This window comes from Saccopteryx bilineata, chromosome 4, assembly GCF_036850765.1.
Source record: "Saccopteryx bilineata isolate mSacBil1 chromosome 4, mSacBil1_pri_phased_curated, whole genome shotgun sequence".
NCBI lineage: Eukaryota > Metazoa > Chordata > Mammalia > Chiroptera > Emballonuridae > Saccopteryx > Saccopteryx bilineata.
The window spans coordinates 171,702,447-171,846,625 of NC_089493.1; the positions used below are offsets into that span (position 1 = coordinate 171,702,447).

The following is a 144,179-nucleotide window of genomic DNA, read 5'->3' on the forward strand; positions in this document are numbered from 1 at the left end:
CAGGCTCACAAGCTTGAGCACAGGGCCACTGGCTTGAACATGGGATCATAGATACAACCCCATGGTCATTGGCCTGAGCCCAAAGGTTGCTGGCTTAAGCAAGGGGTCACTGGCTTGACTGGAGGCCCCCAGTCAAGGCACATATATGAGCAAGCAGTCAATGAACAACTAAAGTGTTGCAACAAAGAATTGATGCTTCTCATCTCTCTCCCTACCTGTATGTCTGTCCCTGTCTGTCCCTCTATTTCTCTCTCTTTCAGAAAAAAAACCCCAAAAAACTAATAATGATGAAGACACAGAAATAAATCCCAGCCCCAAACTGAGGAATGCTCAGAAGTGGATTCAAACCAGCCTGGGAATCCAGTCATTCTAATGACGGGGACCTTCCATCACATCTGTGTGTGTGCGTGGGGGGGGGGGGCGGGGAGTCCGGATTTATGATTTAGGCTTGATCGGGGCTTTGTCTGTCTTGGTCCTCACTGTGTCTCCAGGGTTAGAGGAGCAGCTGGGACCTACAAGGGGCGCACTCAGTAGATGTTCCTGGGATGACAGGATCAATGGGCAGGAAAACTGTGCTGACTTCAGATTCAGTGGATAATTCAGTTTCTTTTCTTATGAATAAGGTTTCTCGGGAAAGTTTCCTTGAACCTTTTGAGCTTTACAATCCTCAGCCATAAAATGAGAATAAAACAGTATCTGCCCTCTGGGTTTTGAGGTTTGAACAAGCTATGACATAAGCTCAGTGAATGGCACAGAGTAAGTCCTGGCAAATGCCAGTTATTGTCATTAGCAAGACTTGTATATATTTTTTTTTATGACAAATGAACAATAAAGTCAAGATTTTACAGCAATGAGAACTAAATACCAAGGAGATCTTTGAATAAAATAAAAAAATAAAATACAACAGGACAGTAAAATCCCAGTCTTCCTGACCAGTCATTGAAAAAAGTGTCAGGAGAAAAGGCCAAGAAACCTAAAATAGTCATTTTGAAGTAAAGGAGGCAGTAATGTGTTACAAAATCCAATGTGTCTATTCACATGTATTTCAAAAAACTTTAAATGATCATAAAAAGATCTTTGAGATATACTATTAAGGGAAGAAAGCAAGTTGTCTAATTATGTGTTGTGTGAATTATATCTACTTCTAATCCAAATTTAATATAAATGTATTCATTTATAATAATGATCTAACAATGATTTAAAAGCATTCTATTCAGCTTTGATTTTAAAGTGAAATGCCTATCCCCTCATACAGATTTGATGTGATATGTCTAAGAGAGCCTATGAATATTCATAACCAGTATATGAACTACATGTCCTTTTCCATATAATACACTTCATACTCAAGCTGAAAGATGCACCCGTTTTCCTCTGGAAAGAAAGATCATTAAAGCGTAGTTGAAAATAGAAAAGCCAACAGTCCCTTAAATAAAAGTTGCAGCATCCAGAGGGGCTGCCAGTCTAATAAATTGTTTGTTTAACTGGTTCGGGATGATGAGGTTGACAAGCCAACGTGAGGCTTAAAAAGGAAACCTGCCAGGGAGGCCGATGTGCCTGGGGCTCAGGCTGCCTCCGGTGCCTGCAGCAGGCACGATGGAATTCCCAGAAGCCCCACGTGCTCTGCTGGAAGCAAAGGCACAATTCACTGACCGCTGTCAGTCAGAGATCTTGCCTAGCTCCTTCCAACCACAGGCTGTCCTGATCTTGGGACCTCGGAGGTTCTTTTCAACTTAATGCCACATCTGGCTGCTCCATCTCTCTGAGGACCTCCAGGTGAAGACATCTCAGATGAGAGTTTGGGGTTTTGAGCAAGGATGCACACATTCACAGGTGTAGCTCAGTTTTACTCACTAGCGGCAGATTTCAGAATAGCTCATGTGTTCAAAGCTGACTACATTTCCCAGGTATTATGTGGTAAAAGAATCCTACAGCAGGTTCTGTTGTAACATGCTTCGGGGAGCTCTTTTATCTTCTGCAATTATGGGGTGGAGCCTGGCAAACAAGAGGCCCTTGGCCAGTCCTGGGGAATGGCTTGGCAATGGAAGGCATGGCATTTAGAGTCAGGCAAGCAGCCCTGAGTTCAGGTTCTGCTAAGGAACTGAGTAGCATTGTTTATCCTCATGGAGTCTCTGAGCAGGTGCATCTTCATCTCTGTGATGGGGATAATATTATCTGTGCTATAAAGGAGCTGAGAGAATGGAACAAGCATGGCACAGTGACACAGGAAGCCCTCACTAAATGCTCATTGAAATCATTGGATGCTCCTTGAAATGGGAGAGAAACCCCGCAGGACCAGGCTGAGTCAAGGCTGTGAATAATATGGGAGTGAAGAGAGAGATGCTCCAGGCAGATCCGACTGCTCCTTCCCTGCCCCACGCCCTTGCTTGAACCTCTGGGAAAACTCCTATTCCACTGCCCCATGGTGTTTGCTTGTCTGTCTTCCCACATACACTGAAGCTCTTCAAGGGGCTTATTAGAGGTTGTATCACTAGGGCCCAGCACAGTGCCTGGCAGAGGCTATGTACGCACCTGACTTACCTCAAATTGCAGCCTTAAGTACTCCAGATGTGATTTGAGGCATCACAAAAAAGGGGAAAGACGACCCTATAAGTTAGGATTCTTTAATTTGTAAGTGCAGAAAACCCAACCTAAATTGGCTTAAACACAGGTAACTGAAAAGTCTGGGAGTAGGGTCGGCTCAGCTGATTTCTCTCCTGCTATCTCTTGGAGCTGCTTTGTCTGGTTTGCTGCATTTCAAACAGGATTTTTGTCTCTAGGTAGCAAAATGGCTGCAGAGCCTCACATCTAAAACTTTCCCAGTTTCTAATCCAACAGGAAAAGAATCAAGAGTATTTTTTCTAGCAAGACTTACTGCAACTTTTGTGTCTATCTCTGAGACAATCACGCTGTGATAAGTTCAGTGATGGGATTCAGCTGGTTCGCACCAGCTCGGCAGAACTGACACCTAATTTTTTGTTAAGTTCGGCAAACCAGTTGTTAAAATGGCACTTGTAATCAGGGTTCTCTCTAAGGTGGGCTCCTGCACAGCCGTCCAATGTGGAAATCACAAACTTACATTCCTCACTCTTTTTTAATTTTCACCTGTGCAACAGCATATTCTGAGCAACTGTAATAATGTTCATTCTGTCCATAGGTGAAAAAAAAAATTGCAAGTGAGGATGCCATTAAGAAGCAATATGGAAATATCTTAAATAACAGTTTTATTGTTTTTTGTCAGGTATTATTTAATATTTTAAAACTCTTTCTTTTTTTTTTCACTTTTCTGAAGCTGGAAACAGGGAGAGACAGTCAGACAGACTCCCGCATGCGCCCGACCGGGATCCACCCTGCACGCCCACCAGGGGCGACACTCTGCCCACCAGGGGGCGATGCTCTGCCCATCCTGGGCGTCGCCATGTTGCGACCAGAGCCACTCTAGCACCTGAGGAAGAGGCCACAGAGCCATCCCCAGCGCCCGGGCCATCTTTGCTCCAATGGAGCCTTGGCTGCGGGAGGGGAAGAGAGAGACAGAGAGGAAAGCGCGGCAGAGGGGTGGAGAAGCAAATGGGCGCTTCCCCTGTGTGCCCTGGCCGGGAATCGAACCCGGGTCCTCTGCACGCTAGGCTGACGCTCTACCACTGAGCCAACCGGCCAGGGCAAAACTCTTTCTTATAATCTAGTTTTGTGTACCTCTCTTATTGTTCTTATTTAATTACTAAATGTATGAAATAATAAACTACCTTTCGGTATATCATTTTTTTAATACTTAAAATGGTCATTAGGGCAGCAAACTGGTTGTTAAATTATTTGAATCCCACCACTGGATGAGTTGATTGGCTTACACCTGAGCTGGAGGTCAGAGCAGCTTCCCTTTAATCATGAACCGAGATTGGAGTTGGTGTGAGTGCTCAGTGTTGATTCCTGTTTTAAACTGCGGCTGGGATTTTGTTTTCATTCAGGTATGGCCAAGCCAACACATCAGGAGACAACAGACATTGAAAAGATGGTTTGTTACCCACAGTTCCCAAGAGAAGGGAGCATGTCGCACCAGGCAGGGCCACAAGGGGAAGCACCAGGAGACAGAAGGAGAAAGCGTGGGCAAAAGCCTATATTGTTATCATGGGAAGGAACGTGCAAGGAAGGGTACAGAGCTGAGCAGGTTCAGGGTTGGATAATTTGAATAATTTCAGTGGGCTTTGGAGTACAGAGATGGTCCCTAGTTGTCTGGTACATGGGGTGGCTAGGGTAAGGAGATAGTGCCCAGGACTGCAGGAGCCTGATAAGGGAGGTGGATGGGGGTATGGATTCAGGATTGATCACTTTGCCTATAAAAAGTATGCACACAAGTAAGTTGTTTGCTATTTCTAGGAATTAGCTACCCCCAGGAAGGACAGTCCTTCCCCAGGTCCACAAAGCCTCAGGATGTCAAAGCATCATAAAATATAGAAAATTCAAAACATGATTAATACAGTACTGATTGGCAAAAAGCCACAGCTATCGACTACAAAGACTGAGATTTAATATACGAATGTCATTCCATTCAATTAGCCACTTGTTTATTCACTCATTCATTTATTTACTCACTATTTAATGAGAATTTCTGATGTGCCACAACTGAACTAACTGTGAGGGACATAGAAATGAACAAACCAGACATGGTTCCTGTCCTCTTGATAATGAACAGCCATTGATCAAAATAATTAGAATTCTTATGAGTGCTTAGTTCATGCCTACCAGGGCCTATCCCACATGATATTGGACCCAGTGATTCATTTTTAAAGGCTTTAATCCACTTGTTTATTGTAAGTTCTAGTGAGATATTTGGTCTGGAAGTAAATTTTGGGGCTGTGGAGAAAATATCTGATACTGATAAATAAAAATACTCTCACAAATGAAGATAAGCCTTCATGATGTGTATGACATTTTAGAGATTACAAAATGCTTTTTATCTAGTCTCATTTCTTCCTCACACTTATGCCCACTTACATAGAGATTATTATCATCTCATTTTACAGCTTGGGGAGCTGAGGTTTTAAGAAGAGGACAAGTGATTAGCCTGAGGATTTATAATCAGCAGGTGGCCAAGTCCAGTTCTGTTTCCTCTTTACTTTCCAAATTGTGGGACCCCAGCAGTAGCCACAGATATAGCAGTAGAATAAATTACCTTGGCTCTAGCCAGGTGGCTCAGTGGATAAAGCATCATCCTGTATGCTGAGGTCATGGGTTCAATCATCAGTCAGGGCATGTATAAGACTCAATCAATGAGTACACAACTAAATAGAACAAGTTGATTCTTCTCTCTCTCTCTCTCTCTCTCTCTGTCCCTTCACCACTCCCTCTCCCTCCCTCTCTCAAATCAAAGGAAAAAAATTTTAAGAAGAATAAATGAGCTTGGTAAATGAGAAAAAACTAAGAACTATATGAATCCATACATAGATGGGACATAAAAATGAGACTCAGAGACATGGACAAGAGTGTGATGGTAACGGGGGGGGGGCGAGGAAGGAGAGAGATGGGTGGAGGGAGGGGAGGGGCACAAAGAATACCAGATAGAAGGTGACAGAAGACAATTTGACTTTGGGTGAGGGGTATACAGCATAATCAAATGTCAAAATAATCTGGAGATGTTTTCTCTCAACATATGCACCCTGATTTATTAATGTCACTGCATTAAATTAAAAAAAAAAAGAATAAATGAGCCTGACAAGGAGGTGGTGCAGTGAATAGAGTGTTGGACTGGGTCGCAGAGGACCCAGGTTCAAAACCCTGAGGTCTCCAGCTTGAGCATGGGGTTGCTGGCTTGAGCGTGGGATCATAGACATGACCCCATGGTCTCTGGCTTGAGCCCAAAGGTCACTGGCTTGAAGCCCAAGATCGCTGGTTTGAACAAAGGGTCATTTGCTCTGCTGTAGCTCCCCCCTCCCCGGTCTAGGCACATATGAGAAAGCAATCAATGAACAACTAAGGTGCCACAATAAAGAATTGATGCTTCTCATCTCTCTCCCTTCCTCTCTGTCCCTATCTGTCTCTCTCTCTGTCGCTCTGTAAAACAATAAAATAAATAAATAAATGACCTCATATAGTAAGAAGTTTATTTTCATTTCAATTCTCCTTCAATGCTTTTTGTTCCCTCAAGTATCTCTTTAACACCCTTTTCTTGCTAACCTGTCTTTTTCTTCTCTTTCTCTCTTTCTCTCAACCAAGAAAAGTGTAGGACTCCATCTCAGAATCTTTGGCAATTAAACTAGATCTAGAATCTAACAACATTGTTTGGCTTAATTATGGGAAGTGATATTGTGGGTTTTTTCTCACTTATGCTTGCAATATTAAGTTTTCCTTTAAAATAACGTTGTTTTTGAAGCAAAATTGGTTGATTTAGAATAAACACTAAAATAATAATATAGATGCTAATTGGTATGTGCAAATCATGAAAACAGTACTCAAATGACCTTAACCTTGGAGCACTGTGTAGATGAAGCAAGTAGGAAGAAACTCCCAGAAAGGGTGGAAGGTTTTTCTCCTTCTCTCTTGTCCAAGGAGGTCTAGGTCAGATGCTGCTGCAAAGTGTCCACAGACTGATGCCAGTCCAAAATGTTGTTTCCAGATCCTTTGTGAGAAGAATAGGGACGATGTGTATGTCAGTACAAGAATGCCAATTGTTTCTTCTTAGGTAAGAATGACCTTTATGCTGTAATTATCTTTTATATTTTTGATAGTAGCATATGTGTGCTAAAATGCTCACTTTTTTTTTTTTGTATTTTTCTGAGGTTGGAAACGGGGAGGCAGTCAGACAGACTCCCGCATGTGCCCGACCGGGATCCACCTGGCATGCTCACCAGGGGGCGATACTCTGCCCACCTGGGGCGTTGCTCTGTTGCGACCAGAGCCAATCTAGTGCCTGAGGCAGAGGCCATGGAGCCATCCTCAGCGCCCAGGTCAACTTTGCTCCAATGGAGCCTCGGCTGCAGGAGGGGAAGAGAGAGACAGAGAGGAAGGTGGGGGGGGGTGGAAAAGCAGATGGGCGCTTCTCCTGTGTTCCCTGGCCAGGAATCGAACCCAGGACTCCTGCATGCCAGGCCAATGCTCTACCACTGAGCCATCTGGCCAGGGCCTAAAATGCTCACTTTTTAAGGTGAAGGGATTAAGAAGTACGAATTGGTAGTTATGGAATAGTCATGGGGAGGTAAAGTACAGCATAGGGAATATAGTCAATAATATTGTAATAACTATGTATGGTGTCTGGTGGGTACTGGAAATATTGGGGGGAACACTGTAAAGTAGATAACTGTCTAACCACTATGTTGTACACGTGAGACCAATACAAAATAATACTGAAAGTAAACTGTAATAGAAAAAAAAAAAGCTCATTGATAAAAGTAGCTGACCATTGTTTATTGGGTTGTTCCAATATCTTTACTTGGCAAAACCAATAGGTGGCAATCTTAACAACTCCTCTATTTTTTTTCTGTATATCTCTGAACCTCCATTCTAGGAGACTTCAACTGCAGTAAAGAGCTCGCCTTCTGTTGTTAGAGGAAACAGGTATTGAGAGACCCAGCATTATAACTGTGGTTACTAGCAATGCAAAACAGCAAGCCATAAATCCTTATTGAACCCAACACTGCTGTGTATCATTGAAGAGATCCTCCTTTCTCTCCAGTGTAACTAAATAAAGACAGGAGATTAGTGAAATAAGATAGCTGTTAAATTAAAGAGGAAAAAAGTTCAAGTTTCATGGAGGCTGTTCCAAAAATAAAGAAATATGCAAACCAGCCAACCCCCAAACTCCTAGACCAATAGGTAGTGCTCGCTGACCTCACAACCATCTCATTTGAGATGGGCGCTCTGACAGCCAATTAAAAGTGATAGTGCCCCCTTGCCACACTCTGACCATGGAAATGTGAACTGCTAGGACGAGGCTAACTCTTTGACCTAGCAATTCCTCTTCTATTCATTTGTCAGAGAAAATATCACTGGGTACAAATAATTAATTATAAGGATGCTCATCAAAACATCACTTACCACAGTGAAAAACTAGATACAACTAACTTAAATATCCAAGAGACTGGGTAAATCATAGCCATTGATACACTAGAATACTGTGTAGAAACATGCTGTAGAAAAGCTTCAATGTTGTGCGAAAATGTTAAAAATCTACTGTTAAACGAGAAAAGCAAGAGTGAAATGTACAGAACACAGATACAGCGTGACTGAATGGTTATTGAAAAGACTGGTACAATACATTGGGATGGGCACATTATGAGTGAGTTCTCTTTCTTTTTTTAGTGCAAAGGCACTTTCTAAATATGTCGACAGGAAAATGTACTACTTCTGCTTTAAGGGAAAGAAAGTGCTTTCTCTAAATCGGGCTCCATTTAACCTGTTTAAAATGGGTCAGCAACCACACGCAGAAGCTTAAAGACGTGCATTTGTGGACTTGCATTTTGCATTGCGGAAGTGCACCCCCTAGAACCAAAGAAAGACACTAAACCTCTCTGCAAACTCTTTGTAGATTCCCATCTGTGACTTAATAAATATTTGATGCAGTGGCCAGTCAACATCCCTACATTAGTGAAACTTCTGCCCAGCAGCAACTGCACAGCTCTCAGCGATGAGACCGGAGTAAGTTAAAAAGCATGTATTCATTAGTCACTTCAAAGGGTTTGGTTTTATTAGCTGGCAGTTTTGCAGCCTGGATTATTGGCTCTGTTGTCTACTGCGTGCCGACCAAAAAAACCCCCCAAAACAAAAAAAAAAACATACTACTGCGAGGAGGAGCCTGCTTCTTCCCTTAATATTTTCTTTCCTTTGTGTTCACAGCCCAGGAGACAAATGCAGCATGACTCGCCCCCCTCCTTCCCCTTGAACAGCTGTGAATCTTGAGTTTAGGATCTGCCCAGCAACTTTAATGCCAAAAACCTGGAGTCTGGTCCATCTGGCTGATGTAGTTTTGTAAAATGTGTTGACCACTTATTCTTGCTACACCTCCGTGGTTACAATTGGTAACTAAGAACTCAGCAAGAACAATGTGTAGTAGGGCAGAGAAGAGACCTGAAACTAGCTAAAATTAAACTCTTGCCTGACCAGGTGGTGGCATATTGGATAGAGCGTCAGCCTGGGACACAGAGGACTCAGGTTCGAGACCTGAGGTTGCTGGCTTGAGCACGGGCTCACCAACTTGAGCGTGGGATCCTCAACATGACCCTATGCTCTCTGGCTTGAGCACAAAGGTCACTGGCTTGAAGTCCAAGGTCACTGGCTTGAGCAAGGGGTCACTGGCTCAGCTGGAGCGCCCCAGTCAAGGCACATATGAGAAAGCAATCAATGAACAACTAAGGTGCTGCAATGAAGAATTGATGCTTCTCATCTCTCTCCCTTCCTGTCTGTCCCTATCTGTCTCTCTCTCTTGCTAAAACAAACAAAATAATAAACCCAGCTACGGAGGATTTCAGAAGGACCTGAGCAAACTCACTCCTCAAATATTAGTTTAGATGTCATCTCTTTCCAGAAACCTACCAGGACCCATCTCCACTCTCTACTGTTCCAGGCTTGGTGCCCCTACTCTAAGGTTCCACAACTTCTGTGCTTTTCCTGTGAGAGTCCTTAGGCTGTATTCTAGTCACCTGCTTGTTTGTATCTCTCCCTACCAAACTGAGTTTTGAGAAGACCAACCTGCCCACCACTGCCAATATATAGTATCCTGCACTCAGAACAGTGTGAATGAATATTTATTGATAGAGTAAGTTTTTCTTGAAATTATTGCTACAGGGGACTTAGAAAATCCAGGGGGATCCTAGGCCATTAAGTTAGAAAGTTTTCTGCATTCAATGCTTGATGCCCTACTCCCTCTAGCTCTCCAAGCAAGCAGTTGTTCAGTCTACTTAAACACACTTCTAATGACTGTGAGTTTGCCCCCTTCCAAACAGTCAAAAATGACTAAGGAAAAAGAGCAAAATAAAAGACAAACCAGGGTGGGTCTTGAACTAAATTAGGAAGTAGTTAATCTAGATTCTCCTTTTCCTGTGGGGTCTTGATCTTACCTGAGGGCCAATAACACCACCACAGTGGCCCCTAAGAGCAGTTTAAGGCTCTGTCTTTAATACCAGAGGACCAGTCCTTGAACTCTGAATCCTTGAACTCTTTCCTTTATTTTTTTTTTTTTGAGAGAGAGAGAGAGAGTGAGAGAGAGAGAGAGAGATTGAAAGAGAGAGAGAGAGAAGCCGGGAGAGGGAGACAGAGAGGTACATCGATCTGTTGTGCCCTGACCAGGGATCGAACCTGGCAACCTCTGCGCTTTGGAAGGACTCTTCAACCAACCTAGCTAGGGCAGTCCTTGAACTCTTTTTTTTTTTTTTTTTAATTTTTTTTTTTTCATTTTTCTGAAGCTGGAAACAGGGAGAGACAGTCAGACAGACTCCCGCATGCGCCCGACCGGGATCCACCCGGCACGCCCACCATGGGGCGACGCTCTGCCCACCAGGGGGCAATGCTCTGCCCATCCTGGGCGTCGCCATGTTGCGACCAGAGCCACTCTAGCGCCTGGGGCAGAGGCCACAGAGCCATCCCCAGCGCCCGGGCCATCTTTTGCTCCAATGGAGCCTTGGCTGCGGGAGGGGAAGAGAGAGACAGAGAGGAAGGCGCGGCGGAGGGGTGGAGAAGCAAATGGGCGCTTCTCCTGTGTGCCCTGGCCGGGAATCGAACCCGGGTCCTCCGCACGCTAGGCCAACGCTCTACCGCTGAGCCAACCGGCCAGGGCCAGTCCTTGAACTCTTAATGGGAACACAAAATCTCTTTGGAAGCATTATTTTTATTTAAAGATATGGAAGGAAAACAAACATACGAGAAAGAGAGAGAAAGAAAGAGAGAGAGAGAGAGAGAGAGAGAAATATGAAGGATTTTAAAGAAACAGCACAAGTTTTGAAAGAAGTTGATCAGAATGTTTGGGGCTGAGCCTTCCTGGGGGTGAAGAATTCACTCTTGGTTGTCAGGGTTACTTTGGTGGAAAAACGATGAGAAATACTACTGACTTCACATGCTGTCATCCTATAGCACCAGAGGGATTTGCATTTCCATCGGTCTCTTTTGGAGACCAGAGAGGCTTTAAAAGCAACAAGAATCAGTGCATCATGGTAGAACTTCAGGCAGCATACACTGGAGCAGAGGAACAGATTTTTCCCAGGAGAGGCCTTGAGTTTTTAAAGCCCTGGTATTCCATCACCCTTCACAGATCCGAATGGGTACAGTACATGCCGATTTGATTCAGCGTTGACAGTATTTGGGCTAGTGATTTACCCCTCTAAGCTTCTGTTTTTCTGAGCTACTATATAACAAGTACATACTCAGTGCCTAGCACATTATAAGCACTTTAATAAAGAGTAGTTCCCATTGGCCTTAATTACATAATTAGCATCTGCTCAATCAGATCCACCTCTAAATTTGTGGGCCTAGGGCAAAAGCATATATAAATGGAGACCCATATGACAAAATATTTAAAAGTTATAAACAAGTTAACAAACTGCTAAACACAATAAAATGGGTTTTATTCTTCAACCTTTGAAACAAAATTAAATGTCAGCCTTTTATTATCCTTTAAAGAAATGTATTGATATTTTATTGTGATAAGAACACTTAACATGAGATCTATAAAACAACTTATAATGACTATCAGTAGACTTTAAAGTTGATCCATCTTTAATTTTTTTGCACATATCTGGGAGTTTTGAGGTTTAGCTGATGTTTGGATGAGTAATAAAAAAAGTATGTAGCATTCATATATTATGTGATATTTATTACATAAAATTAATTTTTTCTTCATTTTATCAGAATTACTAATTATGTTGTTATAATAAGGTGTTTTGAGTTCTAATGATACTAATGCCAAATTAGTCAACCTTTCATAACTCATTGTATTTTTTTTCTTTTTGTGACAGAGACAGAGAGAGGGACAGATAGGGACAGACAGACAGAAGAGAGATGAGAAGCATCAATTCTTCGTTGCAGTACCTTAGTCCAGTGGTCCCCAACTTTTTATGGGCCATGGACTGGTTTAATGTCAGAAAATATTTTCACAGACTGGCCTTTAGAGTGGGACGGATAAATGTATCACGTGACTGAGACAAGCGTCAAGAGTGAGTCTTAGATGGACGTAACAGAGGGAATCTAGTTATTTAAAAAAATAAAACATCGTTCAGACTTAAATATAAATAAAACAGAAATAATGTAAGTTATTTATTCTTTCTATGCGGACCGGTACCAAATGGCCCACGGACTGGTACCGGTCCGTGGCCCGGGGGTTGGGGACCACTGCCTTAGTTGTTCATTGACTGCTTTCTCATATGTGCCTTGACTGGGGAGCTACAGCAGAGTGAGCGACCTCTTGCTCAAGCCAGTGAGTGACCCTGGGCTTCAAGCTAGTGACCTTTGGGCTCAAGCTGGTGACCTCAGGGTTTCAAACCTGCGTCCTCTGTGTTCCAGTCCAATGCTCTATCCACTGCACCACTGCCTGGTCAGGCTGTATTTTTATTTTTTAATTAATTTTAATGCCCTGGCCAGATGGCTCAGTGGTAGAGCATCAGCCTGGTGTGTGGAAGTCCCGGGTTCAATTCCCAGCCAGAGCACACAGGAGAAGCGCCCATCTGCTTCTCCACCCTTCCCCTTCTCTTTCTCTCTATCTTTCTCTTCCCCTCCCACAGCCAAGGCTCCATTGGAGCAAAGTTGGCCCAGGTGCTGAGGATGGCTTCATGGCTTCTGCCTCAGGTGCTAGAATGGTTCCAGTTGCAACAGAGCAATGCCCCAGATGGGCAGAGCATCACCACCTAGTGAGCATGCTGGGTGGATTCTGGTCAGGTGCATGTGGGATTCTGTCTCTCTGCCTCCTCGCTTCTCACTTCAGAAAAAAAAAAAGAAAAATTAATATGGAGAAAACTTGTTTAGCCAATAGCAACTGAAATTGTCAATAAAGTTATTGTAATACCATTTACATTCAGAATTTACAATGGAGCCCTGGCCAGTGGTACAGTGGATAGAACATTGTCCCAGAGTGGTCAGGACGCCTGTTCGATCCTGGGGTCACCAACTTGACTCCAAGGTCATTGGTCTGAGCCAGTTAGGGCGCATAGGAGAAGCAATCAATGAGTGCACAACTAGGTGAAATAATGAGTTGATGCTTCTTTCTCTCTTTCTCTTTCTCTCTTTCTCTGTCCCTTCACCACCCACTCTCTCTTCCTTCCTCTCTCTCTCTCAAAAAAAATAAATTGACAATGGACTTTACATACATAGTTCAAATTGTTTGATGAGGTCTTGTGTAAATTACCATAGAAAAATATTATAAAATAATCAAATTTTATCATATAAATCACTATCACTTATATTGCAATTTTTCATCTTCTCTAAAAGCAATATCTAGATTCATAAAATATTTAAGTTCTTTTTTTCAGAATTGTCAGTGATGAACTATTATAAGGAAGACCAAAAAATGGCAATGTGTTCTGTGATTTACACAAATCTCTCTTTAATTGACACTATTCCTTGGCCTATGGTAACCCTAAAATACTCAATAGAAATTAGTTTGGAAATTATCTGTGTGTAAATATTCTTCTTTAAAGTGATACAAATATTTCTCTTTACTTGTTCTGGTTTTCTTATATTTTACAGGAATGTCACATGTATTACATACTTCACATATAGCTTATTTCAATTTAGAGAAAAAGACAAAATAGCCAAACTCATCTCAGTTCTAGTTTTTGTAGTTTCTTCAAACTTTGGCCACCATTATTAAAAGCAAGCAACAGCCCTTGCCAGATGGCTCAGTGGTAGAGCGTCGGCCTGGCATACAGAAGTCCCAGGTTCGATCCCCAGCCAGGGCACACAGGAGAAGTGCCCATCTGCTTCTCCACCCCTCCCCCTCTCCTTCCTCTCTGTCTCTCTCTTCCCCTCCCGCAGCTGAGGCTCCATTGGAGCAATGATGGCCTGGGCGCTGGGGATGGCTCCTTGGCCTCTGCCCCAGGCGCTAGAGTGACTCTGGTCGCGGCAGAGTGATGCCCCGGATGGGCAGAGCATCGCCCCCTGGTGGGCGTGCCAGGTGGATCCCGGTCGGGCACATGCGGGAGTCTGTCTGACTGCTTCCCTGTTTCCAGCTTCCAGAAAAATACAAATAAATAAATAAATAAATAAATAATGAAAGCAAGCAACAGTTCACACCCATAACTGGGGGCAGAATAAGTTTAACAATAATTTTCTGTCAGAGTTCACAATTCTCTTTACAGACAGTCCCCAGGTTATGAACAAGATTGGTTCTGGGCCCTGGCCGGTTGACTCAGTGGTAGAGCATCGGCCTGGCATGCAGAAGTCCCGGGTTTGATTCCCAGCCAGGGCACACAGGAGAAGCACCTATCTGCTTCTCCACCCCTTCCCCTCTCCTTCCTCTCTGTCTCTCTCTTCCCCTCCTGCAGCCGAGGCTCCATTGGAGCAAAGATGGCCCGGGCGCTGGGGATGGCTCCTTGGCCTCTGCCCCAGGTGCTGGAGTGGCTCTGGTCGCAACAGAATGAAGCCCCAGAGGGGCAGAGCATCGCCCCTGGTGGGCAGAGCTTCGCCCCTGGTGGGCGTGCTGGGTGGATCCCGGTCGGGTGCATGTGGGAATCTGTCTGACTGTCTCTCCCCATCTTCAGCTTCAGAAAAATTAAAAAAAAAAATTGGTTCTGTAGGTTTGAAAATGATTAAGGACTTATATGCACAGAAAGGTAAAAATAAATACTGTGTTAAGAAAAACATCTAATACTGCTGATCTCTCCCCTTAAAATTTCAACAAATTGAACAACTGTAACACAGTGAAAGAATCCCAGCTGGGCTCACAGGCGTGCCTGAAAGATGCATGCACTAAGTGGACTAAAGATGGGATGGGGTGAAAGTGAGGCGCAAGATAAAACACAACTGTGGTGGGTTTTGGCGTGAAGAGGAGACAAACCTGGAGTGACTGGGTTTATTTTCTCTGTTGGACTATGAGGAGGAGGGAAGCTTGGGCTCTTTGGATTTTGTCTGAGGGGTATAGAGAAGGGAACTGAAAGTGACTGGGTCTCCTTCTGCTGTGAGGAATGGAGAGACAGAGGGGCAGAGAGGGAGATAAAAAAGAAAAGAAAAACATCTCAGTTGCATTTAATAGGTAAATGTACCTGTCCCAACATACAAATCCAACTGAAGAACCAGCCTATAGAACGCATCTCATTCGTAACCCAGGGGCTGCCTGTACTTAAGGATTATGTTATTTCTTGTACAATTCTAGTCCATCTTATTATCTTGTGTAAATTAACTTTTTCTTCTTTGACAGCATTTACTTATCATTCCCTGTGAGTGTCCAAAAGTAGTGATAGTGGCAAATATGACATTTTTTTTAGCAAGATGTCTTGTCTTTGACCAGACACAGAAAATATCTTATGTAATCATTGAATTGTTCCAAAGATGCCATCACTTATTGACACAACTGGGACCATGTCTCTTAATAAAAAATTCAAATGATGCATTGTCTGTGGCTCAAAAAAATCCTTGTTCCTTACCAATTACCATTACCTTACCCTCATTATTCTTTTAAATCAATGCCTAAAATTAAAAATTTTTAAATTCAACTTTTTACAATGAGTAGAAAACCAATAAAATATTAATTTTGACTTCCTCCATTTTTATCTTCTGATAGTTCTACAATATGACAAATGTTAGTTGTTTAATATGATTTCTGCTAACATAATCTAGTTAAATTAATTTTTTTTTTTTTTGCATTTTTCTGAAGCTGGAAACAGGGAGAGACAGTCAGTCAGACTCCCGCATGTGCCCCACCGGGATCCACCCGGCATGCCCACCAGGGGCGATGTTCTGCCCACCAGGGGGCGGTGCTCTGCCCATCCTGGGCGTCGCCATATTGCAACCAGAGCCACTCTAGCACCTGAGGCAGAGGCCAAGGAGCCATCCCCAGCGCCCGGGCCATCTTTGCTCCAATGGAGCTTTGGCTGCGGGAGGGGAAGAGAAAGACAGAGAGGAAGGCGCGGCAGAGGGGTGGAGAAGCAAATGGGCGCTTCTCCTGTGTGCCCTGGCCGGGAATCGAACCCGGGTCCTCCGCATGCTAGGCCGACGCTCTACCACTGAGCCAGCCGGCCAGGGCCTAAATTAATTTTTTTAATTGTATGTATATATTTTTTCTCTTTAAAAACTATAGTAGGAGGATGTATTCAGGAGGACCCTAGAATCTATGTAAATACAATAAATTAAAAATAAATTTTATGTTAAAAAAGCAACAAATTATATGAGGAAAAACTATTTTAAATTCTCTATTTTTTAAATGATTTTTTTTGGTATTTTTCTGAAGTTGGAAACAGGGAGGCAATTGGACAGACTCCCGCATGGGCCCAATGGGGATACACCTGGCATGCCCACCAGGGGGCGATGCTCTGCCCATCTGGGGCATTGCTCTGTTGCAACCAGGGCCATTCTAGCGCCTGAGGCAGAGGCCATGGAGCCATCCTCAGCGCCCGGGCAAACTTTGCTCCAATGGAGCCTTGGCTGCAGGAGGGGGAGAGAGAGACAGAGAGGAAGGAGAGGGGGAGGGGTGGAGAAGCAGATGGGCACTTCTCCTGTGTGCCCTGGCTGGGAATCGAACCCAGGACTCCTGCACACCAGGCCGACACTCTACCACTGAGCCAACTGGCCAGGGCCTTTTTTTTTTTGTATTTTTCTGAAGCTGGAAACAAGGAGAGACAGTCAGACAGACTCCCGCATGCGCCTGACTGGGATCCACCCAGCACGCCCACCAGGGGCGACGCTCTGCCCCTCCGGGGCGTCGCTCTGCCGCGGCCAAAGCCACTCTAGTGCCTGGGGCAGAGGCCAAGGAGCCATCCCCAGCGCCCGGGCCATCTTTGCTCCAATGGAGCCTCGGCTGCGGGAGGGGAAGAGAGAGAGAGGAAGGAGGGGGGGTGGAGAAGCAAATGGGCGCTTCTCCTATGTGCCCTGGCTGGGAATCGAACCCGGGTCCCCCGCATGCCAGGCCGACGCTCTACCACTGAGCCAACCGGCCAGGGCCAAATGGCCCAGGCCTTTTAAAATTATTTTTTAAATTAATTTTTATCTATCTTATATGCTTGGCTATTCTGTCATCAAATTCAAAAGTTATTTTTCCTACTATACTGGAAAATTTCCATGGTTTTCTTTGATTGTTGCACTGCTTGTTGTCACATGGAGTTTGGCTAAATATGGAGAATCTATCACTATTAATAACAGCACAGCATGGCCCTGACTGGTTGGCTCAGCAGTAGAGTGTTGGCCTAGCGTGTGGAAGTCCCAGGTTTGATTTCTGGTCAGGGCACACAGGAGAAATGAGCATCTGCTTCTCCACCCCTCCCCCCTTCCCTCTTTCTCTTTCTCTCCTCTCTCTCTCTCTCTTCCGCTCCCATAGCCATGGCTCAAATGGTTTGAGCAGGTTGGCCCAGGTGCTGAGGAGGTCTCCATGGCCTCACCTCAGGTGCTAAAATAGCTCGGTTGCCAAGCAATGAAGCTGTGGCCCCAGATGGGCAAAGCATTGCCCAGTAGGGGACTTGCTAGATGGATTCCAGTTGGGCACATGCAGGAGTCTGTCTCTGCCTCCTCGCCTCTCACTTAAAAAAAAAAAAAATAGCACAACAAAAGAAAATATGTCACAGCAATATTCTTTATCTGTGTTTACCTGTTTACTGGTTTCTTTATTGGTTACTACTAATCATTTACTCTTGTTTCACATCTTTCTTCAGTTCTAGTATTTGCATATGCTGGAGTTTTCATTTGCTTGCTTTTACTTTATTTTTTGGGGGGGCAAGTAACATTTTGTATTCTTTTACTTGAGAACCTAAGTATTTCTAGTCACAAGTGGTTTCCCTTGATTAAGCTGACTGTGAAAACTGACTATGAAATATGTCATGACAGTAAGAAAATACTTTGTTTTTCAACTTAAAAATATAAAAATGTTTCTACACATTCTCCATTTGAAAACATTTTATTATAATATGAATTGTTAAAATTTCTGTCATATATATCCAATGGAAAATTCATAACCAATAATTTTAATCAACATGGTTTTCTGGAGGCATTACCATGATTTCAAAAGGGTATGACAGACTTTTTTCCAGGATCAATTTCCAATAAACAGGAAAGGTCCAAAGTTTTTATTTTTTCATCCAATTTGCCAATTTTCTCATACTTTGTCTTCTAATGGCAGGACAAAACAGCATTTGTTTCTTCTGAGTTCTGAATTTTAAATAAAAATATTTTTTCATCATCTTCTTTTGATCTGGAAAAAACACAAGTTCATTAGTAAAGAATAAAGTTACAGTTGGTTGTGGCTGGATAACTCAGTTTGTTAGAGCATCGTCCTAAAGAGCAGAGGTTGCTGGTTTGATCCTCAGTCAGGAATACAGAAACAGATAGATGTTTCTAACTCTCTAACTCTCCCCCTTCCTCTCTCTCTCAAATCAATAAAATAAACATTAAAAAAAAGTTTTAAAAAGAGTTACAGTTGTGGATTTGCTAAGACTACTTTTGTTTTTTATTTCCATTGTTTTGCTCAGTGACTACATTTTCCTTAAATAAAAAGTTGTAATAACTGTGAATTGTTTGTTGGTCATGTGTAGAAGAAGTGTGCTACTTTAATCATCTGTAATTTTAAAAATTGAAGCAAATCACCCCTTGTATATATTCTACTGTATATGTCTTTTCAGCCCTTACCTTGCTGATCTCCATTTTAATATTTTGTGGTTCTATTCCAATCTCAACTTGTTCTCATTCTCAATGATCTTTAGAATTAAAAGATAAAATATAACCATATTTCAAAGGTTCCAAGTTTGCATATACTTCATTAAAAAGGTAAAGTAAATGTTAAAAATATTAAAAATTAAAATGATTTTTTCATAGGTCTTAAAATGTTATTTTAATTCTAAAATATCAAATGTATCAAAACTAAAGAGCAAAATAGAAATAATAATTAAGATACTCAGAAAATTATGAAACACTGATAAAAGAAATCAAGGAAGATACAAACAAGTGGAAGCATACACCATGATCATGATTAGGAAGAATAAACATCATTAAAATGTCTATATTACCCAAAGCAATTTATAAATTCAATGCAATACCAATTAAAATACCAATGACTACTTCAAAGATATAGAACACATATTCCAAAAATTTATGTGGAACCCAAAAAGAACACGAATAGCCTCAGCAATCTTGAAAAGGAAGAATAAAGTGGGAGGTATCACACTTCCTGATATCAAGTTATACTACAAGGCCGTTGTACTCAAAACAGGCATAAGAACAGGCATATAGATCAATGGAACAGAACTGAGAACCCAGAAATAAACCCTGATTCAAAAACAGCTCTATGGACAACTGATATTTGACAAAGGAGATAACAGTATACAATGGAGTAAAGACAGCCTCTTTAACAAATGGTGTTGGGAAAATTGGAAAGCTACCTGCAAAAAAATGAAACTAGACCACCAACTTACACCATTCACAAAAATAAACTCAAAATGGATAAAAGACTTAAATATAAGCCATGAAACTATAAGCGTCTTAGAAGAAAACATAGGCAGTAAGCTGTCCGACATCTCTCGCAGCAATATATTTGCTGATTTATCTCCCTGGGCAAGGGAAATAAAAGACAGGATAAACAAATGGGACTATATCAAACTAAAAAGCTTTTGCACAGCTAAAGACAATAAGAACAGAATAAAAAGACAAACTACACAATGGGAGAACATATTCAACAATACGTCTGATAAGGGGTTAATAACCAACATTTATAAAGAACTTGTAAAACTCAACACCAGGCAGATAAACAATCCAATCCAAAAATGGGTAAAAGAAATGAAGAGACACTTCTCCAAAGAGGACATACAGATGGCCAATAGGCATATGAAAAAATGCTCAACATCACTAATCATTAGAGAAATGCGAATTAAAACCACAGTGAGATATCACCTCACACCAGTCAGAATGGCGCTCATCAACAAAACAACCCAGAATAAGTGCTGGCGAGGATGTGGAGAAAAGGGAACCCTCCTGCACTACTGGTGGGAATGCAGACTGGTGCAGCCACTGTGAAAAACAGTATGGAGATTCCTCAAAAAATTAAAAATCAAACTGCCTTTTGATCCAGCTATCCCACTGTTAGGAATATACCCCAAGAACACCATATCACTGATTCAAAAACAGAAATGCACTTCCATGTTTATGGCAGCATTGTTCACAATAGCGAAGATCTGGAAACAGCCCAAGTGTCCGTCAGAGGACGAGTGGATTAAAAAACTTTGGTACATATAAATATATACAGTGGAATACTATGGGGCCATGAAAAAGAAGGAAATTTTACCTTTTGCGACAATGTGGATGGACCTGGAAACTATTATGTTAAGTGAAATAAGTCAGACAGAAAAAAATATCATATGACCTCACTCATTTGAGGAATCCAATGAACCATGTGAACCGAGAAACAGAATTGAGACAGTAGAGAGATCAAAGGGACCAGAAGAAAAGAGGACAGAGGGAAAGGGGATGAGAGGATGGGATAAACCTAAGGGAAGAGGGGAGGGCGCTAGGGGGGAGGGGGCAAGGCAGATGTTGAGGGGAATACGGGGGAGGGGGGATGCATTTGGGGCAACACTAGAATCTATGTAAACATAATAAATTAAAATCAATAAAAATAATAATTAATGAATAATAAAATTTAAACAACATATTCAAATAAATCTGTTATTTAGTTTTTAAATTTAATGATACCTTGTAAAATAGTTTTATAAACATAAAATTATTTGCAATTCTTGCATTCAGTGTTCATCCATTACTAATGCAAAAAATTGGTATTATGCTCCATGCATCAAGAATGCTATGTCTAGACTCATATAAAAAAAATTGTAAAACAATATTGTTTAAATATTGTTTTCAAAATGTCCTTCAACTGCCATGTAGAACTATTGCAAATACTGCAGTATTCTGTGAATACTTATAGGTCCACAAACTGGAATTCAGAGAAACAAGAAAATAGATTCTCAGCACTCCTGGGAAATATTTTATATGCAAGAATCTATAGCATTCATGACATCTGAGAGGAAGGATTTGACAAGTTAATTAATTTGTCTTTTCTCTTACCTAAATGCTTCCACAGCTCAAATTCTCCTCACACTCCTGAGCAGGGTCCTTTCACGATGTTGACAGCAGGGCAACCAGAATTCTTCATCATATTTGGATAAGTCACCTTTTGTTTCCATGACAAAGGACAACAGATGTGAAGGAACATTTCTGGTGCTGTGAATGGTGTTATTCGCCAGTGTGGATGTCTGGGGTTATGGCTTCTCTGTGTCAGCAAGGGGCAACTGATCCCCTAAGTTCTTTAACTAATTTGCCTTTTCATTGTGTTAAATGGAATATAACATGGCCATAAAAGTAACATCTTACTGAGTTGTAAGAACATGACTGAACTATAAGTGCTCACAAGAGCATCATGCTAAGTGAAAGAAGTCTGGATCAAAAAGTTACATGTTATATGGTTCCATTTATATGACATGCACTAAAAGGAAATAGTATAGGGACAGAAATCAGATCAGTGTTTGCTGGGGGTAAGAGAAAGGAAATAAGTATAAAGTGGATATTTCTTTTCGGAAATATCCTATATCTTGATTGTGTTAGTGATAACACATTTGTGTATACATTTGTCAAAACATTTAAATTTATACCTAAAAAGAATTAATTATAGATTAAATTATAAATCATAGTTTATATTATTACTATATTGTATTTAATATAATTAAAAGTTGTATATTATATAATTATAAATTATAACATGCTCATAAATTATGATATAATTATGTACAATATGTTATATAATATAGTGATATAATATATAAAATTAATATAACTATATATTATATACCATAATTTATAATTATGTAGTATGTACTATAATTTATAGTATATACTATATAATTAGATAATATACTGTATTATATGCTACATACATATAATAGTAGACCCACAAAGAAGAAAATAAAAAGCAATGGAACTAAGAAGAAAAGATAGAATTAGAGAAATTATGATTTGTGCAATTACTACTAATAATAGTTGATTCAGGCAAAGTTTATTAATGGATAGTAAAACACTGAATACAAGTTGGGGGACTGGATATTCTCATATTCTCAAAGTACATCCCACAGATTACTTATTGATTATAAACAGGGAAAAAGACCTGTACAAGGGAGAGGTCTAGCAGACAGCACCTCACTCAGTTGGTTACGCTTAGCATGACTGATAATGGGGCACAATGGCACCATGTCCTCTTGTGAGTCATTGAGAAAGACCCAAGTGTCACCACTGTAGAGTTTTGCTAAAAATCTTTAAATCTGATTCCGAAGGAAAAAACAGACAATCCAAATTTGGGGGTGTCCTGTAAAAGAACTGGTCTGAAAATCATTGAAAAGAAAGACAAAAGAAGAAAAACAGTTTTAGAATAAAGAAGACTCGAGAGACATGACTGTTAAAACAACACATGGTTCTAGATAAATCCTTGATAAGAACAAAAAAAAGGCAAAAATAAGACAAAACAAGCCCCCCCCCAATCTTTAAAGGACATTCCTGGGGAAACAAAATAAATATAATAATATTTGTATATTACATAATATAATTAAACCTAATATAATGACAATTTGGTTAAATGGAAGAATGCTCTGCTTTTTTTTCCTTTCTTTGAAAGATTTTATTTATTTAGGTTAATTAACTTTTTAAAAACTAATTTTTAAAAATTCTCAATTATGCTTAACCAGGTGGTGACACAGTGGAAAGAGCATGCTCCTGGGATGCTGAGGACCTAGGTTCAAAACCCGGAGGTCGCCGGCCCTAGTGGGGGCTCACTAGCTTGAGTGTGGGGTTGCCAGCTTAAGCATGGGATCATTGACATGACCCCATGGTCGCTGGCTTGAGCCTAGGGTTGCTGGCTTGATCAAGGGGTCACTGGCTTGGCTGGAGCCCCCCAGTCAAGGCACATATGAGAAAGCAATCAATGAACAACTAAGGTGCCACAACTATGAGTTGATGCTTCTCATCTCTCTCCCTTCCTGTCTGTCCCTGTTTTTCTCTCTTTCTCTCTCTCATGTGAAAAATTTTTTTAATTGCAGTTGACATACAATACTATATTAGTTTCAGGTGTACAACCTAGTAACTAGACATTTATACACATTATAAAGTGATCACTCTGGTATGTGTACTCATCTGACACCACACATAGTTATTACAATATTATTGACTGTATTCTCTATGCAGTACTTTACATCTCTGTAACTGTTTTAGTCATTAGCAATTTGTATTTCTAACCCCTTTCACCTTTTTATCTCATCCCCCCAAATCCATCTCCCATCTAGTGACCACCAATTTGCTCTCTGTATCTATAAATTCCTTGCTTCTTAAGAGAGAAATGCTGAAGTGTTTTAGGAAGCTTCCAGTAATTCAACACCCCCATAGATATGGAAATATGTACAATGAACATGTAAGTAAATGTTTATTAGTTACATAGGTAACTAAATGTTAACAATGGGTGAATCTAACTATAGGATATTTGAGTGTTCTTTGTATTATCTTCTCAATTTTTCTGTAAGTTTGAAACATTTCATAATAAAAGTCCCGGGGAAGATGAACACAGACTGCAGGCTGGTGCTTGACTTGAAGGCAGTCAATCTGCCAGGTAGCCAAGCCAGTGGCTGAGGACCTGAGTGACCTGGCCTGAAAACATGAGCTATACTATATCGGTCAGGATCCTTCTGGCTTCAGGTAACGGGATACCTGAGTCAAAGTAGCCTAAACCATAAGGACATCTAATTATCTCATGTAACAGGAAGTCTAAAGGTAAATGGCTCCAGGGTTGGTTAATTCAGTCAGCACCAGGATGGTACAGCCCTCTTCTGTCAGTTTTTCTGTGGTTCTCTTGGCTTAACCTCGTGGTTGCAAAATGGCTACCACGGCTTCATGTGTCCTGTCCTCACATGACATAGCCAAAGTAGCAGGAGGGGGATGGGCTAGCTCCTCCTCAGGCTTTGCCCTCCGGGATCAAGGATAAAACTCTTTTCCTTAACCTGCCCTTCCGCCCAGGAGATTTCTTTTGCACCTCATTGTCCTTACAATCCAATTCTGATTTTCTGATTCACCACCGGGGGCTGTGCACCTGAAGAAAACAGATTGGGGGGATGGTTGGTGGTTGAGGCAGCCAACAGTGTTGCCACATGAGCCAATGAGACGTGCTTGCTCAGAAACCTGAGCCAAGAAACCTGGCCTGGGTCTGCTGCTCACAGCGAAGCTGGTGTGCATGAACGACCAGAGGTTGAGTTGAGGCCGTGGCACGCCAGCCAGGTACAAGCCGAGGTGAAGGGAAGAAAACTCTTTGAGATGGTGAGGAAGCCATTTGGTAGAAGAAGGAGAATGGCACACCTGTGCTGAGGTGAGTGGAGCCGCCCTGAGAGTTAGAACCTGCTCCTGTGACTTCTGGATCCCTGATGTTCTCGGTTTGTAATTTCAGTTCCAAGCCGCAGAGAATGTACCAGTTAGAACACATTTGCTAATAACAGAAAACAACAACAAAACAACAAAACCTGCCCTAGCACACATAAAAGGAATTAGTTATAAATGTACAGGAATGTCTTAAACTACCCACGGCAGGAAGTATAGCTTGTTCTTAGGAAGTACCAGAACCGGAAGTGCTGGACCTAGGTGACTCATCTCTGCCTCATCCTCTGTCTTTCTCTATAATCTATGTCTTATCTCTGCAGTAGGATGTCACTGCTTCCTGGTCCCCACATTACCATAGATCTGCCCACACCTTCTAAGTTTGTGGAAAAGTTTTAACCCCACAAAGGACACATGTGGCTAGTCCCCCAGTCATAGTTTCAAACTCCCAGTAGAGAAGCTGAGAGGCTCAAGTTGGGTCAGATGTTCAATCTATCTGGACCATAGGCTTCAGGTCACAACAGGCAAGCATGGGATGGAAGAAAGAAATCTCTGACTCAAGACCGGAAAGATACCCCAAAGGTATCCACCATGATTGTTAAAATAGTGTGTGTGTGTGTGTGTGTGTGTGTGTGTGGAGGTGAACACACAATACAGTATAGAGATGTACTATAGAACTGGGCACCTGAAATCTGTATAATTTTGTTAACCAGTATCACTCCAATAAATTCAATAAAATATAAGAGTGGTTTTTCAAGATTAGGAATGGGAATTTGTCCCTCCCCAGGGGACACTTAGCAATGTCTAAAAACATTTTTGCTTACCACAACTTAGGGGAGGGTGCTACCTGCATCTAATAGATAGAAACCAGGGATGTTGCTAAACATTCTAGAATGTTCCCTTGACAAAAATTTATGAGTACAAAATGCCAGTAGCACTGAGCTGAAAAATCCTGTCTGCCTTTTGATTCTAGTAACTGTTCTTTCAATCAAATGGATCATCTTTATCCACAGAGCACAGACCCAGGCCCAGTAAGTCAGAGGACTCAGTAAATCTATTTGTGGGGCAGAGAGTGAATGACAACATCACTGTATGAGGGGACGCTGATTGTCCTGCTGATCACCCGAAGTTCAGTGTGCATTCTCAGGGAGGGAGCCCACAGAGGTAGATGATGCTAAAGTTCTGCCCTGGGAGGGGGCACTACTGGACAAAAAAAGAGGTTGGAATAAGCAGGAACAGGTCCAAGCAGAAGACAGAATGATCAAGACACACACAACTTGTTCTTGCAAGTGCTGTAAATGAGAACAGCTGCCTAGCTGGTTCTTGCTCTCCCCACACACCAGAAGGGAGAGCTGTCAATCCTTAAGTCCTAAGCAGCTGCCGGTTATGATAGGAGTGCACCCACCCCACACACACACACTAACTTGTCAGGCAGGAAGGTATAGGCTCCAGGCCATTAGGGTTCTTTCTGGCTTAGTCACTACAACATCTGCCTTCACTTTCTTTTTTTTTTCTTTTTTTATTATTAAGTGAGAGGTGAGGAGGCAGAGAGACAGACTCCTGCCTGCACCCCAACTGGGATCCACCTGGCAAGGCCCCTAGGGGGCTATGCTCTGCCCACCTGGGGCCACTGCTCCGTTGCTTGGCAACTGAACTATTTTTAGGGCATGGAGCCATTCTCAGTGTCTGGGGCCAACTTCGCTTGAACCAATCGAGCCACGGCTGTGGGGAGAGGAGGATGGAAGTGGAGGGGGAGAGAAGAAGATGGTTGCTTCTCTGTGTGCCCTGACCGGGAATCGAACCTGGGACATCCACATGTTGGGCCAATGCTCTACCACTGAGCCAACCAGCCAGGGCCTGCCTTCCCTTTCTAAGTAGCATGGTGAGCCTGAAGTCTTTAAAAAAATTTTTTTGTATTTTAAAAACTTTAAATAGTTCAAAAAATAACTTTAAAAAGTTCAGAGCAGAGAAGACTTTAGGAACAAGGAAAGAGAGAGTTTGTAAGGCTGACTATTTCCCTGAAATTCCTGATAAACCCGAGTCTGCTATTTGGCAAAGGCGACTACGTTATCCAGCATTAAATCTCAGGAGTTCGATAACTCAGGATCTTTGCTGCCCTCTACTGATTATTCTGAAAAGTAGCAGGAGGTTTGAGAAAAGGACAGATACTTCCCAGTCGATTGCTTCATTCCTATACTTAGTTTTTTCAACACACATTTACTGCGCTTATCCTCTGCGCAGGTGTTGCGCTAAGCATTAAATACCATGGTGGAAAATATAGACAAGGCCCCTGTTCTCATGGGAAGTACATTCTAGCAAAGAGACAGACTTTGTATAAGTTAACAAATTAAAAAAACAATACAATACAATACAATTTCAGGTTGTTCAAAGTGCTTCGGAAAGCAGTTAACAGGGTAATGTGGGAGAGGGGGCAATTAAAACTGGGAGGGCTGGAAGGTGACACATGAGCTGAGACCGGGAAGGTGAGACAAAGCCAGCTGTCCTGAGAGCAGGGCTTTTCAGGCAGAGGGAGAAGTGGGTCAGGCAGTGGAGGCGGAAAAGAGCTTGGTGGGTCCCCGAACCCAGGGTGGGAGTGGGGGTCAGTGCAGAGGAAAGGCTGGAGAGGCAGGTGGGGCCAGGTCACAGGGGACGCTGCAGTCTACTAATAAGCTTGAATTTTGTTCTGAATAAACTGTATTCGGAAAATGCTATTGACATATTGCTATTTTTGTTTTTTTTTTAAAGATTATCCTTTTCAAAAATACCTATTTGCTATAGGATAGCAATAAAAATTTCCCCCAGAAATATCAGAGTTTTAAAAGGTGCGTACATTAAATAAGTAAGTAAACCTCTAGAGGGTTATGTTGTCTCCTGTGTGGATAATGGAAGGTAGGTCACAGGACAAGACCGGGAGGGAGGGGAAGGAGGGCCCGGGGTGGGGTAAATGGAGACAGAAAGAGACTTCGCTTGGGGCAGAGGGTGCACAATGCAGTGTGTAGGTGGTGTTATATTGAATTGTCCACTTGAAACCTGTTAGGCAAACCATGTCATCCCAATAAGTTAAAGAAAGAAGAAGACTAGGAATCAGGGCTGTGTGGGAGTCAGGCTGGGCCAGTGATACTGTGGGGATGCACAGAAATGGATGGATTTGAGGTGTCCCTGGGAGGTGCCCCTCCAGGATCGGCTGATGGGTTGGACGTGGGACATGGAGAGAGAGACAGCTGCCAATGCTCCAAGGGCAAGAAAACCAGTCCTGCTCTGACTGGTGGTGGCACAATGCATAGACTGTTGACCCGGGAAGCTGAGGTTCCAGGTTTGATACTCCATGGTTGCTGGCTAGAGCCCAGGCTCACAATCTTGAATGTGGGACCATCGACATGATCCCATGGTCTTTGGCTTGAGCCCGAAGGTCACTGGCTTGAAGCCCAAGGTCGCTGGCTTGAGCAAGAGGTCACTGGCTGGGCTGGAGCCCCCTGGTCAAGGCATATATGAGAAAGCAATCAGTGAACAACTGAAGTGACACAACTATGAGTTGATGCTTCTTATCTCTCTCCCCACCCCTCGCATGTATAGAAAGAAAGAAAGAAAGAAAGAAAGAAAGAAAGAAAGAAAGAAAAGAAAAGAAAAGAAAAGAAAGAAAGAAAGAAAGAAAGAGAAAGAGAAAGGAAAGGAAAGGAAAGGAAAGAAGGAAGGAAGGAAGGAAGGAAGGAAGGAAGGAAGATAGAAAGAAAGAAAGAAAGAAAGAAAGAAGAAAGAAAGAAAGAAAGAAAGAAAGAAAGAAAGAAAGAAGGAAAGAAAGAAAGAAAAAGAAAGAAAGCTCACCCCTGACATGCGATTGAAGAGGGGTGGCACCTGCAGCCCAGCGGGTGAGGGCCATTCACCTGTGCACCCTTGCTCACTGCCCTGTGCAGTCGGGATGATTACATCTGACAGGTCTCAGCGAGGCATCCCTCATAAAAATGGCTAGAAAGCCTTTTGCTAATATGAAGCGTCCCATAAATGTCAGGTGATGAGAATTACAGCCCCGCAGGCTCATGAAGGAGAGAGCGAGCTGCGGCGGGAGGAAGCCGCAGCGCCTGTGAGGGCACCGCGCTGCCTTCCGAAGCTGTGTGCTCATTTCAGGGAAGCCGCGACCAGAGGAAGTGGAGTGCTGCTGGAGGCCCAAGGGGCTCAGAACCTTTCTTGAAAGGCTCAGGGATCAAACCTGTCAGCAGAGCTTCCCTTCACCTGGCCCAGGGCTTCTTCAAGGTGAAGTGGAACATATTCATCACTTGTACTAACTCCGCCAGGAGGGGAGGAGTAGGGGTGTTAGGGAACCTGGCCTCGGGCAGCTGCTGAGTTTAGGGCATAAACAACATACTGTTTGCCACCTTCAGCAAGCCTTGACCCCACCTGTCAGCTAATTAGCGCACAGCACCCAGGTGTGCTCTCCTGCTCACCATCTGTCTGGCAATCTTTTGATGCACCCCATCTGTCCAACAGCCCTGACCCCAACTCCCCTTCTTTCTCCCCTCTTATTTCTCTCTCTTTTTAATACGCACTCAACATACAGCTCACTGGGATCATATGATAAGCATGGCATTGGGCTGGAGACAGAGAAAAAAGATATGAAGACCCTACTCAGAAAAAGTTACTCGTTCCACTGATGAGAGCACACACATGCGAGAAAGGTAGGACAAAAATAATGGCTTCGCGCCAGGCACTGGCCAAAGCCATGATCTCAGGTGACCTCAGGATAACCTCATAAAGTGTGTACTGTTGCCACTCTCATTTTCAGATGAGGAAACTGAGGCTTGAGGAGGCGGTGGGCGGTGACGGTTCCAGGGGGCACAGCTAGTGAGTGGTAGAACCCTTTTTCAAACCAAGTCTGTTGATCTTGATCCTGTCTGTGCACGTCTCTGTCTGTGGTCTCTCTGGCCTGTCAGGATAACCCAAGCTTCCTAATAGCACAGGGGGTATTCTGCACGACCCCATTCTGAGGTCATGCAACCTTTCGTTTTTCTAAGTTCTTCTCTCTCTCTCTCTCACACACACACACACACACATGCACGCACACACACACACACCCCTTGATCTATTACCCCCATCCTGACCCTGATCCTTTGGACCTTAATGACACTTCAACACTGAATCAAAACGATACCAACCTTCTTACATGTTCACTGAGAAAAGCATTTTCAGGGGCAAATGCCAATAAACTCAACAACCTCCAATAATTTTCTTTTTTATTATTTATTTTATTGCATTTATTGGGATGACATTGATGAATAAAATGATACAGGTTTCAAGTGTCAATTTTTCATATTATAATTCTAAAAATATCTTTTTTTATAAATAAATTTTTATTAATTTTAATGGGGTGACATCAATAAATCAGGGTACATATATTCAAAGAAAACATGTCCAGGTTATCTTGTTCTTCAATTATGTTGCATACCCATCACCCAAAGTCAGATTGTCCTCTCTCTCACCTTCTATCTAGTTTTCTTTGTGCCCCTCTCCCTCCCCCCATAACCACCACACTCTTGTCCATGTCTCTTAGTCTCGTTTTTATGTCCCACCAATGTATGGAGTAATGCAGTTCTTGTTTTTTTCTGATTTACTTAGTTCACTCCATATAATGTTATCAAGATCCCACCATTTTGTTGTAAATGATCCGATGTCATCATTTCTTATGGCTGAGTAGCATATCCTAGTGTATATGTGCCACATCTTCTTTATCCAGTCTTCTATTTTTTTTACAGTGATTAAAGCCTTTAAGCAAACTCTTGGCCAATACAACAACAATCCATAGAAGAGTAGTGTCCTTAACATGTTCACCAAATTCAAGTTGGCACCAACACCATTCCAGATCCCTGCAAATGCAACCCAACCCCAGTTCAGTCTGTTAGGAGCTGTCACAAGGAGCAGGAGTCCAGGAAGAGTCCACATCCAGGAAGAGTTTGCATGGCACTGGAATTATTGTCACAATTCTATACTTTGCAGCTCACGTCCAAGTCCCAATGACCGCTGCTTCTAGCTGGTAATGATTCAGGTAAACTGGAAAAGCCATCTGCAGCATGTGTGGAGATGGAGTTTCTGTTCTCCTCTGCCTGGAGAGATGAGACCAGGGTGCTTTTCCCTGGAGCTCTGCAACTGTGGTGTGGTAAAGAGAACCTTGGGATACACTAAGCTGGGTGGCAAAGGTAAATTCATAATAGAAGTTGGCAAAAGGGGGAAAGAGAGCTCTAAATTAGGAGTAGGTCCCAGCCTGAAATATGAGTGGGACATTGAGGTAGGAGGAATAAAGGAAACACTATATATTAAACAAAGCAGCAAAAATAGGACTATCAACCCCCCACAACAGAGATCTTTGAGGGAAGAATAAAAAACCTGACTATTCAGGCAAGACATAGTTAAGTGGCCCTTGTGCAAATGAGATCAGTTTACCTGCTTCTTGGAAGAAATACCCTAGGCTTGTCCACAGTGTCGTAGATGGGGCCGACGGAAGAAATACCCTAGGCTTGTCCACAGTGTCGTAGATGGGGCCGACGGAAGAAATACCCTAGGCTTGTCCACAGTGTCGTAGATGGGGCCGACGGCCCTGGGCACCTTCTGCAGTCAGTGGCAAACCCCAGCATTCTGGGCAAGGTTAGGTCATAGGTGGCTGGAGCAGGGCTGGAAGAGACTGAACCCTCCCTTAGATCTAAAAATATCTTGCACTTAATTTTTCTACTTACTAAAATTATTTCTAATGTAATTAATTCTTCCCTTAAATTTCAGGGTGAAGATTTGACTCATCCAGCAGGTCGGTCTGCATCAAGTTTTACCGATTTTTACATTGTGTGAGCTTTCTTGAATGACTGTCATTTCTACCAAATCCAACTTTCCCAGGTCAAATTTTGCAGATGTGCTCTTCAAAGTTTGATCTTCAGTTCGTTTTTAGTCAACACCATGTTATACCACAGGCAACCACAGCCGTTTCCATTTGTAATTTGTGTTGTTTTTCTTTTCCCCAGAAATATCCATTTTGAGTTGGACAGCACCTGAGACACCCTCCCGTGTCAACAGCGCCTAACACAACCATATGCTCCTGCAAGGGAGCTGGCCTGACCTTGCGGAGGAGGGGCCCACGGCTCACTCGGGGTTCCAAGCATCTGACTAAACCCTGTTCAAGATCTCAACATCTGTGCTTCAATTTTTGCTTCTTAGTCCTCCTCATTTGACCATAAGTTCCTTCAGGGCAGGAGTGGGGTATCATTATATTGTTTCTATTTCTTAGTATAGGACCAGTACCAATTAGAAAGGACTATAAAACTTCTTGAATGAATGCCTCTGTCATTTCACTAATAACGAATTCTACTAACAGTGATTAGATTTATCATATGCTTTGGCCTAACCAGTTCTTCTGCATAAAGAGCCTTCTGACTTTACATGGCAGTTCTAGAAACCTTCTATGTCAAAGCTCATGAAGCGTCAATGTTCAAATGCAATTGACTGGGATATAGATGAATCATTCAGCTTCTACATTCCTCCATTTTCTATTTTGTTCTAAAAATCCTACAGTATCTGGTGATACAATTTATTAGCGTATGATACAGAGTAAACCAAAGTCCAAAGTCTAGCAGAACAGGTCTAACTAGAATATGCGTCTGTGGTTATAACCACAAACTTGATCTATAATGTTGATAAGTAATCACTATGTATTAACCCAAGCTGCCCAAGTCAAATTTTAATGTTGCCTAAAATTTCCCACCCACCTCGCACTCACATCCAATCAATCACCTGGTTCTGTTGATTTTGCCCGTTCTCTCCTGAACTACCCCCCCCCACCCCGTTTTCCAGTCTCACTGTTGTGATCTTAGCTCAAGTCTCGTCATGGCCAATCACAGTAGCTTCTGTCTCCCTAACTGCTAGCATCATTCTCACTGTATTCAGAAACATCATTTTTAAAAGCAAAGCTGATCCTAAAAATATAACTTATCATCTACAAAATAAGATTAAACCCCATCCATTTTTCTAGCCCCTTCTTCTGCTACTCCCCTGCACTTTAGTCATATAGTTCCTAAAATGAATTCCCAAATGTCACCCCTAATGCATCCTCTTCTGGTCGTTGTTTGCTTCCTCAGTGTCTGCCTCCACATTGGAGGCTCCTTCCATGTATAGTCATTCCTGTGCTTCTGCCTGAACTTCAAGCCGTATGGCTCCAAGATTCAGAGTAAACGGCAGTAGTGTGGACTTGCCTGATTACCATTTAGGTGGTATGAGTTTAGGCAACTAATGTGCTTAGACCTTCTAATCCCTAATCTGTGAAGTGGAGATAATTAGTAGCTACTGCGTATAACTGTCATGAGGAATTAAACGAGATTTTCCATGTAAAATGCTTATATATGCTAATCACTTAGTGAATACTAATCGTTGGTCTCAGCTAAGATTTGGTTTATCTGCTTCCTCTTCTAGACTGTCTACATCGTGAGAGTGACTTTTGTGCCTTTAACAACTATGACAGTTCTTGGCACAAAGTTGGTGTTCATTAAATGTTAACTTACCAGATGAACAAGTAAAAGGATTTGAGAAATGGACAAATGAATTATCACTGAACCCTAAATTAGAACACTTGCTCTGGTGCGTTTGTGTAATGGAGATTAGTTAGAGTAACTTCTAAAATGGTGAGTTATTGCTATAGCAAAAAAAAAAAAAAAAAAAAAATTACCTCATCCCAAGTCCTGAGACTGATATGGTGCTTAATGATATACTGCAGGCATGGAGTTTTGTAAATTTTAAGAGACAGAGCTTTCAGGCACATTGAACTGAGGTTCCAGTCTCTGCCACTAACTAGAGACTGTGAGAAAGTTAACCAAACTCTCAGGGTCTCTATTTCCTCATCTGTTCAAAAAGAAAAAAAGTTGGACCAGATGATCTTGAGGATTCCTTTCAGTTCTCCAACCAACTTCTCTCGTAACTTCTCAAGGTGGTAATCTGGAGAGATCCTATATGAAAGGTAGTATAAGAAACACTTGCATTATAATTGAGTATTAAATATTACATTACAGCCTGACCAGGAAGTGGCACAGTGGATAGAGCATTGACCTGGGATGCCAAGGACCAAGGGTCAAAATCCTGAGGTCACCAGTTTGAGCACTGGGTCACTGGCTTGAGCGCGGGATCATAGACATGACCCAATGGTCGCTGGCTTGAGCCCAAGGCCACTGGCTTGAACAAGAGGTCACTGGCTGGACTGGAGCCCCCAGTCAAGGCACGTATGAGAAAGCAGTCAATGAAGTGCTGCAACTTCAAGTTAATGCTTCTTATCTCTCTCCCTGTCTCTGTCTCTGACTCTGTCTCTGCCTCTCTCTCTCTTGTAAAAAAAAATATTACCTTTACATAACGGTTCCTGAGATGTTGTTTTAATTTTTAGAAACAGGAAAAAAATTAATAGTATTATTTTAGAGCTGGAATAAACTTAAAAAAATGTAATTATTGATAAAATAAGGAAAAAGAGACCCCCCCCCATTCTGTAAAAGAACTGTTGGCTTTATACAATGGATTTGATGAACTGTTTATGTTAATAAAGTAAGAGATTGTAAATGTGTTATTAGGTATTTGGGGACAAATCCAAGGTTTCTGAGAGTTAAACTAGTAAAATGTATACACAAAGAACATAGATACAGTCATTTATGTTAATAAACCAGAGATTGCCTGACCAGGCAGTGGTGTAGTGAATAGAGCATCGGACTGGGATGCAGAGGACCCAGGTTCGAGACCCCGAGGTCACCAGCTTGAGCGCAGGATCATCTGGTTTGAGCAAAGCTCACCAGCTTGGATCCAAGGTCGCTGGCTCAAGCAAGGGGTTACTAGGTCTGCTGTAGCCCCACGGTCAAGGCACATATGAGAAAGCAATCAATAAACAACTAAGGTGTCGCAACGAAAAACTAATGATTGATGCTTCTCATCTCTCTCCATTCCTGTCTGTCTGTCCCTATCTATCCCTCTCTCTGTCTCTGTAAAATAAATAAACAAACAAACAAACAAACAAACCAGAGATTGCAAATGTGTAATGGATTATTCCAGGACAAACCCCTTAAGGTAATTTTAGGGAATGTGATTATCATTTAATAAATGGAAACCTAAATAATCACATGGTGTTCTATTGAAAAAATATAGAAGGTCATCCTAGGATAGTGTATTCTCCTTTCTGGCCAACAGATTCGAGGTGGCCCATGGAATTATCTTAAGGATCTGCAGATTCATGAGCTCATCAACCATTCCTGGTTGAGTGAATCAGCCAATGGTTTCAATAATAAAAATTACTTACTTTCTGTTTGTGTCCTATGAGCAGAATAGAAAAGAACATGCCTCTTTATTTTCTTCTAGCTAGAGAAGTAGGCTTAGCTATGTACACATGGAAGTAGACCTTGGGTAAAGCAGAGTTCCCCAAGGCAAGGAAGGGCAGACACAGATGGTCTAAGTAGAAGGTATGTCTCTAATTGGAATAGTGAATGATCAGACTTTCATAACCCAGTGCTATTAAAAATTCAAATCATATAATTTAGTACCTTTTTGTGCTTTCAGTCACATGGAGCTACTCTCTATTTTATTTGTTAAGTTTGTCTACAGAGAGGAGAGGAACATAGGGTCCATCTGATAGTTGTACTATTTTTTTGTAAATTAATAAATTGGGATTCTTTTTATAGAGGTGGGTCTTTATGTGCTCAGTTTAAAGTGAGTGTCCTTGAAATTGGGTCCAGTCTTATTTGCCAACATAATCTTTTTAGGGGACTGTGAAGCTAGGAGTGCAATCCTTAACCCCATGTATTTCCCAAGGTCCAGGGTGCTCACATAGCTGAGCCTTTCTAGGGACACCTCTGTGTGCTGTTGGCCCTTATCAATGGATGAGTATCTTGTCTGATCCTCTCATTTTGTAGATAGACAAATAAGGCATACAGTGGTCCCTCATCTATCATGGGGGTGAGGTTTCAGGACCCCAGCAATAGGCAAAAATCCACAAAGTAACGACTTTATATTTATTTTATTCTTTATATATTTTTAAGGCTTTATAAACACTCCTCACACTCTTATAAACCTTTCCCATACTGTTATTAATCTTTCCCACACTTTTATAAACACTTCCTATGCTCTTAAACACTTTCTACACTCTTAAACCTACGTAATTTTAACAACATATAAAATTCTACATGGGTACTCACCAGTGAATATACCACAACTTGAATGATGGAGATGATGATGAATTAGCTGTGCACTACTGACGACAAAAAGGTGATGATGATGTGATGAATGTACAGCACAGCCAAGCAGAGCATTATAGCTCTTTTTACCACAAAAATAATTAAAATAATAAATATATAAAAATACCTGTATACAGCAAAATCCCGTGATATAGTGAAAAAATTCATGATACAAAGTTAGATATATACAATTTAAAAATCCGTGATGCAGCAAGACCGCAAGAAAGGAAGCACAATATAGTGAGGGAAGACTGTATATCACAATACAGCTGTGGACACCACCCTCTGCACTAGCATCATTGAGGGCTAGCTCTCTGGAGGCTTAAAACATATTTTAAAACCCTTTCATTTTAAATAATTTTGGATTTATAGAAGAATTTCAAAGTTCGTACAGAGACCCTCTGCACCCAGCTTCTCTTAATGTTAACATAATTACATAACCATAGTACATTTCTCAAAACTAAGAAGTACAATACCAAGTGAATTATACTTTATTCAAATTTTGTTTTCTTTTTTTTACTAGTGTCCTTTTTCTGTTCCAGGATACAATCCACACATCACATTGCATTAAGTTGTCATGTGTCCTTTGTTGTCTTAAACCTGGGACAGTTTCTGTCTTGGCTGGTCTTTCATGTCTCAGACACTTTTGAAGAGTATTGATCAGGATGGGTTTTTTTGTGGAACGTCCCTCAACTTGTGTCTGTTTAATGTTTCCTCAGGTTAGACTGAGGTTATGGATTTTTGTAAGGGATACCGCAGAGGTGAAGAGCCCTTCTCGTCACATTACATCAGGGGTGGGAGTCGTTAACCTTGATCACTTGGTGAAGATGACATCCGCCAGGTTTCTCCCTGTAAGTGTGAACTCTCTTAGGTAAAGTCACTGAGTTCAACCTCTGCTATCGTGATTTATAGAGAATACATACTTGGTATGTATATAAAAGGGAGCCATTTTAACCGAGCAACTAAAAGTATTAATGTTATGAAGATTAAGGCATGAGGAATGAGTCCATTCTTGTTCTAATTAGCCTGAGAACTTAAACTAAGGCCCTTGGAGCTTAGAGAGAGAAGGGTGAAGGTAATGCACCTAGGGGGGTAGGGGTAGGCATAGGAAGGGTGAGCTGTGTCCTCCTCCCTAGGGGCTTTTAAGGGTGGGGATATTAGAGGAGGTCTCAGGGGGAGGATCCCAATAGAATACTCATCAGCTTTCTAGGTGTGTCCTTTCAGGGTGTGGTCTCTACTGATTGATTGGCACCAAGGGGTCATTAGTCAATGCAGATGGTCTTTTTATCAGCCTTGGCATTGCTTGTCCAGTTTTGCTGCTTTTTTGGGCCTGGAGATGAAATATAACTGAGGCCTAAATGTATTTGATGTGGGTCAGAACCTCATTGTCCTGAAGGCTTAATTCTTTTTTTTTTTCATTTTTCTGAAGCTGGAAACAGGGAGAGACAGTCAGACAGACTCCCGCATGCGCCCGACCGGGATCCACCCGGCACGCCCACCAGGGGCGATGCTCTGCCCACCAGGGGGCGATGCTCTGCCCATCCTGGGCGTCACCATGTTGCGACCAGAGCCACTCTAGCGCCTGAGGCAGAGGCCACAGAGCCATCCCCAGCGCCCGGGCCATCTTTGCTCCAATGGAGCCTCGGCTGCGGGAGGGGAGGAGAGAGACAGAGAGGAAAGCGCGGCGGAGGGGTGGAGAAGCAAATGGGCGCTTCTCCTGTGTGCCCTGGCCGGAATTGAACCCGGGTCCTCCGCACGCTAGGCCGACGCTCTACCGCTGAGCCAACCGGCCAGGGCCTGAAGGCTTAATTCTTAAGGGCTATTCTCTAGCCCCCTTGTTCAGTCCTCCTTTAAGGGGGTCTAACCTGTATGACTAGCAACATGCCAGGGGAGGAAAGGACAGAGGAGGGTCCAAACCACCTGACCTATGATCCAGGCATCCCCAAACTACGGCCCGCGGGCCGCATGCGGCCCCCTGAGGCCATTTATCCGGCCCCCGCCACACTTCCAGAAGGGGCACCTCTTTCATTGGTGGTCAGTGAGAGGAGCACTGTATGTGGCAGCCCTCCAATGGTCTGAGGGACAATGAACTGGCCCTCTGTGTAAAAAGTTTGGGGACCCCTGGCAGTGCTATGTAGGAGAGCAAGGGTTACTCTGGGGTTAAAGGCTTTGTTTTTACAGTTTTGCCTGTTGCAAGGAATCCAGGACTTTCCACCCTGGTGACCTTCTGTACCCGGTCTGTTGTTCTTGCTTTCTGCTCATGTCTGTCTGACTGCTGACTACACCTAAATATACAGCTGGACCTCCAGGTAACCCTGGGAGGACTCACATATACATCCACCCGACATTCATTATTCCAGGGGTAGTCAACCTTTTTATACCTACCACCCACTTCTGTATCTCTGTTAGTGGTAAAATTTTCTAACCACCCACCGGTTCCACAGTAATGGTGATTTATAAAGTAGGGAAGTAACTTTACTTTATAAAATTTATAAAGCAGAGTTACAGCAAGTTAAAGCATATAATAATAATGACTTACCAAGTACTTAATGTCGGATTTTCACTAAGTTTGGCAGAATAAATCTTTATAAAACAACTTACTGTAGTTAAATCTATCTTTTTATTTATACTTTGGTTGCTCTGCTACCGCCCACCATGAACGCTGGAATGCCCACTAGTGGGCGGTAGGGACCAGGTTGACCAGCACTGCATTATTCAGACAACCGAGACATTTTAAGACTTCCTGGTTCCCATCTCTGGACCACCTGGCATCTCTCAGCCTGACTGCCTGATATCTGATTGATAACTGTGCTGGACTAATCTTAGGACTAAGAATCCAGGACTGATAATTCTCAAAAGTGTACTTTTTACTTTAGGAATTTTTAACTTGTCTTTTTTTCTCTGGAGCACTCCTGGCCTCTTACCTAGTTGTATTCCCAGTTTGCTAACCCTAAGACCCTTAAATAAATCTCTATTAATTTTTTTTCTAGCAAAGCCTCTGGGCTCTTTGAGTTTGTTTTACAGGATGACCAAAACATATTTCTCATTTATAACTGACTCACAGGTCAGAACTCTTGGAATTTCCTAAGTGTTGAGAGTGAAACGCTCTGAGTTGGAGGGAGTTGTTGGAACTGCCAATCTAGTCAGTTGCTCAGCAGCACCCAGAACCTGGGGTTTGCAGGTGTCTACAATATGTATGTGTGTTTGGGGCATGTGGGAGAGGGGAGAGCTATCTCGAAGGAATGATTCCTTAACCTGCGGAATTTCGTGCTATTACCCAGTGTTGACATGAGAACCGTCTCAACCTGTTGAGAATTTTTATGACTTTATTTGAGCCAAACTGATAATAATTGCCGAGAAGCAAAATCTCAACGGATTGAGAAAAATGCTTCAGAGAATGGCAGTTTTACAGCTTATCTCATATGTTACAATCAAAGCAGAAGATGTCAGAAGGATTCCATGGAATCCATTGGTGGTAGAGTAAGGGGTTGGAGAAGGCAAAGAGGGGACATCTCCAGGATTGGATAAAAAGTAAAACAGAGAGGCACATACTTGGGTACACCCAGGTAACAACAAACACTTCCAGCACACAGAGATGGATCTGGGGAGTAAAGTAACAGGGTTGGGTTTTGGTTTCTGTGCTCTGGTTGGGTGGCTGTGCTCTAAGGCAGTGGTCCCCAACCTTTTTTGGGCCACGGACCAGTTTAATCTCAGAAAATATTTTCACGGACTGGCCTTTAGGGTGGGACGGATAAATGTATCACGTGACTGAGAGAAGTGTCAAGAATGAGTCTTAGACGGATGTAACAGAGGGAATCTGGTCATTTTTAAAAAAATAAAACATCGTTCAGACTTAAATATAAATAAAATAGAAATAATGTAAGTTATTTATTCTTTCTCTGCGGACCGGTACCAAATGGCCCACGGACCGGTACCAGTCCGCGGCCCGGAGGTTGGGGACCACTGCTCTAAGGGGTCTGGAGAAAAGGGAAATACTATGACATTCCAAAAGTAGGCTATTGTAGATGCAAAAAGACAATAGATGGGCTCATGTAAGGTAAATATTGACATTTGTCAAGGAAGATATCTGCCAGGACAAGACTATCTACCATGACTTGCTTTTAGTTAAGAAGTGGGGGTTTTTTTGGTTGCTTGTTTATTTATTGATTTTAGAGAGAGGAAGGAATAGAGAACAAGACAGAAACACAGAAATATCCATCTGTTTCTGCATGTGCCTTGACTGGGAATCAAACCCATTACTTTTGCATCTCAGGATGATGTGCTAACCTATGGAGCTATCCGGCTAGGGTTGGTTAAAACATTTTCACTTGAGACCATCCTATGTGGTTGCTTTAGGTCTCAGATTGTAAGGGGGCCTCCCCTGAGCTTGTGAGGTTTAGTGTGTGACCCCAGGGTAGGTATTTCAGATCTGAGTTGAACTCTTGGACACCCAGTTTGTGCTGGAGAATTGTTTGTTGGTGTGGGGGACCCTCCCCTGACATGGGAATTGGATCTCAGGATACTTTTTGGAGGATAGAGTATCAAAGAATTTCTGAACATATGTTCAAACCACCACCATATTTTATAGATTGTGGGAGGGGATATCTTGAGCCTATGCAGTATCGTGTTTCTCCTTAGAGATTCACCCACTAAATTTAAATTGAGTGTGCAACAGTGGGGTTTGCTATAGCAATGATGATTGTGGCGTTCTAACGGTGATTTTCTTCATTCTGTCTACATTTATTTGAAACAATACTTTTAGTGGATATCTACTTATATCCCCGTGTGTTTTGTGATCTAGTTCTCAATATGATCAAGTTGGATAAGTCCTTCATTTAAGAGCATCTTTAGCCCTGGACAGAAAGCTTGGTTGGTTAGAGCACTGTCCCAAAGCACAGAGATTGCCGGTTCGATCCCTGGTCAGGGCACATACAGAAACAGCTTGATGTTCCCCCTCACCCTCTCTCTCCCAGATCAATAAATGAAAATAAAAAAAGAGTATCTTTTCTTCTAGAATATAGATTCACAGATTTCTTTCCCCTTTCCTTTGGTAGTCATCAGATTTTCTATAAGTTTTGGCAATGAAAAAAAATCACACATTACCATCACTGTCAGCATTCCCACATAAGGCCAAAACATGAAGTTTCTGTTAACAAATCTGTTCTTTATCCGAAGGGCAGTGAGAAAACATTGAAAGAGTTTAAGTGAAGGACATTTTAGAAGCTTCATTTGGTTGCTTCGCAGATAATGGATCAAATGGGGTAAGGGTTGAAGTAATCTGTGGGGAGAGCTGACTCGTCCATGGGTGGTTAGAGAAAACAGAGGTTATTGCCTTTCTCAACACAGATTCTGAAAAGGTCAGCACTGCTCTGTGCTCTTACTCTGGTTCCACAAAGCTGATGCAGGGATGGGCACATGAATCAACACCAGCTAATATGCTGGCCAGCCCGTGGCCAATCAGATTTTCTCTCTGAAGAATTTGAACCTGCAGGCAACCAGAGATTTGACAGTGATGTTGGGACACTTGAGGTAGGGAGGTGAGCTAGGCTGTTGCCTTTATATATCTCGACGAAGCGAGAGAAGAAAGTGGGTTTGCAGAAAGAAGAGACTGGAACAAATGGGCAAAGATGATTGGAAAGAAAAAGGCATGTGGCTCCCAAGAAAAAATGGGACAGGGAAGGCAGCTCTTCAAGTCCTGGAAGCTTTTCAGTCCCGGGAAGGTCAGGGCAACTAGACTTCCTGTTCATCATCAGTAGAATTATTTTTCTTGTAGCCCAGAAACATCTTGACTAGACCAGATTTCTGCACCAAGATTGAATAGGTAATTTGATAGCTATATGGTTGTTTTTTTTTAAGTGTGTGTATATGTGTGGGTATAGAATACAAATACTCTGTCTGATGATGTTCTTCACACTTGCACATTACTGACGACACATCTTTGGACTTAATATATAAAGATGAACTTACTTCTTTTCAGGTGTTCTCAGCCCTGTCTGGGCAGCCCAAATGCTGACACTATGTAATAGTTGAAGATACAACAATAATTCCTGAGTTCCAATGGAGAGGAGAACTTCTTGTTCAAATTCCACAATGAGGTCACAGGATGATGATTTCAAGTAGAGCATAGCTTTTACAAACATGGATTTTGTAGCTGACAGCCTGGGTTTGTATTCCAGCTTTCCCCCTTACTAGCTGTGTGACTAGGGGCACATTACTTAATCTCTGTGCTTTTATTATCTGTAAAATAGAAATAACAACAATGCTTACATCACAGGTTTTTTTTTATAAAGGCTCAAGTGTTTTAAGACATTTAAAGTGCTTAGAACAGTACCTAGCACATAGGAAATGGTTGATAAATGTTACTTAATAAATGAGATGCACACATAGTGCGTTTGGCATACAAGGGACTCAACAAACATAAGCTACTATTATTATTTCCTGATCTGATCCTACATGTTGACTTAGTATTATGTTTACTATGCATAATTAATATTTATGTAGTTCTAGGTTCTGGGCTAAAACCTCATTGTGTTCACATATACATGTGCAAAAAGTTGGAACTATCATGACTTTGACCTTTTAGGTAAAGCTCTAGCTAGCAAAATGTTCCAAATCAAGTCAATGAACAAATATTATTTTTTGAGGCTTATTAGTTGCTATCTAGGCCATGATAAATAGTTACCTATTTTAAAACCTCACAGCAACTCTTCTTTTTTTTTAACCAATGAAGGAGCTGAAGCTATGAGAAATCAAGTAACTTGCCCAGGATTACACAGGCAATAGTTAGTAGAGCCAGGACTATACCGATTCCTGATCTCATTGACTCCAAAAACTGTTGACAACGGCTATCCATACTGCCTGTGGGGGAGCCAGCAAGCCCATCCGGCCTGGTGTTCTCCATTTCTGATATCTCCTTCAATGTCTCAAAGACCACATATCTAGTACACAATAATACACTGTAGCTGCACATCACAATAGACAGTGCTGGCCTTGTAGTGGACACTGCACTAGGGACTGGGGATTCAGTGAGGAAAATGGTCTTTTTAAAGTACTTAGTGTCTAGAGAAAAGAGAGGAAAAAAGATACATTAGCTATGCTATCTTGCTGACTTGGGGAAGATTTGGGATTTAGCGGTCCCCAACTGGCTTCACTGAGATACACCTAGACTGGAATCCTGGCTTCGCCTCTTACCAGCTGTGTGACTGTCACCAGGCACCAGTCATATGTGAGATTTCATTTCCCATAAAACGAGGACAAGACATCCACTTTGCAGGGCCATTAAGGGTAATAAAAATAGTGTATGTAAGGTATCTACTACCATGGGTTTAAGATAGGTGTTAAAAATGGTAGTTATTCAGATGAAAAGCCTGATTCTGCATTGGAAACACTTCTCAAGAGTCACTTCTGAAGAGTGACTTCATGGCCAGGACTTCGAGCCCTGATGCTATTTAATTAGTACCCTTAAGCCAACACTGTTTCTTCACCTCATTTTGATATACCCAGTTTTAGAGTCTATAATTCATTCACTGCCAATTGGGCAAGGATGGTATTTGTTTTGTACAGCTATGTACTTTTTTTGGTATCCTAAGAGTCATCAGCATTGACTATAGGAAAATCCATTTGGTTTCTTAAAAGATGCACTGAATTTCTTTTTTTTTTTTAAATAATTTTATTTTTTTTAATGGGGTGACATCAATAAATCAGGATACATATATTCAAAGATAACAAGTCCAGGTTATCTTGTCGTTCAATTATGTTGCATACCCATCACCCAAAGTCAGATTGTCCTCTGTCACCTTCTATCTAGTTTTCTTTGTGCCCCTCCACCTCCCCCTTTCCCTCTCCCTTTCCCCCCTCCCCCCCAGTAACCACCACACTCTTATCAATGTCTCTTATTTTCACTTTTATGTCCCACTTACGTATGGAATAATGCAGTTCCTGTTTTTTTCTGATTTACTTATTTCGCTTCGATACACTGAATTTTTACATTGATTCCATAAAATGGTTCACTGTAGACAGAGCTCAGATCATATATTTGCAGTATTTTTATATGGCTTTTGAGTACAAAATGCCTGACTTTCAAGTTTAGTTCTACAGTTTACTCACATAAACATAAGTTTATGTGAAATGAAACAATAAAATGGTTATATATAATATAATCATATACATATGATACATATGTACGTATATATACCTGCTCTATATCTTTAAAAATAATATAATAACATATAAGTATCTTAATATATATATAGATATAAACAATACAATAAAACTATCAAATAACAAAACTTATATTACATCTGCAAGGAGTTTTTTCCATTCATTCAAAATGGCATTTTGTTTTCATCTTTTGTATCAATATATGCCAGTGACTCCATGTCTCTAAAGTATCCATTTTGAAATTATTTTTCAGCACTGGGGATTAGTTTGTAATGAGTCGTCAATGCTAGTATTATTTTCATAATAGCTTGTCAGAACTTGGGGATGCATGCTGATGTTGAAAAAGAAGTCTAACCTTCCACTCTTAGTGAGACTCCAGTTTGTTTGAACGTCACATATTTAGTGAAATTTCAACCATCCTTTCCTTTTCCAATTGATCATGCTCAGAATTATGTTCAGTCTTTATCACATATTATTAGAATTAATTTTGACTATTGAACTGGGATTCAGTATAGCATGATGTTTATTGAAATATAATTCACATAACAATAAAATTCATCCTTTAACTGTTTAACTGTTAACTTTTTACACAGGGGGCCAGTTCACTGTCCCTCAGACCGTTGGAGAGCCGCCACATACAGTGCTCCTCTCACTGACCACCAATGAAAGAGGTGCCCCTTCCGGAAGTGCGGTGGGGGGCTGGATAAATGGCCTCAGGGGGCCGTATGCGGCCTGCGAGCTGAGCCGTAGTTTGGGGACGCCTGCTTTAACATGTATAAGTCAATGGGTTTTAGTATATTCACCAACTTGTGTAATTATTACCACTGTCTAATTTTATTTTATTTAAACATTTTTTTAAATCTGCTCCTGTTTGTGCCCTGACCAAGAATCGAACTGGCAACCTCTGTGCTTCAGGAGGATACTCTAACCAACTGAGCTATCTAATTTTAGAACATTATCATCATCCAAAAAGAAATCCCATACCCATTAGCAATCACTCTCCCCATCTCCTGAAAACCACTGATCTACTTCCTGTCTCTCAGGATTTGCCTATTCTGGACATTTCATAAGAATGGAATCATACACTATGTACCCTTTTGTGTCTGGCTTCTGTCACTTAGCATACTATTTTTAAGGTTCCCTATTATAGCATGTATCAGTACTTCCTTATTTTTTATGGCAGACTAATATTTTTTTGTATCGATATACCACATTTTTAATCCATTCATTAGTCGTGTGGCCAGTTTGGGTTGAGTCTACTTTTTGGCTATCATGAATAATGCTGCTATGAACATCTATGTATGAGTTTTTATGTGGCTGTGTTTCCAGTTTTCTTGGATCATGGTGTTCAGAAATGTGGCTATGCTGCCACACTGCCTTGGGTTTAAGGCCAGGCTCTGCCATTCACAAGCTGTGCGAACTTGGACAAGTTACTTAACTTCTCTGTGCCTTAGTCTGCTCTATAAACTGGCTCTGCATAGTACCGCTCCCCTTAGTACCCACCTCTCAGTGTTGGTGAGCCCTAAAAGACATAATATATGAAAACTACTTGGTGTAGTGCCTGGTATGTATAGTTAAGTCTGAGTAAAATTTATCTACTATTTTAATATTTTAAGCAACTTAATGATAAGGTTCATCTTCATTACACCTGTGAAACCCCAGAACCTAAAGGTTTCTCCCTCCCCCCTTTAATTAAAAGAGAAATAAATATTCAGAATTCCTTCTGGGTACCAGAGTGTGCTCATTTTAGACTAGTGTATTTTAAAATTGAACAGCAGATGCTTTAAAGCAGGGGTCCCCAAACTTTTTACACAGGGGGCCAGTTCACTGTCCCTCAGACCACTGGAGGGCCGGACTATAAAAAAAACTACAAACAAATCCCTATGCACACTGTACATATCTTATTTTAAAGTAAAAAAAACAAAACAGGAACAAATACAATATTTAAAATAAAGAACAAGTAAATTTAAATCAACAAACTGACCAGTATTTCAATGGGAACTATGCTCCTCTCACTGACCACCAATGAAAGAGGTGCCCCTTCCAGAAGTGTGGCAGGGGCCAGATAAATGGCCTCAGGGGGTCATATGTGGCCCGCGGGCTGTAGTTTGGGGACCCCTTTTTTAAAGCCTTTTCCAACTAACTTAATATAACTTAAAAACACTCATCAGATTGCAACTAATTATTTAATACAATTTAGAAGACATTTTTGTAGTTAATATTACTTAAAAGCATGGCAATAATCCTCTCTCTGATGTGTTTAAGTAAGGTGATGTGTTTAAATAGGTGACCAACATTTTTACAATGAAAAGGACAAAAATAAAAGAAAAACAATATCATAAATAAAAGAAACATTTTATTCATTGCAACAATAATACACTATAATACAAATGCATAATAAAAACATTTGTAATATTTTATATTATAATAATGCTTACATGCCTATTAATTTTTAATAATTATAAGAAAAAGTACTCATTTAGATACAAATACGTCACATCACACACAATGGATCAACTCTGCGTCAATCGAATACGGACATTTAAAGATTAGTCTTCCAATATCAAAAAGGAGGACATGTAGGAGGACACTTTTTGAGGGAGGACAGAATTTGGAAAAGGACTATCCTCCTTAAAGGAGGATCATTGGCTACCTTAGTTTAAGACTCTTGATTCTGAAAAGCTGGGAAATAGCTCATTTCCACGGAAACTCTATGATTGGTTATAGCTCAAGTCAGGTCAATTTTTGATTGGCTCACGCAATGGAAATAGTCTCTGACTGAGCCAATATCGCCAGCATGTGGCCAATATGGCTCCACAATTGGCCTTCCTGGAAGCCGGCAGACACGTGGCTACCGCAAGCCCGTGCAGTGCGTAGGAGGACCTAGTTTTGCTTACCACGCGAGGGCGCCGGAGGTTCCTCGTTGCTGAAGTCTCATTTCCCATAAAGCCTCCGGGCGGCCAATCAACTGGCTGTTTCCAACCGCTTTCAAAGTCGGCGGGCCCTTTCACCAATAGTAAGGCAGCTACCGCCCTCAGCTCGAGAATTGATGGGAAGTTTCACCATTCACCTCGTAGGTCTCCGCTGTCTCCGCCTCTCTCGCAGGAGATTGATGATCTGTCGGGCCAATAGAGGACGGCCGGTCGGCGGGTGGATGAACGCGGTCCTCTGTAATGGCGGAGCGTGGCGGGGAAGGGGGGGACGGTGAGAGATTCAACCCGGGGGAGCTCAGGTAAAGGGCGCTGCTCTTTATTACTTCTCGGCATGTTGGAGCCCTGGGGGTAGGCCTGCCGCGGAGATGCGGGGTGGAGGGCGGGCCGAGGAGCCGCGGCGACTCGGGTCCGGGACCGCGTGGGGCTGGAGAAGGGGGAAGGGGAAGGTGGCTTGAATGAGAGAGCCGGGCTGGGGCTGGGCCGCGGCCTCCTGTGCGTTTTCGGGGCGCTCCCAGACATTTACGAGGGACCCCGCGCCCCCGCGCCTGCGGCCCCTGGCCGGGCCGGACCGGACGCCACCGCCTCGGGGCCCCACCTCGGCCGGCCCAGCCTTTGCTCCCGGCGGCGCGGCGCCGCGGGCCCGGTCCTCCGGGGCGCCCCTCCGCCGCGCCGCCAACTCCCGGGACCTCGCACCGCTTCTGGCTCAGCCTCCCCATGCCCCCGCGGGATCGCCACGTTTGCCCCGCTTCTTCTGCCCCACCTCGCTTGCTTTCCTCAACTTCTTGTGGCCTTTCTTTCCCTTTTTACCCCCCGCCCAGTATTTGTGAATAATAACAATAGCAGCGGCCGTTTGTTCCGAACTTCTAGGTGCCAGTTAGCTTTTAACTTAGAGTTGTCTCCTTTAATCCTCACGTCCACTCTTTGGAGTAGTGGCTTGCTTCATTTTGCAGGCAACAGACCAGAGCCGCCCTTAGGTAAGTGACTTGCCCGCGTTCCAGGTGAGAAACTGAGCCCCAGGGAGAGGTTGAGGTAGAACAAGGTCGCACCGACGGGCTCGTAGCTGCAGGAAGTTAAGCGGCTTGAACCCGGACAGTCGGGCTCCCGAGCCTGCGGTCTTGATCACGCCCGAAGGAGTAACAGTGACCTTTCTTCTCCTGGTGTCTCCTTGCCTGTGGAAGTTAAGATTTGGTAATAAAGTAAGAGTGGGCTTGGAAAAACCTCAAGTCAGTGGTTTTGGGGGAAGACTAGATACGAAGCTTTATACACATATCCATTTCTTTTTCTGGCTGGGGAAAACGTCATTTCCGATGTTCTCCCATTCTGAGTTGTGCCACTGTCAACGTTTGAAAATGAAAAGGAGCAATGTAGCTTTTTGAGCAGTCTAGTATTGTCTAGAGCCCAAGATGAAATCGTATAAAGAAGTGGGTATTGTTTTTCAGGGTTTTAGGGAAAATAATAATAATAAATAATAATAATGTATTTTAGATTCTGAATTGTCACACACAGGAAATCCTTACTTTGACAGGAATAAAATCTTGTCTTATCTCAGAGATGAACCTCAAATCCTGTCAATCTCTTCTGTGTGCTCACTTTGGTAATGAGTGATCAAAATGCATTACCAGGGTGGGTCAGTATTAGTGATGAAAGGATTATTCCTGATTCTGTTGGCAAGAGAGTGCTACTTAATTTGAGATGGGTTTATTTGGGAACATTACTCTGCATTTAAGAAAGTGTCTGTCTTCAGCTTTGCAGTGAGTAGCCTTTTAGATTTTATTAACAGTAATCAAGACATGGATGTTGCAAATATTTTATATCTTGCCTCTTGGGTTGGAAGTTGCTTCTGGAGCATACTGTACAGATCTTTAGTTTAACACTTTCCATGGTTTATGAGAAATTGGCTGTTTATGTGGTCTCTGGTGGCAGAAATTGGAGCTTTGTTTTTGTAAATATATTCTGAAGGTATTTCATAGTATGTCTGGCAGATAAGGGGTTCAGTCAGTATAGTCATAAATGAATATAGACGATTTAGAGATGATTCACTAATTAGACCCACATTTATTGAGTGTGTGCTCTGTGACAGTCATTGACATAGGTGCTGGCACTGGAGTCTTGAACCAGACCAAAATCATTTGTCCTCAAGGAGCATCCATGCTGATGAAGATTGATCTAAATGCTGGACTAAATTAACCACATCAAGTGAGGAGATCAGCCTCCAAGTATGAAGTGATTTATAAAGATCACTGAGTAATTGACAGACTGGATTTGTCTCCCATATATCAGTAGCATCTTTCGGCTTTGTCCCCTCTCCACTCCGTCCCCTCTGCGCTCCCCCCCTTCTCGTCACCATTGAGGGGCTTGCATATCTGGATAGCGTACCTCTAGAGAAATGCATTTGTTCTTGTAAAAAAAGGTTTTTTTGTTTCTATTTTTGCAACTAGTTTTGTGAAAAGGTTGAAAGTGGTAGGAATGCAAATAACCTGCAATAGACAGACTTTATTTGGACATCCAGATGCCATTTATCCCTTTAGAGTTGAGGGCCATTAAGGTAGCTTTTAGTCATATTTGTATAGATGCTTTACCCAGGGCCTTAGTTTACCTATTAATACCTTATGACAAGGTACTTGGAATCTAAATTTTCTCAACTGTAAAATAAGAATAAGAATATACTAGTGTTACCACTGATTAGATACTTAAACAAGTTATTTTTCTGTGCCATAGTTTCCTCTGTAAAAATGGTGCCAGACTTAACCTTACCGTGTTGTTGTGAGGATTAAAAGAGTTGTACAAATAACGTCCATATAACCATGCTTGGTACATATATAGGAAAAGTACCCATTGCTCACTGTCATAATTGAAACAACATTCGAACCCTTACCACCATGGGCATTAGGTTGAGTATACTTAAGGGAAAATTACTATATATACAAGTGGGTATAGTACAGAAGTAAACAAGTGAGAGACTTCTTGGCATTTCTCATAATTAAAATCCTGAATTGGGTAATGAGCCTAAGAGGGTCTGGGAGAGGCTAAGGGTGGGAAAGGAGTTTGAGGTGACATTTGAACTGAAACTGATAATGAAAAGGAGCCAGTTATATAAAGATCTAGGGAAAAGCATTTGGGCAGAGGGAACAACAAGTACAGAGACTTGAATGTAATGAATTCAAAGTATTGATCAAAAAAGACTGGAGTCTATAAATGGGTCAACAAGGGACAGGTTATGTAGAGCTTGATTGTAATAATTATAGTAATAAAATAGCTAACACTGTTACTAACATTAATACCATTAGTACTATTACTGTACTAATGTTATAGCAACAGTAATAAAAGCTATACTTAGAGAGCACTAATGGGCTAGGTGCTGTTCCAAGTACTTTATTAACTCATTTTAATCCTTACTGCAAGTTCTGCTAAATTGGTTGTGATGAAGCAGTGTTATACATATCTGGCATCAGAAAATGGCAACTTTAAGCTGCCGATAGAGGGAATTATGTGCATTTTGTCACTATGTTAGTGGTAGACTTGAAGGACATCTAGTCAGATTGACAGTGAAGTGCCTTTTATAGGTAGAGCACAGTGCTGGGTGTCTGGGGGATTGAAAGTAGTGTGGTTAGAGTGGTTGACTGTGTGTAAGGTACTATCCTAAATGTTTCACAGGGTAATCTCTGAACAGAGATATGAAGTAGGTTACCCGGCTCATTTACATCTGAGAATACTCAGGCTCAAAAATTATGTAACTAGTCTGACAGCAAAAAACAGAGCCCTGATTTGACTTTTCCATGATTCTAGAGACTAAATGCTTATCTTGAAGCTATTAACTAGGAAGTGTGAACTTTTAAAGAAAGAAATATAGTACTGTAGAATTTTTTGACAGGAGAGAGGCAGACTCAAAGGAAATCCAGGATTAAAGTGCATTATTAACTCAGGGCTGAAACACTTGTCTTTCCTTGGTAGTTAACTTTGTTTCTGCACTAAAAGTTTAGTCATTTCTTCAGTAACAGTAGCCATGTGTCTTTTGGGAGTACAGTACATATCATTTGAAAAAGACTGATTATTCTGATATAACACATGTTCCTCTTTGTAGTCACTGTTTTTAACTCATACTTTCTAAGTTCGAGTGTAGGATAATTTGCAAATTTGGTTAATACAGGTGGCATATACAATTCTGTGTGTATTTACAACCCTAGTACTCTAGAAGGAAAGTTGATTCTTTATCAGGATTTATATATTTTTGGTGTCATTTGAACAGTGATGTGGAAAATTTAGAAAAAATTCAAAGGGTAATCTTAGGCAAAAGGTTGAAAATGTAGTTAAGTCGGAAGAGCCTGGTAAGAAGAGAAATTAAGAATGATCATCTCCAAGTATATTAAAGAATATAATTGTTAATCTTTTCTTGAGGACAGAAATGTAAATTTCATGTATAATGGAGAAATATATAGTAGCTACTGATATGTGCTTAGTAAATTGATTATGGTACATTATAGTAAAAATAATTTTAATAAAATTCTACATACCTTGCTTGTGATGTACAGGTATTCATTGGTTCATTCAACAAATATTTATTGAGGCCTACTATGTGCAGACCTAAATATGTGCTGGGGAAGTAGGGTGAACAGGACGTGGAGGATTCTTACTCTGAAGGGGCTTATGTAGACAGCATGGTGTAGTATTTAAGAGCTGTTTGCCTGCATTTGAATCCTGGCATTTCCATTGAACCAGCTGTGTGGCCTTAGGCAAGTTATTTAACTTCTCTGTGCCTTTAGTGTCCTCATCTGTAAAATGAGGCTGATATTAACATCTATCTCATATGGTGTTATGATGATTAAATGACTTAAGAAGAGCTTAGAGTACTGTGTGAAACATAGTAAATACTTTTAAGAGTGAATAATTAAAAAAAATTTTTTTTTAGAGAGCACTTGTGAGAGGAGATAGATAATAATGTGATATTCTGTATGATACCTGCTTAAATAGCATGGAGAAGACTGCAGGACAGGATAGGTGCAGTGTAGCGAGAGCTTATCTCCTAGGCTGCTACCCTGTGCCCTTGTAAAAAAAATTATCTTTGGAAGTCATTTCAAACTTACCAAAGTTACAAAAGTAAAGATAGTACATTTAGTGTTAATATTTTGCCTCTTCTGCTTTGTTATTTGCACGCATGCAGCTCTGTGTTACTCTGAACCATTTGAGGGTAAGATACATATATACCATAACTCTTTACTTTTAAATACTTAAGTGTGTATCTTCTAAGAATAGAGATAATCCTTTGCTTAACTACACCACAGTTACAAACTTAATACCTTTTACAGTGATACAGTAAAAGGTATCCCTTGTTGTCCATTAATCCAATATAGTTTTATAGCATTTCTTCTCTCTAGTACAGGGTTTGGTCTAGAATTAATGTTGTGTTGTCATGTCTCTTTAGCTCCTTTAATATAGAACATTTCCACAGCCTGCCTTTGTCTTTTATGTATAACATCCACACTTCTGAGGAATGTAGCCTCTGCTCCCCCCTTTTAAATAGAATATTCCTTATTTTGTGTATCTAGTATTTCCTCATTAATTTGAGATTACACATTCTTGCCTGTAGGAGGTGATGCTCTGTCCCTGTCAGTCACATGGTGTCCATCTGTCCTTTTTAGATGACATTAATTTAGATTCCCCTCGTCAAGGTGTTGTGTGATTTCCATCTTACGTAGTGTTTATTTCATCTTCCTTTGCAATTATAAGCAGCATGTGCGGAATGTTTTAAGCCCATCCAGATAGCCTCTTCATGCAGACTTCCTTCTAGGTTTGGTGTCCGTCGATCATTCTCACTGGGGCACTTTTTGCCGTGATGGTTGCAAATGATGACTTTCCAACTCCACTTGCTCTTCAGGGCCCATTAAATTCAATGCAATTAGAGACCAGTAGCTACATTTTTATAATTTTGACAAAGAAATACTAATGCATTGTTTTCCACATAGGATGGCTCAACAGCAGGCCTTGAGGTTTCGAGGCCCAGCCCCCCCACCAAATGCAGTGATGAGAGGCCCACCACCGCTCATGCGGCCTCCTCCGCCCTTTGGGATGATGCGAGGCCCTCCTCCACCACCACGGCCCCCCTTCGGACGTCCTCCTTTTGATCCTAATATGCCGCCGATGCCTCCTCCAGGAGGGATTCCTCCACCTATGGGCCCTCCACACCTTCAGGTAAAGAATGGAGCAGTTGCCATTTCTTCATTGGATTAGTGCCAGTGCTATATCAGTTTTTCCTTAAGAACTGTGTTCTTAGTTTCACTTTTTAGGAAGGTATAACCCATATATTAACACATTGCTCCACAAGCAGTGATAACAGTAATTTGAATAGAAAAATATGCTGCATAGGAAACTAAGATTAGATAGAGTTACCTGCCTCTGACAATTGCTTTTAGTAAACCATCTTCTTTATGGGTAATGAAGTTTGAAATTTAAATGTATAACTTTTTTAGTTATTGCTATTTATTTTCATTGACACACTTTGCCTTTATGTATAAACATATATGTATGTACTGAGCAGTTGAAACGTAGGATAGAATCTAGAACAACAAACACATTTTATAAGCACATTGTTTGTATTTTTTCCCCTAAAAACCATAGGGTTATTTTGTAATTTTAGAAATAGTATTGTAGGATTTTGTTTAATAAAAACTTTTCTGGTATTTTAGCCTGAGCACATATTTCTCTAGTATATATAGTCTCAGTTATTGTCTGAAATGAGGTCATGAAGGTGTCATATGTCAAATGTTTACTTTTGAGGTTTTATTTTTTTGTTTTATGTTTTCTTAGTTCATCTAGCCTGTACAGTTATAAAACCAAGTAAATATAGTAGTATCATCTGTCTTCTAATAGCATAGATGATTGAGAAGGAACTTACTAAAAGTAGCAAAAGACAGTAAAGTACCATTTAAGAGATACTAACTCTATTTAGATAGGGAATATTTATGGAAGAGACACAGATTTTAATACATTGCTTAAAAACTTTATTGCCTTCCTAGTAATGAATAGGCCCTAATCCTTAAACAAAAAGCTTTATTTTTCTCCAAGATTAAAATAAGTAATTTTGACCTATTGACTCTGGTATAACTTGGTACATATGAATTCTAATTTTTGCCTTTAAGAGTTAAACGTACTAGCAAAAGATTAAAATAAGAGTTATTAGGTTTAACTAATATAAACCCTCGATTGGAAATATATCAAACGTTGTAATGGGATAATTTGTAATGTTGTGATGCTTTTCTTGGTCCTGATAGATAATTGTGTAGTTTTGTCTTAAATCCAGGTGATTTTCAGCTAATGTGCATGAGATGTATTTGGGGTGGATATTTAATAGAACATAAGTCTGTGTGCTGATGCTTGAAACACACTAAACTGAATCCAAAAGAAAAAAGAATGGGGACTAAAGTATTTTTAAGAAAAAATGAAGTACAGTTTCACATTATCAGCACAATGTCAATTCTGTTATCCAGATTAAGATGCTTTGGATAATTGAATCTTAGTGTTACTTGTATGTTATAGAGGACATCTTTTAATCCCAGTTCAAAATCTGTTGTTAAAATGTTAGGCCACTTGTGTGCTTTGTAAGGGAAGTATAGCAGTTACTGTTGAATTGTGTGGCTCAGGATCTTAGGTTGTGTTAGAAGAATGACAGTGAAGGAATGATCAGAGAGAGGGTTGAATTAATAATGGCTCCAGGAAAAAGTTTTTAAAATTGTAATATATGCAATTTAGGATGATTATTTTACTCTATCTTTTAAACTTAACTGATGTTCGTGTCATTGGTGAGTTACATTATTGTTATTATTTGAAAAACAAAGTGATGAATATTTTCCTAGCTAATATTTTTTTTTCTTGTAGGAAAAAGGAATAATTAACTACAGTGTGTCCGTAAAGTCATGGTACACTTTTGACCGGTCACAGGAAAGCAACAAGAGACGATAGAAATGTGAAATATGCACCAAATAAAAGGAAAACTCTCCTAGTTTCATACCTATTCAGTGCAGAGCCCTATGTGGGCTCATGCACAGATTTCTTAGGGCTCCTTAGGTAGCTATCCCGTATAGCCTCTACAGCAGGGGTCCCCAAACTTTTTACACAGGGGACCAGTTCACTGTCCCTCAGACTGTTGGAGGGCCGGACTATAAAAAACAAACTATGAACAAATCCCTATACACACTGCACGTATCTTATTTTAAAGTAAAAAAACAAAATGGGAACAAATACAATATTTAAAATAAAGAACAAGTAAATTTAAATCAACAAACTGACCAGTATTTCAATTGGAACTATGGGCCTGCTTTTGGCTAATGAGATGGTCAATGTGCTCCTCTCACTGACCACCAATGAAAGAGGTGCCCCATCCGGAAGTGTGGCGGAGACTGGATTAATGGCTGCAGGGGGCTGCATGCGGCCCGCTGGCCGTAGTTTGGGGTCCCCTGCTCTATAGACTTGTCACTGATGTCCTACTAGAATGGGGTTTCTCCACCAAACTGCTGGTTTCCTTCAACTGCTTATCCCACCTAGTAACGTTATTCCTATGTGGTGGCGCTTTGTTATAAACATGCCGATATTCATGTTGCACTTTGGTCACGGATTCGAATTTAGCGAGCCACAGAACACACTGAACTTTCCTCTGTACCATCCACATCTTGACTGGCATGGCCGTGGGCTGCTCCGCTGTATACACAGTGTTATGTCATCATCTGCGCATGTGCACATGCCACATCATCCTACAGAAACTGGGAGGGTTTTCCTTTTATTTGGTGCAGATTTCACATTTCTATCGTCTTCTGTTGCTTTCCTGTGACCGGTCAAAAGTGCATCATGACTTTACAGACACACTGTATATCTAATTTTTCTTTTTAGATATTGCTCTGTTATTTGTAAATAATGGTTCTCCTCTGATTGGTTCCTATTTTGAGGTGTGAAGGCCTGGTGTTCAAAGAGATACAAAAAAAAAAATCACTTTTTTAAAAGGAATCCATTGCCTAGTGCAGTGATTTTCAACCTTTGTTTCTCACGCACTCATAAACTAATTACTAAAGAAAAACGGGCCCTGACCTCTTCTTCTTTAGTAACTAATTTGTGCCATGAGATGAAAATGGTTGTATTTAGTCAGAGGCACTGACCTTAGTAATTAGTATGTGTTTGTGCCATGAAAAAAAAGGTTGAAAATCACTGGCCTAGTGTATGAAATATGCATTTAAAGTATTAAAAACAGCCTGACCAGGCGGTGGCGCAGTGGATAGAGCGTCGAACTGGGATGCGGAAGGACCCAGGTTCGAGACCCCGAGATCGCCAGCTTGAGCGCGGCGGGCTCATCTGGTTTGAGCAAAGCTCACCAGCTTGAGCCCAAGGTCGCTGGCTCAAGCAGGGGATCGCTTGGTCTGCTGAAGGCCCGCGGTCAAGGTGCATATGGGAGAGCAATCAATGAACAACTAAGGTGTTGCAACGCGCAACAAAAAACTACTGATTGATGCTACTCATCTCTCCATTCCTGTCTGTCCGTCCCTATCTATCCCTCTCTCTGTCTCTGTAAAATAAAATAAAAAGTGAAATAAAATAATTATTTAAAGTATTAAAAACAAAGCAGAATTCACCCATAATGCTGTAATCCAGAGATAACTCCTGTATGTTGATATATTTTTTTCCAGTTTGTATAGTAATCATTTTTATCTCAGAGAAACTTGGCTTATGCATCCTAGATGAATGTATTTGGATGGACTGTAAAACTAGTTTGGTTTCTTATGTAGTGTTTTACATTTGGGTAGAATTTAGTAATAACTTGAAGGGAAAAAAATACAAGTGACCATTACTGTTGTTGTGAATTAACAGAGACCACCTTTCATGCCTCCACCCATGGGAACCATGCCGCCTCCTCCGGGGATGATGTTTCCACCAGGAATGCCTCCTGTGACTGCCCCTGGTACTCCAGCACTGCCTCCTACTGAGGAGATATGGGTTGAAAATAAAACTCCAGATGGGAAGGTAAATTAGAAAATATGTTTAGATTATTAACTCCTTGGTGACAGAAGAGTAAAACCTTAAAGAGTTCTGACAGGTTGAGATCAGTGACAGTAACTGCCAGTTAAGAATGAGCCTGTAGCAATGGTATGTTGGCCAAGAAAAAAAGAAGGAATGAGTCTGGGATGAGCAGGGCGTGGGGTAGGAATCTAGGAAAGGCTCACCGGCCTGAACTTCTACACTGTTTACCTATGATTTTGGAAGCTTGTATTTTGTTCTATTTATTTGTTTTAGAGAGAGAGAGAGAGAATGAGGCAGATAGGCAGGAAGGGAGAGAGATGAGAAGCATCAACTTGTAGTTGTGGCACTTTCGTGGTCATTGATTGCTTCTCATACGTGCAGGGGCTCAAGCTGAGCCAGTGACCCCTTGCTCAAGCCAGTGACCATGGGATCAGGTTGATGATCCCATGCTCAAGCCAGCAAGCTTGGGTTTTGAACCTGGGACCTCAGTGTCCCAGGTTGATGCTCTATTCACTGCGCTACCACTGGTCAGGCATGAAAGCTTGTATTTTACAATAAATATGTGTCACAGGTCCCCAAAACAACTCTCAGTGTTAGTATTTCCTAAGAGGACTCATGGTTTTATGGAACTCAGCATGTAGTTGTATCCACAGCTAAGACTAATTATGGTGGAAGGATACAAAGAAAACTAGCAAAGAGGTGCATGGGGCAAAGTCTGTAGGAAACGCATAAGCTTCCAAGAGTCTACTCTGGAAACAGAGAACGTGTGTAATGTCTCTAGCGAGGAATTGTGACAACGTGTGCGAGTGGTTGTCTGTCAGAGGAGCTTGCCTGAGCTGGGGAGCTGGGTTTTCATTAGGGACTGACATCATTGCTCTAGCACATACCAAAATTCCAGACTCCCGGAGGGAAAGCAGGTAATTTAGCATTTACTGCCTTGTTTGCGTAAATAGTTTAGGCACAGTGAGCTTTTCATACCAGTTACCAGTTAGGGAATGGTGGTAACCCTCTGAAAATCCAATTTTCCAGATGCCAGCCAAGGGTCAGTTTTGCAAGCAGGGCTCTCTAAAGATAGCAGTAAGTCCTACTATGTTAACTTTCTGTGCAAAAAATAATGTTGGTTTCTGTTTGTGTGTGTGTTAAAAATACAGTGTGCCCTTTATAGAAAATTAGAGGGGTAGAAAGGATGGAAAAATTAACTGTAGGCTCATAATATATGAACAGCCAATTTTGATGTGTTTTCTCTAAGTTGTTTTTATTTTTCCAATAACTTAATGATATTTGACAGATTCTGTGATACCAGTGATTTTTCTTCTTGCAGGTTTATTATTATAATGCTCGGACACGTGAATCTGCATGGAGCAAGCCAGATGGAGTTAAGGTCATTCAGCAGTCAGAGCTGACACCTATGCTTGCAGCCCAGGCGCAGGTTCAGGCCCAGGCCCAAGCCCAAGCCCAGGCCCAGGCCCAAGCGCAGGCCCAAGCACAGGCCCAGGCCCAGGCCCAGGCGCAGGCGCAGGCCCAGGCCCAGGCCCAGGCCCAGGCTCAGGCTCAGGCTCAGGCCCAGGCCCAGGCCCAGGCCCAGGCCCAGGCCCAGGCTCAGGCCCAGGCTCAGGCTCAGGCCCAGGCCCAGGCCCAGGCTCAGGCTCAGGCCCAGGCCCAGGCGCAGGCTCAGGCCCAGGCGCAAGCACAAGCAGTAGGAGCTTCCACCCCTACAACCAGTAGCCCAGCACCTTCAGTGTCCACTTCAACATCATCATCCACGCCATCCTCTACCACATCTACCACGACGACTGCCTCTTCGGTTTCGCAGACAGTATCAAGTGAGTAATAGTCAGCGTGTGTTTTCATTTGGGAGCTAGGGAAGTGGATGAGCAGAGACTGCATTTCAAAATGATCCTAGTGTTTCAGGTATTATCCTTGACGTTATTTAAAAGCCATTATGACATAAGACTTTGGAATAAAGAAGAGACATTTACATTAGTAGAAGGAACTATTTGCCTAGTTGTAATTCATGGTGCTAAACTGGGGAAGTACAGAGGTAGCTAGCCATTCACCTTGGCTAACAGTAATGCTGGGAGCTGTGGGCTTTGCAAAATAAGTGGAAGTCTTCGTCCCTTTCTTACAGAACTTCCAACTTTTCTAATTGAAGAGACCAGCATAATACATGTCAAACAGTATAGTGTGCAAAATTATACAGTGAAAATAGAAGATGTAACAATTGGAGAAAACAGAGATGAGTGGGTCGACTACACAGTGTTGAGGTTGATCATGAAAGATTTGTGGTAGAATTTGAGTAAATTCACAAGTAAGGAGAGGTCTTTCAAGTAGAGGGGAAGAGCATAATCAAAGTTCTAGAAATGAAGATAAATGTGTGTGTAGGATTAGGAACTCTTTTGAGGTGGGAAGGTTTATATTGGTTAATAAATTGAATAAGAATGAGATCGGTTTATGAAGTTGAGAGCCAGGCAAATTCAGGCAGGCCCTGGGACCCTGTAGAAATGCAGTACTCTGAAAGATTTTTCTGGTGCTCATTTGGGGGTAGTCTTGAAATTGGAAACTTAACTAGGAACTCTGATAATCTTGTTTAGAGGTTAATAGGTCCTAGAATGGGATGTAGGCAGATGAAATGAGCTGAAAAAGTAGCAGTCACAAAGGTAAGAGAATTTTCAGGTGTAAAGTCACAGAGGCCCAAAGGTTAGATTAGATCTTTTCTAAAAAGATGAGAGGTGATTAATAGCAGATTTTAGGGACAAAGAAAGAGAATCTGTCAACATGTTTAAAAGATTGTCATTAATATTTATATTATTTTTATTTGTTGCTGCTTACTCTCTGGGTTAAGATTGAGCCTCATTATTTAAATAGTGGATTTTATTGTATTGATTTGATTATGATACTGTTATGAAAATACATATTCCTACAAGATGATTATGATTTGGACTATTTTGCTACATAGATGATAGTGATGAGAATAACAAAAAAAGTGCCCCTTGCCCCAGTAGCTTTGGGGACTTGGGAATTATTAATGTATATTATATCATAAAAAACCCTGTATAAGAGAGGAATTTAACCGTAATAGATCTAAACTTGATTTTATTTCATTGATAGAAGAACTAACCTAAGAAGTAAGGCATTTGTAATATGGAGACGATTTTTTAAAGGCCCTACTTGTTACTATTTTCTAGACAAAAATGTACTTAATAGGAGTATGTAAATATACAAGTTTATTTTCTTTTTGTAGCTAAGGTAAATTCTGATAGGAAATAGTGAATTCTGGTGATTCTGGTGTGGAAGTCAACAGCTGGTAGAGGGTATTTGCCTTTTTTTTTTTTTAAATAGGGTAGGGCTTCTAAAACCTGTGTTGCAAGGCAGAAAACTGCTGGTTTTTATCAGGTACCTGTAGTGGTAATGGAAAACAAGGATTACCATATTTCCCCATGTATAAGACGCTTCCATGTATAAAATGCACCTTGACTTTGGGGCCCGAAATTTGAAAAAAAAAATATTACATGAAGTTACTGAACTCAAGTTTCATTCATCATAAAATTCATACAACTTCTCATCTGCGCGAAAAAGTGGGAAATGAAAGTATTAAAAAATCTACAACCAATGTATAAGACACCCAGTTTTTAGACCCCATATTTTTCGAAAAATAGTGCGTCTTATACATGGGGAAATATGGTAATAAAAGCAACGTGGTTCTGTGTGGAGGCTCTGTTATATTTTGTTACTTGCCTTTTTAGGAAGGAGAAATACTTAGTGTTAGGGAAGGTGGGTAACCAAATATTTTTAACTGTCCTGTGTGTATTTCATTTTGATATCAGGGTGGTCTTCAGGCCAGGAGCTATCTTGTGACTATCTACTGTTCCCTTCAGAACTCCCATTTGCCTTTTTTCACACTGCCTATCAGTGATTGGGAGGCCTTTATTCTAAGAACAGAATAGCAAAACTGTTCTTTTACTGCCTTTAAACATCATTTTTTATGTCTTTCTGAGTATGTATTCCTGACTCTGTTTTTATTTCACTTGATTTAGTGTCATGAAGTATTGTCATGCTACAGTCTTAATATTTCTCCAGATGTTTTAATCACTTATCCTTTTTAGCTGAGATCTGAAGCTGGATTAGTATATTTTGAAGCCTAGTATTTCATTAATTGTTTTAGCAAGTGGAGTTAGTAGGAATTTATCCACTATGAAGTCCTAGTTGCCATTTTCCCAGTTTCCATTCAATTCTTTTATTGCCTTTATCCTTTTCCTCTCATGACTTATCACCACTAATCGAATTGGAAAATCCTATGTCAGCAAGAGTGAATACTTTTTGCCATCTCCATTGATATTCCTTTCCACTTGAAATTGGATGCCTTTATAACTCATTTTCCTAACTACAGTACTTTGTATCAAAATATTGTTAATTATATCTAAATACTATTACCATGATATTTTCAAAGATGTAATTCTATGAACTGCAGTATAGACTTGGGCAGATGGGACTAAAAATTAAGAAATTTATATTTTTAGCTCCAGTTGAGAATAAACTTATAATCCTGTGCAAGTTTGTGAAAAATGCTGATAAATCCTACTTCTCAGGGAAGTTGGGAAGAATAACTAGATATATTTCAGCCATTACAATAGATTACAAATGCTAAATGGTATGTGTATGGGACTGGGCAAATGTTGCATGTAATTTGTATATTTCACATTGTTATAAAATTATATTAATATGATACTGTACCCTAAGGCTAGGTCTATGCTAGACCAACAATTCATTCCTGGGCCCCTGAAGATACTTGTTTGGCCCTGCTGTCTATTTAGCCAAGGTGAGTCCCTCATTAACAAGTACGAAATTGCTCACATCTTCCCAGCCTAAGTGAGTTTTTCATTATTAGGTGCCGAAAAGAGATACTGACCAATTATGTTGTCAGTTGGAGTTCTGGGTGGTTTGTATGAAACAGTGTGCTTTTCCTTAGAATAAAATTAGCATAAATATTGAGAAAGCACCTTTATTTTATTATTCAATAAACTTATTCTTAGTTCAATGTAGGTAGAGTTTGACATTTTTCTTTATAACAAGAAAAGAAGTATTTTTTACAAATGAATCACCAAAATGAATTTTGTTTTGGAATTATATGGGTTATGAATAAATAACAAAAATGTTGTAATATTTGACAACTGAAACTTTAATAAAGTATGAAATACAAATTTTATTTTTAGGTCATAGTTTGATTTTAAATGTGATAACTAGGGATAAATTGTTCTATTTTTGATAATAATGTATTAGCAGAACCAAATTATCCCAATTTTCTCACTCTCTTGGTCTCTCATACTGGAAACCCAAGTATTTTTTTTCTTTTTATTTAGAAATAATTATAAAGAAACCCAAGTTTTTTCATTTGTTCCTGTACAGTCAGTCATTAGTTATCGCATATCTTTTTCTCTCTTTTCTTTTTTGCTTGGATAATTCCAGATGTGTTGAAATCGGTTTTCCCACCTCTACTTCCTATCTTTTTTCTGTGCATCTGCCGAGTTCATTCATCAAACGAGCACTCATTATTACTTACTCTTCAATACAGAAACCTTAATTCAGCCTCCCCATACATTCACGGAAGTCATACAGATAACATGTGAACATGTGAATGCATTCTTATTAAAAACAGACTTTTAATGAAGCATATGTAGTTAAAAGTGAAAGGTACACACAGAGGTAATGAGTGACTATTCTGGTGTGCATTGTTCTAGGTCATTTTTCTACATTTATATCAGTTCTTCTCTTTCCCTACCTAGTAAAGTACATACTCTTAGCCTTCTGTTCAAAGCCTTCTCCTCTGTGCCTCTGGCCTGCATTTCCAGCCATAACTCACTAGTTCTGTTGATATATCTAGATTTTAGTAGTTGACTACTTGCCTTGTTTTCTAAACAGTTCCTGGTTGTCCCCTGCTCTTTGGTTTTACTTACTTTCTCCACTGCTTGCTTATTTTCTCTTTCCACTTTGTCATTTCCTTGGTGAAACCCTACTCTTTCCAGGCTGCCATCACAGCATAAAATTTCTATACCCTCTCATGGTTAGGAATGGTCTTTGAGTCTTGATTTACACGCCTGTCCATTTATCCCATTTCGCTATGTATTTTAGTTATTTTTTTATATTTCATTTAATTATTCTCCACTTCTTGAAGACAGAGACCTTGTTACAAATTTCTTGCAGTGCATGGAATGGGCCCTTAAGTACGTACTGAGTGAGTGAGTGATGAATGCAGATAGTAAAATGGTTTATGAAGGAGTGATACATATTTGTGTTTTTATCTTTTATCAGCACCCACAACACAAGATCAGACCCCAAGTTCTGCTGTTTCAGTTGCCACGCCTACAGTTAGTGTTTCAACTCCTGCTCCTACAGCCACACCTGTGCAAACCGTCCCCCAGCCGCACCCCCAGACGCTGCCTCCTGCTGTCCCTCATTCAGTACCTCAGCCGGCAGCAGCGATTCCTGCTTTTCCACCAGTAATGGTACCTCCGTTTCGTGTTCCCCTTCCTGGCATGCCAATTCCACTTCCAGGTAAATCAGTGGATGATAATAGTCTTTCCAGCTGTTTCCATACTGTCAGTTGGTTTGTTCTCATGTGTCTGTTGCATTTGAAATTTGCCTTGAATCTCACCTGTTTGAAACGTTTTTGAATGATTCATGGCTAACTGCGATATTTTCTCTTCAGTTTTGGTAACTGTCCTTTTTGTTGTTGTTTACATGTCTAAAAATTAGAGCCACATTTAAAACTACACTCATTTTGGATAATGGCCTCAATGAAATAAAAATGGTTATCTTGTGTAACTATGTTCTAAATGCAGTATTTTAAAGGGATTGAGTCTATGAAGTTGAGAGATTACAAGTCACTGATAGCTAACACAAGTTGAGTGATTGTTATATGTAGTGCATGGCTCTACCCACTTTACATGTAATTTATTTAATAGTCAACAGTCTTATGAGGTAGGTACACAGACAGGTTAAATTACTGCCCATGGTCACATAGCTCATAAGTGATGGTGTTGGGGTTTGAGCCTGGGCATTCCAGATCCAAATACCATACTCTGATAGCTATGTTATACTGGAATGAAACGTGAGTCACTTAACTGGAAAATATTTACCTAAAACAGAAATCAGAAGTTTTCCTTGTAGCAATTGTGAAGTAAATTATACCATGTACCATTTAAACATTTAGATAATTATGCTGAATTAATGGTGGGTTATTTATTTATTTTTTATTTTTGTCTTAGGGGAAATCATTACATTTAGAGAAGGGATTAAAAGATGGAATATAAATCTATTGTTCATGTAGGGATTAAGCAGTGATATTGTTGGGCATCCTAAATTGAGTACATTTGCTGTTGTCAGACACATATAATCCTTGATCCATGGTCTATTTTCCTAGCACAGTTGAAAATATTGATACCTTAAATCAAGTTCACAGGGCTAATTTGTATCAAAGATGAATAGAATCTAGGCCTTTTGTCTCCCAATTTTATATCTTCCCACTGTCTATAGTATTATTGCCACTTGGTTGTGCTAGTTTCTGTGTAAGAATAGGATTGTGATACAGCTCTTTCCTAGATTTAAACACATTTTAATTATCACTGTTTCTTTAGTTATCTTTTTCCTATGACCCTTTGAAAAAGAATACTTTCAGATATTGCACTTTGTAAAAAGGGAACCAAAAAATTTCAAGAATTAGTGGTCGATTTGTAGAAAAACCTTCTACATGTTCTTGATGTAATGTTAGATAATTAAGTGCCTAGTATACCTTTAGAAAATCAAACATGTTTTTCTCTAATAGTACAGATTACCCTTTTTCTAAACAAGTAGCTAGATCCTTTTCTTTTTGGACATAACTTTTTGTAGAAAACTAAGTGATGGAGAATAGCTTGATATTCTTGATAACATCTTGCAATCTTGTTCTGCTTTAGGGTCAAGGACAATATTTAAGACCAGAACCTGGATTCTGAGTGATGTGGAGGAGCTGGGGTTGTTAATTCTGTAGAGAGAAGATTGAGAGGTAGCCCGATAACATTATTGAGTATTTGGAAGGCTATTTATGAAAGGACTTTTATTTTGTTTCAGAGGTTTAAATAAGACCAATGGTTGAAAGGTATGGAAGGGCAAAATTGCATTTCTATAGAAAGTAGAATTTTGTTACTATAAAATTCCTTCAGTTATAGCTCCATTTTTATGTCATGGTCTTTATTCTGTGAACCCACCCATTAAATGTTAGAATAGATAGTAGTGACCATTTGACTATATGAGGTGGTACCTATGAAATTCTGTAGTAAAAGGCATTTAATAAATGGCAGCCACTAACGACATTTTAGGCCAGTTGGAAGAGAATTTAAGTTAGATACTTAACATCTTTTTCTAAGGTAATAAGATTCGTCAGAGAGGGAGCTAGTGTTTTATGGAAAGTAATACTAATATTTACATAGTAAGGCATCTTTTATATTACTCTTCATCCATTTTTTCTTTAATTCAGTCCTCCAAAGTACTTGAGTGAAAAAGAGAAACGCTTCTTTCTCTTCCAGATCTTTCGTTTTATGTACAGTGAAGCTGTCTCTCATTGTATATAGTATTATATTGATTTTGCATTAAAGTGAACAGGAGGCCTTAGGATGTAATTTATCTTGGAGCCTTAAGTTCTGTTTAAAAAGCAATGTATATGGTTCTATTGGGAATGATTAAGGAAGGGATAGTCAAACAAGAAGAAGAAAAGGAGTGGAAGAATTAGGTAAAATATTGGCAGAAGAGGGGCAAATGGGCATAGTAAATTGGATTAGAATTGTAGGATTTCTACTTCTAAGACTATAAAATCTTACTCGGAATTTTAAGAAACTTACTGTCAGTGACATGAGAAATTTCCAAAATGCTAAATGGAATTTTCTAATTTCCTAATACAGCATAATTTGAGGATAGAGTTGTAGCTAAATTGAACAAATGCACCCTTTCAAAAAAAGGTTTAAAACTTAGATGTGTGGTTATTTTGTGACTCTTCATGATATGCACATAGTAATCACCCAAAGAGAAAACCCGAAGGATATCTTTTAGCATGGGAAGAAACACAGGACCTTTCGGTGTGTTCTGCATGTCAAATAAAAGAGTTTTACGTTGCCCCAATTGATATTGAACAATGTTAGTTATGCTTAGATACAGAGAGATTCGATTTTCATCTGTTTAAGTCATATAGTTAAAAAGAGGTTGGTTTTGGAGAAGTCTTTGAGGATAAAGTTTATATACAGAGTGGGACAAAAGTAGGTTTACAATTGTGAGATAATTTATTCTTGTATTATTTATTAATTATTGTATTATTTATCTGTATAAAGCTGTAAATGTACTTTTGCCTCACCCTGTATTCTAGGAGTTAGTTGACTTTCTAGTGCTAACTTAGTAAGTTCAGTGGTCCTGCAGATGACAGTATTTATACTAATTTAAACTTAATACATGTTGTAACTTCCTTAATTAACCAAATGGATTTTCCCATTGCAACTATATATGTAATTTTACTCAGCATGCTTTTATGATCTAGGGCAGTGGTTGGCAAACTGCGGCTCTTTGGCCCCTTGAGTGTGGCTCTTCCACAAAAAGACCACGTGCAGGTGCTACCTCGATAAGGAATGTACCGACCTATCTAGTTTAAGTTTAAAAAATTTGGCTCTCAAAAGAAATTTCAGTCATTGTACTGTTGATATTTGGCTCTGTTGACTAATGAGTTTGCCAACCACAGATCTAGTGCTTTTGTTTTAGTTTCAGAGTTAATAGAAAGTTTAGCTTTAATGTTCTTTATTTAAAATAATGAGAAAAAAGGCAGTTTTTAAAAAATGGCAGTATTTTTGTGTGTGTGTGTGTGGACATAGGTACATTATATACAGACTCGGGTTTAATTTTACTTTTTGTCTCTGAATTAGGAGAAATTTGTTTTCCTGTACTATAGTGGGGAAAACGGTTTATTATTTTTAATTTTATCGGTACCAAACTAGGTTTAGTTTTTTAAGCTGAAACAAATAGAACATAAATTTAATTCCCCACCCTTTTCCTTCATCTTTCAGCTTTATCCTTTAGATTTTTGAAAATTCACTCTTAATTTTGAATTTCCTTAATGACAGTCTTAGTTTTCCAGCTTTTTCTTTTGTTCCCTTTTAATATCACCATTGTAATGCATTGTGAAGAGTCTTCATTGTTCTAAGAACTTGATGTAATTTATTCTTTAATACAAGTGTTGCCTTTTAAGCCAGGTTAAGTGATGGAGGTTTCTGAAGCAGACAGCTGGTGTAGTCATTAATGAGGTTAGAGGGCTATGTTTTTCTGGGCGTGTTAGCCTGCCTTCAGTGTTCCAAGCCCATGGCATTGAACAGGGCAGGCACTGGGCACTGATATTTTGTCGTTAGTTGAATGCTACCCTCTTCTTCATCTTTGCCCTTTTATTTACCATGGAGTATTTTGGTTCATTTCATAGCTTTTTTTCTTCCTTTCCCTCCCTCCCCTTTTGTCCTATCTAGTCTTTTTCTACTTCTGCATGGTTATGCTCCAGGCCTCAGCTTCTGCACGTAGTCCCCACATAGAAGCAGCACAGTCTGGTCAGTGTCATGCTGCGTCTGCCTTTTCCCTGGTATCGAAGCAACAGCAGCATGGGTTTGATGTCCTGGGAGGAAACGTCCCACATCAGAGCTTGTTGTATGTAATGAAGGGGCTTTCCTTTTGAATTTAAACTCTTGAGACTCCTTCAAATATTACCAGAGCTGGTTTGATAAAGAGGTAAAATTGATGTTTTAATTTATAATTAGTTATCATTGGATTTGGCGCCACTTCCCACAAAATGTCAAACAAAAAGGAATTTTATTCCATTCTTGGTCTTTTTCATTGGAAATAACATTCTAAATTGTAGTGGTAAATTATTATCCTGAATCCCAGTGGTAGCCGACATACAATGGCAGCTTTCCAACATATGCTTGCTTGTCCATTTTACAGGTGTAGCAATGATGCAAATAGTCAGCTGCCCGTATGTAAAGACAGTCGCTACCACCAAGACCGGTAATTTTTAAAACCATCTTAGTTTGTTTTGTCTGTAAGTTGGCATGGTAGTGAATGTTGTTGTTTATCCTTTTATTTATTTATTTTTGCCCAAATGAGTGGATTTTTTAATATTTTTCTTTTTAATGAGCAGTATAAATGCAGTTGTTATATTTGGCCAACACTTAATTTTCCCAATTGCCTATAGCATTAGCTTCTTTGGTTCACAAAAGCAAATAAGGTCAGATCACTTTATATCTTAATTTTTATAATAAGTGTAAACAACTTCATTCTCATATTCATAACATTTAATTCTTTTTTGATGTGTGTTTTTAAGTTAAATATAAAAAAATCATTTCCATGTGTAAAGTGATGTGATTTTGCTTGCATGCTAGTGAGTATATATGTGTGTGAATATTTGTGTTTATAGAATAAACTTACATGTTAAAATTATTGACTATAACTTCCTAAAACTTAAGAGTCTAGTATAGGATTTGAGGGTTTTTAAAGTTATAATACACATATTCTTATTTATGTAATATCAGCTTTTTTAGCTATCTTGTAAATATGAATCTTGGCTTACCTTTTAAAAAATAGAAACATTTTTTTCTTTTACAAAGAGACTAAACTTACAGTTTACAGGGATATCTGACTAAATCACTTAGTATTTAAAGTAGATTTGATAATAAACTCAGTTATTAACTTTAAAACTGAGACTTTTATTCATACCCTTTATAGGTACCTTAGAACTAGAAAATAATTTTGCCTCAGGAAATATATTCAGTAAATATGATCATTGTCTTGATTTCATTACAATTTGAGAAATCCTTATAAAATATATTTCTATTAATAAGTAGAGAATATATGTATAATTTATTATGTTAAGAGTTCAGCATAGGTGTGACACAAATGTCTGACTGTTCTTAAGGTACTTCTTGGGTTGAATCTTGCATCTAATTGAATTTAGGCATTAAAACGGAATGAACCAGGGTAATAGAGTTGAGTAATTAAAGCACATTTTATATGACTTTTATTTTTGTTCCAACTGGCTCTTTCATTTGTTAATATTTAATAGAAAGATTTAGCTTATATTTTAAAGTTTTATTTTGAATTGCAATTTGATACTTGGGTCTGACTTTTTCTTCTTCTTCTTTTAGGTGTATTGCCAGGAATGGCCCCTCCTATTGTGCCCATGATACATCCCCAGGTTGCCATTGCAGCCTCACCTGCTACCTTAGCTGGAGCAACAGCAGTTTCTGAGTGGACCGAATATAAAACCGCAGATGGGAAGACATATTACTATAATAATAGAACATTAGAATCAACCTGGGAGAAACCCCAAGAGCTAAAAGAAAAAGGTATAGTTTGATGGATTGGTGGGACATAGTATAAACTATGATATAAATAGAAGGCTACTTGAAATCCTGAGTTAATTCCTTTTTACACATTTGAGAGATTTTCTAATTACATAGTTGGGTTATTTATTCCTACTGAATTGATAAAAACGTAATTACTTAAAAAGCCAACTTATCTACTGACCTGTTTGTCCCATCATTTGGAGAAATGAAATTATATGTACATACAATACTATTTTTACTGTTGTCAGGAATTGCATAATTCTGTTGTATAATTATTGGTATCTTTATCAAGATTGATAGTGCTGATCAGGAAGGAATGTGTATATGCCTTCTAAAGTAAAAAATTTAGGCCCTTGGAGTCTTGAATGAAGACTCATAATTTTCATCCCTTAAGTCTTTGTTTCTGTTCCTAAGTGTTTTAATATGTTACCCCTTTTAGCGAAATGAATGATTGCTACAAATGATGCATGAATGAACTGAAAGGCTTTATGTCCCTCTGAGATCAGTAGTTCTTTTTAGTGGCTGTTTCCTGATTGGTATAGCAAGGTACTTGAAGTGGAGCATTACATTAGATTCAAATTAATGGTATTACAAGGAAGAACATTTTATCTTTGTGCGTAGCAACTTCTAGGTATGGAGTATTTTAACTGCTTAGTCTCTGGAAGTTTTTAGAAACATTAAAACAATGGACTGACATTATCTTAACATTTTAAATAGAAAAATTAGAAGAGAAGATAAAAGAGCCAATTAAAGAACCTTCTGAAGAACCTTTGCCAATGGAGACGGAGGAGGAGGATCCTAAGGAAGAGCCAATAAAGGAGATAAAGGAGGTAAAGAGCCCAGCCTGTTACCATGGGAGCCAGCATTGGTCCTTGGGTACAAGTTACCTGTAACTGAAGGCCCATTTGAAATCTGTAGTTTTAGAGCGCTGGCTGGGCAGCTCAGTTGGTTAGAGCATTATCCCGAAGTGCAGAGGTCACCAGTTTTCCCCCCAGTCGGCACATACAGGAGCAGCTTGATGTTCCTGTCTCTCTCTCTCTCTCTCACTCTCCCTTTCTGTGTCACTGAAATCAATACATTTTAAAAAATTAAGAAAAAAAGAAACAGTTTTAGATAATTGTTATAAATCTGATTTCTGAAGTTTTGGGGTTCTTTGAAATTTCTGATTCAGTTTTTCCTTTGAAAGTTTCATTAAATTACTACTTATAGTAAATCAAGATCCCTAGAAAGAATGGCTTTAGACAAGAGCTTGTCTGATTTTCAGCCTCCTGACTTACAGACTATTCCTTTAAAATAATAAGTACAATTTCATACTAGGGGAATATTTTTTGTATTTCATCTGTCATGGGATGATGATCTCCATACAGCACTAAAAGAGCTCTGTTTTTGGAAGCGTCCTGTATTCAGTGAGGGAACAGTGGTAGTCATGTTTTATTAGTAGGGAAATCAGCAAAATAAAAAAAATGACCTTAAATGAAGAGGTCTTCTTTAATTTTGTATACTGTGTGCTCCGTTTCGGCTCTGAAGCAGCGTTAGTGCATCTGTTAGCTAGGACCATCTGCTGTGGCCATAGTCTGCTCTTGTGGGAATTGGCTCTGTCTAGAGGGCAAGGATTTAGAACTTTTATTAGAAACTCCTACTCAGAGTCTCCCCTCCCTGTGCTCACACAGACCTTGTGTTGATTGCACTTTGAAGTATTTGCAGTGATATTTGTATTTGTGAAACTTTTTCTTATACTTTTATGATACTAGTTAAATGGGAGTAATACCATTTCTCACAGGAACCCAAAGAAGAGGAGATGACCGAAGAAGAAAAGGCTGCCCAGAAGGCAAAGCCAGTAGCCACTACCCCTATTCCCGGGACTCCATGGTATGTGCCTGGTGTAATTTGGAAGTATTTGTTTGTTTGTTTGCTTATTTGTTTACTTGCCATACTTTGTTACATAGTTTGTCCTATAGAAATGAGAAGTACATACTTTAAAAAGTGTATGTCAAAAAGATATTTTTATCTACTGAATATTTTGTTTTTTGTTGTATTCTGTGTTTCAAACACAGTGTGAACACACAGTTGTTACAGTGTCTTCCTCCATTCATGGTGCCCTCTATTAATGTTTATTGTTCATAATTAGAGAATTGAACTCTGTGAGATCCTGAATCTACTGTTTATTGCTTAAATTTTAAAAATTTGCTTTTGTATATATACCCACGTGATTATGTTTCTAAAACTATGTAAAATTGTCTTTTTATCTACTTGTTGAATGGTCTTTTTTTTTTGTTTGCCCTTTTCTCTCCCCGCATCAGTGCTTTTTCTCCTGTGTCTTCTGTAACTCATTTAACCCACATATAGTCCACACTTTGCCCTTATAATCCAGAGCAGTGATTTCCACTCTTTCATCTCATGGCACACATAAACTAATTACCAAAATTCTGCAGCACACCAAAAAATATATTTTTTGTCAATCGACAAAAAAAATAGGTTTAATTTTTATTCATTCACAATGGGCGGCTAATACATATATATATATATATATATATTTTTTTTTAGTATGAGAAGAGAGACAGGAAGGGAGAGAAATGAGAAACATCAGCTCGTAGTCCTATCACGTTTGTTGTGCATAGATAGCTTCTCATATGTGCTTTGACGATGGAGGAGGTACTCAGGCTGAGCTGGTGACCCCATGCTCAAGCTTGTTAGCCAGCACTCAAGCCAGATGAGCCCGTGCTCAAGCCGGCAACCTTGGGGTTTCAAACCTGGGTCTTCAGCGTCCCAAGTTGACACTATCCACTGTGCCACCACTAGTCAGTCTGTTGTAATTTTTTTATTTAAAAATCTAAAGGAAAAGAGATCAATACCTCTGACAAATAGTCAGAGATTACATGTTTTAAAAAATTTTTTGTGGCACCCTAGTTGAAAATTGCTGGTCTACAGCTTCACCTCCAACTTGCTTCTCTTGCTTTTTCCTCGTTTTTGTTATAGAAAGAATAAACATGTTTGTTTTATAGAGTCCCACAGTCTGGATTTTATATTTGCATCCCATGACATTGTTCAGTCCTCCATTTTTGAATTTCCTCTAAACTAGCAAGCAGATAGAGAGAGGTTATCAGATTCAGGTTTGAGTCTTTTATCAAGACTAGTTCATAAGTGGTGATGTGCCTTGCCCTCAGGATGCATCAAGGTGTTTTTTGTTTTTGTGATGTTAGCAGCCATTGCTGTAATAACTGTTTCCTAGATCAGTGGTTTTCAATGAGGAGTAACTTGGCTGCTTCACTCTCTACCCCCCAAATTCCTTATCAGTGGATATTTGGTAATGTCTAGAGCAGGGGTCTCAAACTCGTGGCCCGCCGAACAATTTTGTACGGCCCGCAGACTAATCCACTGGTTTACTTAATTTTATCCAAAATATTTTGAACTTCGTGGATTAGTCTGCGGGCCGCACAAAATTGTTCGGCGGGCCGCGAGTTTGAGACCCCTGGTCTAGAGATACTTTTGCTTGTCATAACATGGGAAGGTGTTAATAGCATTTTATATTTAATGGATAGAGGCCAGGAATACCTCTAAACATCCTACCGAGCATGGGACAACTCCCTATAAGAATGAATTATTTGGCTCAAAATGTCAGTAGTGCTGAACTTGCAAAACCTGGCCTAGACCCATTAAATCATTAAGGGTTGAAAGTGGTAACAATGTATCCTATTTTTCCTTTTCCATTTATTAACTGGAATACTTAGAGATGCTTTTCTTATCAACATTGTTATTTAGAGGTACAAATTGCATAGGAAAGAGAGGATATAGCAGTTTTCAGAATGATGAATTGGTTTGAGTATTACAAATTCATAGATTTAAATATATTTATGTTTCTGTCCATTGCAGTTATTATTTTTACTGATGTTCAGTTGTTTCATTTTTGCCTAGGTGAAGCCTGTTAAGGTTGAGTTCTGAGGGATTTTTTTTGTTTTATTACAATTCTGTCTTTGATACATTCCTTGCTTTCTGCTCTTAAAAGGTATTCCTAGTTTATCTCATATATTTCCTCTCTTGGACCTAGATTTTCCAAGGAGCCCTGGTGTATTTTGGTGGGAAGTGACATTTTTAGGCCTCAGTATGGGATCTAGAGGTAGTTGTTTGTATTTAATCAGTCGTCATTTTTCGACCTCTGGTAGACACAGATGGGTTCATTTAAAGATACATCCTGAGTTCGAGCCATTACTTTGATTCAGGTCTACTGTGTGATTTTTACTGAAACTTAACATCTATTTTAATTCTTATTATTAATTTGCTTTTAACACCCATAAGTCATAGGTAACAATACCTACAATATCACTCACAAATGTCATTACTGAAGACAGTTTAACCTTTTTTTCCCTGTTATTTTTATGTTTAGGGCATATTACTCTAGGGATGTATAGTTAAAGGCATTTAGAATAGGTTTTTGTGTGTGTGTGACAGAGAAACAGAGGGATGCACAGGGACAGACAGGAAGGGAGAGAGATGAGAAGCATCAATTCTTTGTTGTGGCACCTTAGTTGTTCATTGATTGCTTTCTCATATGTGCCTTGACTTTGGGGGATACAGCAGACTGAGTGGCCCCTTGCTCAAGCCAGCAACCTTAGGTTTCAAGCCGGCAGCCTCAGAGTTTCGAACCTTGGTCCTCTGTATCCCAATCTGATGCTCTGTCCACTGTACCACCGCCTGGTCAGGCTTTGCTTGTTGTTTTAAAGTCTTTGTCTTATTTAAACAGTAGAGGCTTTGTTTGATAATTTCAATACCTAGGCCACCTTGGGCTTGGCAGCAGGTGATTAACTTGAATATCTGGCTAAAATGACCTGTTTTTTCTTGGAGTTTCAGCTGCCTGTGCTACTGCCATTATGTCACTGTGTGACTAGGGGCCACCCTCAAGGCAGAGGGTTGAGGGATAAGAAATGAGAAGTTTATTCCCCTGCAGTTGCTTCTCTAAATTTTGACTCTCCTCCATATTTTTTTTTAACTTTATTATTTTAACTTTTTAACTTTTTTTAACTTATTTTAACTTTTTTAACTTTATTCTTCACATAATTGTTTTTTCTATTTTGTCTGAGTTCCTGGTTGTAATGAACAGGAACAGTGAGTGAGCTATAGTGGGCTACTGTACCATAACTCAAATCAGTACTTTTTATTTTTTATATCACATATAAGGGCTTCCTGGAAGGTTGCATTTGAGTAATTTTGGTTTGGTAAGAAATATAAAGAAGTATTATCTAACAGGGTGCTATGGTATGTTATTTAGCTTTGCTTTTTTTTTTTTGACAGAGACAGAGAGAGGGACAGATAGGGATAGACAGACAGGAAGGGAGAGAGATGAGAAGCATCAGTTCTTCGTTGCAGCACCTTAGTTGTTCACTGACTGCTTTCTCATATGAGCCTTGATGGGGGGGCTAGGGGGGCTACAGCAGAGAAAGTGACCCCTTGCTCAAGCCAGCAACTTTTGGGCTCAAGCCAGTGACCATGGGATCATGTCTGTGATCTTACGCTCAAGCCAGCAACCCTGTGCTTAAGCCAGATGAGTCCATGCTCAAGCTGGCGACCTCGGGGTTTCAAACCTAAGTCCTCCGCATCCCAGTCTGACGCTGTCTCCATTGCACCACCTTGTGGTCAGGCTGTTTTTTAGCTTTAGAACTGCTTAAGTGCACTCATGAAACACATATTTGTCATGAAACACATCCTTGGTGATAATTAAAATGCAGCATTCTCAAGTTTGAGTGTGCCAGACCAAGTTTCTGAGCATTTAAAACTGATCACAAATTGCTTTGCTTTTCCCAGTTTTCTCAATACATTAAACAGCTGTTTTAACCCCAGCCAGTCAGCTCTCTTCTCCTAAAGGCCATGTTTGATTCTCTATAAATATAAGTAATAAGAACATGTCCTTACCCTCCACATCCCTTTTGACAGGATGACAGTAAAAGACCTGGCTATGCCATGTGTTTCGTAACCTAAGGTGCTGATACTTGAATCGCTTCCTAGGTGCGTTGTGTGGACTGGTGATGAGCGGGTCTTCTTTTATAACCCTACCACCCGCCTTTCTATGTGGGACCGACCTGATGATCTCATTGGAAGGGCAGATGTTGACAAAATTATCCAGGAGCCCCCTCATAAAAAAGGATTGGAAGAAATGAGGAAACTAAGTAAGTTTTAAATTAGGGATTTATTCTCTCATGTTAACATTCTTTTGATATTTTGACAGAAAATTTGTGAGGTCATTTAGAAAACTTACTTTGTTTTCAAGGAATATAAGAAACTTGAGAAATAGAAATTAGGTTGCTATGCTAGTTTGAGTTCAGTAATATAGGTAGATAAAAGAAACAATATGGATAAAGTTATGTTTTTGTAAAATCTTTATATATATAGTTTTGTCCTTGTCCTTATCAAGAGATTTTTAGGACAGGATATGTTGGTAGCACTGGTGTTAACTTTTAGTAATCCTAAAATGATCCTCAGTGAACCTTTTAGCACCTTTTGTGACTAGTGATATATTTACTGAAATAATCAAAAGAATATATATTAAAAAATATTTTGTTTACTAAAATTGGTGATACTATAAAATTTGGTAAACTTTATAAAAACATACTTTTGTGAAGATACACAAGCTTATTTATTATGTCTTTTAAACTATATAGATGAAATGCAGGGAGGGTAATTATGCCTTGTGCCTGATAATACAGAGCAGTGGTTCTCAAAGTGTGTGCCAGGGTGCACTGATGCGCCCTAGAAGATTTCCAGGTGCGCCTTATGATATCCCAGAGAAATATGTGCCTGTTGGGGACCAAAAAACTAACAGGGTTTTGAAGTTTAGATTTTTTGGGAACAGAGGTGTGGGGAATTGGCTGTAAGCTGACAGTCTGCCCAACCCCCCACCTCACTTGCCTGATTAGGTTGCAAAAGGCTGTTAAGCTGTGGTGCTGGATTGTTTACACTACCCCCCATGTTCCCCGGAAAGACTGGAGGCAAGTTTCTTCTATCCTTTGTTTGGTATAAAGATGATATGTTTGGTGGGGGTTTTCTGCACTAAACACAATTAAGAGTAAAAAGAGAGGAAATCTTCAATGTATTGATGAGGAAATGAGAGTTTGCCTTTCAAATATATGCCCAAACATTGATGAAGTTGCTAGGACACATCAGGCTCATGTTTCTCATAAACAGAATGAAAAAACACATTCATGTCAGGACCTGCCAAATTTACTAAATCTTACTAAGAATGTATCTATATATATAAAAAGATAACTTTTTTGTCATTTTTTAAATTTTTTAACTTTTCTTTTTTACAAATTCTAAAAAGCATAACAAAAAAAGTAACAAATTGTTTTTTAATGTCAGAATAAATTTTGTTGTATTTATTTCCTTTAATTACCATAAAACATGCTTGGACTTTATATTTTTTTCTTTAATATTTGACTTAATTATTATAACACATTTCTCAAATTTGTATATAGTGCACCTACAATTATTTGTAGGATTCTAAATGCACCCCAACTTCAAAAAGTTTGAGAACCACTGATATAGAGACATAAAGTTTATTAAGAGGTTGACTTTAATCTACCTCATGTACAGACAGCATTCTAATATATACAATGAAGACAAATATTTGTAAATAACTTTTATTGCATATTTTTTTACCAGTAGTTTGCTCTTGTGTTAATATGATTGTGTTGGTATAGAATCCCCCCATGTAGAATAGACTTATATAATAAAGGAATCATTTAATACATACTTCAAATGAAGCAAACCCCAGTATATGTAATTTATAATAATTGATTGTGTATACGTGTACTAATATTTTCCAGTTAGAAGTGATTTCTAAATCAGTCAAACTTTGCCTACCTGGTGCTGAAAAGACCAGGCTCCAGCTTTTCCCTTCCAGCAGTATCTGTTGTATAACTATGATATTGGTCATACTTTTATAACCATAGTATTGAATCATGCTAAGAAAGTTCTTACGAATCTGTAAATAGTCAACCCATTTATATGATAAATATGTGCATCAAAGAATCATTTCAAAATGAAGTGAATATCTCATGTAAAGGGAGGCTAAATAGGGGAGGTATAGAATTACTATGCTTTGTTCAGTGTTCTTTACGGGGTAGGCATTTATATCAACTAATTTATTTTAAAAGAAGATTGTGTAATATATGCATATAACTAGTTATTATAATGTTTGAAATACTTTTGCCAGGGCACCCAACCCCGACAATGCTGTCCATCCAAAAGTGGCAGTTCTCTATGAGTGCAAGTAAGTGAACTAAATGTGAATTGTAGCTTCTTTGTAATAACTGTTAAAGTAAGTAGTCTGGTAGTGGTTGGCAGAAGGAGTCACACCTAAGTATTTTAGTTGTTGCTTGCTTATTTTTATTTTGGTAGAGATTAATTAAATTTTATCTCGCAGTTAAAGAAGAACATGAATTAATGGAAGAAATAAATGAAGATGAGCCTGTTAAAGCCAAAAAACGGAAGTAAGTAATACAGTTTATGTAGTTCAGGTAGAGTTTAGCTTTTAGAAGTTGATGAGGTCAGTCAGTTTGTGATTGGGGACAGGTAATGTGTGTGTTGTTAGGAGACAGAAGTGATGATTGCTCTCTTAAGCCTGATAGTGAAAGCTTTGCTTTAGAATGTAGAAATGGTGTTCCTTCTGTTGCTAGATTTGCAGAAGATTTGGTTATTCAAATATGTATTATGATGCCAGGTGACATTTTAGGAATTAGTTGATAAATTATTTTTAGACATTCATTGGGCCTAAATTTTATAAGAAATAAATTCCTAAAATAGACCCCAACCAACACTATTCCAAAAATCTCATAAATACAGACTTCTCTCTCTCCTTACCTACTTGTCACTTGCCTAGTCCTCGAGTCTGGTCATTTTACCTGGTGAAGAGGGACCCACGAGCTTAGAGAGTGCTCTGAGACACAGACTATGAAAGTGGGAGCATTAGCGTTCGAGCCGGGTAGAACATGAACATTACTGATTATGGGGGTGGATGGGTTAGGGTTGTGTGTGGGGGTGGGGAGGATAGGACCATTATTCAGCAGCAGAAAGGAAAGTTTGAAGACATTTGGGTCTGCTTGATCATAGTCCTTATCTGAAAAAGACAGATTGAATGCAGCCAAATTGTGGCCAGAAAACCCCCCCAGTAAGACAACCCTTGTCAAGGGTGATTTATTTGGGGGAGGGAGGAAGTCTTTATTGGCAACAATCTTAAATAAAGTATTAAAAAAAAGTCACATAATCAACCATAGTAACACCGTTATTTTCGTTTTTGCAGTTTACTTTTAGTTCTTGACCAAATGTATAAGTATTTTTATTAGTTGCAATCAACTGGTTTTGTGTTCCTTTTTAAGAAATCTAGAATAAGACATTTGTTTTGTTAATTATTATAAATGACTATATTCATTCTGTTTATGTACCATAATTTTGGATGTCCCTACAATGTTAAACTTTTAGTTGTTTTTAATTGTTTGTTCTTATAGACAACTCTGTAAGGTTTTTAACTGCTTTTATCAGGAGAATGTCAAAGAAGTCCTTTATGTGGATTGCCCGAGCTTCTCTATTTAGGTACAAAGCTAAAAGCCTATTTTTCCTGGCTTAGTTTTTCTTTATTTCTTTCATTGAGATAGATAGTGATAGTTTGTATTGTGACATTTTCATTTAGTATAATTCTATAAAGGTTGTTTTGAATAAATTTCTTGGATGTCTTTTAACTCTTTAACTATTTAAATAGTTCTTAAATAATTATAAGAGGGTATATTGTTTGGCAAATTGCTTTTACCTGTTTGTTTTGTGCATATCTTAGGTCACAGACTATGTCGCTAAGTTCCTGCAGGTCACGGATTATGTCTTCTATTTCTTTTGATTCATTCCCTAAGTTGTTAATTACCTCTCACTTACCATATGTGGGTTAGCCTTAGTTTCATTTAAACTTCCCTAGGCTACCTTCACTTTTGAATTTTCTGATGCTCTGTTTTCCTAATTCCCTTAAGTTTATGTAGGGAATCGGAACCACTTTAATTTTTCTACTTAGCAGATCATGTATAAGAAGGCAGATCTGCTTAAACATGCCCAGCTATTATTGAATTACTTTTTTCCCCACGTGAATGGGCCTTCATAGTGCAGATGTTTGAGAGGTGACTTGATTTCTTGTTCTCAGTCTCACTTGAGTACCGTACAGCAGCAGGGTTGCCCTGAGCCCTGAGGTGCTTTCTTTTTTGAGGAACAAGAAGTAGTTTAGTCATTGATGAACAGTTCTAATTCCACCTAACTACTCCTGGGCCTATGTTGCTCTCTGGAACCTGTTCTTCAACTTAAATCTCAACTTATCACCCAGAAAGTGAGTAAAAAAAATGGCAGGTAGGTAAGGTATATATATCACATAGCCACTTGGCCAAGTTTGCAGATATTTTAATTTTATTTTTAAAATAAATATTTGAGATTACTAAGACTTACACAGTTTTTTATTAGACTTTAAATATAGTTTATGCATTTGTAATATAAAACATTTTGGAAAATCCTGTTTTTCCTGTATCATTTCAAGAACTAAAAATTATATTCTGTGCTGTTTAATTCTAACATGTAGAATTTTACTGCAATGTGAAATAAGTTTTTATTTTTTTTAAAGTAAGGTAGTTCATTTTGTAGATCAACTAGTGTCAAGGAGAGTATAAAAGTATATCTATTTTTTCTTTTTGTAGCCACTGTTAACATCATTAGAAGCTTATTGTAACATTATTAAAATGAAAATTGCTTATCCCTTGGAATTCATTTGATACCCTCAGAATAATTTGTTTTTGCCAAAAATATGCTGCTCAGTAGTGAGTCTTGAATATTCCATTTATTTAAAATTTTAGTAAGATTTCTTACTACTATTTTGTCAGTTGATGCTTTATATTTTATTTTTTATAGGAGAGACGATAATAAAGACATTGATTCAGACAAAGAAGCTGCAATGGAAGCTGAAATTAAAGCTGCCCGAGAAAGGGCCATTGTCCCTCTGGAGGCCCGAATGAAGCAGTTCAAGGACATGCTGCTAGAGAGAGGGGTCAGAAAACAATCTTTGGGGGAGATATTTCTGTTTTGTATAAGTAATATAAATATGTCTTGCTAAAAGGTCAAATCTAAGGTTAGTGCTCATGTTATGGGGGGGGATAAGGGGAGCCTGTCAAATTATTGCATCTTTCCCAACAGCCTTTTTCCTGGCTAATTATATCATGTTTAACTTAATGCCATTTACTATCCTTTTAAGTACAAATAACATTTAACATTTATTGGGTCATTAAATTTTGGTGAGTAATGTAAGACGAGTATTAACATTGCAGAATGGCGGACTGCTCGGGATAGGTAAGGTGTATACGATTCTTCTTTAATATCTTCAGAATGGTTAAAGGAGGACTGGTACTTTATGATATTATTATTAATGAAGCTTAATTAAGAAGGGATTTCTTTTGGTTCTATTCAAAAACCATTTGAATAAGTAAAATTGTTCAATTTTAAATCACAACATTGTTCACAAGATTGGAACAAATATGGGAAGTCAAAATACAGATCTTCAAGGCTTTTTCTGATGTACTGATTTTTAAAATGTCACACAGTAGTGGTTATTTTAATGAGTAATTAGATGTGTGTTATTTCTGTACAATATAGAAATGTTGAGAGCCAATTAGTGTGGAAATTTGCTATTGCTCACCTCCCACTGCTCATCATTTATTAGTGATGGAAGCTTCAGAATGGTGTTTGTTCTGTCTCCTTTTTAAGCAGATGTCCCGTAGATTTCAAGCAAAATTATATGACCTTTATGTTTTTAAAGCCAACGTAATTATGAAGTGCAATGTATTTTTTATGTTAAAGGTGTCTGCTTTCTCAACGTGGGAGAAGGAGTTGCACAAGATAGTTTTTGACCCTCGGTACTTACTTCTCAACCCTAAAGAGAGAAAACAGGTAAAAGGAGGATAACACAATTTAAGAAATGCACATTGCTTGCCAGTATAGACTTTAAATTGTAAGAAATAAAGTTCCATTCTTCTTTTTCCCTTTTCCTAACACAGTGCTTATAAAAACAACAGGCCCCTGTCTGAGAGCAGTCGTCTTCCTGTGTGTGCTCCTCTCTGCCTGTGAACTACTTCGATACTTTTGCCCTTATGGACATAGCTGTTGCTTCATGAACTTTTTATCCTTGTGCCTCAGATACACTGAGGTTATAGCTAAGAAGGTTTCAAAATTCATTTCAAGTACATTTATTGATTTTTTTATTAGGAAATGATGCAAATTTAGGGTAGAAAACCCCAAAATGTAAATGAGTAAAAAGGAAAAAAAGACCACTTAAAATTCTACCCAACAGATAGGACCAGCACTGAACACTTCGGTTTGTAGCCTTCCTGACCATGATGTACCATTTGTGTGTGTGTGTGTGTGTGTGTGTATGGGATAGAAAATACTCAAAGCCTTGTTTATATGTTTTACACACACGAAGTCCACAACTGAGTGAATCTCTTAAAAATGTCTTTTCACCATAAACTTAGGATGCTTCAGGGTCTCTACTGAGCTGGAGTTGCTTTGTTGACATTTATTCCTGTGATGACTTGGTAACACATACCATCTCGCAATGCCGGCTTCTTCTAAAACATCGCACACTTCCAACTGGTATGTCTGAAGTACCGGCATTGCTCTGGCTTAAGGCGGTGTGTTGGACCATTTGCTTTGGTACTGTGGAGCTACAGCATTTCATTTGGTAGCAGGAGCATCCATCTCCCGCATTTCTGGTGTAATGGTTGGATAATTCTGTACACAGTTTGTGTCATTCTGCATGTAGGTCTAATTGTAAGTTTTTTATGACGAAATTTACAGTGTGCCAGACATATATTTTTGAGTTTGTAATAGGAAGACATGACTTCCCAAATATATTTACATCATCTTCATTTTAAGCACAGTAGTCTTTAAAACACACAATTTGTGTGTTGGTCTCATTCTCACCTGAGTTGATGGTCCTATCAAAACCTGTGAGTCAACCTAATTCTTCACTAATCCTGACTATACATTTCATCATCAAATCTACTTTCAAAAACTTTTTTAAACCCAACCTCTTCACTGTTTCCATGCTAACACCTAAATTCAGTCCACCGCGATCAACTCTTCTCTGTGTAGCCCCTAATTGATCTGTGGCCTTCCTCTTCTCTGTCAAGTTTTTTTTTTCCCACACAGCAGCCACTCTAATTCTGAGGTTTCAGTAACAAATTAAGGCTGTGTTCCCACGCTTAAAATATGTGCAGCGCTTTTATTTGTTTAGGGTAAAATGAAACTTTATGATGGCCTGTAAGATTCTATGTATACCCATGGCTGCACTCGCCTTGAAGCTGTTGTCTTAAATTTATTTATTCTAGCCACACTGGTCTTGATATGCCACGAACAGGCCAGTCCGGCACATTCTGGTACTTTCTGTTCCCTCTGCCTGGAGTGTTTCCCCGGTAGTTTGCATAGCTAATGTGTCATTTCATTCAGGTACTGGTCCAGATGGCTGCCGACCAGCTTGTCTCCGCCTTCTTTACTGTCTTCAGGGCGTTCTTAGCTCTTGTTGTCTAAAGTCATCTGTCTCTTCCATCTGCAGAATGTAAATTTTGTGAGGGGAGGAACTCTGTCTTGTGCGTTGCTCTTGTGTAGTTCCTAGAACAGTGCTTAATGTAAATATCATTGAAGACTTTAAAATTTTGATGACTCAGAATATTTCTGGCGCTGAGTGTTAATGAGTTTGTGACTGAGTGACACTACAGGTATATATTGAGAACTAAAATCTTTCTCAAATTTGAGAATATTTTGTAAGCTGATGGTGTTATCTCTTTATTAAAGTTACACTTAAAAAGAGAAAAAGTATTAAGCATTATTCTATTTTAAAGAAAAACTCTGCTTAAAGGTTCTCATGCCTTTTAAGTAGGATTCTTTTCTTACAATCGAAGTGTAAGAAAGGAGAAGCTGACATTGGGTTTAGCATTTATTTTTCAGTCCTTTGTGTGGAGTGTTCTTGGGGGAGTTAGGAAGCAGGAGCCAGTTCAGTGCTGGATCACGTATTTACACCTGATAACTTCGTATCGGAATTCTGCGCTTTGATTGATTGTAAAAAACTAACAATTTAATGCCTAAATGTAATTTTCATATCTTGCAGTTTTGCCTTTTTTTTTTAGTTATCTGTAGACTTATATATATTGATTTTCCTTATTCAATATTTTTAAAAACTTTATTGCAGTGACAGTGGTCTGCAAAACTGCACAGGTGTCAGGTGTACAGCTCAACAGAACATCCTTTGCACGTGGCATCGTGTGCCCATCGCCCCGAGCAGAGTCTCTTCATCCCCATTTTCCCACCCTTGGATCAGAAATGTTTTTATTTAAATTGTGACATTTTTCAAAATAACCAGACCATTTCCATGCTGGATGTTAAGCTCTGGTGTAGGGAGAAGTTATGCTAACATTTCAAAAATTGAAGTACAGTAGAAATATTTTCATAGAGTGTACATTATTCAGAGCTGTGTAAGATTGACAGTGCTCCAGTATGGTACTATATTACTAATATAATTACAGTACTCATGAATGACTGCTGTCCATTGAGGCCAGTGTTTTCTGAATCAGTATCACATTATACATTGAAGTACATAGATGTGAGAATCAAATAATAGAGACCTATTGAGGCCCTGGCTGGTTGGCTTAGTGGTAGAGCGTCGGCCTGGCGTGCAGAAGTTCCGGGTTCGATTCCCGGCCAGGGCACACAGGAGAAGTGTCCATCTGCTTCTCCATGCTCCCCCTCCTCTCCTTCCTCTCTGTCTCTCTCTTCCCCTCCCGCAGCCAAGGCTCCATTGGAGCAAAGTTGGCCCGGGCGCTGAGGATGCTCTGTGACCTCTGCCTCAGGCGCTAGAATGGCTCTGATTGCGGCAGAGCAACACCCTAGATGGGTGGAGCATCGCCCCCTGGTGGGCATGCGGGAGTCTGTCTGACTGCCTCCTCGTTTCCAACTTCAGAAAAATACAAAAAAAAAAAATAAAAATAGAGACCTATTGAAAAGAAAACACAATTCCTCTGTACAGTGAATACTTGGATATCAAATATGTACATTTTTTCCCTGTACCAATCAGTTCTCCCACACCAGCTGGGTGTCCTGCGATTAAATTGAATTCTGACACTGTCTACCAGCAGTTAGCATTAGCTGTCACAGATTAAGGTCTCAGTCCCACAGGAGTGACCCTACTTCAGACACTAATCACAGCTAGTAAGTCCCCAGCTTAACCACACTTCTGTTTGACTTGGCAGCATTTCAGGGGTTCCCATGACCCTCTCTTCAGGTTTATTAATTTGCTGTAACAACTCACAGAACTCAAGGAAGTGCTTGCTTCTGTTTACTGAGTTGTATGATGAAGAGGTCTGTCCCTGTGAGTGGAGGCATGCCCCCTCAGCACAGAGATGTCTTCACCAACCCAGGAGCTCTTGGAACATCTTTGGTGAGGAGTCCTCTGGAGGCATCCATGTGCAGGCTCAGTTTATTACATCATTGACCATTGTTTGAGCTCCATCTCTAGCGTCCTTTCCCTCCCCTGAAGTTGAGGTGTTCTGTAAGTTCCACCCCTCTGTTCACATGGTCTCTTCCTGACAACCAGCCCCATTCTGGTTTCCAAAAGTCACTTCATTGCCATAAATTTAAGTATGGTGAAAGGGGCTTGTTATGAATAACAGAAAACTATTTTCACCTTCACGTATTTCAGGAATGGGATAAGCAATTGCTTGAGTGGTTACAGGGTTTTTTTAGGAGCACTGGTCAGGAACTCAGACAAAGACCAAATATATGTATTTTCTCATATCAAAATATCATTCCCAGCCCTGGCCAGTTGGCTCAGTGATAGAGCGTCGGCCTGGTGTGCGGAAGTCCTGGGTTCGATTCCCAGCCAGGGCACACAGGAGAAACGCCCATCTGCTTCTCCACCCCTCCCCCTCTCCTTCCTCTCTGTCTTTCTCTTCCCCTCCCACAGCGAGGCTCCATTGGAGCAAAGATGGCCCGGGCGCTGGGGATGGCTCCTTGGCCTCTGCCCCAGGCGCTAGAGTGGTTCTGGTCGCGGCAGAGCGACGCCCCGGAGGGGCAGAGCATCGCCCCCTGGTGGGCGTGCTGGGTGGATCCCGGTCGAGCGCATGCGGGAGTCTGTCCGACTGTCTCTCCCCGTTTCTAGCTTCAGAAAAAATACAAAAAAAAAAAAATATATATATATATATATATATATATATATATATCATTCCCATGGTTTTGTAAACTTACATTTTGAAGAATAAAATTCATGCAGAAAAGTTGAAAAATCAAGTGAAATTTCACTGAGTATACCATGTAATTTCCTAGCTCAGGAAAAGAAAATAGTGCTGTATTGTATACTAAAAATTTTGCTTAGTGATGAGATCTTAATGTTAAGTGTTCTTATCACACAAAATAGTAATAAAAGGCAGGAGGGACGGTTTGGAGGTGATAGGTATGTTTATGGCATAGTTTGTGGTGATGGTTTCACAGATGTTTATTTCCAAACTCATGAGGTTAAATATGTGCAGCTTTTTGTAGGTCAATTATATTTCAGTAAAAAAGAAAAAAAATGGAATATTATAGCATCCTAGAAGCTGCCTTGAAGTAGTAGACAGTGTAGTTCTTCGGGCTGTACATATTTTTTCATTATGCCTACAAAAGTGAACTTAGACTAGGAATTGTTTTTGAAACTTTTTTAACATTTTGTTCAAGAGTTAATGTTATAAGAAAATATGCTTCGAATAGAGACTGTAAAGCCAAGTGTATTGGAAAGTATGACACAGATAATTAGGAGAGATTTGGAAGCGTAATAGAACTTCTGGTTTTCTATGAGATGTTCTCAGAATGATTCCCAACCTTGGTGTGAGTTGTGAAGTGTTCTCTAGCTTCTCAAAAGAAATGTCTTAATACTTTTTTTACAATTAGGAAAATATATACTTAGAAAGGAGAGGGTTAGAAACAAGTCTCCCTCTCCCATCAGCGTGCAGATGCTCCATGATTTACTGCGGTGCTGTGTTTAGAAGGTTTGGAAAATGACCTACATGCCTAGCAGGGAACTGGGGAGGTATTACAGATATTTCTGTATAGCTGTGAGAGATTGGTGGGTACATGTGGACTGACCTGGAAAGATGTCTGAAGGTATTGTAAAGAAAACATTTTTTGAGTTTTCCAAAGATACTTGTATGTACATAAAGAGCCAAATAATTCTCTGAGATATGTTAGGAAAATTATCAGAGTGTTGCTCCAGTTTTATTCTGAAGATATTCCATAGAGCCCTGGTCCCCAACTCCTGGGCCGCAGACCGGTACCGGTCCGCAGAGAAAGAATAAATAACTTACATTATTTCTGTTCTATTTATATTTAAGTCTGAACGATGTTTTATTTTTATTAAAAAAAAAATTTTTTTTATTTATTCATTTTAGAGAGGAGAGGGAGAGACAGAGAGAGAAAGAGAGAGAGAGGAGACAGAGAGAGAGAAGGGGGGAGGAGGTGGAAGCATCAACTCCCATATGTGCCTTGACCAGGCAAGCCCAGGCTTTTGAACCGGCGACCTCAGCATTTCCAGGTCGACACTTTATCCACTGTGCCACTTACAGGTCAGGCCAATGTTTTATTTTTTAAAAATGACCAGATTCCCTCTGTTACATCTGTCTAAGACTCTCTCTTGACGCTTGTCTCGTAAGTTCGACAATTATATAATATTTAAAAATGCCACAGTTTTTACGCTGGTTGCATAATTTTATTTTGTGCATTTATCCGTCCCATCCTAACGGCTGATCCGTGAAAATATTTTCTGACATTAAACTGGTCCATGGCCCAAAAAAGGTTGGGGACCACTGCTATAGAGCCTTCTGACTTGCTCCAGTCTGGCTGTTTGCCATCTGCATCTGACACATAGCTCCCATTTGAGGGGATGACAGCTCTTCACAGTTATCGTGGGGAATTTTCTCTACCTCTCTGGGGTTTTTGGAGAATGAGTTGGAGGAGCTTACCTGTTCCCTGCATCATGTTTTCTTGATTTGCTCCCTCTTGATGCTTTCCATTCCTTTAGTGGCTTCTTGAAAGAACATGCATAGGCAATAAATGTTTGAAGCTTTACATATTTAAAAACGTGTTTATTGTATCCTTATTTGGAGTTGCTTGGCTGGCTAAGGAATTTGAGGTGGGAAATTTTTTTCCTTCGGGATTTTGAAGGCATTGCTCTGCTTCTAGTTTTAGTGTTGTTTTTGACTTGTTTCTTATTCCTTCTGCGGGAACATGTAGGGTATTACCTTAGTCTTCAGTGTTTTGAAATTTTATGATTATGCGTGCTGGTGGAAGGGCTTGTTGCTGGTCTTGCTTCCTCTTGCAGTGTGGAAACGCAGTGTCTGTCTATTCTGAGATTTTGTCCTGGGCTAGTCCTCAACGTGTCTATTCTTTTTTTCCCTTGTCTTTTGTTTGAACTTTCTGTATGATTTTTTCACCTTTATTCCCTAACCCCTCAGTTAGAATTTTTATTTCTTTTGTCACCTTTTATAGTTTCTGACTCTTTTGTTCTTTGAGTTTTTCATGTTTTATGGTTCACTATCTTAGTTTTAGGAAATCATTTAGGATTTCTTCTTTATTTAAATGTTCATTTTCCTGCATAGTCTTTGTTCCCACTAAGGGTTTTGTTTTGGTCTATTTTTCATGTTCGAGAGTTGTTTTAGAAGTCTTGTTGATGCCAACTACTCAAGATTAGGATTGAGGCACTAAAACATTGACCCATTTTAGCATTTATTTGGGTTTTTAGGATTGGGGCTTTATTGTAGAGCAGTAGTTCTCCACCAGGGGGCGCTGCTAAACACTACCCACCCAGGTTGAAAATCACTGCTGCAGGGTGACTCAGGCTGGTTTGTTAAGTATCTTCTGGAGCAGGTAAGTTTTCGGCTGCTCAGGTTCTGGATAAGAACTTCTGGTCATCTGGCTGGAGGGCACAGTTCTTGCTGCTTTGGTTCTGAGAGGACTGTTGTAATATTTGGTGTGTAAATGTTTGCTTAATTCTCTGTGTTTTCATTCTGGTATGCCTCATTCCTAATTCTTGTTTCCCTAAGTCCAGATACTGTTTTATCTTCTAGAACAGGGATCAGCAAAGAGTTCCCATAGAGGTCAGAAAATATTTTGGGCTTTGTGGCCATATTGGTCTCCATCACAGTTGTGTAACTGCTGTTGTATAGAAGTGTCCATAGGTGTACGTAAAGGAATGAACATGACTTCAAATAAATCTTTATGGACACTGACATTTAGATTTCATGTAGTGTTCACATATCTTGCAGTTTTCTATTTCTCTATTCAACCACTTAAAAATGTCAGAAGTATTCTTGGGCTGCATAAAAATAGGCAGCAGGCCCGATCTGGCCAGCAGGTCATGATTTTCCTGCTCTGGAGAACAAGCGCTTGCCTTTTCCTGGAGTGCAGGAGGAGCAGGCCCCAGATACATACACTTGGCGGTGGGGGGGAGGGGATTTAGCGATGGTACTGCTTACGCAGCCTGTCATAGCAGTGCCCCCCCTTACTTGCACGGTGTCTGAGCCGTTGAGGATTCTGTACTTCAAAAAAAATGGTTCGTTTTCTTTCTTTTTTTTAAACACTTATCCAGTGACTTTAGTCATAGTAGGTAGAGTATGAATTCTTGGTCTTTAAGAGAAAAAAGTTTGTTTTTCATTAATTCCTTTGTTTTCTTGACTGCTGGTTTAGGGTCAGCTTTCTCATGTCTGCCAGATTCTTTACTGCTTGTCCATCTGCTTTTCAATTTCCAGAGTTACTGTTTCTCTTTTTCCTGTTCCCTGTTCTTGTGACTTTAAAACAGAAATTCCTCTCCTGTCATTTAATTAGTGTTTGTAGAAGGCAGGAAATGGATGTGCATATTCAGTTTGTCCTTCACTGTACTTTATTAAGTGGGTAAAAATATTATGGAATAGATGTAAAGCATAGTTATTTTGGTGAAAATTATGTCTCAAACAGAAGTAAAGAAATAAATAAAATTAGATTTAGTACCATTAATGTTTGTTCTAGAATGGGTTTGGGAGGATTGTGATTTCTTTTAAACATTTCTAAATTGCTTGAAATTTTTTTGAGAGGAAAGGAGAGATGAGAAGCATCAACCTATAATTGCGTTACTTTAGTTGTTCATTGATTGCTTCTCATACATACCTTGCCCCAGGGGCTCCAGCTGAGCCCGTGACCCCTTACTCAAGCCAGTGACCTTGGGCTTCAAGCCAGCAACTTTTGGGCTCAAGCCAGTGACTGTGGAATCATATTGATGATCCCACACTCAAGCTGGCTACCTCGAGGTTTCAAACCTGGGGCTTCAGTGTTCCAGGTCTACACTATCCACTGCGCCACCACTGGTCAGGCACCTGAAGTTTTTTAAATAAACATATTCAATTTGTAATTGAGGAAAATAAAAATTAAAGGGGCTTTTTAACATTTTCCCTATTCTGAAAGCCCAGGCATAGGGTTGTATACCTCTGTGATACTGTCACTGGCACATTAAGGTGAGCCTTGCTGTAGGTAATCTGCATGTAATTGAGTTACCCATATTCTTCTGATTATAGATTGGGCAGAGCTAGTGACTTAGTATTCTTTTTATGTTCCATAATTTGGGAGTTAAATTACCTGTATGAAAGACTAATTTGTCAAATTGGTTTACTTTTGTGATAGGTATTTGATCAGTATGTTAAGACCAGGGCGGAGGAAGAACGCAGGGAAAAGAAAAACAAAATAATGCAAGCCAAGGAAGATTTCAAAAAAATGATGGAAGAAGCAAAATTTAATCCAAGGTATGTGATTTGTTACTGGCAACTATCAAAATACGTGTTTTCTCAAAAGATCAGTTTAAAAAAATTATATACACACACGTGATATTTTGAAGATTTGGATATGAAAAACTTTTTCCCTTTTTAATCTTTATTCTTAACATACGGGGGGGGGGCAAAAGATAGGCCTACAGTTCTTCGTAAAGAAAATAAAGCAATACTTAATAAATAATGCGAGAGGAAAGTGTTTCGGGTACTGACGCGGTAGACCTGCTCTGCCCCACCCTGCGCGTCCTCGGAGCAATCCCTGGGGCTCTGCAGGCACTGGGTTTCAGTGTTTCCCTGCGGGAAGAGTTTTCTTTAGAAACTGGTAAATTGTAGAAAGTCTGTCCCTGTCTTCTTACAGTTTTACACATAATAAATTGCAAAGCAGGGACATTATTTTGATTAAAATAGTGAAGGACCTTTCAGTTTTCTAAGTATCTAGATTATGGTTTTCTTTGATATTTTCAGTTGCTTGCTAATGTGTACTGAATATATGTAATGGACTGAAAAAATGAGACATTTTAAACATGTGCTAGCATCATATGTAGTAGAAATAATAGCATCAATGTTTGGGTATTTTTTGTGTGCGCTTAAAGATATATATATATATATATACACATATATGCACCTAAAATGTTTGTGTGTATGTGTAAATATGCACATGCCTACTATCTCATTCAGTCTTTAAAACAGCCGATATCATTAGGTACCCATATCATATCTATTTTATAGATAAGGAAAGTAAAGCATAAGCAGATTAGGTAACTTGCCCAAAGGAATGTAGGATTTCATCCTGATCACAGTATTACACAGCATCTCTGGGCAGGGAGGGCGACTCCCTTCTTTACGCATTAGCTGTGGGAGTCGGGGGTTGTGGGCTCAGAACATGGAGAAGTTCTAAAACTAGAGTGGAATCATGGAGTGTCTGCATTAAGTGGCACTTTTTATTAAAGTTCATTTTGTATAAAGTTATTTTGTTAGTGGATATGTGTTGTTTGAGAAAGTATATTTGAAATTAGAAGAGAAATTGTGGCATTAATATAGATTTCAGAAATTAAAACTAGAGGACTTGTGGCCGTGAAGAATGTAATATTCTTCAGGGGGTATGGAGTTTCAAACTCCAGTGGGGCTTGAGCTTTTTCTTAATCCAAAGTGTGAGGTGAATTCATGGGTCACAGTAGTTGAAACTGGGTTGTAAAGCACATTTCTAGAGGCAGGTTTGGAGATGCCATGCTGAAATACTTATAGGTAAAGTCTCATGATATCTACAGTTTTTTTGCAAATGAGTCAGCAAAACATATCCATTTATTAAAATCCTTTATGTATCTGGGAATAATTGAAACTCCAGAGGTACTGTATTTTCCTTCTGAGGTTTGATGAATGAGGTCGTGCTGTATTTCAGTACCCCCCTGGTGCTCTTTTGGAGCAGACAGTTGTCAGAGTGATCTGTACATGCTGTTTACTTCAGACAGTAAAGCTATCTGGTACATAAGTAGACATCCTATTACGTGTGTCATTGTGCTGTATTACTGTATTGATGCATTTAATGCTAGCATACATTAGGACCAAGTTTGGTAAGTAGCAGAAAGTAAGGAGGAATAACATAAAGTTGAGAAATTACTGTCCACTGGCCTTTCTCTCTGAATAGGGGAAGACTGCCTTCACAGAAACTCTTTAGTAGCGTTTGTAGGTAAAAGGCAGTGGGGTTTATGCCAAGGGAAAGAGTGAGCTGGGAAAATTACTTAACTTCAGTGCCTGTGTCCACTATGTCTTTTCTTTTGTAATGGACATTCCAGGTCAACTCTTGATCATTGTAATCTCCCCCAGCCCTTACTGCCAACCAATATCCACTCCATCCTTCCCCCAACAAAAAGGACTCTTACACCATGTCTGTTATAAAATAGTGCTTTTTGGAGTTTAGAGATGAGTCAGATAGAAACATCTCTGGGAACTTAATGCTAAAATTTCATTTTAGTCTGTCCTGGTAGAAAATATTATTTTACCTATTATAAAAAATATAAGTAAGTGTAAAATAATTGAATTCTCATTTTTTACACGTTAATTTTATTTTATTTTTTTTTACAGAGACAGAGTCAGAGAGAGGGATAGATAGGGACAAACAGGAGTGGAGAGAGATAAGAAGCATCAATCACAGTTTTTCATTGTGACACCTTAGTTCATTGATTGCTTTCTCATATGTGCCTTGACTGGGCCTTCAGCAGACTGAGTAACCCCTTGCTCAAGCCAGCGACCTTGGGTCCACGCTGGTGAGCTTTGCTCAAACCAGATGAGCCCGCGCTCAAGCCGGCGACCTCAGGGTCTCGAACCTGGGTCCTCTGCATCCCAGTCCGATGCTCTATGCACTGAACCACCGCCTGGTCAGGCGTTAATTTCAAATTTTTAAGAAGCTTTCTTCTTTCATCATGGTATTGCTTTTTCTGCCCTAAGATTAAAAGGCAAGGTGCTTGATTTATCGTGCAAACAGATTTAATGGGCTACTTGTGATGTTTTTTCTGGGGTACACATTATTTCAACTTAGAGTTTTGTTATGGTTATGTATACATTGCACAAACCAGGTTTTCATTATATCCTGTCAAAAATGAATTAATTAAATTAGATACTGTGAGTAATACAAATTGCATATAAAAGATGATTAGAATCTGACTTTGGTTAGCAAAACGTAAAAAGACTACATATTAGCTGAGAGTGGTATTCCTGATCTTTAGTAGTTGTTTTAAATTCTGAAGTTAACTAGCCAGTTTTTTTTTTCTTTATAATTCAGGCCTATAATCTTTGTTTAATTTGCCTCATTTTTTCACCTCTAAAAACATGCTAAATATGGGAGATTTATTATGAGAGAAAATTCTTATTATATAAGGTAAAAGCTTCAAATACTAAAATATGTTCAAACATATGAAATCTTTGTAAATGCCTTTTATTTATGGAGAAACTTTTTTTATACATACCCTCATTAGCTCTCATTTAGCTCATCTTTATATTTAGCCTCTGGGTGTTTGCTGAGCTTTTTGGATTTATATATTGATGTTTTTCATTAAATTTGGAAGGTTTTTGGTCAGTATATTTTATGCCCTGATTCACTTTTTTCTCTTTTAGGATTCTAATTACACATATATCAAAGTGTTTGGTATTATTCACATGTTCCTGGGACTGTTCTCCCCTTCCGTCCAATATTTTTTGTGTTCTTTTGATTAGATCATTACTACTGCTCTAGCTTTTAGTTAGTGACTCTATCTTCTATCTCTACTTTCATGTTAAGCCTATCAAGCGAATTTTTCCTGCCCCTTTCTTTTTTTTATATTTCTCATATCTCTACTCTTTAATTCTTCCATTATAATTAAATAGTTTTAAAGTATTTATGTACCTAGAACAATATCTGGGTATGTTTGGTTCAGTTTCTATTGGCTTTTAAGGTTTCCCTATGGACCACATGTTTCTTTGTATATTTAGTGATTTTTAATTGAGTTTTGGAAATTGTGAATAATGGGTAGAGACTCAAGTCTGTTATCTTCATGTGAAGAGTGCAAATTCTTGATTTAGCAGGCAGTTCAATTACTGGCTCATCACAGTAATTTTACCTTTAATTTTATGCTTTGTTAGTGTGGACCTCAGAAACTGGAAGGTATCTCTCCTAACCTTTCTGCTTTGTTTCCCTTATGGATCTTTGAAGCTTGTTTTCCTGATACTGTGTTTATTATTTATTTATGTTTTACAGGGACAGAGAGAGTCAGAGAGAGGGATAGATAGGGACAGACAGGAACGGAGAGAGATGAGATGCATCCATCATCAGTTTTTCATTGTGGCACTTTAGTTGTTCATGGCTTGCTTTCTCATGTGTGCCTTGACCGTGGGCCTTCAGCAGACCGAGTGACCCCATGCTTGAGCCAGCGACCTTGGGTCTAAGCTGGTGAGCTTTGCTCAAACCAGATGAGCCCGCGCTCAAGCTGGTGACCTCAGGGTCTCGAACCTGGGTCCTCTGCATCCCAGTCAGACGCTCTATCCACTGCGCCACCACCTGGTCAGGCAATACTGTGTTTATTTTCTCCTGCAGCTCTCCTCGGTCTCTAATGTCTCTCTGTCCCATGTAACAGCTTGTTACAGGGAGTGGTCTTTTTCTGCTCTTGCACAGCTCGGCCTTGGCTATAGACTCAGGGAACCCTATGGGGTAGTCTTCTGGGGCTCCCTCTCTCTCTCCAGCTTCTTTTTCTGGTATTTTAGCACCCAGACTCTTGCTACTTCTAGCTCATTGGGACCATTGTACTCTGCTTGTACCCTAGCTTTACATCTTGGGAAATGGTGCCATGGCAGAGGGCAGTGGGGCTTGCCTCAGTTGTACTCTACCTCTTTGTTGTCTACTGCTTGAAATCAGTTCAGTAAGAGTTACTCCACCATGGGCAGGACTCAGCCTCATCTCAGGATGGAGCTAGAGGAGCTCTTAAGTCTCTTAAGCACACACGTTCTTTGCTCTCTGCTGTGTGTGGATCTTCCTACCACCAATCTGATAGTAAAACAGACCTCTAACGACATTTTCATCCTTTAGACCTTTTTACTTTCTGTATGTAGATCGTTGTTCACTGTTTAAGCAGATGGTAGGATTCAGTGTCTTTTTTGGCACATACTCTTGCTGGAAAAATGGTATCTTCTGCTATGCCTTTTGACAAGCAGAAGAAATAGCTCTAACAAAGTTAGCACACTTGCCATTTTGTTACAGAGCTACTTTTAGTGAATTTGCAGCCAAGCATGCTAAAGATTCAAGATTCAAAGCAATTGAAAAGATGAAAGATCGAGAAGCCTTGTTCAATGAATTTGTGGCGGCTGCGAGGAAGAAGGAGAAAGAAGATTCGAAGACCAGAGGCGAGAAGGTAAGGTGGCTGTAGCTCCAGTGGTCTGATCGACGGTGGTGTTAGTGGGGAGGGGCCGTGCTGGGGCTGTTTCTGTCTCATTCACAAGCGTAAATAACAGGAGTATATTCTATCACTTTACTTCTACAGTACCTATTTTCATAGCTGTACTAAATAAACTACACAGGTTTGCTTTAAATGTTATTAATGCTGAGAGGCCTGGTAAGCCCAGAACGGGTTGTTAGGCCTGTCTGTTCATGGGCCAGCTAAATGCCTGCTAAGATGTCAAGATTCTTTATAGGTGGTAACATTTAAGTTTCAAAAGCTTCTTTATCTTTTTTTTTTTGCCCTCTAAAAGTATTTTAGTGACTTTCTAATCTTTTAGTAAACATACCTTACATATAAATTATTGCTTATCAGAATTAAAGGTCAGCTATTAAAGATGAATGAATTCCAAATGTCATTTGACGGCAGTGTAAAGAGTGGAGAGGAGCTCACTACTGGGAGGCAGGCAGGCAGGGAGATGGCACCAGTGGTGCGCGAACCATGGAAACATGCAACGCTCTCCCACTGTCCCGGCCGCTTTGGGGGCGGACCTCGGAACCTCATCATTATTGATATTTAAAATTGCCTCCTTCTAGGAAGTGAAAACATGACATTCTAGTAGGTGTTGTTAGGGAATAAAACAGTTTGCATTGGGAAGAAGCAAGCCTCTTTCATTGAAAATAACATTGAAATAACTTTTGTCAGAAATATCTGAAATTTCCTGATTTACTGGGCCTCAAAAGTAGATCTTTTCCAGAATTATTTCAGTATCAACATTTTTTTGTAAAATGATTATGCTTTTCAGAAGAAATGTGTAAAATATTTCATTCTACTTAAACATTTTATGTGTTTTATTAGAAACATGTTAATGAATTGTTTGCTACTTTTGACTTTTAGTAATAACTTATTTGATTAAAGAAAACCAAGTAAATGAATGATTTAGATATTGTATGATTGCTTTTATACAAATTGAATGTTTTTCTCTTTGCGTTTGTAACTGGGTTTTTTTCTAAACACTTTTTTTATGTAACTATTTTATGTATTCTGTTTTATAACAAGTGGATAGACTTTACGGTTTTGTGCTGTGTGGCCTGTCAATCAGTTCAGTCTAACAGCTGTCAATCACTGATATGCAGAGTATTATGGGATTCCCTAGTGAGGAAAGCATTGGTATCTCTGTGTGGTGACTTTAGCCTTCTGCAGTTCTGGTACTAGACAGTTTTTTAGTCTTTTTCCTTATGAAGTGATGAGAGTTGTACCCAGAATGTGTTAATAGAGATAAGACATTACATCTAAATAACCTACTATATTTAGTTTCTCTTCATTATAAAATTTTAATTCTTTAAATTATGGGTTTGGCTTTGTTCAATTGCTAAGTTTTTTAAAAAGGTAAAACTTTTTCAGCCAATTGAAAGAATGCAAAATCAATTACTAATTAGACCACGAAAGCAGAAATCTTTAAAGTAAGGTAAATGTAGTACATTTATAGTATATTTCTATTCTGAGAAGTGTTTGGTTAATGAAATTTTAACACATTCTTTATGACTTTCAGTGCACATTCTTATGAAATATATTGACTATACTGTTTTTGCTGTTTTTTTTTTAACTGTGTGGTTGAAGAGTAAGATCAGTGCCACAGTCCTTGTGATTCTCTAACCGAGTCAGTCGCTTTAGAATAAAAGCGTGAGGTAATTACTTGCTGAGCCAAAGCCCGTGAAGGACATTGACTTTTGGCAAAATCTTTTTTCTGCTCTGTAGGCATTTTCAAGCTAAAAGGTACATCATTTTCATGTAGTCTTCACCAGTAATTCTCCATTTTATAGAAAAAGTCCCACCCCCACAAACTTTGTTTACTTTTACTAGACTGTTTTGTTTGCAAAAGTAGCTACCTTCTTTTTTGCAAAAGTTTTTGTTGAGTATACTTTATGTATCATGATAACCAATTTTTATACAATTGTGGTTCAAATAATTTACCTTTTGGAACAACATATTTGAAGTTACACATAATGGAGTTAATCCTTTTATAAGATTGGCATTTTTCTCTCCTCTCTTTCAAATTTCCTGCTGAAATTTTCCCCCCCAAATGAGAGGAGGGGAGATAGACTCCTGCATGCACCCCAACTGGGATCCACTCAGTAACCCCAGTCTGGGGCCAATGCTCTGCCCATCTGGGACCTTGCTTACAATCGAGCCATTTCTAGTGCCTGCATGGAGCCATTCTCAGCACCCAGTGCCCATGCCCTTGAACCAGTTGAGCCATGGCTGCTGGAGGGGTGGGGGACCAGGGTGGAGAAGCAGATGTTCTTTCTGTGTATCCTGACCGGGAATCAAACCTGGGACATCCACATGCTGGGCTGATGCTCTACTAGTGAGCCAACTGGCTAGGGCGAACAGTTTTTTCTGTTACACTACATAAATAAGGCTAAGGAGACTATTTCTCTCTATTAAATTCAATAGCTTAGATGTTAAGGTTTTTTCATATTTGGAAAGTTTTATTTAAAGTTTACTTTGTCTATATACATCACACATTTTAAAAACTTTGATAGTTTTCACTTTATAGGCTTTGTGTTCAATATTTGAAAATTATTATAAGAATATAAATTCCTATGGCTTAGAAAGATTCCTGTTTTGATTCAGCTTACATGTTTTTATTTAACATGAATTTTATAAACGTTGCCTTCTAGTTATCATGCATTTAGGAATTTGGTGTTCATCCTGTCAAAATACAAAGTAGACAAAGTGAACAGTGAATTTGTTACATCACTTACCTCAAGTTTATCGTCACTGTCTGGAAATACTGGGTGTATGAGTATTTCTCGTATTCCAAAGTCAAGAGCCAAGTTAAGAAGTGGGGAAATCCACAGCTGAGTGGCTCTTGTCTTTTTTAAAATTCTCTAATGTAGAAATGTTCTCTTATAACCTTACAAGTGTTTTCCAAAGAGGATATCAACCCCCATTTTAATCTAATTGGAGAGGTGAGGTTATAGGAGGAAATGTGAGGGTTGAAATATGCAGAAGGAATGCCTCCTTTATTTTGTGCCCACACATTTTAAATTCTGATTCCATTGCTAATTCCTCCTTTCCTTGGTCAGGAGGGAAGGCATCATGTTTAATCTCTATCGGGAGAAGAGAGAGGTTCTTGACATGGTCAGAATATTCTTCCCAAATGGCTTTTGCCACATTGAGTGCATTCCTGAGGAGGAGTACACAACAATTTAGATGAGACTTAAGTTTTAAAACAGGTCCTTAAAGGTGCATTAAAATGAATGCCTCATTTATACCTTTCCTTATTAAAAAAAAATTATAAATTCAGTTTGGGAAAGGGTTTCTAAGTATTATATATATTAATATTGAAGGATTCATATTATTTAATGCCTTTGGTATAATGTTACTAATTTGGTCCTTCAGTTGAGTATGTTAATACATACTCTGAGTACATACTCTGAGTTGTATAATGGTAAAAGTACTTATTTAATGACTAAAAAGTACAGAAAATCTGAATGCAGTTTTTTTTCAGTAATGATTAATTATGACCAACAGAAAATCTATACTTTTCTTGTAGATGAAGGTATAAAAACATAGATCTTTTTTAAACTGAAATATAAAAATTAAACTTAACTCTTTTTAGATATTTAACAGTAGTTTCAGGTTTGTAATGAATAAGATTTGCTATTTGTGCTTAACTGTTTATAAATTCTCCTATTTTAACAAAAATTATTTATTTTTTTAAATTGATCTACTTTTTAAAGTAAATCATTCTTTATTTTATTTTATTTTTACAGGGACAGAGAGAGTCAGATAGAGGGATAGATCAGACAGACAGGAACGGAGAGAGATGAGAAGCATCAATCATCAGTTTTTCGTTGCGACACTGTAGTTGTTCATTGATTGCTTTCTCATATGTGCCATGACCGCGGGCCTTCAGCAGTCTGAGTAATACATACACACACACACACACACCCCCCATCGAGCCAGTGACCTTGGGTCCATGCTAGTGAGCTTTTTTTTTTTTGCTCAAGCCAGATGAGCCCATGCTCAAGCTGGCTATCCTGGGGTCTCGAACCTGGGTCCTTCCGCATCCCAGTCCAACGCTCTATCCTCTGCGCCACCGCCTGGTCAGGCTAAAGTAAATCATTCTTACCAGCTTTATGTTATTTTACTCTCAGTTTATAAGCTGGTTCTTAGCTAAAAAATAAATGCGAGTTCATATTCCTTATGAAAACATGGCAATTCTGAGATCAAATGTTATAAACAACATAAAAATTTTTCTATATTTAAATAATTTCACTGGAGAATGATTGATCTTGACTTTGATGTTTTAAATGACAGTCGATATGTATATTAATTTTTAAATTTCTCATGAAAGAGCAATTTTGATACTATCAATTACTGAAATTTAATCTACTCTAAATAAGTGCATTTAAAAAGTTATTTTTAAGGCAAGTGAACATTTTTTTAGTTGTAAGCATTTAGATATGAGGATCTTCTCATTGTTCTTTCTTTTATCTTGTTTTGAAATGCAGATTAAGTCAGATTTCTTTGAACTGTTATCTAATCATCACCTGGACAGTCAGTCCCGATGGAGCAAAGTGAAAGACAAAGTAGAGAGTGACCCTCGCTACAAAGCGGTGGACAGCTCGTCAATGCGGGAAGACCTGTTCAAGCAGTACATTGAAAAAATAGCCAAGGTAACCGTTGTGTTCACTGCACTGTAACTGTGGAATAGTGGCATTCGAAATTGCGTTATAAAGGCACTTGTTGCTGTTTAAGGGTTTGGAGTTTTTTATATTCTTAATATAAGAATCTCCAGCCTGACCAAGTGGTGGGGCAGGAGATAGATCGTTGACTGGGATGCGGAGGACCCAGGTTTGAAACCCTGAGGTCTCCGACTTGAGCTTGGGCTCACCGGTTTGAGCGTGGGATCATAGACATGACCCCATGGTTGCTGACTTGAGCCCAAGGTCGCTGGCTTGAGCAAGGGGTCACTCGCTCTGCTGTAGCCTGCTGGTCAAGGCACATATGAGAAAGCAATCAATGAAGAACCAAAGTGCCACAATGAAGAATTGATGCTTCTCATCTCTCTCCCGTCCGTCTGTCCCTATCTGTTCTTCTTTCTGTCTTTCTGTTTCTGTCACAAAAAAATAAATGAATAAAGAATCTCCAGTAGTTGATACGGAAATGAGGTGTGGTGTTTAGATATACAGTATTCTTGGTAAAAAAGTAGGCTTTGAAATTTGTAATTGACAAATTTTATTTTGTGGAAACGTTTTGATGCAGTTGGAAAAAAGGATAATGTCCTTTCACTTTTTCAGAACTTAGACTCGGAGAAAGAAAAGGAGCTGGAAAGGCAAGCCCGCATCGAGGCCAGCCTGCGGGAGCGGGAGCGGGAGGTGCAGAAGGCTCGGTCGGAGCAAACGAAGGAGATCGACCGTGAGCGAGAGCAGCACAAGCGGGAGGAAGCGATCCAGAACTTCAAGGCGCTTCTGTCTGACATGGTACACGCTCCTCTCGCTCTCTCTGCTGTGCTGGACGGGAGAAATCCACCACAGTACCTCCTAGTGAACGTTTTACTGTTATCTGTAAACTAAAGAACTCTGAGGGATACACTTTCCTGTTGTTTATAAAGTGGTCTAAAATTGAGTGTTTGGTATTAGCTCTGTTGGAATAGGCAAAATCTAGTTACTTAATATTTTCAGAAGTTAGATGTTTTGTGTACATGAAAACTCATACTCCTTTAGTAGTGTCAAAGCTTTATTTTAATTGGTCTTGCTGGAAGTCATGCTGAATTATTACACGCTTACAGTCCATAGTAAGGAGCAAGTGTGCTGAACATAATTGACCCTTGTTGATGGAGGGTCGTCATTGTGATGGCCCGTTACTGTCCGTGCAGATGGTGTGAAAAGTAGGGCTGGAGGTGTCCTGACCCAGGAGGGACCACGCAGCTCTCTGGGAGGCACTTCTGTTTGCCAGGGTTGCTGAGATCCGCAGGCACACTGTCCGGGGGTGAGTGCCCGGGCTACTCCGCTCCTCTGCTTGTTTCTTCCCCTTCTTTGTCGCCATCTTTCCTGTTCTTTCTTGTTTCCATTGGAGCCACTCTTTAAGTTGCATCTGTCGGGCTTCAGATTTTCCCCCCTTGTTTCTGCTGATGAGTTTTCAGTTTCCTGTCTCTTCGCTGGACAATTGGAGTCGTTTTCTTATTTTTTTCCCTGCCTTGTGTCCCCCAAATTTATTTTTATTACAACCACAGAAATCTGTATAAAAGGCACATTCGATTTTGTGACAATTCCCAGTGCTGGCAGAAGGTGACAGTCCTCCATACTCTTAGTAGTTGCCCACATTTCAAATTCAGACTCCTTAGCGTGATGGAAGATGTTCATTCCTGACTCACCCACCTTCATGTTGCCTTGCCTGCTCTGGCTCCCTCTCGTCCTGAACAAGGCTTCAGGCTTGCCGAACTTAATCTGAATCCTGCCATTGCTCCTGCCAGCCCTCCATCTAGAATGCTTTTAAACTTCCCACCATGGTGGCAGACTTCCTTGTTCTCCAAGAGCACACACAGTATCCTGTCTTCTGGGAGGCTGATCCTGCCCATTGGGCAAATCCAGACTCACTGTGGCTGTTACCACCCTGTGCTCTGTGCCACTGCACACGTGCTACATGTCACTTTGGCTGTGGGCAAACATGCCTGTCTTCCCTAAAGTGAGCCCTTTGGAGGAAGGGATCAGCATCTTATTTTGTGTTCCCTGGCCGAGCATAGTATTTGCCTGACATGTATTTAGATGCTTGATAAATGTTGGGTAAATAAATGTTTTTGTGTTTTTCTTACCTGTCTTCTAACCTCCTATATTTCTTAGCATGGCGGCAGTGTGACTTACTGCTAAGGCCATTACCAGCTGTGAAGCATACCATTCTACTGGTTGGTGAGCCAGCTAGACCTCTCTGGTGGTCTGTTATCTGGTCTTCTTAACCATGCTAATTCTTCCTTATGCTTGGAGATGTCACTTCCAGTATGTAGTTGATAAGTCCAAATTTGAGCTCAAGATTTGTTGAGAGGTTTTTGTTTTTTTTTTTTTTTTTCCCTGTGAGCTGCTTGGTGCTATAATAAGATAATGTATTTCCTAGTTCATTTGTATCCATCTTTTCTACTAGAAGTTTGTAAGATGTTAAATAGAGTACTGAGGGTGCTGGCTGGTTGGCTCAGTGGTAGAGCATTGGCCTGGTGTGTGGATGTCCTGTGTTTGTTTCCTGGTCAGGGCCCACAGGAGACGCACCCTTCTGCTTCTCTACCCTTCTCCCTCTCCTTGCTCGCTTTTCTCTTTCTCTCTTCCCCTCCTGAAGCTATGTCTTGATTGGAGCAAGTTGGCCCCAGATGTTGAGGATGGCTTCATGGCCTCTGCCTCAGGCACTAAGAAGAGCTTGGTTGCTGAGCAACGGAGCAACACCCCAAATGGGCAGAGCATCATCCCCTAGTGTAGCGGTTCTCAACCTGTGGGTCGCGACCCTGGCGGGGGTCGAACGACCAAAACACAGGGGTTGCCTAAAGCCAGGGGTCCCCAAACTTTTTACACAGGGGGCCAGTTCACTGTCCCTCAGACCATTGGAGGGCCGGACTATAAAAAAACCTATGAACAAATCCCTATGCACACTGCATATATCTTATTTTAAAGTAAACAAACAAAACAGGAACAAATATAACATTTAAAATAAAGAACAAGTAAATTTAAATCAACAAACTGACCAGTATTTCAGTGGGAACTATGCTCTTCTCACTGACCACCAGTGAAAGAAGTGCCCCTTCCGGAAGTGCGGTGGGGGCCGGATAAATGGCCTCAGGGAGCTGCATGTGGCCCGCGGGCCATAGTTTGGGGACCCTTGCCTAAAGCCATCGGAAAATACATACTTTATTTCGGAAAATACATATTTTATTTATATATATTTTATTTCAGAAAATACATATTTTATTTATATAATATATGTGTATATATAATAAATATATTGGGTTGGGGAATAAGTTCATAGCGTTTTTATATTTTATTTTACAACGATTTGTTTGCTGTTTGGCAAAGGGTAAGTATTCATTCGATAAAACTCTTTCTGCTCTACAAAACTATGTTAATTGTATTTTTGAGTTATTTAATTTTTTATTAGTTTTGAGGCTTAGAAATGGAATACCCAGGAGGCAAAAATCAACATTTTCGACACCTGCTCTTCTTTGCTTTTCATCGAGGTCAAAAAGCTGCCGAAGCAGCCTGGGACATTTGTGACATGTATGGAGAAGGTGTCATAGGCGAGTCTATAGCACGGAAATGGTTTGCAAAGTTCAAAAATGGCGACTCTGACGTCGATGACACGTGCCGCAGCGGAAGGCCTTCTGAATTCGATGAAGAACTTCTCAAATCACTTTTGAAGGAGAACGGTCGCCAAACCAGTCGTGAATTGGCAGAAAAAATGAACTGCGATCATAAAACGATTCTCAGTCATCTTCATTCAATGGGATTTACCGAAAAATTGGGAGCCTGGGTGCTTCACGAGCTCAACGAAAAAACAAAGAAAGTCGCCTTCAAATTGCTTCTCAGCATCTCGCCCGCCATCGAGCAACACGCGGTCATAAACAGCGCTTTTTGTACCGAATCATCACGGGAGATGAGAAATGGTGCCTATACATCAATATGAAGCAAAGAAAGGAGTGGGTGGCTCCAGGAGATACGCCAAAGCCGAGAGTCAAGCCGGACCTTCATCCAAAGAAGATCATGATATGTGTTTGGTGGGACTGGGAGGGCATGGTGCACTGGGAAATGCTCGAAAAGAATGCCATGGTCGACAAGGAGCTCTACATTGCCCAGCTACACCGCGTGAATGAGGCTATTCGACTGAAAAGACCTGATCGACATGATCAAACCTTACTCCTTCACGACAACGCCAGGCCCCATGTTGCACAAGTCGTCAAAGCCGCTCTCCAAGAGCTTGAATGGGAGGTCCTTCAGCATCCGCCGTATTCTCCGGACCTTGCACCGACCAATTACCATCTTTTCCGCTCCCTGTCAAACCATATGAAGGGCGTTACCTTCGATAACAAAGAGGTCCTTAAAAACTGGCTCAACAACTTCTTCGACACCAGACCAGGCGATTTTTGGCGGAACGGCATCAACAAATTGGTTGAGAGGTGGGAAGAGGTTGTAAACAGCAACAGCGAATATATAATTGATTAACTTATTGATATAATTATTTTTTGTTTAAATAAAAGTCTTCGGTAGAAACGCTACGATCTTATTCCCCAACCCAATATATATATAATAAATACGTATTTTCCGATGGCTTTAGGCGACCCCTGTGTTTTGGTCGTTGGGGGTCACGGCCCACAGGTTGAGAACTGCTGCCCTAGTGGGCTTGCTTGGTGGATCCTGGTCAGGGTGCATGCAGGAGTCTGTCTGCTTCCCCTTCTCTCACTGAATTCAAAACAAAACAAAACAGAGTACTGAATACTATTAAAGTGATTAGGGACTATGGTTGATGGGAGATACCTTCATCCTTTCCCACCTTGAAACCCACACTTGATAGCTTAGGTGAGCTCTAGGAGGTAAGATTTCTGGCTTAAAGGAGCAGATTTTTAGTGACTGCTTAACTAAGGTGAAGTCGCCAGAAGCTCCTTTGTTAAAATTGTCATTTGTAAAGAGTTATGCCCTTTGTTGTTGAAGTATGAAAAGGTCGGTCTGGTGACAGACACGGCTCTCTGTTTTAGGTACGCTCTTCAGATGTGTCATGGTCCGACACGCGGAGGACTCTGCGGAAGGACCACCGCTGGGAGTCTGGGTCCTTGTTGGAGAGAGAGGAGAAGGAGAAGCTGTTCAATGAACACATTGAAGCACTTACCAAAAAGAAGAGGGAGCACTTTAGGCAACTTCTGGATGAAACTTCTGCAGTAAGAGTCTCTTTTTTTCCTATTTTAATCTACATGAATCTTTGTTAATAATACCAAAAAGTAAAACATTGATAAGATTTGTCATGGTGTCTAGATTCATTACTGGTATTCATGGGTTATGATGCTCATGTAAAATGTTAATGGTATTCTTGCTCTTTAAAAATTAAAAGCATTGGGCCTGACCTGTGGTAGCGCAGTGGATAAAGCGTCGACCTGGAAATGCTGAGGTCGCCGGTTCGAAACCCTGGGCTTGCCTGGTCAAGGCACATATGGGAGTTGATGCTTCTAGCTCCTCCCCCCTTCTCTCTCTCTCTGTTTCTCTCTCTCCCTCTCTCTCTCCTCTCTAAAAATGAATAAATTAAAAAAAAATTAAAAGCATTGACCTGGAACGCTGAGGTCGCTAATTTGAAGCCCTAGGCTCGCCCAGTCAAGTGACATACAAGAAGCAACTACTAGGAGTTGATGCTTCCCACTCCTCCACATCACCTTGCTCTCGCCTCTTTCTAAAAATCAGTAAATAAGATTTTAAAACACCACCAAGAAAAACAAGAATTATAAAAAAAATTACTTGCATTTGCAATTCTTAAGTCCTTATCTCTTCCCTGGCTGCTCACAGTGTCCTTAGCTGTGTGTGACCATTGACCCGTCCCGACAGGAGGGTTAGTTGGGTCCCTCTCCGCTCCGTTTCCGTCTGGCAGCTTGTACACCCCGGTGTCCAGGTTTTCTCCTGTTTCCCCGCTCTCTCGCAGATGTTTCTTCAGAAGGTCTGATGTTGCCCTGGAGATACAGGGTGTGCAGGGATTGTCTTAGGCCACCGTGAGCATTTGGCCATGAAAATAACTCTTGTGGCCAGCCATCACAAAGAGACTGTTAACGCTGCTCTCCCGTTCCGGACGGTTCATTACGCCGGGCATGCAGGGGTGCGCAGGCCGGAGTGTATTGCGTGCCACGTGTGCTGTGCTGGGATGCCCTCAGTAAAAGTGAGTTGTATTTACATGTTTTATTTCCTCGTCTTTTTAAAGATTACCTTAACATCCACATGGAAAGAAGTAAAAAAAATCATTAAGGAAGATCCTCGGTGCATTAAATTCTCCTCCAGTGACAGGGTAAGAAGATTTTGTGTGAGATTTATTATCACTTTATAAATATTAATTGGGTGCTTAATTAGCAGCACTAGTATCTTGACCAAATAAGCTGATGGTTTTAAGCAAATCATTTTGAAGTGTATGAGAAATAAATCTGAATTTTAATTTCATATTTTCTTTCTTGCATGATATTTTAACAAGACAGTGTAATAGAAACAAAAAAAAATTAACCTTTGGGGTTAAACCTGTGTTTTGGGACTTTAGAGAAGCCATAGTTTTAATTTATTGTGTAGTCAGGGTTGCCTAGGCGGGCGCGTTCAGGCCGGCATGTGGTCCTGCCCGCAGAGCCCCGGAGGGCGGTCTCCAGTGTTCGGAGCCCCTGAGCCTCTGCAGTGGAGGAACCCTGGGTGCGGGAAGCTGAGCGGAGCCCTGGTCTGCTGCTCTCGCAGTCGGGCTGAGACCGGGAGTGGTTCAGGGAAGTGGAGCTGGCTGCGGTCTCTGGGACCCTTGGCCTGGCATGTGCTCTCTTCCCATCGTTCTCCTTTCCGGCTTGTATTCTCTAGTCGAGTCAGAAACCCATAGATCCAATACAGCGGGTCCTCGGGTTCCCACAGTCTTGACATACGACCTTTTGAGTTTATGACACTCACTCCTATAAAAACTTTTAAAAATTGAGATGTGAGTGTTTTGCCTACACCGTTAGCATCGTACTTACGGACTGTGTGGGCGAACTGGTTGGGTTGCGCGTGGCTGAAGAATACGCAGTAACACGGTGTATTTGTATTTTTGTGTTCTAGATTATTTTACAACTGTGTTAGGATAGGTAAGTGACTTAGGCTAGGGTGCGTTTCGACTTACACCGAGATTCGAGTTACGTCAGTGTCGTAGGAACGGGACTGTGCAGTAACCCGAGGACCCCGTACTCTTCCTTCTAGGCCCTGTCAGGTCCTTGCAATAGATGTGTGGAGCAGCAGACAGATGGAGCTGGGTGTGAGGGGGAGACTTGTACTCGAGAGATCCAGTCTCAGCTCTGACTTTTCTGATTGCTTAGAATTGATAATAAAGTCTTTTTTACTAGGAAAGCTAAATGCTCAGTATAACTTAAAGTTCTGAATGTTATGGTTGGTGTACCCATAAATTATACCACGTTAGTATCTGTGTGCTTGAGGATATAAGTATAGTCTATATTTAACCCTTAATTTATTTTTTAAAAGTGTTATGAAGATTAAAGGGAATAGCCTCATAAATGTTTTACATGGTTCCACGTTCTTGCTTTCCTTTTGTCTTAAAAATATACCTTGCCGATCCTGCATTTTAATGACTGACTGTTATGTGAACACAAATGTACCTTACTGCCTTCTTCTTTTGAATTTTTTAGTTTATGATGTGACTTACAAATTACTAGTCTTATAAATCATTAATATTAGTTGTAGAATTATTGGGCTGTTTTTCTAATCTTACCACCTTCTTACAGAAAAAACAAAGAGAGTTTGAAGAGTACATCAGAGACAAATACATCACGGCCAAAGCTGACTTCAGGACGCTTTTGAAAGAGACCAAATTTATAACATATAGGTATGTGCAATGTGATGTTTCACGTCTGAGTCACTGTCTTCACTAGTCCTTACTCTAATAGCAAAGCATACAGTTCACACACATGCTGACATTAACTTTTAAGAAGGACAAGAAGCCAACTCTGTCAAAGACGGCGAGTCCATCTCTACTTTACTTTTTTTTTAAAGAAAGGGCCCAGATGTCAATTCTTATTTTGTGTTACCCACCCATCCAATTTTTTAAACACTTATTTTTACTTCACTGCTTTTTTAGGAGTGCCCCCTCTTTAAGAGTTGTATTTTGTGAAGAGACTTTTTAAATAGTCTGTCACTGTCAGTTCCCTTTGCCTCCTGAAGACCGATCAGTGCTGCTGAGCCAGGCTGACGCTTGCAGTCTCCTAAACCGTCTCACTGAAGCTCAGCAAAGCATTTTCAGGAAAGCAGTTTGCTGGCTACTTTTCAGTAAAAACTTGAAATGGTAAAAGCAGAGCTTTAAAACCATACTTCTCTGTAACATAGCCAGTCGGTTCCCAGCCCCAGCCGTTGGTCACCGGGAGGATGAGCGGACCTTGCCTAGGGCCCGTGCAGGAAGGCGTTGCTGTCACTCCTCCAGTTTTTCTTGCTCTCAGAGAAAGCTCTGACACATCTAACGAAGGGTGCGTGCACGGGAGGACAGCTAGCGCTGAGGGTGTGGTCTCGAGGTATTTTGTCACTGGATTTTTTTGGTCAGGATCCTTAATGTTTTGCATCAGCTTGGGCTTTTCAATTAGATGTGAAGTAAGACTTCTTTCTACATTTTTATAGTTAATTTAGTGAAAGATGTGAAAGTGAAAGCTTGTGAAAGATGCTGGGATTGGCAGCCCCGCAGACTGAAGTCCTCTGTTCATCCACAGAACAGGTACAGCACGGGCAAGACCTACCCACCCGCCCTCAGCCCTGGTCTGGAGGGACCGCCAGTAGGGGTGGGAGGGTAATTCAGCTTCTGAGGCCCTTTCACTCCTTGGAGTCTTTGCTGAGGCGACCACAAAGGTGACCACTGCAGTGAAATTTTTCTTAAAAAAAAAAAGTGGAAACACAATTAGGAACTAGATGGACATTTCCAGCTCATATCTGAAAGACCAGTGAACAGCAGTCAGTCATTCTTGTACTTCTTTTCTTATTGCAGATCCAAAAAGCTAATCCAGGAATCTGATCAGCACCTGAAAGACGTGGAGAAGATTTTGCAGAACGACAAACGGTATCTAGTACTAGACTGTGTGCCCGAGGAGAGGCGGAAGCTGATCGTGGCGTACGTGGATGACCTGGACCGCCGCGGCCCACCACCACCGCCCACCGCGTCCGAGCCCACCCGGCGGTCAACGAAGTAGTTCTGCATACTCTTCCACAGGGGTATCTATTCATTCAAAATGCTTGCATGAGCCAATTTTCAGGTTTTTACATGTATGTGCATTAGTCAGACTATTGCAAAACCATCTGACGAACAGAAGGAGAAGCATTCGTGAACAGTTGCTGAACAGAGAACACTTTGGGAATATTTATGCTTTTCTTTGTGTGGCATGACTGACATACATACTCAAATATAGGCTGTCTCTAGTAAATCTAAAACCTTGAAGCTAAAATCATCCCTTTCCGAGGTGTGGAAGCCAGTGACTTTGGTGGCGTTCTTTCTAGCAGTGTTACACAGCAAGGCCTAAGGGCATTTGTAGTCAACTTGCAAGATGCAGGTACCACGGACTCCAAGAAAAACCCAAGTTGGTTTTGTTTTGATTTTGTTTTTTAAAGCGGGTAAAAGAGAAAACACTGAAAATTGAATTCTTATCTCCCAGAGGGTAAGGTTATTTTAATGGACATACTTTTACCTTTGTCTCAAAAAACACTTTAGTTTTATTTGTTCACTTCTCCCCTCTCAAATATAGGCCACGCCTTGTTTAGCCTAAGAGAAGATTCATGTAGTCATTTCTTCTCAGGTATGGAGCCACGGTCATAACTAACATGTTGGCCAGAGTAGAACTGCTGGTTGAACACATTCACCTTTAAATGATCTTTATCATTATTCTGGATTAGACAACAGTTTACCTTTCTGGTGTTCCCTGTAAACTATACTCTTGTTTGAATGTTAAACTTTTGTTTCTAAAGTTTAATTTGAAGATGTTTTGAATGTTCAGTTTATGTATTTGAACTACAATAAACAAACCCTTTTTATATATGTGGATTGTATATGATTATGTTACATAATTTATAAAAGCTTTTTTTAAACCTGTTCTTAAAAGCAGCAGCAAATGTAATTTGGTACAAAAAAAGTTGACCTTAAGTCACATGGTTTTGAAAGGCTTGAATAGAATAATAAATTATTTGCAGTATAAAAGGGACAGGATTTGTAAAGGACCACTTTGGTGCTTAGTCTCTTAGCAGTATCTCATTGCTTTATCGCAGGAAGCTGAGCTTGGTTTTTTTGCTTTTGCCTTTTGTATTAACATTGACAATGTTTTCCTGGCATCCTTCCCACGCCTTACGCGCACCATAGCGGGAAGCCTCCCCTTGATTTCCTGTGCTCTCTAGCTTTACCCCCCACCCCCACCCCCGGGGTTTACAAAGACCCTTCTAGTCATTCCTTTGTAGGTTTCTGCTTTCTGTATAGCACATCAGTGTTTAGGAAAACCTATGTCAGTAGGATAATCTAGTCTCTGTGTTAAAACACATGCTATGATTGTAACAAAACCTGAAAAGGAGTACCTACAGATTTGCATTTGTGTGTGATATGTACACACACATATACACACATTCCCATCTGTGTTAGTACTTAAATATTTTAGATGCCACTGAACTGACGCGAACTGTGTTTAATAAACTGGAAGGGATTATTTCACCTAAGGTCTTAACATGTAAAGTTGCTAATTAGCAGGATTTTCTTCTTTTTCCTTTCTCTTACTTTGAAGTTCATGTTTATAAATTTATTGAGTGATTTTTAAGTTCTATGAGGAGTGAAACTGAAGTGTTTTGACTGTCTCTACAAAGGTGAGCCTTATAGGATGATTTGTTATGGAAAATTCTGCGTAGTGTTGTTTTACTCATTTGCAACTTCTGTTCCTCACAGTAGAGAAGTGTGAAGGAAATGGTTTTGCGATCTCTATAATTTCCTACTTTTGTTGTAAAGTATTGGGGATTGATTGCTTGTGTAAATTGCAAATCAGACTCTCTGTGCAGATTTGGTTCTTGCAGTTACACTGTGTTTCAGCATCTGCATCTTGATGAGCTGCTTATCAGCCCAGTCTTTAAAAATAAATGATTCCGTTTCCCCTGAGACCTGTTGTGAGGTCTGACCTCCCCGCAAAGCCCCATGGTGCCAAGTGATGGTTTTGAAAGAAGCATTCAAGACAAAGACTTTAAATCTCCAAAACTGTCTGAAGTGAAATAATTGTTTTTATTTGTTTATAAGTTAAAATATCAAACACTGGAACCTTACATCCTACATTTACTATATATAATGTACATTAAAATCTTTAATCCAAATAGTTCATCACAGATGATTTTAAAGGTAATCCCTTTGTATAATTATCACAGAAACAATATTTTGGATACTTACGTTGTACTTTATGTGATCACATGAGCCTTAGAATAAAATTTGTGATGAACCAAGTAAAAGAAAACAGCCCTATCTTCTGTGTTAAAACAAACCATGACCATTTGTGAAAACAAGACCCAAAAAATCCAGACTGAACATTTATTTAAAAATAAAAATTCCATTCACAGTATTTTTTATATTTCACATTCTTCGTTGCTTGCTTTAAAGATGGTTTGTTTTCTCCCGAGGGAATCCTTCAATGAAAATACCCCAGAGTTTCATTATAGATAACCAAGAAACATGGATAAATGCCTTTATTTATTTAATAGGGGAAGAAATGTATCATCATGTTTTGGGGGTGTGCTGTAACTTGCTGTACTGGCAATATGTTTGGGAGCACACAATTTAATTTTTCTGCTTTTCTTCCTGCATTGCCCTTGTGTTTTTTTCCTTGTTATTCTTGATCATCAGTATCACACACAAGCTCAGGCGTTTTAAAAGTTGGGCAGGATTCAAGTTCAGTGATACAGGCACATTAATGCCATTTAACAAGACATTTCATCTCTATCCCCCTTTCACCATGACATTTGATGATTGCCTTCAGTCATTAATACCTATATATTAGCCATAGCTTATAGTTTATGGTGAGAGAAAGGAAATAATTGGGAGGAACAGCTTGATTTCAGCTTGCAGAAGAGGAACCGTCTCCTGTTATTTGGGAAGAATAGATCATTGGGAAGGGGGGAGGGGAGGGGAGTTGTCGAAGTTCTTTCTCCATATCAGAATATAGTAAGCTGCTAAAACCCTTACACTTAGAAGCCGAAGACCCACTCAGGTGGCATTAAAAAGATCAACAGAGCAGATCTTAGTATAAGGCAAAGTTTGAACTTACTTACACTTGGCCAAAATAAACTGATTTGAAATGGTCCCGGGATTGGAACGGGGTGTTCCCTATTCTGCAACCTTCAGGCTTAGAAATTCTATACAGGTTTTTATCAAGTAAATTTACTTACGTTAAGCAAATGAAGATAATTCATAATGTTTGATAGGTGAAGCTAGGGCTGGCAGGTTCAGGAAGAAAAAGCTAAGGGAAGGGGATGCGGGTTTTGACAGATAAGCTCTACTCCAGTCGGTACAGGGCTGGTCTAAAGAGTACCCAATGAAAAATGACAAAATAGCTAGGCTTTCTAAGCATGCAGCACAACTCTTTGGGTAGCCGGGTGTTAATTCTGCAACATAATTACTGCTAACCTGGGATTCCACTTACCAAATTGCAGAGTTTGAAAATGCAGCTGATTTGACTGGGTGGTGGGCACACAGATCATGTATCAGAAATGTACACTTGACACCTATGTGACCCTACAGACCAGTGTCACCCCAACAAATTCTAGAAGTTCCAAATAAAGCAGACTGAAGCAATTGTTTTGTAATTCCTAAAGGTAGGACATGTCGCTATGTGTTACATGTTAAACTCAGCCATGCCAATAAGAGTGCCAACTGAGTACAGTCACAGTTTGTTTTGCTTTGAAACTTGTTCATTTATCACAGTCTCCTGCCTCTTGCTCTTCGTGTTCCCAGGGGATGGGGTCACTGTTTTGTACATAAGGGACTGTGTCCCTCTCGTGCCAAAACTGCTCTACATCGGGGAGGACGGGGATCTCTGCCTTGTCAGCTTTCTCCCTCCTGGAGGAGGAGGAGCCTGCTTTCGCCTTCTCGGGAATGGACGTCGTGGACTCTGGAGAGGGAGCACTGTCCGGAGGGACCTGGGAGTTGCCAGCCGGTGGTTGCTGAGACTCGGAGCCGGCTGGCTGCTTTTTGGTTATCATCCATTTCCATAAGCCTTTCACGCCCTCTTTGAACTCCCCGGACATCACTAGAAAGATGAGAGGATTTGCTGAAGAGATGGAAAACATCAGGACTTGAGACAGGGCTATGAAACCTTGCGGGGGGGCTGGGCCTCCAGCCCGCAGGTGCCATGTCCACAGCCACGCTATCCATTCAGGGAGCCACAGAACAGCCGAGGTGATGGCCATGCTCAGCAACATCACTGTGAGCTGCTTTGAGCGCATCTGGTTTCTAAGGTGTTGAGTCTTAGTTCCTCGCTTTTGACTTTGGCCATACGCTCTCCAGAAATAAAAGCTGGCAAAGAGTAACGGCAGACAAAACACCAGGAGAGGGTAGAGCTTACCGAACATGGACATAAAGTCTTCGGCCACAGCGGGGACATCCACGAGGCACATTTCCACACCTCCGTGAAGCCTGGTGGTGCTAAAGAAGCATTCCGGCAGGGGCAGCAGGCTCGCCACAGCCCAGATAGCCACCAGCACTGACCAGATGGTGCAGCTGTGGATGCTTACTTGCTTGGCTGGGTTGCTCGCGTACATGAAGCAAACTTTGGCCACTGCAACGATGGTCAGGCTCTTGGCTGCCATGCATGTGTGGATGAACCAGTCAGAGGATTTGCAGACAAACCAGCCCAGATCCCAGATGCCCCGGGAGTACGCTGCAGCGCGGACGGGGGCCGCAAACAGCAGGAGCGAGAGGTCAGCCAGGCTCAGGTTCAGAATCAGAGAGTGGATCAGGGACGGCTTTCCTTTCCAGGCACCATGGAGGAGGAGGCCAATCACACACAGGTTCCCCACGAAGCCCACCAGGCAGACGGCCACCAAGAGAGCGGGCACGATGGTCCTCCAGTCCTTGGAGTCGGAGGGCAGGTATCCTCCGGCAAAGTGGAGGTAAGCAAAGGACTCGTTCATGATGCTGGCGTTGCCGTCTGCGGAGGCTCCTGCCAGCATCGCCTTCTCCGGGCAGGGCCTCCGTACAGAAGCTAGCTTCTCTGGGTCTTTTTGCCTTGGCTGTCTGGCATGGGAAATAAATACGCTGCGTCACTGTGAAATGACACCTCTGGACCCTCCCCTTGCTTATTTTCGGAGAAGGTCGACTGCTAAGCTCTCCTCTGCGGCGCGGCTCGGCACGGGGTGTACCCTGACTGCACTGTGCGGCAGGCAGCAGGGCGCCTGCTTGCTGCTCATTAGCAAGTCTAATATCAAAGATAAATGATAAATGAGGAGGACATACATGTAAGTGCGGTGGGTTCCTGGAGGATCACGAGAGCCAGTCAAGGCAATTATTGTTAACCAGCTGTTTCTGAAATCCTGACTGCGGGCTGTCGTTCATTCAGTAAACGCTACACCTGGACTATTGGAGCCCTGGAAATGAGCACTTACCGGCATCACCTGGAGAGCTTGATCCAGCGGACCTGGTGTAGGTTAGAGCTGATTTCTTTGCTCTTAGAAGGCCAAGCAGCCTTCAGTAGTGGGACTATTCAACCTTAAACTGTGATTGAACAAGGAAATGATGGAACCAGGGGAAGAGATTGTGGCTTAGAAGGAGCAAGCCGAAGGACAGGACGAGGTGGGAAGGAGGGACAGGTGAGAGCAACAGGTAGAAGGGAGATGCAGCATGCTGGGACTCGGAATCTGCTGCCTCGGATGCCTGGTTTCCCTGGCTTGAAAATGGGCTCGCACACTCACCTAAGACCCCAGCTCCAGTGCAGCTGCCACCCCACATTGTGCCTCAGCTTTTTCCCGACAGGGACGCCACCCCTAGTGATGATGCCAAGAGGTAGCTCCTGGAAACTCAGACGTACTAATGAAACAATGGAAAATCAGCCATAGATGTTTAAGTTGCAAGAAAACTCAGGCTGTTTAATCTTAAAACAAGAGATACATGGGTGGGGTTCCAGGAATCAAGTATCGCAATAAAGTGAGCCATCTTTTTGTTGACGGAGTGTCTTGATTTCTATTTGTAAAAACACAGCATCTGTGGAGTACAATAAAAAGAGGTGCCTGAATAATCATATTGAGTGAGTTCTAAGTGCCAGCCTCCGTGCTACGTGTCCCTTGTGCTGAACCCTCACGACCACTGGAGGGGGTACTGTGACCACCCCTTCTAAAGATGATCACATTGAGGCATAGAGAGGTGAATTTTCTTACCCATGGGTCTGAGGATCCCATAGGAAATACGTGACAGAGTTGGAAGCGGGACCCCGTGGGTCTGATCCGAGTTGATGTCCATAAGCAGCCTGCTCTTCTGCCCCGCTAAGGAAGTTGTGGCCACTGAGAGCTCTCTAAATGCTGCTGACTGTGAAATTGGTAATTTTAGTTTAACAGGCACATGTTGGGCCCTCAGGCACGAATACAAAGCTCCGAGCATCTCCCTCTGCCAAGCACGATGCCACCAGCCCTAGGGACCCAGTGTGGTAGAGGGGCCATTTCCTTGGGGAGCTACAATCTAATTGGAGAGATGACCAACCAAGAAAGTCCCACGGCAATGCTGCACAAGTCCTGGCTGATGACGTCTGCTCGTGGGCACCTGGAGCACACTGAGTGTTGGTTGGGGGAGAGGCAGGCAAAGGCTTTGGAGGATGACATCCCAGCTGAGACCTCTGCCATGCACCTACCTGCCTGCTCATCTCCACCGGAGCTCATCACTGTATTCAGTGTCCCTGTATTAAGCGTCCCAGAAAACAGCTGCTTCGCATCAGGGACGTTAGCATGGTTTATGAGTTCTCGGAGAGTTACCTCCCCTACCTCCAGGTTTTCTGGCTCTGAACGTTGCTGGTGACGTTGGGGAAGGGGCAGAGTGGGTCAGGTGGGGCTTGGCTGGTCAGCTGCGGTTTATTAGCGGGCTGTGCCTGCTCAGCTCTGTCTGCATGCTTGCCATCCTTCACGCCCACCACCCAAGTTGATGAAGGGCTGCGTTTCCTTTGTTGATGGCCTTGCTTCTTGGGGCTTCTTTTCTCCAGTCCTGTAGCTGTGCTCTTGTTTGGACGACCGTTGTCTTATTTTTGGTGGAGTATCTTTTGCTGCAGCGCCTTCCTGGGGTGGGGGGCGAGTCCCTGTTATTTGGCGTCTGGTGTCTTGGAGTGTCGTTCCAGGTGGCAGGTGCAAGCTGAGTGACAGCACATCTCTTAAGGTAAGTGCTAAGCAGGCCTGGCTGGGTCTGAATGTCACTGCCACTAGATAACACACCCTCCTCTCCCCTTCCCCATCCTTTCTGTTGTTGGTTCCTCAGCTCTTAAGACTTCTGTGGGGAAGATGATGGGAAGGGGTGGATTGTGCTGTTTGTTTCAAAGGGGTCTTCAAGTCCGGAAACATAGATGATTGTTCTGTCCTGTTACTTAATAACAACAACCTTTTACTCTGTGTTTGTGTCAGTTTCCAGACTTGATGGCCATCCTGTTATTTCAAAGGCCACAGACTGGGACTCGGGAGATCTGCACCCTGTTTCTAAAAGATGAGACTGTTAGTTCTGAAAGGGGACTTTTTGGGTTGTCCAGGTGTGGTGACAGGTGCTCAGAAAGTGTTCGTGCCTTGTCCTTGGTCACTGGGTCCTGGGTGGCAGGGCGCCAGCTGGCTTCAGGAGTCTCAGCTGCTGGTGTGATTGAAGCCTTTTGTTTTTCATGAGCTCTCACAACTTTTCCTGCAGGGGTTTTTGGCCTTTATAGTTTCTGATATTTTGACTTTGTGGAGGATACAATCTGGGTGTGGGTGTGAAGACTCTTTGGAAAGTTGGAGGATGATAAGAACATGAGATTGTGAAATCATTGCAGCTTATGAGCTTTCAGCTTTCTTGGGGAAATAAATTACTCATGGTCCTAGCAAACCACAGCTGTGGTTGATACTGTGATGTTTTAACCTCTTTTTTTCTTTTCTTTTGCAAGTTTGTTTGTTGTTTACGTTGTTACAATACAAATTATATGGTAGCTATGGATTTTGTTAAAATGTGATGAGAGGCCTGGGTCAACCAAAAAGACAACTCAAAAGAACTCCCAGGCGATGGATTTCACTATAATGAAGATGATAGGTTGCTATATTTTAGGAGCATATTTTCCTAAGAGAACAGCGTTTTTAGCAAAGAAAGGATTAAAATATCTACAGGGGCCCCAAAGGGTCAAAATCATGCTTTGGACATAATAAGCTCATCCCTGGCTACAGCTCTTTTGTTATTGTAGACTGTTGTTTTCTAAATAACATGTCCTATCAGATAGAGGAAAATCTAGGTGTTAAAATTAACATTCCATTGTCATGATCACCTTGTAGAATACTTTTTTCACATTAAGAAAATTATCTTTATTGAGATACAATTCACATACCATACAATTTGCCCATTTAAAGTTTTCCATTCAGTGGTTTTGGATATTTAATCTTTTCACATTCTTGCCCATCCTGAGTGGCTGGTGATACAATACTCTCTCTTCGCTGGTTCTATGCCTGCTGGGTCCAGCAGGTGGCGCGGCATCCGCACCTATGTTTCAAACATCCCCGCCCCCGGTGGCTCCGGGGAAGGACGTCTCAGTGTTCAGAGATCCGTCCTCAACCTGACTTCTCAGTGGCACGTGAAGAAGGAGCACACAAAACAAGGAGACATGGATACATGGAACAGACTGACAGCTGTCAGAGGGGAGGGGAGTTGGGGACTGGATTTCAGAAGGTGAAGGGATTAAGTAACAGACAGCAGTGTGGTGTTAGCCAGAGGGCAGGAGGAATGGGGCGTAGGCGGAGGTGGGCAAAGGTGAGGGTGGGGGTGGGGGTGGGGGTGGGGAGGGGGTGGGGGTGGGGGTGGGGAGGTGGGCGGGGACAGAACGAGACTTTGCTTGGGGCGACGGGCGTACGATGCAGTGTGCAGATCATGTTTTATTGAGTTGCACACCTGACATTTGTCATCCAATAAATTCAGTGAAAAAGAAGAAAAAACAAGAGAGAGACAGAGAGAGAGAGAAGCTGTGGCCGGATCATCTTGGTTGATTAGGACAGCGTTCTGATAGCAGAGGTTGTGGGTTTGTTCCCTGGTCAGGGCACATACAGAAACAGATTAATCTCTCTCTCTCTCCCACCCCCTTCCTTCCTCTTTTTTTTCTCTCCCGCCCTCTTTCTCCCTCTCTCCCTTTCTTTCTTGAAAATCAATAATTTTTTTTTTTTTAAGGAGAGTACACTGCTTTCCCTGAGTCCCAGACTTTGTCCTCCTTTTCAAAATGGGAGAGGCAGCTTGACCTGTGGTGGCACAGTGGATAGTGTCCACCTGGAACGCTGAGGTCGCCGGTGGCACAGTGGATAGTGTCCACCTGGAACGCTGAGGTCGCCGGTTTGAAACTTGGGGCCTGCCTGGTCAAGGCACATGGTGGGAAGCAACTACTATGAGTTGGTACTTCCTGTCCCCCCTTTTTCTCTCTTTACTCTCTAGTAAGTAAATAAATAAAATCTTAAAAAAAAAAAAAAAAAAGGGAGAGGCAGCCCTTGTGATCTACACACATTTTCCCCTTCATGTTTATTCTTGGGAGGAAAAAGTTTTAAAAATTGTTTTAAATCAGCCTGACCTGTGGTGGCGCAGTGGGATAAAGCGTCGACCTGGAACACTGAGGTCGCCGGTTCGAAACCTTGGGCTTGCCTGGTCAAGGCACATATGGGAGTTGATGCTTCCTGCTCCTCCCCCTTCTCTCTCTCTCTGTCTCTCTCTCTCTCACTCCTCTCTCTCTAAAAAAAAAAAAAAAAAAAAAAAAAAAAAATCAATAAATGAAATATTAAAAAAAAGAAAATTGTTTTAAATCATTCCCCAATAACAAAACGTCGTACTGACTCTCTGAGAAGTTGAAATATGCAACTTTGACTTTTCCTCACAAGGCACATCTGTAATTCTTACCCTTATAAAGAATTAAAATTAGGTAGTGGGGGTGACAATGTCATCACACTGTGCAGCCTTGCTGGTAGTGACAAAACTGATTGGGTGCCGACCTCATGCAGACCCAGGGTTTCTGCCGTGTGTCTGGCTCTTCCCACCACACCAGCCTCTCATTGAGAGTTGCTTTCAGGTGTCCTGGGTTACTTTCTTTTGCTGCTGTAATTAAATGGCACGAATTTAGCAGCTGAAAACGATACAAATCATCTCATAGTCCTGGAGAGCAGAAGTCCTAAAATTGGGGCATCTGCCCGCCTGTATCCCTTCTGGAGGCTTTAGAGGAGAACCCATTTCTCTGCCTTGTCTAGCTTTTAGAGGCTGCCCACTTTCCTTGGCTTGTGGCCCCTTCCTCCATCTGCAAACCAGCAGCACAGCATCTCCCCCTGCCCCCACCCGTGCTTCCCTCGTACATCTCCTTCCCTGAGCCTACTGCCTTCCTCTATAATGGAGACTGTGATGACATTGGGCCCACCGGATAATTCAGGATAATCTCCCCATCTTGAGATCCTTATCTTTAATCACACCTGCCTAGTTCCTTTTGCCATATAAGGCAAATATTCACGAGGTCCCGGGATTAGGGCATAGACCTCTTTGGTTGAGGAGGAGTGACTATATTACTGTCTTCCACATATTCTAAAAATACTTGGTGGTCATAAATTTGGGAAATGCTGGATTAAACAAAGGAGGCTAGGACTTTTCTGCACCTTAAAAAAATAATTACCAAAAAAATAATAATTACCATAGGCTTACATTTGTTGAGACTTTAGTATTGCAAAGTGCTTTGCTAAATTTCACATGTTATTCCATTCTGTTCACATGACACCACCAAGGAGTTCTGCCTCCATTTATCCAATGCAGAAAATGAGATTCGAAGTTAAGTAACTCGCTCAAGCTCACACGGCTAGTAAGTGGTGGAGCTGGGATTCAACCTCGGATTGATTTGATGCGAGAGCCTGCATCTTGGAGATTCACCGCGTTAATATTCTATTATGTAAGGCAGGGTTTGGGATGCAGTTTTCCAGATCGCTTTTGCCAGGATCCTGCCATCCTGCCGGGCTAGTGTACTTCAGAGAACTCTATGAAGCAAAGGACTTGGCGGCCTTTACATCACTGTTGCCCCCTAGAACTTCCTGGGATGATGATGATGATGATGATGGAGACGTCACAGAGCTGCACTGTCCAATGTGGCGACTGTCCACAGGGGCCACCGAGCACTTCAAATGGGGTTCGGACGACTGAGGGACTGGATTTTAAATTTTACTTAATTTTAATGATTGAACTTGAAATCGTCATGTATGGTGGCTCTTGGCTCCCACACAGGATGGCATAGCTCTTTCTGTTTCACTATCTCATGTTCAAGTCTAGCCCAGGTCCTCTGAGCATGGTACTGCATTTGGCAGTTAACAGCTAGCAAATGCCATTTGAAGAACGGTTACGGGAAGCTTTAGAAAATGCTTCTGGGAAGTATGTGCCTTTGTGGTGGGAGATGGTGTAGAACAGGATTTCAGGGGTCATGGGAGTTGCCAGAGGGAATTGGTAAAGCGTTAAGTCCTAGACTTTGATGGAGCAACACCCGGGGTGTTGGTTAGAGTCTGATAAACGCCACTAAGGAGAGATGTCCTAGTTGAAGAACTCTTCAATCGTTTAGCAAGAATCCCTGAAGCCGTTCCAGAAATTGTGGGAAAATCAAGGAAGGGAGGAACAAGGACCTGTCAAGTCTTTGAAGACACTGGGGAAAGAGTGTGTGCTTTGCTGAAAAGATCATCCGTAATGGTACATCAGACTCTCCCACTGCAGGAAATGTGAAAGCGAGTAGCAAGCTCATGTTACAGCCAGTGGTGCTTACAAGCCTCTGAAACCTTAGGCAGAAGCTCAATACGGACCTTCAGCAGTAGAAGGGGTGCCTGTGTGTATGAAGCAGGGTTGGATGGAATCATGGTCCTATTTTCTGAGACCCCATCCCCTATCACAGGGGTCCCCAAACTACAGCCTATGGGCTGCTTGTGGCCCCCTAAGGCTATTTATCCACACACCCCCGTACTTCCGGAAGGGGCACCTCTTTCATTGGTGATCAGTGAGAGGAGCATAGTTCCCATTGAAATACTGGTCATTTTATTGATTTAAATTTACTTGTTCTTTATTTTAAATATTGTATTTGTTCCCGTTTTGTTTTTTTACTTTAAAATAAGATATGTGCAGTGTGCATAGGGATTTGTTCATAGTTTTTTTTTTATAGTCCAGCCCTCCAACGGTCTGAGGGACAGTGAACTGGCCCCCTGTGTAAAAAGTTTGGGGACCCCTGCCCTATCACTTACTGCTGAGGCCCTTGAGGCCCCTCCCTGAAACTTGAGGGTATGTAAATCACAGATGGAATCCAGAAAAAGGCGTCCAGGTTCAGAGGCAGGGGAGTTCCTGGGTTTCTCAGGGAAGGCTGCCTGGGAACGGTGAGCTGTGATACCTCCCAGCTATCTCTGTGTGTGTATTTTCAAATGCTCTTATACACATGTGTACACTCTTGAAAAGATCCTACTCAATGGTGTTGCAAATTTGCATTGCCTCTTTTTATGATGTCATAATATGTGTGTGTTATCAATAGATCTGCGTCTTGAAAATGGCTGTTGCGTGTTCTCTTTGATATTTGCATGGGACAGGGTGGAGACTGGGGAGGAGGGGGTGCCCTCAGGATGGCCTGTCCCTGTTCTAAGCCAGGCTGTTCCCATCAACCGTGGGTATAATCTTGACTCAGAATCAGCTTTAGCAATTGTTTTTTAGAAAAGAAAAGCCATCCTTGCCTATATATGCCATGACACTGGGGTTAATTGGCATTAAATCCTGCTGCAGTATTTTATGTTTCTGTGTTATGTGGGCACAGGGATTACATGGATAATTGAATCGTATTAAGTCCTTCATGTGAATGTGTCAAGGTTCTTTTCCCCCTGATCAGTTTTGCCACATTCCCTTGCACAAAGTCACTGGTTCGAGGTCGCATGACTAATAGGTGGTGGGCCTGGAATCTGAACCCAGGCTGTCTGGTTGCACTTGAGCTCCAAAGTGTCAAGTAGACTCCTTTCCAATGACTGAAACACTAAGTGATGCGTTATCACAGGGAGTGTGGGGCCAGCCCCGTGAGTGGTGGAAGTGTGTGCATGGACACTGTGTTCCTGATGCGGTTATTTCTCCTGTGACCTTGACGAGAACCCAGATATCCCCTCATCGGGGTCTCATAGTAAGCTCTGCTTACTCTAATAATAATCAGTAGTTTGGTGAACGCCATTCCCTGTATCTCTTCATGCATTTACAAAGGTTATATACACGATGTAATTTTGAGTGGAATTCTACTAGGTTCTGTCACAGATGAGTCCATCTTCTTTCTTGCTGTGTGACATGTGTGATGCAGTGTCGGGTGGACTTTTGTGCCTGGGGTGTGTGAGCAGGTGACCTATGGGGGAAGTGGAGGCAGAGCTCTGCTCAAAGTGCAACGAATACATATTATAAAATACCCACTAATAACTTGCCTTTAGCATTAATATTTGATCTGATTCCTGGAATCAGACAAGTCCTAAATTTTATTCTGGTCTTTCATAAATGGTTTTTGTCTGCCAGAAAGCCTCCACTAAGGCCAAAGAGTTTGTATTTCATTTTGACACGCTTAATAATGTCTATTGCTATTTCTGTGGTGCTTCGTTTGAGACCTATACTTCTGGTCGCCACTGACAATTTTATTTTTCTAGTTCCCATCCATGCATATCTTCCCATTTATAATAATCCCATTTATAATAATATGCACAGCTCTGAGTCCGCCACGGACCCTGAGCAATTGCTTAGCAGACAGCGCCCTCTTGTGACAGCTCAAAATACCCGTTCAGCTGATGGAGAGAGAGTGGGGTTCCAAAGGCAGTTGTGAGTGTTAGTGACTCACAAGCAAAAGTATCGGTTGAATAAAGACTAAGGGATTTTGTTGAATGGTATGTAGATAAAAATACTTTTATTTGGAAAAAAGATAGTTGAGTAGAGAGGAAAATGAGCACAGAGATTTTTTAAAAAATGGTTTACAGTGCCTGTGAGGGGGTGAATCTTCTAAACTGCGGATCAAGGACCAGCCTGGGCATTGTGAGGAGGAGCTTGTTAGCAATGCAGAGCCCCAGGTCCCACCCCAGACCGCCTCCTGAATCAGAACCTGCATTTAACGAGAACCTCAAATGATTCATTTGCACAGTCAAGCGAGAGATCTGGTGTTCAGAATAGCAGAAGCGTTGGCCTCGTAGACTTAAAACTTAGCGCTGGGTTAGAATTGCGGCTGTGTCAGTTCCTAGCGGTGTGAACTTGACCGAGGAACATTTCTGTGCCTGTTTTCTCATCTGTGACTGAGGAATAGATAGTATCAGTAGATTAACCCTCAGAAGGTGGCTGCTGCAGGGGAACCAACTACATGCCGCACCATCGTCACTAACATTTCACGAGGGCTCGCCGCATTCCGGACGCTGTTTTAAGCCCTTTTGACTAATTCATTAATGAGAGAACGAAAGCTACGTGCTGTGCCGGGCAAATGCTAAAAACGCTTGTCAAATTTAAACTATGATGGGTTGTGGTTATTGCCATCAGTGTAAAACGTGGTCTTTGAGCAAGCTGGGTGGAATGGGATGCCGGCGGTGAACAGGTGAGGACTGTGGGTTTGGCCAGTGGGGCGGAGCTGATGAAGCCTGCTGGGAGCTTTGAGGGCTGAATTCGGAACCCTTGACCCACTCTCTTGGTTACTGATGCAAAATGAATTCTTTTTTTCTTTTTTTATAGAGACAGAGAGAGAATCAGAGAGAAGGATAGACAGGGACAGACAGACAGGAATGAAGAGAGATGAGAAGCATCAATCATCAGTTTTTTGTTGCGAGATCTTAGTTGTTCATTGATTGCTTTCTCATATGTGCCTTGACCGTGGGCCTTCAGCAGACGGAGTAACCCCTCACTCAAGCTGGCGACCTCGGGGTCTCGAACCTGGGTCCTCTGCATCCTAGTCCAACGCTCTATCCACTGCGCCACCTCCTGGTCAGGTGCAAAAATGAATTCTTTAAGATGAAACCAGTTTTCAGAGAGCTTGCTTAATCTTCCAACAGGAAACCTGTTTGAAACAGCGGTTCTCGAACTTTTTGGTCTCAGGACCCCTTTATACTCTTAAAAAATTATTGCAGAGCCCACAAAGCTTTGTTTATGTTGGTTATACCTATCAATATGTACCTTATTGGAAACTAACCCCGAGAAAAGTTTAAAATATTAATTTATTTAAAAAGAACAATAGTAACCCTTTACATGTTATCATAAATATATTTTTTAAAAATAAGAAAGAACTGTGCTTTTTAAAACAAAAATCTTTAGTGAGAAGAGTGGTATGGTTTCATGTTTGCAAATATCTCTGATGCCTGCCTCAATGGAATAAAGCTGGGGTCCCCTACCTATCTGCTTCTGCATTTAATTAGCTGAGGTATTACTAGTCAGCTAGCCACCAGGAAACTCCGCTCTATACTCAGGAAAGAATGAGAGCAAAAGAGGCAAATAACATTTTAGTACCATTAGAAAATTGTTTTGATCTTGTGGGCCCCCACTCTCAGGAAACTGGTGGCTTAAAGGTTTAAGGACATTTATTGTAAGCAAATACCTGTAGTAGAAGACAAACTATGTATCCTTCTACATTAATTAGGTGCTTCAAGGGGCCGAGCTCTGGGGGATACCAAGATGTACTTGAAATGCATGAAATGAAATTTCTGTCAGTTCTAATCCTCAGTGTTTGCTGATTTGGATCGGTCTTACCCACCTGTGGATTTTATTGGGTGGCCACAGGAGTCCTTGATTAGGTACACTGGGCAAGGATCTTTGGATTTCCAGATCGGCTGGAAAAAAATGTGGCATTTGGCATTCTTGGGCTGCTGCTGCTGCTGCTCGTTGGGAATGTGGTGATTAAGTTGTAGGTGCGCTCAAAGCAGGGCTTGGCTTTCTTGTCCTTATTTTGTCTGCTAGAGAGAAGAGAACGATGATAAAACATAAAGCAGCCATCTCTCTAATTGAATGTATGTCTTTTGAGATAGAGCTGTCCACGTGTGTGAAGTTGGAGTGGGCTTTAAACTCTTTGCATGCAGATTGGGAACGCCTGGGAAGTGGTGCTTTCTCTCCGCTGGGAGGTGGCACTTGGTGGTAGCTCAGTGACAAAGAGCCTCTTGTTTTATTTTGGGCTTCCAGGATGGTTCCTGTGAATGCCACATACGTGGTGACAAGGAGTCCAGCACCATAGTCTCTGGGACGTGCAGAGACTATGTTCATGGAGACTTCAGGGCCAAATTAAAATGCTTAAATCATATGCAGAAAGATGGCAAAAGTGGTTTGATAAGCTATTCTTTGGGGAAAAAAAATTAAAGCTTTGTTATGTAAATGAAGCCACTCTGAATTCTCTTCACAATGAAATCAAAACCGTAATAAGAGAAATCTGTACTTGATGTGTGGCATTCCTATTCACTTTTTAAGTGGTGGTCTGTTCAAGTCAAGTTCAGTTTGCAGTTCTCAAATACATATCATCCAATGCTGGGAGAGGGTCGGGAACCTGGGTAAAGCGAATTTTGATGTTGACTGGCTGACCTCTGTGCAGGTGTTAACAGGCTGGATTAATTTGGTAGCTTTATGCAGTTGCATAGGATTGCCAGCAGAGGGCAACAGAATAAAGTACCTTGCAGATAATAACACAAATGGGGTGTAACCTGTGTGAAGTCAAACAGGGCGAGTGTGTGGGTAGTGGAGACCGTGGTGAACTGGAGACCGTGGTGAATTGGAGAAGGGTTTCAGGTCCAAAAGGACCGGCTTCCACTCGATTCTAGACGATGGCTGCTTTGTGGAAAAAAGGCCCAATATTGCCAATTTCTGTTTGTTTGTTTTTTTCAAGAGAAGAAAGCATTCCAGATTTTCTGTGGAATGTTCTGATTTGAAATATTGCCTAATTCTTTTTAAGGCATCATTCAGCACCCCAACCCCACCCCAAAGCCACATTATTTGACTTTGGCCTGTATTCTGCCAAGTCCTATAGAGTCCTAGGATTATATATGGCCAAGACTTATTTGTTTCTTTCTATAAAAGGAAATTTCTATAGCATTTCTTTAAAAGGGAGGAGAGTAGGATGGATATATATACATATATATATATATATATTTATTTAAAAGGTAGAGTGGCTTTAAAATTTCAAGGGAAAGTCATGCCGTCTCCGTTGAGATTAAAATTTCAAGGTTATAATGCATTTTTGTTTTGAGACCCTAAGGTTGGAGTTGACCTACCTGTTAGGGAAGATTACACTCTGAGCATTTATAATAAGTATTTGTAATAACTATTCATAGTAAGCCTACTGCTGGAGGGGTGACCACACAGTGCAGGTTCTGTGGGATGGTTTGCCTTTTAACTCTCCCGCCTCGTTTCCCTGTGAGGACCACACGTGGCAGTGTGGTGCCTTGTCTTTTGACTTGGGAGATGCAGTGACCTCCGGCGGGTGGCCCAGAGCCTGCCTTCAGGTGCTGCTGCTGTCCTTGAATACTGCAGTACTCTGTCTGCATTTACTCTGGCCACTCCAGAATGTTCTTGTTTTATTCTCTGCATAGCAGAGTCATCTTTTGAACACTTGAACTTGATCAAGTTTTTCCTGCATCCATGTGCCTGCCTTTTACTCTTAAAATCCTTCAGGGACCTCTTTCTGCTGTTTAGGTGAATAATAGACCTCTCTCTCCATAGCCCGGCTGGTGCCTGTTCGTCCTGATTTATCTGCACCATCTCCTCCTTTTGCTCCAGGCTCCCGGGTCTTGTAATGACCATGGTTTGTTCAAAACTACAGTGTGTCCGAAAAGTCATGGTGCACTTTTGACTGGTCACAGGAAAGCAACAAAAGACTATAGATATGTGAAATCTTCACCAAATAAAAGGAAAACTCTCAGTTTCATACCTAGTGCAGTTCGATGTGGGCTCACATACAGATTTTTAGGGCTCCTTAGGTAGCTATCCCATATAGCCTCTACAGACTCGTCACTGACTGATGGCCTACCAGAACGGGGTTTCTCCACCAAACTGCCGGTTTCCTTCAACTACTTATCCCACCGAGTAACGTTATTCCTATGTGGTGGCGCTTTGTTATAAACGTTATTCACGTTGCACTTTGGTCACGGATTTGAATTTAGCGAGCCGCAGAACACACTGAACTTTCCTCTATACCATCCACATCTCGACTGGCATGGCCGTGGGCTGCTTCGCTGTATACACGGTGTTACATCAACATCTGAGTATGCGCACATGCTGCCACATCATCCTACAGAAACTGGGAGGGTTTTCCTTTTATTTGGTGCAGATTTCACATTTCTATTGTCTTTTGTTGTTTTCCTGTGACCAGTCAAACATGCACCATGTCTTTACAGACACACTGTATTTAAAACCCTGTCTAGAGCTTGGGTTAAAGTTACAGTTAAAACCAAAGGCAAGGCCCTGGCCGGTTGGCTCAGCGGTAGAGCGTCGGCCTGGCGTGCGGGGGACCTGGGTTCGATTCCCGGCCAGGGCACATAGGAGAAGCGCCCATTTGCTTCTCTACCCCCCCTCCTTCCTCTCTGTCTCTCTCTTCCCCTCCCGCAGCCAAGGCTCCATTGGAGCAAAGATGGCCCTGGCGCTGGGGATGGCTCCTTAGCCTCTGCCCCAGGCGCTAGAGTGGCTCTGGTCGTGGCAGAGCGACGCCCCCTGGAGCGGCTGAGTATCGCCCCCTGGTGGGCAGAGCATCGCCCCTGGTGGGCTTGCTGGGTGGATCCCAGTCGGGCGCATGCCGGAGTCTGTCTGACTGTCTCTCCCCGTTTCCAGCTTCAGAAAAATACAAAAAAACCCACAGGCAACATGTTCAGTGATAAGAAACACGGAGTCAAGGCGCTGTTGACCCCCGTGTTCTGAGTTAGGGTTATTCTTTACTTTTTATTCAATATTTAGAAACTTAGGACAAGGATCGAGAATATTGACAGACAGGGAACCATAACATTTAAGTTACATCTGTACTGAATGTCTTAACAATATAAAGTTGGGTTTCTAAGCATTCACTTAAAAAGGTCCCAGAGCTTTGGGGTGATGATAATTAGTGGTTGGCTCTAATAGTTCTCTTCCAAGGACTGGAGACTGAAACTTTGAAGCTGCTTCTACTTGTAAAACAGCATTTGTTAAGATGTTTGTTGCAGAATATTGATCATCAAATGATCACAGATCATTTGTTTATTGATCTTCCTGTAATTAACCCAAGCAATATGTTTAAAAATAACATCAAACAAAACTCCAGTTTACCACGACTCTTGTATCCACCCGTCTGCTTCTAGTGGTTTAGCTCCGCTGTGTCCAATAGCACATTCTTTTCATTATTCTCTTCTCCTCTCCTCCCTCTCCTTCTCCCTCCCCTCCTCCCTCCCCTCCCCTTCTCTTTTCTTCTAATGAGAGGAGGGGAGATACAGAGACAGACTCCTGCACTTGCTCTGACTGGGATCCACCTGGCAACCTTATCTGGTGCTAATGTTCTAGTACTGATCTATTTTTAGCACTTGAGGCTAATGCACTCAGAAGGAGCTATCCTTAGTGCCCGGGGCCATGCTCGAATCAATCAAGCCACTGGTGGGAGGGGAAGAGGGAGAGAAGGGGGAGAGGGATGTGGGGAGAAGCAGATGGTTACTTTTCCTGTGTACCCTGACTGGGAATTAAACCTGGGATGTCCATACTCTAGGTGGATTTTCTATGTACTGAACCACTGGCGAGGGCCCAATAGTACTTTCCAGGTTGAATGAAATGGTCTATTTTTTGTGTTGTCTAATAAAGAATGTGGCTATGCAGCTGAGGTACAAAATAGTTAATTTAATTTTAATGAAAATAGCCACATGTGATTATTGGCTACTGCTATAGTCAGAATGTTTATGCCCATCCCCCTCCCATTCACATATTGAAATCTGAACCCAAGATGACAGTGTTAGGAGGTGGGGCTATGGGAGGCCATCAGGAGATGCGGGCAGAGCCCTCAGGAGTGGAATTAGTGCCCTTATCAAAGACACTCCACAGAGCTCTGTAGCCCCTTCTGACATGTGAGGATAGAATAAGTCTGGGCACAGGATGAGGGCCCTTGCCTGATCGTGGTGGCACCTTGATCTTGGACTTTCCAGCCTCCAGAACTGTAAGAAATAACACTTTGCTGCCCGACAGGCAGTGGTGTAGTGAACAGAGCATCAGCCTGGGATGCTGAGGACCCAGGGTCAAAACCCCAAGGTCGCTGGCTTGAGTGCGGGCTCATCCAGCTTGAGTGCAGGGTCACTGAACTGAGTGTGGGATCATAGATATGACCCCATGGTCACTGGCTGGAGCCAGAGGTCACTGACTTGAAGAAGCCCAAGGTCACCCACCGGCTTGAGCAAGGGTTCCCTGGTTCAGCTGGAGCCCCCTGGTCAGGGCACATGAGAAAGCAATAAACAAACCAAGTGCCACAACTATGAGTTGATGCTTCTCAGCTCTCTTCCTTCCTGTTTGTCTGTCTCTCTTTTGCTAAAATAAATAACACTCTGTTGTGATACAGACATCCTCAGCCATATTGTGGGTTCGGCTCCAGACCACCGCAATAAAGGGAATTGTGATCTTTTTTTGCTGGTGGAGGATTTCTTACTTTCAATTTGTAAACAATGCCACATCTGGGACGTGCAGTAAAACAAAAAGCACCATAAAGTGAGGCTTGCCTGTATTTTGTTCCAGCAGCCCACTCAGATGAAGACGGCCAACAGATACAGATGACTGGGTAATTAAGAGAGTACATATTTGAAAGACTATCCTCCTTCAGGACTTATTTTTGCAAATGAAAAATACATGGGTGGTTCTAACAGATGAAAGTGCCATGTGCACTCTGTTTTTTCTTCTAGGGTCTATGAGCATGCCAGCTCGCACCGTCTGCCATATTAGTCTTTCGCAGGCTCACGCTTCCTCATCCTTTAGCTCTTCAAGCATGGCTTCCTCCAGGAAGCCTTCCCTGGTGTTGCTTACGAGATCAAGTCCTCTGCTAAGATCACCGGTCCCTCGCCTTCCCTCAAGCAGATGTGTGTTGTAGGGAGTGTTGTGGAGGCAAAAGGAAGGTTGATCGCGCTAGAGATGTGACGACAGCCCGTGGAGTGGCAGTTGCTTTGGGAAAAGGAAATCAGATCCTGTGTGTGTGTGTGTGTGTGTGTGTGTGTGTGTGTGTGGGCTTTCAATAGGCGGAAGGCAGCCCTCTGCTGTGGTAAGGGGCAGAGGTGACAGGGGCACAGACACAGGGACAGTTTTCCATTCGGAGGTGGCAGCTCTTGTTTCAGTGACGGGGGCCTGTAAGCGGCAGGGGACAGCGGGTGGAAGGGTGGAGAACTGGGATAAATCCTGCCATTCTGAAGCAGCAGAATTGTGGGTCTGGTGGAAAGCCTGTTCGAAGTCACGGATGTTGGTGGATACTGACACCTGCCCACCCAGATTTCACAGGTGTGGGCGTAGAGGACGTTGATGATGGGCTGTTGAAAGTTGCGGTTATGCCAAAATCCGTAACAAATGGTGACAGACATGTTCAAGTCAGGAGACATCGCTCTCCATTTTTGCCCCATTGTTGACTCATCCGGGGTTTCTTGCTGATCTTGCAAATAATCTGAAGTCGATGAATGTGAGTTGAATGAGGACTGAGAATCTTAGCGACATGCCCCACATCCTCCTGCGTCTGGCTAATTCACTTCCTATGGCTGCTGTCTGAAGGGAGGCCATGAGCCCAGTGGAATATGCCAGCTGGGCTTCCTTCCTGGGCCCTTGCCTGGCGCAGGATGGAACCGTGCGGGTCACACACCACACACTATTGTCTCTGCCGCGTCCTCCGACTTAGAAATAGTGGTCCCAGGAGAGGAAACGAGTCTCTGGCAGGGACAGTGATTGAACCAAGCTCTCATTTTCTGGGGCTTGATGATTCCATGACCATGAAGCCCTGCAAATACCTCCACCAGGATTGCCTTTATTCGGGGGGAACCCGGCTTACTGCCCACGGCTGGCTTCTGGTGTCAGCCCACAGTGAGGGTTTCTGAAGGGGACGGCCTGCTGACAGTCTGGGTAAGAGTCCCCTGGGGAGGTGGGAGGTGGTGGCTAACACGGCTCCGCCCCCACGTGCCTGCAGGGGGCGTGGCCAAGAGCAGCGGCCTCATCACACCCTCTCTCACTCGTTTTAATGGAATGTGGATGCTTTCACTTTATTTTAGAATCAGTTTTTAGATGTACAGATACATGAGTGAATTCTTTAAAAACTCAAGTATGAAAAGAACCGTGTTTTCCTTGAACTTCTCTGTGCAATTGCGTTCTTCCTCCTTCCCCAGCGATGTTGACTGAAATCAGTTTAACACGGTCTTTGCAGGCAGTGGGGTTTTCGTAGTCTGACTGAGGATGAGATCTGGCTGCACAGGATAGGAAAACCTCAATAAAAACAGCTTAGATAAGTTAGATATTTCTTTCCCACTGAAGGAAACAGTCCTGGGAGGCACAGTCCCTGCTGTTGTCGGGGATCCAGTCACCAGCATGCCATCCTCTGTCCTCTGTCTCCCTCTTGAAGGATGCCTCCTGGTCCAACATGGCGGCAGAAGCAGCAGCCATTCTCTCCACATCCCAGGGCAGACACAGAATGAAGGAGCTCTTATTTGCTCTCCCTCCCAGCCATTCCCTCCCATATTCCTGTTCTCTCAGTTCCAGTCACCCAGCCCCTCCCCCACTGACCTGCGCTAGTCCCGTCAGTATGAATGTGTTTGCGGTGTGTCTCCCTTACCAGGCGGAGCCCTTGTGCACGGTGGCATCCCTGTCTGGAACAGGGTCTGGTGCCATAAATGGTTGTGTGAACGATGAACGTGTGGGCTCTGGCCCTTCGAGATTTAGTTTACTTGTAAGTCAGTTACTTGGCGTCTGCTTTCGTGGAAGGAAATGAATATGTAATAAGCAGCTACTTGACCTCTGGGACCTCATGTGAGACTCACCACGTCTCACAAGAAAGCTGTTATTCCCATTGGGCAGATGGGGAAACTGAGGTAACTGACATAGTCAGGACTTGAGCCTTGATCTGTGCCATCAAAGCTCACACACATCCCACTGCCTGAGAACTTGGCAGTTCTTTCAGTTTTCTAGTCTAGAGACACCACACAGCAGGGTTCTTTAAAGATCTACGTGCAAATAGTACCTGAAATGAAACGTATGGGGACGGGGGAGGCAGAGTGTGTCACCGGAGAGACCTCCTTGGGAAACACTGGCACAACTTTATCTTGCTTTTGGCAAAATGAAATTATTCTCCTCTCTCTGGTGTTTGGCTCACCATCAGCTAGTTTTGCCTTTAAAGAAAGAAAAAAAAAAACAAGCCTGACCTGTGGTGGCGCAGTGGATAAAGCGTCTACCTGGAACGCTGAGGTCGCTGGTTCCAAACCCTGAGCTTACCTGGTCAAGGCACATATGGGAGTTGATGCTTCCTGCTCCCCCCCACTCCCTTCTCTCTCCCTCTTTCTCTTTCCCCTCTCCCCTCTCCCCCTCTAAAATGAATAAAATCTTTAAAAACAACCAACAACAATCAAAAACCAAGCAAAGCTGCCATCCATTTTCTTGGTTTCTTCAGAGCAGGTGGCACGATGTCTACCCTGCTCAGCACCCAGGTAGCCCCTAATTCACCACTAAAGGCTTTTTCTCAGGCTGGTCCATCTTGGCAGGACATCGCACGTGTTGTGTCGGTGTATTTAAAAAGTGGGCAATTCAGTTGTTAAATGAATATAGCTATTATTAATTTTAGTTTATCTTGTTGATTGGGAACAGCTGTTCATTAACATTTAACCGCGAATTTTAGAGCCAAACTAATCACCTTCAGCACATGGCACTGTGGCGTCCTGTACGGGAAGCGCTCTCGCTGCCCTGCACGCCAGTATATATTGATAGAAATAGCAGGCTTGCCAGGGTGCTATTCCGCAGGTGACCAGGTGGGGGCGCTCCTAAATTGGAGTTCAGACTTAGGTTGCAAACCTGTCTTCAGGACCAAAAATGATACCAAATACTCCAAGGCCATGGTGGCAATTTGTCCCCACGGGCCAGGCAGGCAATAAAAATGAATGAAATGGGAAGGTCTAAGAATTCACACAGCCATATTGGCCTGTGTTTGTTTCTGCACTTTTGATCAAATATAGTGATGAGAATCTTTCTTTACAGTAGAAAGGACTATTTCAAGCATGGTGGTAAATGGACATTGACCCTCAGCCTGAAGTTCCAGGAAACAGCAGCATACTTAAAGAGTGTGTGTTGGAGGTGGGGTGGGAGCGGGCAGCTGTCCCCGGAGGAGCCAATGCCATTGGGAATGTGGGTCCCCACTGTCAGCTCTTCTCATTTTTCAAGAGAAAACCAGATATATGGATTTGTATGTCAAATCTCCCAAATCTTAAACATTAGCTCAAAAGTTAAAAGAATCCATTGTATATATCATAACGGCGGGCATCTGTGGCTTGTGGGCTACCCACTGGTGGCTTCCGGGTTAAGGGTTTTCCCAGATCTGTCTTCTCTGTGGGTTTCAGTTTCTGTGAGGTCTAAATCTGCTGCTTAAGACCCATGACTTTAATAGGACTTCACACTCTGCAAGAAGCACAGATCATTTAGAAATGTTAAAATATTAAAGCAATTTTCACATAGGAGCCATTTTGCTTTAGATCATTTTTTCTCTCCTATATAGACATCTCCCCTTTGCCAGAGTTCAGAGTCAAATGTGTGTGTATGTGTATTACCTGGGCCCTTGGCCCTTGTCAGAATGCAGATGCCCAGGCCCCTGAGTTTCTGACCAGGTATATTTGGCAGTGGCTCTGATGTGGAGGGTCTCTGGAGCACACTTTGAGAATTTGTGCTAGATCTTGTGTTTTGGACTTAGTTTCTGTTTCCATCACCTGCTGTGTTCCCATTGATGTCTTCCATCACAGAGACCAGCAGGCTGAAGACCACATTCTCCTGGCTCTTTGATTATTCAGATTTGGAATGCCACTGAGACTCTGGCTAGGTGATACCCTTGATATTTTTAAGATAGAAGGGACCTGGAATGCTGAGGTTGCCGGTTTGAAACCACGGGCTTGCCCAGTCAAGGCACATACAGAAAGTAACTAACAAGAACTGATGCTTCCTGCTTCTCTCCTACTCCCCCCTCATTGCCCCCCCCAAAATCAATAAATAAAATTTAAAAGAGAAAAAAATAGAAGGGAGGCAAAGACTATTCTTTTTTCTTTTTAACTCTTGAGATTTTTGTGCTGCCAGTATACGTGAATGTTGGCAGCAGCCGAACTCACATTCACTGTTTATTCTTAGCTTCGTGGGCTGAGGAAACTGTGGTGGTAGCCATGGAAACAGCAGTAGCCTGGCATCTCACTGGCAATAGCAGTTCCTGCCCTCCATGTGGAGGCAGTGGGAGTTTTAAATCGCAAAGTCAGAACCTGCTTCAGTCAGTATAGGTGAGGTTCTGCTGGGTTAACAAACAACTTGAAAACCCTAAGTGGTTTATAAAAAGAGGTTCCTTTCCTGTTTGTGCTGTGTGCACACTATGGGTTGCTGAGAGGTTGAGCTTTGTGGCTCCTCGCTGTCAGGTCAGGACTGATGGTACGGCCACCAGCCCAGTCTTCGCTGAGGATCATGGTAGAGGGTGGAGGTGTGGAGGGCCATCATACTGGCGCTTAGATGCTCTAACCTGGAAGTGATACATGTTATTTACTCTCAAAATTCAATGGGCAGAACCAGTCACAAGTCCCGCATAACCACAGAGGGGTTTGGAAGTGTTTCTAGAAGATGGAGCTCTGGGCATACTTGGTGAACAGCATTCACAATGGCCACAGAAGCCTGGATGCAGACTTTTTGATTCCATTCAGCTAATTTTTCCTGTGGTTTTGCAAGCCTCTATTCTCTGAATAGAACCCTGTTCTTTTCAATACATCTAGAGTGAATTTTGTTTCCTGCACTAAACTCTGACCAATAAATAAACATTACCTTAGACTTACTCAATTTCTCTTCTCTCTCTCTCTCTCTTGAAAATGGTTAATCCCATAGCATCCTCATACATGGAGATCCCACCTTAACCTTGTCCATTAGTTAAATGTAATTCTCTATGTTTATATAGTGATGGGGTATATACCACCCTTCAAAACTGCATTTCCAGACACTTTCTTCTCTGTCATGACACCTTCCCATGACATTACCTTTAGAGATGGTCCACTCTCTCTGGCCAGCCAGCATCTTATAATACTTAGAGGATGGCCTCTGGAGTTCGGGTGATTGCATTTGAATTCCAGCTCTACTATTTCCTGGTACGAGGACCTGGGCAAGTTTCTTAACCTCTCCCTGTCTCATTTTCACTCATACATATACTGGAGATAATACTTTCTATCTAGTAGACTTTTGAGCATACAGCGTTTAGAATGGTGGCTGGTATATGCTCAATAAATTGTAGCCAATTACATAGCATCCAATGTTTCAAAAATGTGAGAACATATATGGTGCAATTAATGTTTTTTGATGGCACACAGACCTAAGATATGTAGCCTTTAATTCAAACAGGTATATCCTTTTTCCATTCCTTTCTATTTTTCAAGGACAATATCTTGGTTAGTTGCTAGTATGTCTATTACCAGCTCTTTTAGACTGACTTCCAGGGGTTACATGAACAACTGAAGTTTAGAAAACCCTGTTCCAGTCCATTAGCAGACTTCTGTAATCAATTTGCAACCCGGTCTCTAAAATTATGTAGCATCTTCAGTGAAGAGCTATTCATGCCCACCAAAGTGGCACAGAGTGAATGCGGGTCTAGAAGCACCAATCTGAGGCTGATTTCTAGACCAGTAGGCCTTGCTGAATTTTACTAGCTTGCCCCCTAGACGCATCCTTACCAACAAATTAGATGAACCTTTCCCATTTCCCTCAAAGCTCAGCTCTCTTCTCTCTCCCCTTTCTGGGAATGGAGCCACCATTCTGACAAACACGTTTTATATTATGACTTACTGGCGATGGCTGCCTGGCAAGAAAGACCCTGCCCTCTGAGAAGAATGGAGGCCGGTTGTTCCTGTCGGCCCTGGGTGCAGGGGGAGCAGGAGTGGGCCAACTTGATCAACCCCTCAGCTCCAACCACCCCGGAGGCTCTGCCTCTTTTCTCTGATATTTTTCCTCCAACATTTTTCCTCCCTTACATCTCCCTGAGCTGTGTTTCTTCGCTTTCACACTTCCCCTGAATACCCGCTGAAAACCCTTTCTTGGCCCTGGCCGGTTGGCTCAGTGGTAGAGCATCGGCCTGGCATGCAGGAGTCCCGGGTTCGATTCCCGGCCAGGGCACACAGGAGAAGCGCCCATCTGCTTCTCCACCCCTCCCCTTCTCCTTCCTCTCTGTCTCTCTCTTCCCCTCCTGCAGCCGAGGCTCCATTGGAGCAAAGTTGGCCCGGGCACTGAAGATGGCTCTGTGGCCTCTGCCTCAGGTGCTAGAATGGCTCTGGTCACAACAGAGCCACGCCCCAGATGGGCGTGGCATCGCCCCCTGGTGGGCGTGCCAGGTGGATCCCAGTCGGGCGCATGCGGGAGTCTGTCTGACTGCCTCCCTGTTTCCAGCTTCAGAAAAATACAAAAAAAAAAAAAAAAAAAAGAAAAGAAAAGAAAAGAAAACCCTTTCTTCCTTTTTTTTTCTTTAAAAAAAGACAATTTAATAGCGGTTTTAGGTTTACAACAATGTTGAGAAGAAAGTGCAGAGATTTTCCACGTATCCTCTGCCCTAACACAGGCATAGCATCTCCCATTATTTAAGTTTTAAATTGAATTTATTGAGGTGATGCTGGTTAAAATTATGCAATTCTCAGGCGCCCAATTCTACAACACATCTTCTGTACACCATGTTGTGTGTTCACCATCCAAGTCCAGTTTTTGTCCATCACCATTTATACCCCCACCTTCCTCTACACCCCCACAATCACCACACTTGTCCATGTTTGTTTTTCTCTATTTTGGTTCTTTTTTTTAGGGTGGGGGCAGACAGACAAGGACAGAGAGACAGCAAGGCAGAGAGATGGGAGGCATCAACTCATAGTTGCAGTACCTTAGTTGTTCATTGATTGCTTTCTCATATAAGCCTTGACTGGGGGAGCTCCAGCCAAGCCAGTGACCCTTTGCTCAAGCCAGCTACCTTGGCCTCAAGCCAATGACCTTGAGCTTAAAGCCAGTGACCATGGGGTCATGTCTGTGATCCCATACTCAAGCCAGCAACCCTGCACTCGAGCTGGTGAGCCTGTTCTCAAGCTGGTGACCTCGGGGTTTCGAACCAGGGTCCTCAGCATCCTAGGCCAACACTCTATAACTGTGCCACTGCCTGGTCAGGTGTTTCTTGGTTCTTTCTTGCTCAATCCCTCCCCAACCTTTTCCAGCACCCCTCACCCCACCCCAACAGCTGTCAGCCTGCTCTCTACGTATGAGTCTGTCTCTATTTTGCTTGTTGGTTCATTTTGTTATCTCCCCCATTATTAATACCAATCACCAGGTACGTTTTTCACCGCGGACACATCACTCATGTCTGTAGTTTACCGTAGGTGTTGCACATTCTGTGGTTGAACAAAGGTATGGTCTATGTAGCCATCATTACATCATACAGTCTCACTGCCTTAAACATCTTCTGTGCTGCCTATTCACACACCTGCCTCCTCCACAACCACTGATTTTTTTAAAATTTTATATATGTATATATTTATGTATGTATGTATTTATTTTTGTGACAGAGAGAGAGAGGAACAGGTAGGGATAGACAGACAGGAAGGGAGAGAGATGAGAAGCATCAATTCTTTATTGTGGCACCTTAGTTGTTCATTGATTGCTTTCTTATATGTGCCTTGTCTGAGGGACTACAGCAGAGTGAGTGACTCCTTGCTCAAGCCAGCAACCTTGGGCTCAAGCTGGTGAGCTGTGCTCAAACCAGACGAGCCCACACTCAGGCCAGTGACCACAGGGTTTCGAACCTGGGTCTTCTGCATCCCAGTCTGACGCTCTATCCACTGCGCCACCGCCTGGTCAGGTTGATATTTTTATTATACCCATAGTTTTGCCTTTTCTAGAATGTTATATCCTTGAAATTATATAGTGTGATTTTCAAAAAAATGTAGCCTTTTTGGATCAGTTTCTTTCACTTAGTAACATGTATTTAAGATTTTTTCATGTCATTTCGTGGCTTTATAGCTCATTTCCTTTAGTGCCAAATAATATCTATTGTCTGGCTAGCTCAGTTCAGTTGTCCATTCACCTACTGAAGGACATCTTGGTTGTTCCCAGGTGTTGGCAATTATGATGAAAGCTGCTATAAACAGCCATGTGCAGGTTTTTGTATGAATATAAGCTTTCACCTCCTTTGGGTGAATATTGAGGTGCATGACTGCTGGATCATATGATAAAAAACATTTAATTTTATAATAAACTGTCTTTAAAACTTTGGAAACTGTCTTTTGATGTGGCCGTGCTGTTTTGCATTCCTCGCAGCCGTACACGAGAGCTCCCCCTGCTGCACGCGGGCAGCATCTGCTGCTGTCTGCTCTGGGTTTGGCCAGTCTCACATCTGTATAGTCAACCTTATCTTTCTCCACCCAAATATCGAGTCTTACTCATTTTTGTTTTCCATAGAACGTTGAGTCCATAATAAGTGCTAAGTAAATGCTGAACGGATGACAGAGGATGACTCCTATCCTTGCGCTGAATAGCCTGGATATTTAGGAAAAACTATTTGACTTTATCTCGTCTTCAAAAGGTCAGGGATAAACCAGATCTATTCTCGTTTGTACAATCTTCATTGTGAGAAGCTTGAACCATAGTGTCTGACTTGAGAGCGTTTGTCCTTCAGCTTGTGGCCATGCCAGGGGTGGGTCTAGGGCAGGGTCTGGGTCTGCTTCCTGGCCAGTTGTTAACGATGATGTTCAGAGACCTTTGGGTTTCGTAGGAAGGCCTGGGGATAGGGCAAGCCGGATGACTTCCTGACAAACATCCTCCTTCCCACCTACGCCATCCACTCTGCACCGAGGCTCCTCTTCCTATTTCCTTCCTTACCTGGGTGGCCTGCCCTTCTGATAGCACCGATGACTTGGAACACTTTGCCTTTCTTTATACAATCACTGTCTTTTTCTTCCGCTGGCCTGGAAACTTCCTGAGGTCCCTGACTGTCTTTGCTCTGCAATGCATCCCCGGAACTCAACATGGTTTCTGGCATAGAGCAGGCATTGAACAGGTATTATTCGGATGAAGGAATGATTACCCAGCACGTTAACTTGTAAAGAAGTTTTGATTAGTTACTTCCCATCATTTAGTATTGTAAGGTATTTTTCCCCCGCTGAGAAGGAAGGAAGGGGGCCGGAGCCACGAAGTGTGGAATAATAAAAGGCTTTATTGAGTACAGAGTGTGCATCCCGCCTGACGAGGTTCCCTGGCCCCGAGAAAAGATGGAGGCCAGGGAAGTCGCAAGTGATGACCCCCGTGGGAGATATTTAAAGGGTCCCTAGGGTGGTCGAGCTAATATGACATGGTGAAATCTCACTGGCTGGCAGACGGTCACTTTTTTTCAAAGGGCTCCTGGGAAGTTTCTTTTGGCGCGCTTGGTTGTGGGCAGTCCTAGCCAAAGTTTGCGGGTCTGACCTTTCCCCATTATCCACCGACCTTACAAGTATTATCACTGTCACACCTTGGATTACAACTTGACTCTTTTAAGATGGGTGAAAGGCTTGGCACAGTGGGAAGGTGGAGTAGGTATTTCTAAATAATTACATATTCTAGATTACAGAAACCTTAAGCCCAATGCTAAATTTTCTATTAACTAAATTTTACCCAGTTCAGAATATGATTAATTATTAACTAATTTATTTATTTATTTTATGGTGTGGCCTCCTCTGAGCCTCCCTAGGCCTCAGGTTCATTACCTGCACACCATCCTTCCCTTTGTCTGTGAGGAAGGGCCCAGCAATACACAGTCAGCTCAGGACTGCCGGAGGCACTCACACCACACACGTTTAAGAGCACAGGTCTCTCCCTCTGCAATATCGGAATGACTCGGGTCCACGGTTTCCAAGGTACCATTTCCTTTTGAGTTTTAGCTCTCAGCCACTGACTAATAGGACTAGAACCCACAGTGAGAATTCTGCCCTTTCACAAAAATGTCCCCACTGTACGCAGCAGAGAGAGGCAAAGAATTCATGGGCCATCTTGGGCTTCGTTTTCTGCTGAGTGACACAGGGTTAATAGACTCCCGCTGTGCTGTTGATCCCAGTGATGTACAAGTGTACCCGGGTCCCTTTTAAGTTACAAGGTTGGAGCGCGTTAACTGCAGGACCTCGGACCCAGCTTTCCTACACCTGGGACTTGAGGGCAGCTTTTAAAATGGAAGAACGCTCCTGTGTAACAGCCTATTCGTGGTTCGGAGAAATGGGGAACCTGGAAGCGAGGCCCTGGCACAGTGACACCCATGTCACGGCCGAGCAGGAGATGGTCCCCCAGTGCCCGGGCTGACGGTGATGCCAAGTGTAGTTCTCCAGTGGCCTGGATATTCTTAGGGGTCCTTCGTCAGAGGCGTTGGTTTATATGTTCAATGTCTGTTATTCTGCCCTCTCCCCATGATCCCTCATCATGAATTCATCTAAATGAGTCTATTTTTATCATCTGCCTGTATCACCTCTGGTGGCCAGAGAGGTAGTTGCTAAAAATACTACCAATCATAGTAATAATTATAGCTGCCATGCATTGGCCATCTGCTTTGTTCTAGCAGGTTGCTAAGGGCTGTCTGTGCATTCTTCTTCATGACCATCTGATTGTCACAGACATTTCTCATTGGGGGGGAGTTGCCCTTGTGCATATCTTCACGTGACTCCCCCTCATGCGGGGGGACTGAAGACAGTGTCCAGCCCTTCCCTCCCCCTGTCTGCACAGACCGGTCAGCCAAGGGGACACTCGCCTTGGATTATTTGGATGTGAGCGTGACAAGAGGGCAGAGACAGGGGCGGTGGGTTGCGTGTTCCTGCCAGCAGTCCTGCAGAGCTCCGGGGCTCCTGCTGACCTTCCAGGTGCGCATGTCTGTCCTGTAGAATCGCACGAAGCCTTCCTGCTTGCAGCCAAGCACCCTGTCACATCTACGAACTGAGCGCTGTTGTCATCCCTGTTTCTCACGAGAGGAGACTCAAACTCGTATAAATTAAGTAACTTGATCAAGGTCATGTAGGAGTACATTGCAAGGTGGCGACTGTCAGATACCAGCATCTAATCCTTCCATGGGCCCTCTCCTGGCCAAGTGAAGGGACTTCGACCTCCGTTGTCTGGTCCATTAGGCGTGGTCACAGCACCTGAGAAAGACAACGGAATAGCCTCTTCTTCAGACAAGGCACATAACTAGGTGTTTCCTACATACGACAAGATAGAGCTGCCTCGATGGTCTTTACCCGGGTTTATCTATTAGATTCTGCCCTCTTTCTTTCTCCCCTCTTTCCCCCTTTTAATATGCTAAAGCAGTGGTCCCCAACCTTTTTTGGGCCACGGACCAGTTTAATGTCAGAAAATATTTTCATGGACCGGCCTTTAAGGTGGGACGGATAAATGTATCACGTGACCGAGACAAGCGTCAAGAGTGAGTCTTGGATGGATGTAACAGAGGGAATCTGGTCATTTAAAAAATAAAACATCATTCAGACTTAAATATAAATAAAACGGAAATAATGTAAGTTATTTATTCTTTCTCTGCGGACTGGTACCAAATGGCCCATGGACCGGTACTGGTCCGCGGCCCGGGGGTTGGGGACCACTGCGCTAAAGGATTGAAAAGCCATGAGTGATTTAAACATTAAACACTAAATTTTTTTTTCTTTCTTAAAATCTAAAGTTCCAATTAAGAGAACAAAACCACAACTGCCTAAAACTTCATCACACAAGTCCCAAGACAGGAAGCAGCCATAAAGCGGTGACATGCTGGAAACAAATTATGAGCACTTAGCAGTAAATGGCACTACGTTTGCTAATGGGCTTCGGCTTGGGAACGGGGTTGGGGGAGGCGCCCGGCTGCAGCCGGCCCTGGAAAAGCACAATTCATTACCCGGAGCCACCGCAGGACAGACTCACAGCACCCGGTGCCTGCAGAGGGTCCCACGGGGCAGCGGGATGTGTGCGTTTCACCTTGGGAATGAACTGTGCAGAACTGAGTGGAGATGAGCAGGAAACAGGACCGCGCTGACCCAGCCTCGCAGGAGAACCTAAGACCAGCATGTCTCAGGCTCCCGGCACTTGTCAATAACTATATTAGAAACTTAATGTGTGTTTTTTAAATTTTTTGTCCTTTAATCCTCAAAGCAATGTTCTAATATAGGCAGCATTAACTCCATTTTATAGGGGAGGAAACGGAGTTCAGAAGGGTCAGTTGCTGAAGGTCCATCACAGAGGGAGAACTAAGGAGGACTTGGACCCAGGTTTTACTCCAGAGCTTTGGAATTGAGCGAATCTGGTTTTAAATCTCTCTCTCTCTCTACTTCCTCTGGGACATCTGACACGTGACCTCTCTGAGCACCCATTTCTCTGTTTGTTACATGGAGTCTTAAATAAATTGTCATTTAACATAACACAGTTGTACCAGTCCGTGATGACACAGGGCACATGTTGACGGTCAGCGGTCGTTGATATCGCTGTTACTATTTTTAACTGGTTTTGCCTTTGAGGGCTATTCAGTCTTTGTGTTTACTTCTCTCTGTACACCTGAAGTTCTGCAGGGCTCCCATTTCCAATCTCCGAATGCTCCAAACTGCTGTTCCCCCTCATGGACACTTAAAGAGCCCTCCTGTGTAAACACAGGGAGGCTGGGTTCTGCCAGGCGTGCAAATGGGAAGGGACTGTCCCAGTTATGGGACTGTATCACTTTTCTTTTATTGCATGTGAGAGAAAATATAACTCAAACAAACTTGAGCAAAAATGCCTGAGTGCAAGAGTGGGGTGGGCTTCAGGCTCTGCAGGATCCAGGCTCAAATGATATTGCCAGCTTGTGTGTGTGTGTGTGTGTGTGTGTGTGTGATTTCTCTGTCTTCCTCTGTCACACATACACTTTTCTTTGCTGTGTATTGTCAATTAGTAGATGAGCTTTTTCTCAAGGAGGTAAGATGGCAGCGATTCGAATTCTCAGGTTTATGTCCTGGGGAACAGTGAGAGACCCCCTTGAAAGTCTCAGGATTTGCTCTGCACCATCAGAGCCCAGAGCCCACTGCCCAGCCAAGGGGCCTGGTCTATAGGTTGGCCTTACAGAGGTGGGCTCCACCCAAAGGCCTGCTCTGAGAGTGGGGAGCAGCTGTCTGGAAAGAACCAGGTTGGGCCATTGAAAGGAAGGGGACAGATGCTTGGCAGTAAAAATAACATGTTGGCAACACGGCCACAGTCTCGGCCCTTCAGATGCTTACAGTCTAGGCAGGGGTCAGCAGGCTTTTTCTGGAAAGGGCCAGATAACGAATAATTTAGTTTGTGCTGGCCACGTGGCCTGACTTAACTCCACCGCTGCCATGGGGAACAGCAAGCGATCATGGCTGAATCCCAATAAAATGTCATCGATGGACACTGATTTGCGTTTTGTATTTTTTCATGGGTGATGAAATTTTGTCTTTTGATTTTCTTCAGCTAATGAAAAGTATAAAAAACATCCTTACCTGCAGGCCATACAAACATAGGCATCAGGGTGATTTGGCCAACCCCAGGTCTCCAGGTTAAAGATAAAAATTGAGCCTGACCAGGCAGTGGTTCAGTGGATAGACCATCGGACTGGGATGCTAAGGACCCAGGTTCAAAGCCCCCGAGGTCCCCAGCTTGAGGGCAGGCTCATCAGCTTGAGCGTGAGGTGCCAGCTTCAGTGTGGGATCATTGACGTGATCCCAAGGTTGCTGGCTTGAGCAAGGGGTCACTGGCTCGGCTGGAACCCCCCCCCGTCAAGGCACATATGAGAAGCAATCAATGAACAACTAAGGTGCCACAACTATGAGTTGATGCTTCCATCTCTCTTCTTTCCTGGCTGTTTGTTTGTTTCCCTTTCTCTCTCTCTCTCTCTCTCTCTCTCTCGCTAAAAAAATAAAATATAAATTAAAAATAAAGACAAAAAAATTGTATTTCCAGCTCTTTGATGTTCTCTTGTGGTCACACTTACAGGTATCATATGCCACCTGTGGAAGGGGACAGTAGGGCAGTCTGGGGGCACTTGGTGAGGAGTGATTGCTCACACTCGGTGAGTAGAGATACTCAGTTCCAAGTGACTGAGAGCAATTGCTGTATT

The 144,179-nt window shown here is 41.5% G+C and overlaps 2 protein-coding genes and 1 non-coding gene across 11 annotated transcripts; 1 reads left to right on the forward strand and 2 right to left on the reverse strand.

The window, feature by feature from the left end:
- Positions 1-16,071: 16,071 nt before the first annotated feature.
- Positions 16,072-16,147, reverse strand: TRNAA-AGC (transfer RNA alanine (anticodon AGC)). Its single transcript has one exon. It is a non-coding gene; the product is annotated as a tRNA-Ala (tRNA).
- A 30,866-nt stretch (positions 16,148-47,013) lies between these two features.
- TCERG1 (transcription elongation regulator 1) lies at positions 47,014-109,745 on the forward strand. Of its 9 annotated transcripts, XR_010731055.1 has the most exons (24): positions 47,014-47,112; positions 52,774-52,999; positions 56,660-56,812; positions 58,131-58,632; positions 63,116-63,358; positions 67,805-67,867; positions 69,004-69,204; positions 69,922-70,034; positions 70,985-71,073; positions 75,202-75,362; positions 76,110-76,181; positions 77,408-77,464; positions 77,618-77,684; positions 80,128-80,263; positions 81,070-81,159; positions 89,941-90,059; positions 94,810-94,960; positions 99,508-99,672; positions 100,297-100,479; positions 104,724-104,903; positions 105,926-106,009; positions 107,463-107,563; positions 108,346-108,439; positions 108,707-108,840. XR_010731055.1 is itself a non-coding variant. In XM_066272888.1 (23 exons), exons 1-23 carry the CDS (start codon positions 47,054-47,056, stop codon positions 108,906-108,908), a joined length of 3,417 nt encoding a protein of 1,138 aa, XP_066128985.1. In that variant the 5' UTR covers positions 47,014-47,053; the 3' UTR covers positions 108,909-109,745. The 9 variants fall into 9 exon arrangements, 8 of the variants coding, with proteins under 8 accessions (XP_066128985.1, XP_066128993.1, XP_066128988.1 ...); XM_066272888.1 differs by lacking the exon at positions 108,346-108,439 and having other exon boundaries at positions 108,707-109,745; XM_066272896.1 differs by lacking the exons at positions 76,110-76,181; positions 108,346-108,439 and adding an exon at positions 79,022-79,115 and having other exon boundaries at positions 80,123-80,263; positions 108,707-109,745.
- Positions 109,746-112,638: 2,893 nt separating this feature from the next.
- GPR151 (G protein-coupled receptor 151) lies at positions 112,639-113,898 on the reverse strand. Its single transcript, XM_066278384.1, has one exon. The coding sequence runs from the start codon at positions 113,896-113,898 to the stop codon at positions 112,639-112,641; it is 1,260 nt and encodes a 419-aa protein (XP_066134481.1).
- Between the last annotated feature and the right edge of the window lie 30,281 nt (positions 113,899-144,179).

Coding starts and splice junctions, on each gene's coding strand:
- GPR151 (XM_066278384.1), bottom strand. CDS start 113,898: ATGCTGGCAGGAGCCTCCGCAGACGGCAACGCCAGCATCATGAACGAG.
- TCERG1 (XM_066272896.1), top strand. CDS start 47,054: ATGGCGGAGCGTGGCGGGGAAGGGGGGGACGGTGAGAGATTCAACCCG. Junction 47,113..52,773: donor TTCAACCCGGGGGAGCTCAG/GTAAAGGGCGCT, acceptor TTTTCCACATAG/GATGGCTCAACAGCAGGCCT. Junction 75,363..77,407: donor GGAAGAAATGAGGAAACTAA/GTAAGTTTTAAA, acceptor TACTTTTGCCAG/GGCACCCAACCCCGACAATG.